At 41.6% G+C, this 144,179-nt stretch overlaps 1 protein-coding gene across 2 annotated transcripts; it reads left to right on the top strand.

Annotated features, from left to right (window-relative positions):
• Window positions 1-45,362: 45,362 nt before the first annotated feature.
• Window positions 45,363-103,699, top strand: OGT (O-linked N-acetylglucosamine (GlcNAc) transferase). 2 transcript variants are annotated; one of them, XM_007538251.2, is made up of 22 exons: window positions 45,363-45,628; window positions 49,442-49,592; window positions 50,374-50,617; window positions 64,749-64,817; window positions 68,060-68,176; window positions 72,235-72,314; window positions 73,685-73,880; window positions 74,120-74,260; window positions 77,023-77,123; window positions 77,343-77,496; window positions 77,581-77,682; window positions 80,828-81,007; window positions 84,248-84,406; window positions 84,572-84,661; window positions 88,859-88,984; window positions 89,678-89,848; window positions 89,963-90,079; window positions 90,177-90,347; window positions 92,922-93,074; window positions 96,506-96,758; window positions 97,036-97,159; window positions 101,418-103,699. In XM_007538251.2, exons 1-22 carry the CDS (start codon window positions 45,592-45,594, stop codon window positions 101,590-101,592), a joined length of 3,111 nt encoding a protein of 1,036 aa, XP_007538313.1. In that variant the 5' UTR covers window positions 45,363-45,591; the 3' UTR covers window positions 101,593-103,699. The 2 variants fall into 2 exon arrangements, with proteins under 2 accessions (XP_007538313.1, XP_007538312.1); XM_007538250.2 differs by having other exon boundaries at window positions 49,412-49,592.
• The last annotated feature ends 40,480 nt before the right edge of the window (window positions 103,700-144,179 follow it).

Genomic DNA, 144,179 nt, shown 5'->3' with positions numbered 1-144,179 from the left:
ATACTGGGGCAGCATGGAATGTTCCTACTCATGACCACAGAATGTGAGCTCAGATCTAGAGGGATACAGAGGTCACACAGGCTCCTAAGCTAATTATGGGCCCCAGGTCACATCAAATGGATGGGGTTTACAGTCAACAATATTTATACCCCTTTCCCATATTAGGGAGCTACTCTTTTCCCTGATCCAGCTTTCTGGTCCTTTTCCCAGCCATGACATCATCTCCCCAGACAATAATTAGAATCCGCCTGCATATCAATTTAAGGCTCAGGCAAAAAACAAAACAAACAAACAAAATAGTATAGCTACAGGCCCTTTGAAATATAATAAAAATATGCCTACTAGCTATCTACAAAATGGAGGACCCCCCAACACTTCATCTGTACTATTCCAGCCTTTAGGTCCATGATTGTTCAACAATTTGTTTGGCTTTCTATGTTAACTCTCTTTTCAGCCACCAGGTTCCAGATGCTAGCAGGATGCGACCAGACTTCCCTGGACAGACAACCCCACCAATGTTTCCTGGAGCTCTGTTTCCTCAGAGCCCTTCCCCACTAAGGAAAGAGAGAGACAGACTGGGAGTATGGATCAACCTGTCAATGTCCAAGTTCAGCGAGGAAGCAATTACAGAAGCCAGACCTTCCACCTTCTGCATCCCACAATGACCTTGGGTCCATACTGCCAGAGGGTTAAAGAATAGGAAAGCTATCAGGGGAGGGGATGGGATACAGAGGTCTGGTGGTGGGAATTGTGCAAAGTTGTACCCCTCTTATCCTATGGTTTTGTCAATGTTTCCTTTCTATAAATAAAAATTTTTTTAAATAATAAGATAAAATAAAATAAAATTTTAAGTCTGATTATACAACTGCTACAAGTCTCTTTAAAAAAGGAGGGGGGCGGGTGGTAGCGCAGTGGGCGAAGTGCACATGGTATAAAACGCAAGGATCGGCATAAGGATCCCAGTTCGAGCCCTGGGCTCCCCACCTGAAGGGGGGCCGCTTCACAGACAGTGAAGCAGATGTGCAGGTGTCTATCTTTTTCTTCCCCTCCCTGTCTTCCCCTCCTTTCTCGATTTCTATCTGTCTTATCCAATAACAATAACAACAATAATAATAACAACGATAAACAACAAGGAAAACTTCCAGTGGAGGGGAGGGGATGTGGAGCTCTGGTGGTGAGAACTCTGGAATTGTACCCCTCTTACCCTACCATCCTGTCGATCATTATTAAATCAACAAAAATACATAAAAATGTATATTTATTGGATAGAGATAGATAGAAATTAGGCCAGGTAGTACCACACCTGGTTGAGCACACATTATATATAATGTGCAAGGATATGGGTTCAAGCCCCCAGACCCCACCAGCAGAGGGAAAGCTTTGCTAGTGGTAAAACAGTGCTGCAGATGTCTCTCTGTTTCTTTCCCTCTCTACTTCCCCTTTCCTTCTCAATTTCTGGCTGTCTCTATTTAACAAATAAATAAATCAGGATAATTTAAAAATATAAAAAAGAAGGCAATTCATTAAAAGGATATAGAGGGAGATGGGGGAGCAAGCGCTGGTGCGTGCACCTAATTGAGGGCACACATATCCATATACAAGGACACACATTTGAGCGCCACAAGTGTAGGAAGCTTCATGAGGAGTGAAATAGATCAGGAGTTATCTCTCTCTTCCTCTCTATCTCACCCTTCTCTCTCAATTTCTCTTGTGAAGCTTTCCCCCTGCAGGTGGGGACCAGGGGCTTGAACCTGGGTCCTTGTGGACTGTAATGTGTGTGCTTAACTAGGTACACCACCACCTGGCCCCTCAAAATAGGGGAAAAAATGGAAAATTGGCCTCTGGGAGCAGTGGATTCATAGTGCTGGCTGACACTGAACCCCAGCAATAACCCTGGTGGCTATAAGAGAGAGTATTGCACCAAAGTAAAAGACTATGGGTTGGTGGGGGGGTAGGGCTCAGGTCCTGGATCATGATGGCAGAGGAGGACCTAGTGGGGGTTGAATTGTTTTGAGGAAAACTTGGAAATATTATGCGTGTACAAACTATTGTATTTTACTGTCAACTGTAAACCATTAATCCCCCCCAATAAAGAAATGAGAGAGAGAGAGGTGCAGCACAGCTTTACCACTTGTGAAGCCTGCTTCCTGCAAATGGGGACCGGAAGCTTGAACCTAGGGCCTTACGCATGGTAATGAGTGCACTCAACTAGGTGGACCACACTGCTTGGCTCTTGCTGGAACTTAGTGCTGGTATGAGGAATCCACCACTCCTGGAGGCCATTTTCCTCCCTCTCTCTCTCTCTCTCCCTCTCCCTCTCCCTCTCCCTCTCTCCATTATTTCTCTCTTTGATAGAGACAGAAATTGAGAGTGGGGAGACAGAGAGACACCTGCATACCTGCTTCACCACTTATGAAGCTTCTCCCCTACAGGTAGGGACCTAGTTCCTTATATGCTGTAATGTATATGCTTTCCCAGTTACCACTGCCGACTCTCACTTTAGATGCATCTTGACATTAAACGAATCTGAACATCGTTGTAATCTATGACTCAGCAATTCTTCACCCAAATATATATATACTAGAGATACCCTTGGTACAGAACTATGATGACAAGTTAGTACGAGTCTATATTTACCACCTATGGACATTGCAGAAAACCTACATCAAAACTTGGATGGGGATGTGAGGGTAATCTGGCTTCAACATCTGTCACCCCATTGATTACCAGGGTTGATTCAGCTGCTCTGTCAGGCTAGGTGGGTATACCCTTTTACTCCCACTGCTTCACTTATCCGGGATAGAGACAGACTGATCTTCAGATGAGGGTATAAGAGTAGCTGCATTTCCCTGCTAGAACCTCCAAACAAGTTTTCAAAACTTAGATGGGAATCAGATGGTGGTTTACCCTGCCGAGTACATAGTTACCATATGTAGAGACCTGGGTTCAAACCCCAGTTCCTACCTGCAAGGGGGAAGCTTCACAAGCAGTGGAGCAGTGCTACAGTTGTCTCTTCTCTTTTCTACTCTCTCTCCCTCTCTCTTTAAAGATTTTATTTATTTGAAAAAGCACAAATAAACAGCCTGATTGCACATTTTAAAGACCTAGAAGAAGAAGAACAAAGGAACCCTAAAGCAACCAGAAGGACAGAAATCACTGAAGTTAGGGCAGAAATAAATAACATTGAGAATAAGAAAACCATACAAAAAAATCAATGAAAGTAAATGTTGGTTCTTCGAAAGAGTAAACAAAATCGACAAACCTTTAGCCAGACTCACACAACAAAAAAGGGAGAAGACCCAAATAAATCAGATAGTAAATGAAAGAGGAGATATCACAACAGACACCACAGAAATTCAACATATCATGCAAGGCTTCTATGAACAACTATATGCCACCAAGCTAGAGAACCTGGAAGAAATGGACGATTTCCTAGATACCTACCAACTTCCAAAACTAAGTAAAGAGGAAGTGGATAACATGAACAGGCCCATCACAGCTAATGAAATTGAAGCAGTTATCAAAAAATCTTCCCAAAAATAAAAGTCCTGGACCAGATGGTTTTACAAATGAATTCTACAAAACCTTCAAAGAAGAACTAATACCTCTACTTTTAAAAGTCTTCCAGAAGATTGAAGACATTGGAATACTCCCTGCCAGCTTCTATGAAGCCAACATCACTCTGATACCAAAAGCAGACAGGGACACAACCAAAAAAGAAAACTACAGACCAATATCTCTGATGAACATAGATGCTAAAACACTGAAAAAAATTCTAGCCAACCGGATACAGCAGTATATCAAAAAGATTGTTCATCACGACCAAGTAGGGTTTATCCCAGGCATGCAAGGTTGGTTTAATATATGTAAATGAATCAATGTGATCCACCACATCAACAAAAGCAAGACCAAAAACCACATGGTCATATCAATAGATGCAGAGAAAGCCTTTGACAAAATACAACATCCCTTTATGATCAAAACACTACAAAAAATGGGAATAGATGGAAAATTCCTGAAGATAGTGGAGTCTATATATAGCAAACCTACAGCCAACATCATACTCAATGGTGAAAAACTGGAAGCATTTCCCCTCAGATCAGGTACTAGACAGGGCTGCCCACTATCACCATTACTATTCAACATAGTGTTGGAAGTTCTTGCCATAGCAATCAGGCAGGAGCAAGGAATTAAAGGCATACAGATTGGAAGAGAAGAAGTCAAACTCTCCTTATTTGCAGATGACATGATAGTATACATGGAAAAACCTAAGGACTCCAGCAAGAAGCTTTTGGAAATCATCGGCAATACAGTAAGGTATCAGGCTATAAAATTAACATTCAAAAGTCAGTGGCATTCCTCTATGAAAACACTAAGTTAGAAGAAATTGAAATCCAGAAATCAATTCCTTTTACTATAGCAACAAAAACAATAAAACATCTAGGAGTAAACCTAACCAAAGACGTGAAAGACTTGTATACTGAAAATTATGAGTCACTACTCAAAGAAATTGAAAAAGACACAAAGAAGTGGAAAGATATTCCATGTTCATGGGTTGGAAGATTTAACATCATCAAAATGAATATATTACCCAGAGCCATCTACAAATTTAATGCTATCCCCATCAAGATCCCAAGCACATTTCTTAGGAGAATAGAACAAATGCTACAAATGTTTATCTGGAACCAGAAAAGACCTAGAATTGCCAAAACAATCTTGAGAAAAAAGAACAGAACCAGACGCATCACACTCCCAGATCTCAAACTGTATTATAGGGCCATTGTCATCAAAACTGCTTGGTACTGGAACATGATTAGACACACTGACCAGTGGAATAGAATTGAGAGCCCAGAAATGAGGCCCCACACGTATGGACATCTAATCTTTGACAAAGGGGCCCAGACTATTACATGGGGAAAGCAGAGTCTCTTCAACAAATGGTGTTGGAAACAATGGGTTGAAACATGCAGAAGAATGAAACTGAATCACTGTATTTCACCAAATACAATAGTAAATTCCAAGTGGATCAAGGACTTGGATGTTAGACCACAAACTATCAGATGCTTAGAGGAAAATATTGGCAGAACTCTGTTCCGCATACGTTTTAAAGACATTTTCAATGAAACAAATCCAATTACAAAGAAGGCTAAAGCAAGTATAAACCTATGGGACTACATCAAATTAGAAAGCTTCTTCACAGCAAAAGGAACCACTACCCAAACCAAGAGACCCCTCACAGAATGGGAGAAGATCTTTACATGCCATACATCAGATAAGAGTTTAATAACCAACATATATAAAGAGCTTGCCAAACTCAACCACAAGACAACAAATAACTCCATCCAAAAATGGGGGGAGGACTTGGACAGAATATTCACCACAGAAGAGATCCAAAAGGCCAAGAAACACATGAAAAAATGCTCCAAGTCTCTGATTGTCAGAGAAATGCAAATCAAGACAACAATGAGATATCACTTCACTCCTGTGAGAATGTCATACATCAGAAAAGGTAACAGTAGCAAATGATGGAGAGGGTGTGGGGTCAAAGGAACCCTCCTACACTGCTGGTGGGATTGTCAATTGGTCCAACCTCTGTGGAGAACAGTCTGGAGAACTCTCATAAGGCCAGAAATGGATCTACCCTATGACCCTGCAATTCCCCTCCTGGGGATATATCCTAAGGAACCCAACACATCCATCCAAAAAGATCTGTGTACACATATGTTCTTGGCAGCACAATTTGTAATAGCCAAAACCTGGAAGCAACCCAGGTGTCCAACAACAGATGAGTGGCTGAGCAAGTTGTGGTATATATACACAATGGAATACTACTCAGCTATCAAAAATGGTGACTTCACCGTTTTCAGCCGATCTTGGATAGACCTTGAAAAAATCATGTTAAATGAAATAAGTCAGAAACAGAAGGATGACTATGGGATGATCTCACTCTCAGGCAGAAGTTGAAAAACAAGATCAGAAACAAAAACACAAGTAGAACCTGAAATGTAATTGGCATATCGCATCAAAGTAAAAGACTCTGGGGTGGGTGGGTAGGGAGAATACAGGTCCATGAAGGATGATAAATGACATAGTGGGGGTTGTATTGTTAAATGGGAAACTGGGGCATGTTATGCATGTACAAACTATTGTATTTACTGTTGAATGTAAAACATTAACTCCCCAATAAAGAAATAAATTAAAAAATATATTTTATTTATTAATTAATGAGAAAGATAGGAGGAGACAGAGAAAGAACAGACACCATTCTGGCACATGTGCTGCCAGGGATTGAACTCAGGACCTCATCCTTGACAGTCCAGTGCTTTATCCACTGTGCTACCTCCTGAACTACACTGTCTCTTCTCTCTGTCCATCTCTCTATCTCTCTGTCTCTTGCCTTCTATCCAAAGATTGGCCACCAGAAGTGCTATAGTCATTGTACAGATACCAAGTCCTAGTGAATACCCTGGTGGCAAGAAAAAAATTGTAGGTCGGGGGTCAGGCGGTAACACAGCAGATGAATGGCACATGGCGCAAAGCACAAGGACCAGCGTAGGGATCTGGGTTCGAGCCTCCGGCTCCCCATCTGCAGGAGAGTCGCTTCACAGGCAGTGAAGCAGGTCTGCAGATGTCTGTCTTTCTCTCCATCTCCCCATCTCTTTCCATTTCTGTCTTATACAACAACAACAATAATAACCACAACAGTGATAGCTTCATTACTCGGGTGAGACCTTTCCTTTAATAGTACACTCTAATTTCATCTCAGGTAGTTCACTTTCTAACAAAGTCCCATAACCTAGATATACACCAGTTTCTATGAGAGAGAGCTTATGTGCACACGTATCCATAAACTACTGCAAAATATATACCTGAAAGCAGGACTACACTGGAGTTTGCAGTGAGTACCTCCCTAACACTTCCTCTCCACTATTCCAAGCTTGGGATCCATGATTGCTCAACAAATTGTTTGGCTTCATATGTTAACTCTCTTTTCAATCACCAGGTTCCAGATGCCACCAGGATGCTGGCTAGGCTTCCCTGGATTGAAGACCCCACCAATGTGTCCTGGAGCTCAGCTTCCCCAGAGTCACACCCTACTAGGGAAAGAGAGAGGCAGACTGGGGGTATGGACCGACCAGTCAATGCCCATGTTCAGCGGGGAAGCAATTACAGAAGCCAGACCTTCTACCTTCTGCAACCCTCAACGACCCTGGGTCTATGCTCTCAGAGGGATAGAGAATGGGAAAGCTACCATGGGAGGGGGTGGGTTATGGGGATTGGGTGTTGGGAATTGTGTGGAGTTGTACCCCTCCTACCTTATGCTTTTGTTCACTAATCCTTTCTTAAATAAAAAATTTAAAAAAAAAAACAAACAAAAAAAATGGTGACTTCACCGTTTTCAGCCGATCTTGGATGGACCTTGAAAAATTCATGTTGAGTGAAATAAATCAGAAACAGAAGGATGAATATGGGATGATCTCACTCTCAGGCAGAAGTTGAAAACAAGATCAGAAGAGAAAACAAAGTAGAATCTGAACTGGAATTGGCGTATTGCACCAAAGTAAAAGACTCTGGGGTGGGTGGGTAGGGAGAATACAAATCCAGGAAGGATGACAGAGGACCTAGTGGGGGTTGTATTGTTATATGGGAAACTGGGGAATGTTATGCATGTACAAACTATTGTATTTACTGTTGAATGTAAAACATTAATTTCCCAATAAAAAATAAAATAAAATATAAATAAATAAATTAAATGGGCGGGGGTAGCCCAAGGGTGGCTCCGGGCTCCCCACCTGTAGGAGAGTCGCTTCACAGGCTGTGAAGCGGGTCTGAAGGTGTCTATCTTTCTCTCTCCCTCTCTGTCTTCCCCTCCTCTCTCCATTTCTCTCTGTCCTATCCAACAACAACAACAATAATAACTACAACAATAAAACAAGGGCAACAAAAGGAAATAAATAAATAAATAAGAAAAAGAAAAATGTCCTCCAGGAGCAGTGGATTCATAGTGTAGGCACCAAGCCTCAGCGATAACCCTGGAGGCAAATAAATAAATAAAAATACTTTGAAGCAGCATTATAATTATGATCACTGTAGTAAGCCTTAAGCTTAAGAGGAAAAAAAGGGGGGCAATGGAGGGGTGGAGGAGATATCACAATAGTTCTGCAAGACTTTCATGCTTGAGGAATAAGAGGTCTCATTTTCAATCCCCTGTACCACCATAAGCTAAATCTAGGCAGTGCTCTGATAAAGAAAGGAGAAGGGGGGGCAGGCAGTGGGTGGCGCACTTGGTTAAGAGCACACATTAAAGTGTGCAGGGACCCAGGTTTGAGCCCCTGATCCCCACCTTCAGGGGGAGAGCTTCAGGAGTGGTGAAGCAGGTCTGCAGAGGTCTCTCTGTCTCTCTCTCACTCTATCTCCTCCACCCTTCTCGATCTCTGGCTATCTCTGTCCAATAAATAAAGATAATAAAATTTTTTTAAAAAAAGAAAGAAGAGAGCCAAATGCAAGGACCGGCTTAAGGATTCTGGTTCGAGCCCCCGGCTCCCCACTTGCAGGGGAGTCGCTTCACAGGTGGTGAAGCAGGACTGCAGGAGCAGGACTGCAGGTGTCTATCTTTCTTTCCCCCTCTCTGTCTTCCCCTCCCCTCTCCATTTCTCTCTGTCCTATCCAAAAACGACATCAATAATAACTACAACAATAAAACAACAAGGGCAACAAAAGGGAATAAATACATAAATAAATAAATATTAAAAAAAAAAGAAAGAAAGGACAGGGGTAGATAACATAATGGTGTAATGGTTATGCAGAGATAATCTTGTGCCTGAGGCTCCAAAGTCTCAGGTTTAATCTCCTGAACCACCATAAACCAGAGCTGAGCGGTGCTCTTGGGGTGGGGGTAAATCAAAGAAAATAGCTCAAAATGTCTTTCAGTAGGACATTGAACAAGTGGTTTGATTGTAAGATGGAAAACTACACATTGGTGAAAATGAATACCAAAGGTTACGAATATCAACATAGATGAATCACACACACACACACACACACACAGAGAGCACAATTCCAGAAAAATTCATATAGTATAATTCGATGTATGTAAAGTTCAGAAACATACGTGAGAAAATAATAAAGACAAAATTTCTCACTGACCATGTTTACAGCAGCTTTATTCACAATAGCAAAAGCCTGAAAAACAACCAAAACGGCCTTTGGCAGGTGACTGGTTAAAAAAGTTAGGGGAGTGATCCAGGAGGTGGCACAGTGAATAAAGCATTGGGCTTTCAAGCATGAGGTCCTGAGTTCAGTTCGCTTAATCCTTTGTGCTACCGCCCAACCCCTGACCTACTTTTTTTTTTTTCTTGCCACCAGGGTTATCACTAGAACTTGGCATCTGTACAATGACCACAGCACTTCCTGTGGCCAATTTTTGGATAGAAGGCAAGAGACAGAGAGATAGATGGAGAGAGAGAAGAGATAGAGTGGTTCAGGTGGTGGCACAGTGGATAAAGCACTGGACTGTCAAAGATGTTAAGTCCTGAGTTCAATCCCAGGTACCAGAATGATGTCTGGTTCTTTCTCTGTCTCCTCCTATCCTTCTCATTAATATATAAATTAAAATCTTTAGTAAATAAATGTGTATAAAAAGTATGGGACATATACTGAACAGAGTATTATGCAGAATAAAAGGGATGATATTATGATCTTTGGGATAAAGTGAATGGAATTGGAGATTATGCTCAGTGAAGCAAGTAAGGAGGTGGACAACTACAGAATGACTGCACTCATATATGGAATATAGAGAATTGAACACATAAATATGAAAAAAAATCATCCTATTTTGAAGACTGTGGGAAAACTATAGTGTTTATCTACCGGGGTGGGGTTGGGAACACTGACCTTTGGTGATGGGAGTAGTGAAAAATAAATACATAAATAAATAAATAAATAAATAAATAAATAAGGACATGGACTTAAAGAAAGTTTTCTGTAGGGGGCCAGGTGGTGGCGCACCTGGGTGAGCGCACATGTTACAGTGCGCAAGGACCCAGGTTCGAGCCCCTGGCCCCCACCTGCAGGGGGAAAGCTTCACAAGTGGTGAAGCAGTGCTGCAGGTGTCTCTCTGTCTCTCTCCCTCTCTATCACCCCCTTCCCTCTCAATTTCTGACTGTCTGTATCCAGCAAATATATAAAGATAAAAAAATTAAAAAAGAAAGTTTTCTGTAATGCAATTCAGAGGGTTTCTGAGGTTCTGATAACTTTGTTTTTCCAGTTGACTGGTGAGTTCATGGGTGTTCTTTTTCTTTTTTTGTGAACTCAAGACCTCATAAGTGTAAATGTATATTCTACCACTGAGCTATACCCTTGGCCTTATTTTTCTTTAAATCTCCACAATTACATATGTTGTTATTCTATATATATATAACATGAGTTAAATAATTGAATCACAAAAGAATGTACTTCCTTTTATAATATTTTGCTATTTTCCCTTTTGTTGCCCTTGTTTATTGTTGCTATTATTGTTGTTGGATAGACAGAGAGAAATGGAGAGAGGAGGGGAAGACAGAGAGGGGGAGATAAAGATAGACACACGCAGACCAGCTTCATCGCTTTTGAGGCGATACCCCCTTCACAAGGGAGCTGGGGGGGGGTCGAACCCAGATCCTTCCGTTGTGCTTTGCACCATGTGTGCTTAACCCACTGTGCTACTGTCCAGCCCCCATCCTTTTATATTTGTAATCGATTTTGTAAATGTATTTTTTATTTTTCAGTCTTAATGAGATATGATTTTAAACCTTTATTTTTTAAATATTTTATTTATTTATTATTGAAAAGATAGGAGGAGAGAGAGAAAGAACCAAGACATCACCCTGGTACATGTGCTGCCGGAGATTGAACTCAGGACCTCATGCTTGAGAGTCCGATGCTTTATCCACTGCACCACCTCTTGGACCATAATGAAATATGATTAATGTATAGCATGGCATATAACATGATTTGACATATGTTTATATTGTAGAATTCTTATCACATGAAGTTTAATACCTTTACCTAAGCATGTCTATATATATATATGTATGTATACACACACACACACACACACACATACACACACACACACATATATATATATATTAGGTAGAGGCAGAAAGTGAGAGAGTATAGGAGACCACAACAGTGAACTTAGGTCATGCAGTGCATATCCAAGTGAGATATTTCACTAGTCCTAAACATACTACTATGTATATTATATTGTATTGTATTATATTGTTATGTTGTATTATATTATATTATGTTATGTTGAATTGTATTATATTATATTATATTATTATCAGATAGAGACAGAGAAATTTAGAGGGGAGGGGGAGATAGAGCAGGAGAGACAGCAAAACACCTGCAGCCATGCTTCAGTACTTGTGAAGCTTTCCCTCTGCTGGTGGGGACCAGGGGCTTGAGCCTGAATCCTTGCACACTGTATGTAATGTGACTGCTTAACCAGGTGCATCACTGCCTAGCCCTTTCCTTCTTTCTACCAAGACGAGATCTGCATCAGTCTTGACTATTTTTTGTTTGTTTGTTTGTTTGTTTGTTTTTGCCTCCAGGGTTATTGCTGGGGCTTGGTACCTGCACTATGAATCCCTGCTCCTGGAGGTCATTTTTCCCCTTTTGTTGCCCTTGTTGTTTATCGTTGTTGTTGTTACTATTACTGTTTTTACTGATGTCATTGATGTTGGATAGGACAGAGGGAAATCAAGAGAAGAGGGGAAGACAGACAGAAGGAGAAAAAGATAGACACCTGCAGATCTGCTTCACCGCTTGTGAAACGACCTCCCTGCAGGTGGGGAGCCAGGGGCTCGAACCGGGATCCTTACGCTGGTCCTTGAACTTTGTGCCATGTGTACTTAAATGCTGTGCTACCACCCACCCACTCTTCCCCCCCCCCTTTTTTTTTTAACAGAGCACAGCACAGCTCTGGCTATACTAGCTAGGGACTGAATATAGGACCTTGAAGCTTCAGGAATTAAAGTCTTTTGCAGAACCATTATACTGTTTTCCCAGCCCAGTCTTGACTTTTTAAAATGCCTTCCACATAGATGGGTTTCAGGAGATTGTTCACAGTCATGTAATAATTCTTCCCATTTAGATTCTTCACTAGAAGATCAAATAACCTCTCTGTGAAATACACCTCCACATTCTCAGGGGGAACTTGATGAACCCTAGTTAAGGTGATGATGATTTTTCACACTCTTATCTGATGATCCCACCTACAATGGCTGATTTTTTTAAATTATATTTATTTATTTTCCAGTTTGTTGCTCTTGTTGTTTAACATTGTTGTGGTTATTGATGTCTTTGTTGTTGGATAGGATAGAGAGAAATGGAGAGAGGAGGGGAAGACAGAGAAGGGGAAAGAAAGAAAGACACTGCAGACCTACTTCACTTGTGAAGTGACTCTCCTGCACATGGGGAGCCAGGGGCTCGATCCAGTATCCTTACTCGGGCCCCAGAGCTTCATGCCACGTGCGCTTAACCCTCTGCACCACCTCTGGACTCCCTGATTTTTTAAAAATTTATTTATTTTCCCTTTTGTTGCCCTTGTTGTTTTATTGTTGTAGTTCTTATTGTTGTTATTGATGTCATCGTTGTTGGATAGGACAGAGAGAAATGGAGAGAGGAGGGGAAGACAGAGAGGGGGAGAGAAAGACAGACACCTGCAGACCTGCTTCACCGCCTGTGAAGCGACTCCCCTGCAGGTGGGGAGCCTGGGGCTCGAACCGGGATCCTTATGCCGGTCTTTGTGCTCTGTGCCACGTGCGCCTAACCTGCTGCGCCACCGCCCCGCCCCTCCCTGATTTTTTTTTTAACCAGAGTACTGCTCAGCTCTGGTTTATGGTGGTGTGGGGGATTGAACCTGGAACTTTGGAGCCTCAGACATTAGTTTCTTTTGCATAACCATTATGCTGTCTCCCCCACCTTACAGTGGCTGATCTTCACAGTGTGTCCTGTTGTAGAGCAACCACAGCAGGTGACTTTTCACTGTTAAAAAGATCTTCTCTGCTTTTTGCTGCCTCTTGTTTTTAATTTTTCTGTTTCAATCTTTTTCCTGTCTTCCTTATCCTATTTATAGATAGATAGATAGATGGTAGATTGAGAGATGATAGATTGATGTCTTAAGTGTATTTAACTGGTTTCTTTCTTTCTTTCTTTCTTTTTACAAAAAAGCAAAGTTACTGGTCTAGGCAGTGGCACAGTGGCTAGAGCATCAAAATCAAAAGCATGAAGTCCTTGGTTTGTTCCTTGACATCACATGTGCCACAGAGATGCTCTGGTTCTCCTTTTTCTCTCTCTCATAATTAAAAAAAAATCATTATCTTTATTTATTGGATAAAGACAGCCAGAAACTGAGAGGAAGAGAGGAAATAGACAGGGAGAGAGACAGACACCTGCAGCCCTGCTTCACCACTTGCAAAGTTTTCTCCTTGCAGGTGAGGATTGGGGGCTTGAACCCTGGTCCTTGTGCATTATAATATGTGTGCTCAGCCAGGTGTGCCACCACCCGGCCCCATATCTCATAATTAAATGCCTTTAAAAAGAAAAGTTAAGGGCGCCTGGTCGTAGCACAACTAGCATAGCAAACACATTACCATTCACAAAGGACTCAGGTTATATACAAGGACTTGGGTTTAAGTCCCTGATTCCCACCTGCAGGGGGGGAAACTTCACAAGCAGTAAAGAAGTACTACAGATGTCTGTCTGTCTCTCCTTTATCAACCCCATCCCTCTTAACTTTTCCCTGTCTCTATAAAAAATACATCTTAAAAAAAAAAAAGCAAAGTTAAGGGCTCTAGAAATAGCAAAATGGTTATGCAGGTTCAATCCCCAGCACCACCATAAGCCAGATATTGAGAAGGCTTTCTGCTTTCTCAGGAGAACTACCTCCCTTCCCTCCCTGTACTCCTCAGCTGTGTCACTGCTGCACTTCTTGAGGGTAGCAAGCTTGCTGCTTTACTTTATCTTATTTTATTTTAAGCATTTAAAAATTGTATGTACAAGGTGGGGGAGATAGCATAATGGTTATGCAAACAGACTCTCATGCCTAAGGTTCCAAAGTCCCAGATTCAATCTCCCATACCACTATGAGCCAGAGCTGAGCAGTGCTCAGGTCTCTCTTTCTCCATCTCTCAACATAAATAAATTATATATATATATATATATATATATATATATATATATATATATATTCTCGGCATAAATTATATATATAAATCTCTCGACCATATATATATTGCCTCCAGGGTTATCACTGGGGCTTGGTGCCTGCATAGGAATCCACTGCTCCTGGAGGCTATTTTTTTTCCTTTTGTTGCCCTTGTTGTTTATCCTTGTTGTTATTATTGCTGTCATTATTGTTGAATAGGACAAAGAGAAATTGAGAGAGGAGAGGAAGACAGAGAGGGGGAGAGAGGGATAAACACCTGCAGAGCAGCTTCATGGTTTGTGAAGCAACCCCCCTGCAGGTGGGGAGCCAGAGGCTCAAACTGGAATCCATATACGGATCCCCACACTTCTCGCCATGGGAGCGCACATGCTACAATGCACAAAGACCCAAGTTCAAGGCCCCAGTCTCCATCTGCAGGGGGAAAGCTTTGCGAGTGGTGAAGTAGGGCTGCATGTGTTCCTCTCTCTCTTTCCATTTATATCTCCCCCTATCCTCTCTATTTCTGGCTGTCTCTATCCAATAAAGAAAGAAAATAGAAGAGTAAGAAGAAAGAAAGGAAGGAAGGAAGGAAGGAAGGAAGGAAGGAAGAAAGGAAGAGAAAAGGAAAGGAAAGGAAAGAAAAGAAAACAAAAGGAAAGAAAAGAAAAAAATTGTATGTGCACAGTTAACATAATTTGTGCTGTAGATGTCTCGGGTGACCAATTCCCAGAAGTTTACTTAGAGCGACTTAATGAATCCTATATCCTTCTCGTCTTGATGGAAATACTGATTGTGTGTATCAAAGCCAAAGCTGTATTTCTTGATCAGACTGTACCAATCTGAGCAGACTTAACAATAATAGAAAGAGAGCCCTGGCTGACTTTGCTCAGATCACTCCAGTGGAGCTGCTGATGACACATCTTGCTTGGCTGAGTGCAACAAGGAAAAAACGTTTTAAACTTATTTTATTTATTTTAATTTTTTTAAGTAATAGGACTGACAACTCTATTTTATTTCATTTCATTTAAAAAATGTTTTACTTATTTATTAATGAGAATGATAGGAGAGAAAGAACCAGACATCACAGTGATACATGTGCTGCTGGGAGTTGAACTCAGGACCTCATGCTTGAGAGTTTAGTGCTCTATCCATTGCGCCACCTCCCAGATCACCATTTCATTTCATTTTTTACCAGAGCACTTCTTAGCTCTGGCTTATGGTGGTGTGGGGCACTTAACCTGGGATTTTGGAGCCTTAGGCATGAAAGTATCTTTGCATAATCATTATGCTATCTACCCCCTGATTTATTTATTTTATTTTTTAAAATTTATTATTGGATAGAGACAGAGAGAAACTGAGAGGAGAGGGGAAAATAGAAAATATATAGAAAGAAAGAGACAAAGAGACACCTACAGCTCTGCTTTACCACTTGTGAAGCTCTTCTCCTGCAGGTGGGGAGCAGTGACTTGAATCTGGGTCCTTGTGCACTGTAATGTGTGTGCTTAATCAGGTGTGTCACTGCCTGGCCCCCTTATTTTATTTTTTATTTTATTTTTTATACTTACTTATTTTTCATTTTGTTGCCCTTGTTTTTTTTTAATTTTTTATATTTATTTATTTTCCCTTTTGTTGCCCTTGTTGTTTTTTATTGTTGCTATAGTTATTATTGTTGTTGTTATTGATGTCGTCTTTGTTAGATAGGACAGAGAGAAATGGAGAGAGGAGGGGAAGACAGGGGGAGAGAAAGATTAGACACCTGCAGACCTGCTTCACCACCTGTGAAGTGACTCCCCTGCAGGTGGGGAGCCAGTGGCTCAAGATTGTTAAGCCAGTCCTTGGGCTTCGTGCCACGTGTGCTGCTACCGCCTGACTCCCATTTTCTTTTTTAAAAAGACTTGTTTTTATGGGTGGTCTGGGAGTTGTTGCAATGGATAAAGCATTGGGCTCTCAAGCATAAGGTTCTGAGTTCAATCCCTGGCAGCACATGTACTAGAATGATGTCTGGCACTCTCTCTCTCTATCTCTCTCTCTCCTTTCTCATTAATAAATAAATAAGATATTTAGAAAAAAGACAGGGGTTGGGTGCTAGTACAGTGGGTTAGGCACACATGGCGTGAAGCTCTGGGGCCTGAGTAAGGTTCAAGCCCCCTGGCTCCCCACTGCAGGGGAGTCACTTCATAAGTGGTGAAGCAGGTCTGCAGGTGTCTATCTTTTTCTCCCCCTCTCTGTCTTCCTCAACTCTCTCCATTTCTCTCTGTCCTATTCAACAAAGATGACATCAATAATAACTACAATAATTCAAAGGAATTTCATTAACAAAAAAATGAGCAGAGCCAGCTGGGGAGACAGTATAATGGTTATGCTTTTTTTTTTTTTTTTTCTTTTTTGCCTCCACGGTTATTTCTGGGGCTTGGTGTCTGCACCATGAGTCCACTGCTCCTGGAGGCCATTTTCTCCCATTTTATTGCCCTTATTTTTGTTGTTATTGTTGCCACTGATGTTGTTGTTGTTGGATAGGACAGAGAGAAATTGAGAGAGGAGGGGAGACAGAGAGGGGGAGATAGGGGCCAGGCGGTGGAGCACCTGGTTAAGCGCACACATTGCAGTGTGGAAGGTTGCAGGTTCAAGACCCTGGTCCCCACCAGCAGGAGGAAAGCTTCATGAGCAGTGGAGCAGGGCTGCAGGTGTCTCTCTGGTCTCTCTTCCTCGTTGTTTCCCTCTCTCCTCTCAGTCTCTATCCAATAATAGATAAAGATAATAATAGGGGAGCCAGGCAGTGGCACAGTGGGTTAAGTTCACATGATGCAAAGTGCACAGACCGGCATCAGGATCCCTGTTCGAGCTCCCGGCTCCCCACCTGCAGAGGATTCACTTCACAGGCAGTGAAGCAGGTCTGCAGGTGTCTATCTTTCTCTCCCCCTCTCTGTCTTCCCCATCTCTCCATTTCTCTCTGTTCTATCCAACAACAATGACAGCAATAATAACAATAATAACAACAAAGATAAACAAGGGCAACAAAAGGGAAAAATTAAAAAATAAAAACAAGAAGTTTAAAAAAGATAATAATAAGAAAGAACATGCTTGCTTTAAAAAAAGAGAAGGGGAAAGACATCTGCAGACAGAGAGAAAGATAGACACCTGCTTCACTGCTTGTGAAGTGAACTCTCTGCAGGTGGGGAGCCGTGGGCTAGAACCGGGATCCTTACGCTGCTGGTCCTTGTGCTTTGCACCATGTGTGCTTAACCTGTTGCGCTACCGCCCAAGCCCCAAAGCCCCACTTATGTACCTTTATGCTTGAGATCCTGAGGTCCCAGGTTCAGTCTCCAAGAGCTAAGCAGTGTTCTGGTCTCCCTCTATGTATATTTCTCTCTGTTTCTCAAACTAAACAAGTAAAATATTTTAATGCGGAGAGAATATGAACATGTTATTCAGAAAATATCTTCAAGGAGATATTCAGATGGTCAAGAAAAAATGCCTAATCACTGATTATCAGAGAAATGCAAATTAAGACAGCATTGAGATACCACCACATACCAGTGAGAATGTCATATATTAGAAAGGATAGAAATAGGTCTGGGGGGAGTCAGGCTATAGCATAGTGGGTTAAACGCAGGTGGTGCAAAGTGCAAGGACCAGCGTAAGGATCCCGGTTTGAGCCCCCGGCACCCCATCTGCAGGGGAGTCGCTTTACAGGCGGTGAAGCAGGTCTGCAGGTGTCTATCTTTCTCTCTCCTTTTCTGTCTTCCCCTCCTTTCTCCATTTCTCTCTGTCCTATCCAACAATGAAGACAACAATAATAATAACTACAACAATAAAACAACAAGGGCAACAAAAGGGAACGAATAAATAAATATTAAAAAAAGAAATAGGTCTGGGGAGACAGCATAATGGCTATGCAAAGGACTTTCTTTTTTTAAAGATAACTTTTATTTATTCCCTTTTGTTGCCCTTGTTTTATTGTTGTAGTTATTGTTGTTGTTGTTGGATAGGACAGAGAAATGGAGAGAGGAGGGAAGACAGAGAGGGGAAGAAAAAGACACCTGCAAACCTGCTTTACTGCTTGTGAAGCGACTCCTCTGCTGGTGGGGAGCCTGGGGGTCGAAACGGGATCCTTATGCTAGTCCTTGTACTTTGCGCCACCTGGGCTTAACCCGCTGTGCTACTGCCTGACTCCCTGCAAAGAACTTTCAAGCCTGAGGTTCTGAGCTCCTAGCAGTGTACAGGGATTCCTTTCCCCATATTCTTTCCATCACTTGTTATTTCTGTCTTTAAAAATAATTATTGTCTTTATTTATTTATTTATTTATTTATTTATTTATTTATTTATAAGATAGAGACAGCCAGAAATCAAGAGGGAAGGGGAAGCTAGAGAGGGAGAGAGAAAGAGACATCGGCAGCACTGCATCACCATTTACAAAGCTATACCCCCGCAGGTGGGGACCAGGAACTCGAACCTGAGTCCTTGCATATTGTATCATGTGCACTCAACCAGGTGTGCCACCACCTGGCCCCTTGTTTCTGTCTTTTCTTTTTCAAAAATTCATCTAACCAGCCTTGGAGGTGGCTTACTAGCTAAAGTGTTGAACTGAAAATCTGAGGTTAATGGCCAGGAGGTTGTACAATGGATGAAGTGTTGGATTTTCAAACATGGTGTCCAGAGTTCCATCCCTGGCATCATACATGCCAGAGAATGATGCTCTGTATCTCTCTCTCTCTCCCTCCCTCTCTCTCATTAACAAATAAATATAATCCTTCTTTAATAATAGCGATAGTTCCACAGGACTTTATATGCTATGCAAGGGCAAATGAATAGCATAATGGTTATACAAAGAGACTTCTATGCCTGAGGCTCTAAAGTCCCAGGTTTAATCTCCGCATTACCATAAACCAGAGCCGAGCACTGCTCTGGTTAAAAAAAAATAATACATAAGGGGCTGTGTGGTGGCACACCTGGTTGAGCGCATGTTACAGTGTTCAAGCATCTGGGGTTGGAGCCCCTAGTCCCCACCTGCAGGGGTAAAGCTTTGCAAGTGGTGAAGCAGTGCTGCAGATGTCTCTCTTTCTCTCTTTACCAAAAGTAAACACCATTCCTGTTTTTTTTGCTGTTTATCTATGAGAGAGAAACACACGTGCATACACACACACACACACACACACACACACACAGAGAGAGAGAGAGAGGAGACTGAACCAGGCCATCACTCAAGTACATTCAATACCAGTGCTCAGGACCTCATACTCCTCAACGCCACCACCTCCCCAGTCTTCATTCCTGTCTTAAAAATTATTCTCAGGGCAGGAGTAGATAGAATAATGGTAATGCAAAGAGTGAGGCTCCGAGGTCCCAGGTTCAATCCCCACACCATCATAATCCAGAGCTAAGTAGTGCTATCATTAAAAAAAAAAGTCATTCTCTTAGGGTTTCGGTGGTGGCACACCCAGTAGAACACTCTCCACTTGTAGGGGAGAGGTTTACTGAGCAGAGAAGCAGTGCTGCAGGTCTCTCTATGTCTATCTATATATCTCCCCCCTTCCCTCTTAATTTCTGTATCTATCTAAAAAAAAACTTTCAAAAAATCATTTTTTAATTTTTATTATCTTGATTTATCCAATAGAGACAGCTGGAAAGGTGAGATAGGGAAGGGTGAGATAGGGAGGGAGACAGACAGAGAGACACCTGCAGCACTACTTCACCACTCGCAAAGCTTTCCCTCTGCAGGTGGGGACCAGGGGTTCAAACCTGGATCCCTGTGCATTGTAACACATGCACTCATCCAGGAGCACCAACACCCAGCCCCTAAAAAAATTATTTTTTCTGTCCAGGAAGTGGTGCAGTGGGTAAAGCATTGGGCCTTCAAGCATAAGGTCGAGTAATATATATATTTACTCCAGAGCACTGCTCAGCTCTGGCATATGGGACTTTGGAGCCTCAGGGGTAAGAGTCTCTATGCATAACCATTATCTCCCCTGCCCCTGAGTATGGATTTTTGGCAGTGTATATGGCAGTGATGCTCTGATTCATTCTCTCTCTCTCTCTCTTCCTCCCTTTTTCTTTCTCACTAGTAAATATATATTTCTATACAAAAAGACTTTCATGCCTGAGGCACCAAAGGTCTCAGGTTCAATCCTCAGCACCACCATAAACCAGATCTGAGCAGTGCTCTGTTACAAAAAGATAAAATAAAATAATAATTATTATTTTATTACCATAATTAAAAATAAAATAATAAAACCATCCCCTGTCTTTCAGCCAGTTAGACAGCAATTCCAGAGTACATAACTGGAAGGTGATATCTGAAAAAAAGTTGTTTTTTTTTAAATCTTTAAGGAAAAGATGTCTTTTTTTTTTTTCTAATGATAGAGAAGACAGAGAACTAGAGCACCACTCAGGAATATGCTATATCAGGGATCCAACTTGACTTCATGATTGTAAGCCCAGTGCTTACCCACTGTGCAACCTCCCAGGCCACTAAAAAGACATTTTCTCATTTTAAAGATCTATTTATTTACAAGATAGAAATACAGAGAATCAGAGGATCACTCAGGCACAAGGGATGTCAGAGATTGAATTCACAAACTTATGTTTGAGAGTCTAATACGTTATCCACTGTGTCACCTCCCTGGCTACTTTTAAAAAAAATCCAACTTTATGTATTTATTTATTATTCTAAAATTTATTTATTGGGGGACTAATGGTTTATAGTTGATAGTAAAAATACAGTGCATGTGTAACAGTTCCACATAACATTTCAACCCCCACTAGGTCCTCCTCTGTCATCATGTTCCAAGACCTAAACCCTCTCCCTGACCAGAGTATTTTGCTTTGGTGCAATACACCAACTCCAGTCCATGTTCTGCTTTGTGTTTTCTCTTCTCTTCTTATTTTTCAACTTCTGTCTATGAGTGACATCATCCCATATTAATCCTTTTGTTTCTGGCTTATCTCACTTAACACGATTCCTTCAAGCTCCATCCAAGATGAGGTGAAGAATGTGACTTCACCATTTAAAATGTTTTTTTAATATTTATTTATTTATTTATTTATTTATTCTTCCCTTTTTTCATTGTTGTTGTAGTTATTATTGTTGTCATTGATGTCGTCATTGTTAGATAAGACAGAGAGAAATGGAGAGAGGAGGGGAAGACAAAGAGGGGGAGAGAAAAATAGACACCTGCAGACTTGCTTCACTGCCTGTGAAGAGACTCCCCTGCAGGCAGGGAGCTGGGGAATCCAACCCGGATCCTTATGATGGTCCTTGTGCTTCACATGGGTTTAATCCGCTGCGCTACCGCCAGACTCCCCGAATTCACCATTTTTAAGAATTGAGTAGCATTACACCGTGTATATACCACAATTTTCTCAGCCACTCATGTGTTGTTGGACACCTGGGTTGCTTCCAGGTTTTGGCTATTACAAATTGTGCTGCTATGAACATAGGTATACATACAGATTTTTTTGGGTGGGTGTGTTTGGTTCCTTAGGATATATCCAGGAAAGGAATTGCAGGGTCATAGGGTAGATCCACTTCTAGCCTTCTGAAAGTTCTCCATACTGGTTATTATTATTTTAATTAATTAATTAACTTGGTTAGCCTCCAGGATTATCTCTGGGACTTAGTGCCTGTACTATGAATCCATTGCTCCTGGCGACCATTTTTTCCTTTTTTTTTTTTTTAAATAGGACAGAAAGAATTTGAAAGGGGAGGGGAAGAAAGGGCGAAAGATAGAGACCTGCACAGGGAGTCCGGTGGTAGTGCAGTGGGTTAAGCGCAGGTTGTGCAAAGTGGCCCTCAGGCTCCCCACCTGCAGGGGGCTCGCTTCACAAGCGGTGAAGCAGGTCTGCAGGTGTCAGTTTTTCTCTCCCCCTCTCTGTCTTCCCCTTCTCTATCAATTTCTCTCTGTCCTAACAACGACGACATCAATAAGAACAACAATAAAAAAAACAAGGGCAAAAAAGGGACAAAAGAAAAAAAGATAGACACCTGCAAACTTGCTTCACCGCTTGTGAAGCGACCCCACTGAGGGTGGGAAGCCAGGGGCTCGAACCAGGATTCTTAAGCTTTCTTTTTTATATATATTTATTTTATTTACTTATTCCCTTTTGTTGCCCTTGTTGTTTTATTGTTGTAGTTACTATTGTTGTTGTCGTTGTTGGATAGGACAGAGAGAAATGGAGAGAGGGAGGGGAAAACAGAGAGGAGGAGAGAAAGAAAGACACCTGCAGACCTGCTTCACCGCCTGTGAAGCGACTCCCCTGCAGGTGGGGAGCCGGGGTTCGAGCCGGGGTTCGAATCGGGATTCTTATGCCTGTCCTTGTGCTTTGCGCCACCTGCGCTTAGCCCGCTGCGCTACAGCCCGACTCCCGAACCAGGATTCTTACATTGGTCCTTGTGCTTTGTACTATGTGCACTCAACCTGGTGTGCCACCGCCCGGCCTCCTTATTATTATTATTATTTTTTACTACACACGTCATAGTGCGTGGGAAGCAAAGCTAGCCCGCTCCCACCAGCCTGCACCGCCCCAACTGGGCCCTGTCTGGGCTGCCATCCTCTGCCCTGGCCCCGCCCTGGTGGTGCAGACGGGGCCTACTTATTAATATATTTTTAATTTTTATTTATCTTTATTTGTTGGATAGAGTCTGCCAGAAATCGAGAGGGAAGGGAGTAACAGGGAGAGAGACAAAGAAAGCACTGTTTTGGGAGTCTGGTGGTAGCGCAGCGGGTTAAGCTCACGTGGTGCAAAGCACAAGGACAGACAAAGGATCTCGGTTCGATCCCCCAGCTGCAGGGGAGTCGCTTCACAATTGGTGAAGCAGGTCTGCAGGTGTCTATTTTTCTCTCCCCCTCTCTGTATTCCCCTCCTCTCTCCATTTCTCTCTGTCCTATCCAATAACGACATCAACAACAATAATAACTACAACTGCCAGAGTGATGTCTGGTTCTTTCTCTCTCCTCCTATATTTCTCATAAATAAATAAAATCTTTAAAAAAAAAAAACCACAACAATAAAACAACATGGGCAACAAAAGGAAATAAATAAATAAATAAATAAATAAATAAATAAATAAATAAGAAAAGAAAACACTGTTTCATGGGGGCCGGGCGGTAGCGCAGCGGGTTAAGCGCGCATGGCCGGAAGAGCAAGGACTGGTGGAAGCATCCTGGTTAGAGCCTCCCCCCCAAGCTCCCCACCTGTAGGGGGTCGCTTCACGGGCGGTGCAGCAGGTCTGCAGGTGTCTATCTTTCTGTCCTCCTCTCTGTCTCCTCTCCTCTCTCCATTTCTCTCTGCCCTATCTAACAAAGACGACAGCAATAACAACAACAACAATAATAATAACAACGATAAACAACAAGAGCAACAAAAGGGGAAAAAGAACCTCCAGAAGAGGTGAATTCCTAGTCCAGGCCAGGGGCTCAAACCAGGGTACTTGGACATTGTAACATGTATTCTCACCCAGGTGCGCGACCACCTGGCCCTGAGAAACATTTCTATTAGTGATTTAATAATGTTTTTTAATATTTATTTATTCATTTTCCTTTTTGTTGCCCTTGTTGTTGTAGTTATTATTGTTGTTATTGATGCCTTCGTTGTTGGATAGGACAGAGAGAAATGGAGAGAGGAGGGGAAGACAGAGAGGAGGAGAGAAAGATAGACACCTGCAGACCTGCTTCACCACCTGTGAAGTGACTCCCCTGCAGGTGGGGAGCCCTGGGCTTGAACCGCGATGCTTACGCCAGTGCTTGTGCTTTGCGCCACCTGCGCTTAACCCGCTGTGCTACCTACCGCCTAACTCCCTAATAATGGTTTATAAGCCTACAGAACTGCAGGTGTTTTTCCTCCATCTTTGTAGCTTCACTGCTCCATTCTGACATTCAGACAGAGACAAAAAGGCAGAGAGAGAGAGAGAGAGAGAGAGAGTCCAAGACCATGGTAATGAAGCTTGCTTCAATGCTTGTTTGAACCTGAGTCATGCACATGGCAAGGCAAAACACTACCCAAGTGCTGTTTCTTCTGTCCCCAGAGCCTTTTCTTTTCTGTTCTTTTTTCTTCCTTCCTTCCTTTCTTTTTTGTTTTGTTTTTACCAGAACACTGTTCAGTTCTGGCTTATGGTGGTGCGGGAGATTGACCATGGGATGTTAGAGCCTCAGGCATGAGAATCTGTTTGCATAACCATTATGCTATCTACCTTCCACCCTCTTTTTTTAAAAAAAATCATTTATTTCCTTTTGTTGTCTTTTTATTGTTGTAGTTATTATTGTTATTGATGTCATCATTGTTGGATAGGACAGAGAGAAATGGAGAGAGGAGGGGAAGACAGAGAGGGGGAGAGAAAGACAGACACCTGCAGACCTGCTTCACCACCTGTGAAGCGACTCCCCTGCAGGTGGGGAGCCTGGGGCTCGAACCGGGATCTTTTTGTCAGTCTTTGCGCTTTGCACCACCTGTGCTTAACCCGCTGCACTACCGCCCAACTCCCTCTTCCTTTCTTTTTTAAAAGATTTTAGGAGTCGGGTGGTAGCATAGCGGGTTAAGTGCAGGTGGTGCAAAGCACAAGGGCCAATGTAAGAATCCCGGTTCAAGCCCCTGGCTCCCCACCTGCAGGGGAGTTGCTACACAAGCAGTGAAGCAGGTCTGCAGGTGTCTGTCTTTCTCTCCCCTCTCTCTCTTACCTTCCTCTCTCCATTTCTCTCCTATCCAGTAATGATGTCAATAACTACAACACTAAAACAACAAGGGCAACAAAAGGGAATAAATAAATATTTTTAAAAAGATTTTATTTATTTATTAATGATAAAGATAGAAGAGTGTTGTCTGGGAGGTGATACAGTGGATAAAGCATTGGGCTCTCAAGCATGAGGTCCTGAGTTCAGTCCCCGGCAGCAGCAGCACCTGTACCAGTTACATGTACCTGGTTCTTTCTCTCCTCCTCCTATCTTTCTCATGAATAAATAAATTCCTAAAAAAAAAAAAAAAGATAGGAGGAGAAAGAGAAAGAACCAGACACCACTCTGGCACATGTCCTGCCTGGGTCTAAACTTGGGATCTCATACTTGAAAGTCTAATGCTTTATCCACTGTGCCATCTCCCAGACCACTCCAGAGCTTTTTCTTTATGAAAAAAATTCCTGGAGAGAAAAAATGATTTCTCATTAGCGTTGACATTCTTATTTAATATTTATTTTTTCTTATAATTTATAGAACAGAGAGAAATTGAGAGGGGAGGGGGATATAGAGAGGGAGAGAGAGAGAGATACCTGCAGCACTGCTTCACCACTTGTGAAACTTACCCCTGCAGGTGAAAGCCAGCAGCTTGCAGTGAAATCCTTGTGCATGGTAGTATGTACTCAACAAAGTATAACACTGCTTCGCCCAGTGGTGTTTTTTTTTTTTTCCTTCACCAGAGCACTGCTTAGTTCTGGTTTATGGTGGTATGGGAGATTGAACCTGGGACTTGGAACCTCAGGAATGAGAGTCTTTTTGCATAACCATTATGTTATCTACCCTGCCCAGTTAGTTGGGTTTTATTGGTGGCAATTTGAGTCTTTTTTTTTCATTTTTATTTCATTTTATTTTTATTATTGGATAGAGACAGAAATTAAGAGGGGAGGGGGAAGATAGAGAGGGAGAGAGACAGAGAGACACCTACAGTCTACTTCACTACTCATGAAGCTTTCCCCTTGCAGGTGGGGACCAGGCGCTTGAATCTGGGTCCTTGTGTGCTGCAGTGTGTGCACTTAACCAGGTGCGCCCCACTTGGCCCCGAGTCTTTTTTTTTTTAAATATTTTTTTAAATATTTATTCCTTTTTGTTGCCCTTGTTGTTTTATTGTTGTAGTTATTGTGGTTGTTATTGATGTTGTTGTTGGATAGGACAGAGAGAAATGGAGAGAGGAGGGGAAGACAGAAAAGGGGAGAGAAAGATAGATACCTGCAAACCTGCTTCACTGCTTGTGAAGTAACTCCCCTGCAGGTGGAGAGCAGAGGGCTCAAACCAGGAAGGTCCTTGCACTTTGTGCCACGTGCGTTACCGCCCAACTCCTGAGTCTTTTTTTCTTTTAAGTTTTGTTTTTCAATTTGTGTTTTTTCATAAAAGAATTTTTTAATTTATTTGTTTATTTTTTACCAGAGCACTGCTCAGCTCCAGCTTATGGTGGGATGGGGGACTGAACATGGGACTTTGGAGACTCAGGCAAGAGAGTCTCTTTGCATAACCATTATGCTATCTATCTCTGCCCCCCTCAAATTTATTTATCAATGAGACAGGAAGAGTGAGAGAGAAAGAGAGAGAGAGAGAAGGATTGATGTAAATACTGGAACCACAGAGATAATTGGTGACAAAATACAAAGCAAAATAAATATGGTAGACAGCATGTGTTACCAAGTAAGGTACTTCATCCGGTATTTATTTATTTATTCATTTATATTTAGATAAAGAAACAGTGAAAGACTGATTGATTTCCATAATTCTGAATTTTTCTTTAATAGTTTTATTTTTTTTAATTTTTTTTATTTAAGAAAGGATTAATGAACAAAACCATAGGGAAGGAGGGGTACAACTCCACACAATTCCCACCACCCAATCTCCATATCCCACCCCTCCCCGATAGCTTTCCCATTCTCTATCCCCCTGGGAGCATGGACCCAGGGTCATTGAGGGTTGCAGAAGGTAGAAGGTCTGGCTTCTGTAATTGCTTCCCTGCTAAACATGGGCATTGACTGGTCGGTCCATGCTCCCAGTCTGCCTCTCTCTTTCCCTAGTAGGGTGTGTCTCTGGGGAAGCTGAGCTCCAGGACACATTGGTGGGGTCTTCAATCCAGGGAAGCCTGGCTATCATCTTGATGGCATCTGGAACCTGGTGATTGAAAAGAGAGTTAAGGGAGGCAGAGCTACGAGCAGAAGATCGCTTTCTCTCCTCTCCTCTCCTCTCCTCTCCTCTCCTCTCCTCTCCTCTCCTCTCCTCTCCTCTCCTCTCCTCTCCTCTCCTCTCCTCTTCTCTCCCGGATCAACTAGGAATACCAAAGGAGACCATCCGGACCGAAACAAGACAGGACTAGAATGACCACAGGAACCCAGTAAATCACCCGTGAGTACAAACACGCGTGGCTGGTGACAGAGAGGAGATAGGGGCCTAAGGAGAGATTAAGTGACTGCTAACAGTTCAACAGTTTATCAGTGGAGACACCACCTCCAGTCTGCTCCACAACACGGGGAAAGCTGAAGGGAGGAAAGGACTCCCCAGAGACTCACTAAGTGCAACTCTGAGTCTCCATTGCTACTACCCTCAGAATCTGGAGCAGCAACAGGGAGGGACACCAGGGGACAGAGATCTAACCGGGAAACTCAGGAGAAGACATATACCTAGGTGGCATAGCTGAGGGGCTGTGAAAGTCTCTTTGCATAACCACTGGATTATCTCTGCCACACCCTGCTTTATCTCTTGGTCAGGAGTCAGTGATTAAGCTAAGAAGCCTATTGATAGTTTAAAAGCCCTCAGGTTCCCATAGCCTACAAGGAAGAAAAAAAAAGAGGCTTTTACACCACTGAGCTCCAACTCAGGGATTGAAAAAACTGTTAACTTCCACCACGGTAAACCCTTTAATTAAATTACTTAGACATAAGTCAATCCAGGCAATAATGATCAATAATTTGAAAACTACTGATAAAGGGACCTCATAACATAATGTATAAAATGGTTAAAACAACAAGAAAAAATATTGGAGACTCAAACCGGGACAAGAGTCCAGCTAAAAGTCCTCCAGAGGGTGAAGCACAAAACAACAAGTTCAACATCCAAACATTAGCTAAGGAAATAATAACAGGAGTGAGTAAAGAATTTGAAAAAATTGTAATCAGAAATGCAGGAACAACAAATGAGAATATGGAAGAAAATTCTAATAATCTCATGGTTATTAGAGAGCTGAAAGCTGAAATCGCTGAGCTAAGAAGGCAACTAGCTGAACAAGCTAAAACAGTATCAGAGCAGGGCAACAAAATAGATGAACTTCAGAAAGCAGTAGAGGGCAGAGAGAATAGAATCTATGAGGCTGAAGACAGAATTAGCAAGATTGAGGATGAATTAGAGACAACTAAAAAAGAAGTAAGAGATCTCAAAAAGAGATTAAGAGATGCTGAAAACAACAACAGAGTCCTATGGGATGACTTCAAATGAAACAATATACGCATTATTGGCTTACCAGAGGAAGAAAGAGAAGGAGAGGAAGAAAGCATTCTCCAGGCCATAATAGCTGAAAATTTCTCTAGTCTAGACAACACCAAAGACATAAAGATTCAAGAAGCCCAGAGGGTCCCAAACAGAATTAACCCAGACCTAAAGACACCAAGACATGTCATACTTAGAATGGAAAGGAATAAGGATAAAGAAAGGATCCTGAAGGCTGCAAGAGAAAAACAGAGTCACCTACAAAGGACAACCCATAAGATTAGCAGCAGACTTCTCCATACAAACACTACAGGCCAGAAGAGAATGGCAAGATATCTATCAAGTGCTCAATGAGAAAGGCTTTCAGCCAAGACTACTATATCCTGCTAGACTGTCATTCAGACTAGATGGAAGCATCAAAACCTTCTCAGACAAGCAACAGTTGAAGGAAGCAATCATCACCAAGCCTGCCCTCAAAGAAGTTCTGAAAGGTCTCCTATAAACAACCAGACCACCACAAATAGGACATATATCAAAACACTCTAAAACTCTACAAGAATGGCGTTAAAATATCTTCAATCTTTGATATCAATAAATGTCAGTGGCCTGAATTCACCTATTAAAAGACACAGAGTAGGAAGATGGATAAGAAAACACAACCCAACAATATGCTGTCTGCAGGAAACCCACCTAACTCAACAAGACAAACACAGACTTAAAGTGAAAGGATGGAAAACTATCATACAAGCCAATGGCCCACAAAAAAGGGCAGGAACAGCTATTCTCATATCTGACATGATAGACTTTAAAATAGATAAGATTAAAAAAGATAGGAATGGACACTACTTAATGCTCAGAGGATCAGTCAATCAAGAGGACTTAACAATTATTAATATCTATGCACCCAATGAGAAGCCATCTAAATACATCAAACTTCCACTGAAAGAGCTACAGCAATATATTAACAACAACACAGTCACAGTAGGGGACTTGAACACCCACTCTCTCAACTTGACAGATCATCCAGGCAGAAAATCAATAGACATAAGGGAGCTAAATGAAGAGATAGATAAACTAGAACTATTGGACATTTTCAGAGTCATTCATCCCAAGAAACTGGAATACACATTTTACTCAAATCCACATGGATCATTCTCAAGGATAGACCATATGTTAGGCCACAAAGACAGCATCAGCCAATTCAAGAGCACTGAAATCATCCCAAGCATCTTCTCAGACCACAGTGGAATTAAACTAACACTTAACAATCAACAAAAAATTAGTAACAGTCCCAAAATGTGGAAGCTCAACAGTACACTTCTTAACAACTTCTGGGTCAAAGAGGAAATCAAGGAAGAAATCAAAATGTTTCGAGAGTTCAATGAAAATGAAGACACAAGCTATCAAAATATTTGGGACACAGCTAAAGCAGTCCTAAGAGGGAAGTTCATAGCTATACAAGCACACATTAGGAAACAAGAAAAGGCACAAATAAATAGCCTGATTGCACATCTTAAAGACCTAGAAGAAGAACAACAAAGGAATCCTAAAGCAACCAGAAGGACAGAAATCACTAAAGTTAGGGCAGAAATAAATAACATTGAGAATAGGAAAACCATACAAAAGATCAACGAAAGTAAATGTTGGTTCTTCGAAAGAGTAAACAAAATTGACAAGCCTTCAGCCAGACTCACAAAACAAAAAAGGGAGAAGACCCAAATAAATCGGATAGTAAATGAAAGAGGAGAAATCACAACAGACACTGCAGAAATTCAACATATCATGCGAGGCTTCTATGAACAACTATATGCCACCAAGCTAGAGAACCTGGAAGAAATGAATGATTTCCTAGATACCTACCAACTTCCAAAACTAAGTAAAGAGAAAGTGGATAACATGAACAGGCCCATCAAAGCTAATGAAATTGAAACAGTTATCAAAAAATCTTCCCCAAAATAAAAGTCCTGGACCAGATGGTTTTACAAATGAATTCTACAAAACTTTCAAAGAAGAACTAATACCTCTACTTTTAAAAGTCTTCCAGAAGATTGAAGACACTGGAATACTCCCTGCCAGCTTCTATGAAGCCAACATCACCCTGATACCAAAAGCAGACAGGGACACAACCAAAAAAGAAAACTACAGACCAATATCTCTGATGAACATAGATGCGAAAATATTGAACAAAATTCTAGCCAACCGGATACAGCAGTATATCAAAAAGATTGTTCATCACGACCAAGTAGGGTTTATCCCAGGCATGCAAGGTTGGTTTAATATATGTAAATGAATCAATGTGATCCACCACATCAACAAAAGCAAGACCAAAAACCACATGGTCATATCAATAGATGCGGAGAAAGCCTTTGACAAAATACAACATCCTTTTATGATCAAAACACTACAAAAAATGGGAATAGATGGAAAATTCCTGAAGATAGTGGAGTCTATATATAGCAAACCTACAGCCAACATCATACTCAGTGGTGAAAAACTGGAAGCATTTCCCCTCAGATCAGGTACTAGACAGGGCTGCCCACTATCACCATTACTATTCAACATAGTGTTGGAAGTTCTTGCCATAGCAATCAGGCAGGAGCAAGGAATTAAAGGCATACAGATTGGAAGAGAAGAAGTCAAACTCTCCTTATTTGCAGATGACATGATAGTATACATGGAAAAACCTAAGGAATCCAGCAAGAAGCTTTTGAAAATCATCAGGCAATACAGTAATGTGTCAGGCTATAAAATTAACATTGAAAAGTCAGTGGCCTTCCTCTATGCAAACACTAAGTTAGAAGAAATTGAAATCCAGAAATCAATTCCTTTTACTATAGCAACAAAAACAATAAAATATCTAGGAATAAACCTAACGAAAGAAGTGAAAGACTTGTATACTGAAAATTATGAGTCACTACTCAAAGAAATTGAAAAAGACACAAAGAAGTGGAAAGATATTCCATGTTCATGGGTTGGAAGAATTAACATCATCAAAATGAATATATTACCCAGAGCCATCTACAAATTTAATGCTATCCCCATCAAGATCCCAAGCACATTTCTTAGGAGAATAGAACAAATGCTACAAATGTTTATCTGGAACCAGAAAAGACCTAGAATTGCCAAAACAATCTTGAGAAAAAAGAACAGAACCGGAGACATCACACTGCCAGATCTCAAACTGTATTATAGGGCCATTGTCATCAAAACTGCTTGGTACTGGAACATGAACAGACACACTGACCAGTGGAATAGAATTGAGAGCCCAGAAGTGAGGCCCCACACGTATGGACATCTAATCTTTGACAAAGGGGCCCAGACTATTATATGGGGGAAGCAGAGTCTCTTCAACAAATGGTGTTGGAAACAATGGGTTGAAACATGCAGAAGAATGAAACTGAATCACTGTATTTCACCAAATACAAAAGTAAATTCCAAGTGGATCAAGGACTTCGATGTTAGACCAGAAACTATCAGATACTTAGAGGAAAATATTGGAAGAACTTTTTTCCGCATAAATTTTAAAGACATTTTCAATGAAACGAATCCAATTACAAGGAAGACTAAGGCAAGTATGAACCTATGGGACTACATCAAATTAAAAAGTTTCTTCACAGCAAAAGAAACCACTACCCAAATCAAGAGACCCCTCACAGAATGGGAGAAGATCTTTACATGCCATACATCAGATAAGAGTTTAATAACCAACATATATAAAGAGCTTGCCAGACTCAACAACAAGACTACAAATAACCCCGTCCAAAAATGGGGGGAGGACTTGGAGAGAATATTCACCACTGAAGAGTTCCAAAAGGCCGAGAAACACATGAAAAAATGCTCCAAGTCTCTGATTGTCAGAGAAATGCAAATCAAGACAACAATGAGATATCACTTCACTCCTGTGAGAATGTCATACATCAGAAAAGGTAACAGCAGCAAATGCTGGAGAGGTTGTGGGGTCAAAGGAACCCTCCTGCACTGCTGGTGGGAATGTCAATTGGTCCAACCTCTGTGGAGAACAGTCTGGAGAACTCTCAGAAGGCTAGAAATGGACCTACCCTATGACCCTGCAATTCCCCTCCTGGGGATATATCCTAAGGAACCCAACACATCCATCCAAAAAGATCTGTGTACACATATGTTCTTGGCAGCACAATTTGTAATAGCCAAAACCTGGAAGCAACCCAGGTGTCCAACAACAGATGCGTGGCTGAGCAAGTTGTGGTATGTTGGGTAGTATGCCACTTCCCCCTGGCTTCTGCTTAACCATATGCCTATACAGGGATTTACTGATCCCATTCAAAGCTTTGGTCTATTTACATAAATCACTTCTACATTTACATAAAGCACTCCCTCCAGGGCATTGGTTTTTCAGTGATAGGATTCTCGCCTGTTCCGCCTCCTCCTTGTCACACTCTGATTTTCACCAGTCACTTTTCTCTCCGCCCTCTCTATCACATCCTGTTTCCACCCTACTTGGAGAGTATAAAAACAGCTGCTCTTCTGATTAAAGACACTTGGAAATTGCTTTCTGGCTCTGAGAGTTCCAGAGTGTATCTCCTGTGAAGTTAGTGCGGCACGAGTTCCTGATCCCTCTCCCACGCAGCAGCCTAGATCGGCTCCAGTTGAGTTCTCTCCAAGCCAGAGAGCACTAGCTCAGGAAGAAGTACCCTCAGGCTATCCCAGCAGTGGTATATATACACAATGGAATACTACTCAGCTGTAAAAAATGGTGACTTCACCGTTTTCAGCCGATCTTGGATGGACCTTGAAAAAATCATGTTGAGTGAAATAAGTCAGAAACTGAAGGATGAATATGGGATGATCTCACTCTCAGGCCGAAGTTGAAAAACAAGATTAGAAAAGAAAACACAAGTCGAACCTGAAATGGAATTGGAGTATTACACCAAAGTAAAAGACTCTGGGGTGGCTGGGTGGGTGGGGAGAATACAGGTCCATGAAAGATGATGAATGATATAGTGGGGGTTGTATTGTTAAATGGGAATCAGGGGAATGTTATGCATGTACAAACTATTGTATTTACTGTTGAATGTAAAACACTAATTCCCCAATAAAGAAATAAATTATTTAAAAAAAAAAGAAAGAAAAGAGAGTTAACATACAAAGCCAAACAAATTGTTGAGCAATCATGGACCCAAAGCTTGGAATAGTGGAGAGGAAGTGTTAGGGAGGTACTCACTGCAAACTCTAGTGTACTTCTGCTTTCAGGTATATATTTTGCAGTAGTTTATGGATACGTGTGAACATAAGCTCTCTCTCACAGAAACTGGTGTATATCTAGGTTTTGGGACTTTGTTAGAAAGTGAACCACCTGAGATGAAACTAGAGTGTACTATAAAAGGAAAGGTCTCAGCCGAGTAATGAAGCTGAAGGGTTGTCATTCCACACGTGAAGTCTCTGGACACAGTCTGAGGTGAAGCATATTGAGGTGGCAGTCTTTTGCGTTGGTTAGGTTGTGGTCGGCGGATGCAATATTATTTGATATGGATTGGGAGAGGCATACGGGAAAGTGGGTCGTATCCAAGGGTTCCAGGACTGGGGGAAGTAGGGGCTCTATAGTGGAGATGTCAGGTTCCTGCTGTCTTAGGGTTCAAAAAGACAATCGAAAGTTAATGTTATCATCACATTATTTGGTAATTGGGTTAACTTAAAAAGTCCTTTTGTTATGGTTTGCTGTACAGTACCCAATATCTTGTATATAGCTGTGCTATTGGATGCTTCTAATCTACTTGGTCTAGGCTTTTGAGAGAGTCTGCATATCAAATACACAGCCTATATATTAAAAAGATTCAGTTTGTGTTTTGAAAAACTTTGAGACATACAATTGATTTTCCCCCTCTCATATTAATTAACTAGTGATTTATATGTCTACATTTTGCTAGGAGTGTACATAAACACCATTCCCACCACCAAAAGACTGTGACCCATCCCTCCCACCCACTCCCACCCCCCAATGGCCCAGGAAGCTGCATGTCTACCCCTCACCACTGGGTTTTTACTTTGGTGCCCTACTTACAATTTGGTCAGGTCCTGCTTTTAGTTTCCCTTTCAGATCTTCTTAGTCAACTTCTGTTGATGAGTGGGATCATCCCATACTCATCTTTATCTTTCTGACTTAGCTCACTTAACATAATTCCTTCTAGCTCTGTCCAAGATGGGTCAGAGAAGGTGGGTTCATTGTTCTTGATAGCTGCATAGTATTCCATTGTGTATATATACCACAGCTTTCTCAGCCACTCATCTGTTGTTGGGCACCTGGGTTGCTTCCAGGTTTTAGCTATTATGAATTGTGCTGCTATGAACATAGGAGTACACACCTCTTTTTGGTTGGGTGTTATGGAGTCCTTGGGATATAACCCCAGGAGAGGAATTACTGGATCATATGGAAGGTCCATGTCTAGCCTTCTGAGAGTTTTCCAGACTACTCTCCACAGAGGCTGTACCAATTTACATTCCCACCAGCAATGTAAAAGGGTTCCTCTGTCCCCACATCCTCTCCAGCATTTGTTGCTGTTGTCCTTTTTGATGTATGCCATTCTTACAGGAGTGAGGTGGTATCTTAGTGTTGTCTTAATTTGCATTTCTCTAACAGTCAGTGACCTAGAGCAGTTTTTCATATGTTTGTTAGCCTTTTGGATCTCCTCTGTAGTGAATGTTTTGTTCATATCCTCTGCCCATTTTTGGATGGGTCATTTGCTTTTTTGGTGCTAAGTTTGCTGAGCTCTTTATATATTTTGGTGATTAGTTTCTTGTCTGATGTCTGGCATGTGAAGATCTATTCTGTGAGGGGTCTCTCTGTTTGTTTAATAGTTTCTCTGGATGTGCAGAAGCTTTTCAATTTGATGTAGTCCCATTGGTTTGTTTCTGCTTTAGTCTTCCTTGCAATTGGGTTTGATTCATCAAAGATGTCCTTGAAGTGTAGGTGGGAAAGTGTTTTACCAATGTTTTCCTCTAAGTATTTGATTGTTTGTGGTCTGACATCTAGGTCTTTGATCCATTTGGAGTTGATTTTTGTTTCTGGTGAGATAAAGTGGTTCAATTTCATTCTTCTGCATTTTACAACCCAGTTTTCCCAGCACCATTTATTGAAGAGAGCCTCCTTCTTCTATTTAATGCTTTGGGCCTCCTTATCAAAGATTAGATGTCCATAGGTGTGGGGATTTATTTCTGGGTTTTCAATTCTGTTCCACTGGTCTGTGTGCCTATTTTTGTTCCAGTACCATGCTGTTTTGATGATGATGGCTTTATAATATATTTTAGTGTGTGGGAGTGTGATGCCTCCATTTCTGTTTCTTTTCCTCAAGATGGTTTTGGCAATTCTAGGTGTTTTTAGGTTCCAGATAAATGATTGTAGTGTTTGTTCTATTTTCTTAAAGAAGCTTGGTGGAATTTTGATGGGTATTGCATTAAATTTGTATATGGCTCTGGGGAGAATATTCATTTTGATGATATTTATCCTTCCAATCCATGAGCATGGGATATCTTTCCATTTCTTGGTATCAGTTTCTATTTCCTTGAGTAGCGACTCATAGTTTTCAGCATACAAGTCTTTCACTTCTTTGGTCAACTTTATTCCTAGGTATTTGATTGATTTTGCTGAAACAGTAAATGGGAGTGATTTCTGGATGTTTTCTTCTTCAGATTTAGTGTTTGCATAAAGAAATGCCACTGATTTTTGTACATTGATTTTGTAGCCTGATACCTTCCTATATTGCCTAATAACTTCCAGTAATTTTCTGCTGGATTCTTTAGGTCTTTCTATGTATACTATCATATCATCTACAAATAGTGAGAGCTTGACTTCTTCCCTTCCAATCTGTATTCCTTTGATTTCTTTCTCTTGCCTGATTGCTATGGCAAGAACTTCCAATACTATATTGAAGAGTAACGGTGACAGTGGACAGCCCTGTCTAGTCCCCGATCTGAGGGGGAATGATTTCAGCTTCTGTCCATTGAGTATGATGTTGGCTGTAGGTTTGCTATATATAGACTCCACTATCTTGAGGAATTTCCCATCTATACCCATTTTTTTGTAGAGTTTTGAGCATGAATGAGTGTTGGATTTTGTCAAAGGATTTCTCTGCATCTATTGAGATAATCATGTGGTTTTTGGCTTTGCTTTTATTGATGTGGTGAATGACATTGATTGACTTATGGATGTTGAACCAACCTTGCATTCCTGGGATAAATCCCACTTGGTCATGATGAACAATCTTTTTGATATGTTGCTATATCCGGTTGGCCAAGATCTTGTTTAATATTTTGGCATCTATGTTCATCAGAGATATTGGTCTGTAGTTTTCCTTTTTTGTTCTGTCCCTATCAGCTTTTGGTATCAGGGTGATGTTGGCTTCATAGAAGGTGGAAGGGAGTATTCCTGTTTCTTCAATCTTATGGAAAAGCTTAAGAAGTATGGGTACTAACTGTTTCCTGAAAGTTTTGTAGAATTCGTTTGTGAAGCCATCTGGTCCAGGACTTTTGTTGTTGGGGAGCATAATTCTGAATTTTAAAAAATATTTTATTTCAATGAGAGGGAGAGATACAGAGGGCAAGAGAGAATTAGAGACAAAGACCAGAGCACTGCTCAGCTCTGGCTTATGGTGGTGCTGGGGATTGGGCCTGGGAACTTGGTGCCTCAGGCATGAAAGTCTTTTGCACAACCATCATGCTGTCTCCCCAGCCCCTGAATATGTTTTATTTTTCTTATTTTCTTTCTTTTAAAAGTAGAGACAGAGAAAGGGGAGAGGGAGAGAGGGGGCAGGTAACCCAGCATGAAAGTTCCTTCATTGCAGGAAAGGGGGAACAGGCTTGAACCTAGGCAGGGCACATGACAAAGCAGCATATTATCCAAATGAGTTATTTCACCAATTCTATTCATTTTTTCCCCCAGAGGACTGCTCAGTTTTGATTTCTTCTGGTGTGGAGAATTGAACCTGTGACATCTGGTGGCTCAGGCATGAAAGTCTTTTGCATAGCCATTATACTATCTTCCCTACCCAGTTCTGAACTTTAGTTTTTAATTTTAATTTTATTATTTCATTATCTTTATTCGATAGGGAAATCCAGAAATCAAGAGGGAAGGGGGAGATAGAGAGGGAGAGAGACAGAGAGACACCCGCAACACTGTTTCGCCACTCACAAAGCTTTCCCTATGCAGGTAGGGACTGGGGGCTTGAACCTGGGTCCTTGCACGTTGTAACATGTGCAATCAGGTGCATAACTACCCAGCCCCTCTTTATTTAGTATTATTATTTTTTTGCCTCCAGCGTTATTACTGGGGCTGGGTGCCTGCACTACGAATCTACTCCTCCTGGAGGTCATTTTCCCCATTTTGTTGCCCTTGTTGTTATTGTTGCCATTGCTGTTGTTGTTGTTGGATAGGATAGAGAGAAACCGAGGGGAGAGGGACACAGAGAGGGGAAGAGAAAGACAGATACCTGCAGACCTGCTTTAAGGCTTGTGAAGCTACCCCCCTGCTGGTGGGGAGCCAAGGGCTTAAACCCAGATCCTTATGCTGGCCCTTGCGCTTCGTGCCATGTGCACTTAACCCGCTGCATTACGGCCCGGCTTCCTATTTGTTTGTTTATTTATTTTTAAAGAAAACACCGTTATTTATTTATTTATTTATTCCCTTTTGTTGCCCTCGTTTTATTGTTGTAGTTATTGATGTCGTCGTTGTTGGATAGGACAAAGAAATGGGGGGTCCGGCGGTGGCGCAGTGGGTTAAGCACATGTGGCGCAAAGCGCAAGGACCAGCGGTTCGAGCCTGGCTCCCCACCTGCAGGGGAATCGCTTCACAAGTGGTGAAGCAGGTCTGTCTTTCTCTCCCCCTCTCTGTCTTCCCCTCCTCTCTCCATTTCTCTCTGTCCTGTCCAACAAAAGGGGGAAAAATGGCCTCCAGGAGCGGTGGATTCGTGGTGCAGGCACCGAGCCCAGCAATAACCCTGGAGGAAAAAAAAAAAAAAAGGACAGAGAGAAATGAAGAAAGGATGGGAAGGCAGAGAAGGGGAGAAGGAAGATAGACACATACAGACCTGCTTCACTGACTATGACGCGACTCCCCTGCAGGAGGGGAGCCGGGGGCTCGAACCGGTATCCTTATGCCAGTCCTTGCGCTTTGCGCCACGTGCGCTTAACCCGCTGCGCTACCGCCCAATTTCTCTATTTATTTATTTATTACCAGAACACTGCACAGCTCTGATTTATGGTGGTGCGGGGGACTGACTCAATTCTGAATTTATAATTGCTGGGCTGAAGAAATAGTTACTCAGTGTACTGCCTTGTCATGTTTCATTCCCAGCCCCTACCTCATTAAAGGAAACTTTGGTGATATGGTCTCTTTATCTATCATCTATCTATCTATCTATCTATCTATCTATCTATCTATCTATCTATCTATCATCTATCTAATCTACCTGAAAAATAGAACTGCTGCACACACAATGCGAGACCAACCAACTAACCACAATTCAGTGAGAAAGAAGAAACACACCCAAATACCTACTTCAGTATCCAGGCTAGGACTTCATCAGTTCCCTCCAGCTTAAAGTTCCCTCCCCAAGTTTTGTATAAACAGCAATGTGTTTTATCACTTAAATGCTACTCTTCTGTCTCCTGCTTTAGTGGCTCTGTGTCAGAGGTAACTGAGCTGCAAGATTCTTGAGGGCAGAGATCTTATCTAGTCACTTTGTATGTCTTCCAAAGTGCTCTGCACTGAGAAACTAGTCAATGTCACTTGATTGGCCACATCAGTATTTGTTCTTTAAAGAAAGTGCTGTTCCTGGAAGATACCTGGAGGGGGTTCTTGAAACTCAGACTGAACTGTCTTCTTAGTGAGCCACTCACTCATTGTGACTTGAGTTTAGCTTCTCCCAGCAGTAAAACACAAAAGTTTTTCACTCTTGTGGTGGTGGTGGTGGTGGTGGGGCTTAAAGTAGAAGTATCTATGGGCCAAACAACATCCCTACCTGGGAGCATGATCCCACACTTAACAACAAAACAAATTTTATAAATCACTCAGCACCCACTAATCTATAAGGTCTAAACATCTGCTTAGTAGAATCTAAGGAGTTTATTTTAAAAATTGAAAAACTGGGGGGAAACAATTACAGAAGCTAGACCTTCCACCTTCTGCAACCCACAATAACCTTGGGTCCATGCTCCCAGAGGGATAAAGAATGGGAAAGCTATCAGGGGAGGGGATGGGATATGGAGATCTGGTGGTGGGAATTGTGTGGAGTTGTACCCCTCCTATCCTATGGTTTTGTTAATGTCTCCTTTTCAAAATAAATAAATTAATTAATTAAAAAACTGAAAAACTGGGGTGGGGGTATATAGCATAATGGCTATGCAAAGAAACTCTCATGCCTGAGGCTGCAAAGTCCCAGGTTCAATCCCCCGCACCACCATAATCCAGAGCTGAGCAGTGCTCTGGTGTTTCTCACTGTGTCTTTCTCTCTCTGCATCTCTCTCAAAAATAAAAATAAATAATTAAAATACTTTAAAAATATTTTTAAAAAATTGAAAAACTGTGTGTGGGTATAGATAGCATAATGGTTATTCAAAGAGGCTCTCATGCCTGAGGCTCTGAAGTCCCAGGTTCAATCCACCACACTACCATATGCCAGAGCTGATCAGTGCTCTGGTAAAACAAAACAAAACAAAACAAAAAAACCCAAAACTGTGGCCTGGAAGGTAGCACAATGAATGGATAGGATGTTGTATTGTCAAATATGAGGTTGTGAGTTTGGTCTCTGGCATTGTAATAAGCCAGAGTAATGCTCTGGTTCTCTCTTTTTTTCCTCCCCCATAAATAAATTTTAAAAAAGTTTATTATCTAGGGGCTGGTTGGCAGTGCTGTGGTTTAAGCACACATGGCATGAAGCTCAAGGACATGCAGAAGGATTCTGGTTCGAGCCCCCAGCTCCCCACCTGCAGGGGGTCACTTCACAAGCGGTGAAGCAAGTCTGCAGGTGTCTATCTTTCCCCACTCTGTCTTTCCATCCTCTCTCCATTTCTCTGTCCTATCCAACGACAGCAATTACAACAATAATAATAACTACACCAAATAAAACACAAGGGCAACAAAAGGGAAAAAATATCCTCCAGGAGCAGTGGATTCGTAGTGCAGTACCGAGCCCAAGCCATAACCCTGGAGGCAAAAAAAAAAAATTATCTTTATTGTTTTTTAAAAAAATTTCTTTATTGAAGGAATTAATGTTTTACATTTGACAGTAAATACAATAGTTTATACATGCATAACTTTTCTCAGTTTTTCATATAACAATACAATCCCCATATTATCTTTATCTATTGAATAGAGACAGTCAGAAATCTAGAGGGTAGGAAAAGATGGAGAGAAACAGAGAGATACCTGCAGCTCTGCTTCACCACTCGAAAAGCTTTCCTCCAGGGTGGGGGAGATAGCATAACGGTTATGCAAACAGACTCTCATGCCTGAGGCTCCAAAGTCCCAGGTTCAATCCCCTATAACACCATAAGCCAGAACTGAGCTGAGCTCTGGTGTTTCTCTCTGTCTCTGCATTTCTCTCATAAATAAAAAAGAAGAAAAAAAAAGAAAAGCTTTCCTCCTGCAGGTGGGGACTGGGGGCTTGAACTAATATCCTTCCACCTGTCCCAATAAATAAGTCATAAAAATAAATGTTGAAAAGCTGATGTGTTTCAGCAGAGATAGGGCACTTGTAGTGAAAGGGAAGAGATTTTTAACCAAATTAAGAAAATCAATTACTGCCCAATATCCAGGAGAGTTTGTGTAGTAAACTTTCTCTTTTCCTTTATGTGTGACTCCTGATTATATATGTGATGCTAGAAATCATCCACATAGCATGGCCTTGGGGGTGATGCAGTGGTAGAATTTTGGATTTGCATGTATGAAGTGGAGGTCAGTCCCTGGCACTGCATGTACCTGGATGATGCTCTGGTTCTCTCTTTCATTGGCAAATATATATACATTTTTATTATCTTTATTTATTTATTGTATAGAAACTGCCAGAAATTGAGAGGGAAGGGGGTGATAAAGAGAGACGGAGAGACACCTGCAGCACTGCTTCACCACTTGCAAAGCTTTCCCCCTGCAGGTAGGGTATATATTTTTCTTTTTACCACAACACTGCTTAGCTCTGGCTTATGGTGGTGCAGGGGATTGAACCTCTGACTTTAGACCCTCAGGTATGAAAGTTTATTTTGCGTAATCATTATGCTACTTCCCCTCTGCTCAGTAAATAAATGTTAAAATTAATCAACATACCTGGAGGTGGCACAATGACTGGATTTTTGGACTTAAATATATGAGGTTGAGTTCAATCCCTGACATCGCTAGAGTGTTATTCTCTTTCTCTCTCCAGAGAGACAGAGTAAATGACATCACAGCATCAAAGCTTCTTCCTTCAATGTAGTGGGAGCTGAGTTGGAACCTGCATAGCAAAGCACCACACTATCCAAGTGAGCTATTTTCCTCTCTCATTAATAACCAAATCTCTGAAAATCAATATTTATACATTTATGTATGCTCATAATTAGCAACTTTTTCTTTTTTAATATTTATTTCCCCTTTTGTTGCCCTTGTTTTTTATTGTTGTTGTTATTGATGTCGTCGTTGTTAGATAGGACAGATAGAAATGGAGAGAGGAGGGGAAGACAGAGAGGAGGAAAGAAAGATACCTGCAAACCTGCTTCACTGCCTGTGAAGCGACTCCCCTGCAGGTGGGGAGTCGGGGGCTTGAACACGGAGCCTTTTGCGGGTCCTTGTGCTTAGTGCCATGTGCGCTTAATCTGCTGCGCTACCGCCCACTCCCATTAGCATTTTTATTTTTTTTCCTTTTGTTGCCCTTGTTTATCGTCATTGTTATTATCGTTATTGATATTGCTGTCATTGTTGGATAGGACAGAGAAATGTAGAGAGGAGGGGGAGACAGGAAGAGAGAAAGACAGACACTTGCAGACCTGCTTCACCGCCTTTGAAGCGAACCCCCTGCGGGGGGGGGGGGGGGGGGAGGAAGGGGGAGCTCAAACCGGAATCCTGATGTAGGTCTGTGTTGCTTTTGTGAACTTAACCCGCTGCGCCACCACCCGGCTCCCCCCATTAGCAATTTTTTTAAAAAAGAGTTGACTTATTTACTTATTTGTGAGGCTGAATGGTGCCTCACATGATAGAATGCATATGTTGCTATACTTGAGGGCCCAGGTTCAAGCCCCTGATGCCCATCTGCTTAGGGGGAAGTTTTACTGCAGGTGTCTCTCTTTCTCTGTCCCTCAACTAATATAAAAAAGTCACCTGAGAATTATGTGGAATTTTACCCTTCTTATCCTACAGTCTTGTTGATCATTACTAAATAAAATAAATAAATAAATAAAGCTCCCAAGAGCGATGTGTCATGCAGGCACTGAACCTCATCAATAACCAAACAACAGTAAATACAATAACCAAACAAAACAAAAACTTATTTACTTATGGGTGTGGTGGGGTACAATACAGGCCACTAGAACATCATTCTAGCACATATGCCTAGGATCCCAACTGGAACCTCAAACTTGCAAATCTAGCACTATAGCCACTGTGCCACCTCCTGCACTGAAGATTTTTTAAAAATTTTGTATGAGGTTTTTTTATATTTAAATATTATTTTTTCATATATATATGTATGTGTATATATAGAGAGGTAGAGCAGAGAAAGGGACAGAAAAGCAGTGAGTCAAGGGAGACAAACCACAGTACTAAAGCTTTCTTCAATGTATGATTGTGTACATGGCAAAGTAGAGCACTAAGTGAGCTATTTCAGTGGCCCCAATTCTTTTTAACTTATGGTGGTAATTTTTTCATATCCATTATGCTTTCTCAGCAGCCCTTTAGACTGTTTTAAATGTAGTCAAACAGCTAGCTGCAACAAATGGCTTGAAGAAATTCACTGACATGCTTGCCGATCAAGTACTTTTTGAAATAATAATAAAAAAGAGGTTCAATATTGGTGTGCCGTAATTTTTTGCTTATTTTGGAAGCTGCCTGAAAATCCCTTTTGGAAGAAGAAATGAGGTGTAAATTAATCAGTGCAACAGAATTCCAGTGGACCTGGAACTGCAGAAGGATTGTAAGGATTTATTTTATTTATTTATTTTTTGAGCTACTTTTTTTTTAAATTGGGGAATTAATGTTTTATATTCAACAGTAAATACAATAGTTTGTACATGCATAACATCCCCCAGTTTCCCATTTAACAATACAACCCCCACTAGGTCCTCTGAATCCTTCTTGGACCTGTATTCTCCCCACCCACCCACCCCAGAGTCTTTTACTTTGGTGCAATATGCCAATTCCATTTCAGGTTCTGCTTGTGTTTTCGTTTCTGATCTTGTTTTTCAACTTCTGCCTGAGAGTGAGATCATCCCATATTCATCCTTCAGTTTCTGACTTATTTCACTCAACATGAATTTTTCAAGGTCCATCCAAGATCGGCTGAAAACGGTGAAGTCACCATTTTTTACAGCTGAGTAGTATTCCATTGTGTATATATACCACAACTTGCTCAGCCACTCATCTGTTGTTGGACACCTGGGTTGCTTCCAGGTTTTGGCTATTACAAATTGTGCTGCCAAGAACATATGTGTACACAGATCTTTTTGGATGGATATGTTGGGTTCCTTAGGATATATCCCCAGGAGAGGAATTGCAGGTTCATAGGGTAGGTCCATTTCTAGCCTTCTGAGAGTTCTCCAGACTGTTCTCCACAGAGGTTGGACCAATTGACATTCCCACCAGCAGTGTAGGAGGGTTCTAGTAAGGATTTATTAAAGGAAGTGAAAGCGATTTAGATTCAAATGTAGGTATGTGGTTTAGGTAGATGGGAAATTGTTCATTTATCACTGTTGAATTGCCTTCAGCTTAAGGACTCACCGAATGCAAAGCTGTGTATTGGACGTGAAGTCACAACTCAGAAGACAGTCATCGATTATGAGAAATATGATTAATCTGGAACAATTTTATGATTGCCTTTGGCGTCCGAACTCTCAACATGTCTCATGAAGCATTTGCCCTATTAAGCGAGTAGTGCCAAAATGATTTTGGAATTTCCGGCTATCGGATCCAAAATCTGAGATGTAGGCTTCATTTGGTCCTGTGACAATATCTTTCTCAAGAGTAGCTGGAGTATGGATTAAGATGTGTTCAAAAATCGGAACCCTCTCCCCTGTCGTTCTGAGAAACAGTTCTGCAGTCTTTGAATGTAACAATTAAAGCGCACTTGCTCAGAATTGACCTATTAGTCTCGGAACTCCGTCTTTTTAAAGAGTAAAGTAGAAGGAGTCGAGCTGTAGCGCAGCGAGTTAAGCGTAGGTGGCGCAAAGCACAAGGACCGGCATAAGGATCCCGGTTCGAACCCCGGCTCCCCACCTGCAGGGAAGTCGCTTCACAGGCGGTGAAGCAGGTCTGCAGGTGTCTATCTTTCTCTCCTCCTCTCTGTCTTCCCCTCCTCTCTCCATTTCTCTCTGTCCTATCCAACAACGACAACAACAATAATAACTACAACAATAAAACAACAAGGGCAACAAAAGGGAATAAATAAATAAAATAAAATATTTAAAAAAAAATAAAGAGTAAAGTAGATCGAACTTTTTTCAGACATGGGTAGATGTATTACAAGGCACATTACTGGTTAAAAAATCAAGACTACTACTTTGGCGGAAAAAAAAAATATATATATATACCGTCGTGTGAGTGCGTATTTTAACCTTCCGCGTCACTATTCACTATTAAGCAAACTTGAGTGCCCTGCTCCCCCAGTGCCCTACTCGCGAGTCAGACTGACAAGGTCGCTCGCATGCGCTCTCATTACAGGGGTGTTTGTCACAATGGGCCCAGCGCGGAAGTTTACATGAAGGCTAGCGACTTTGATTAAGGTCATCTCGTCTGTAGTGCTGGTTACCACGCTACTTCCGCGCTGGTACTTGATTGTAACAGAAAGTAGTTCCGGCCCGTGTTGTTTCGGCCGAGGAGCCCTAGCCGCCATTTCAAGACCGTGAGAGGTAGATGGCCAACTAGAGTTCTTAAGACTGGAGGCTTGTGGCTGCTGCTGCCGCCGCCTAATTCTTCCAAAGCAGCGGCACGCTTGCTGCCATCTTACTACTACCTCGAGAAACATTTTTGCCAGCAGTGGCGGCAGCAGGACTCAGTAACCCCCTTGTGACTCTCCCTCAAGAAGCTCCAGATGGCGTCTTCCGTGGGCAACGTGGCCGACAGCACAGGTACCGGTGTCCCGTTCTATCTTGGCAGACGCCCTGGTGGGGCCTTGCCCCGTCCTCTACCTCTTATCACCCCCTTCCTTCCCTCGAGCCATCCCCATTCCATCACTGCCATTGCTCAGCTTTTCGGCGGCCACCGGCCACCAGTCGGAGTTCCCGCTGTCTGCTCTTTAGACACTTCCCTCGCTCGCTTGCTGTTTGCTCCCTCTCTCGCCCCTGAATGCCTGGGCTGGTGTGGCCCTCTGCCTACCGGACGCTTCTGGCCACACGTGCGCGCTTAGAATGTCTCGGAGGGGACCGCCCGGGAACACCTGCCCTTTCACTCGCCAGCTGTGACCGCTCGCTCCCCTACAAGCCAGCTCGCCACCCCCGCTTCGCTCCCCCTCCAGCCCTTTCCCCTTAGCTGAAATTGGTTCTCTGCTGATCCGGGGCGGGGGTGCCAATCCGTTGTAATCACGTCCTCACTTTGCATCACACACGGGCGAGCCCCAGCACTTCGGTAGTGCTTTAAGGACCCCTAACGGGAGGGGGGCGCGTTGGGGCTGTACCCCACTGCCCATCGCCTGTCAGCTTGGCCCGGGTTGAGCTTGGAAATTTCCAAGAGTTTTGGTTGCCATCGCTCAATTCAGGCTCCTGACCCCAAACTGCATTACACAGCCAGTCCTCCCCTCCCCTTCCCTCCCCTGCCGCGGGGGACCACACCCTTTCCTGCCAGCAGTTGCCAATTCTGCGGTCCACTTCCTATGGGGGGGGGGAAGAGAAGGCACCCCGGTGTTCGCCCCGCTTTGGCGTTGCCCACCCTTGCCCTCCGAGTTCTCGCTTTGTGTTACTTTCTCTTGTATACCTCCGCCGCCTTCTCTGGGTCTGCCATCCCCATTCTTTTTAGCTCAGTTATTCATCAGGGTGTGCTGTTATTATGATTTATTTTTCTTTAAGTTTTCATCACTGCTTGAAGAGTTTGTAAAGCCACTGGAGTGTAGCTGCACAAACGCAAGGCGGTTGCCCTTTCAGACATGGTAGTCTGGAACATTTCGTACTAAAAATAAGGAAGCAACCAAATTCTAGGAGTGTCCTTCAGCTGCCTTTCCATATTGAGACTATTTGGGGCGGGGGCGGGGTGGTGGAATGGGGCTGAACCTCTAATATTGCCTGAGAAGTGCTGTCCCCCCCCCCCCCCCCCAGTATTTGTGGTTGGTTGTTTTCCACTCGAGACGTGGCAGGGGTTTTTGCAGTTTTGGGGACATGGTGCAGTGAGTAAATAAATAGGTAACTCTCAGTTCTACCTTATATATGATTGTAGGTAGGGGATTAATAATTAGTTTTATGTCCCTGCCATTTAAGATTCGGTTACTACCTTGCTATCTTCTGTATGTGCTATTTTGAAAAAGTTGTCATTTTGAGTGGTAAAATAGCACAGACATGACTTTGAGAATTGATGGATAGATGTCTTAAAAATAAGGAATTAGGAAGTTGTAGAGATTATCCAACGTGTGATTTCCAGTGTCTGTTAGAGATATAACCTCCAGGTCTCTTCAGCTATGCGTTCTGTTTGGAAATTTACTTTGCTTTTCTAAGTGCAGATGGCTGGCCTGTTCTAATGATTGGGGAGCTAGGGTCAAATTCGAGCTTGTCACTGACCTTGGTCAAATTTAAATAATTTGTCCGTGGTTTTCCATTCCAACTATCTAGTGCAAGTGTAGGGCCATATTCCTAGTAATGTCTCATAGTTTAAATATTTACTGTCAAAGTTTAGGCTCGTCATTGTTTTCCCTCTTCTAGCTTCAGTTTTATGTTTTTTTTTTCTTTTTTTAAAGAATTTATTCATGAGAAAGATGGGATTTTAAAAAATATTTATTCCCTTTTGTTGCCCTTGTTGTTTTATTGTTGTTGTAGTTATTATTATTGTCATTATTAGTGTCGTCGTTGTTGGATAGGACAGAGAGAAATGGAGAGAGGAGGGAAGACAGAGAGGGGGAGAGAAAGATACCTGCAGACCTGCTTTGCAGCTTGTGACAGGACTCCCCTGCAGGTGGGGAGCTGGGGGCTGGAACTAGGATTCTTATGCGGGTCCTTGTGCTTTGGGCCACCTGTGCTTAACCCACCGCACTACTGCCAATTCCCTTTTTTTTTTTCTGTTTAAGATTTTTAAAAAAGTATTTATTTCCTTTTTTTTTTTGCCCTTGTTATTTTATTATAGTTATTATTGTTGTTGTTATTGATGTTGTTGTTGGACAGAGAGAAATGGAGAGGGGAAGACAGAAAGGGGGAGAGAAAGCCAGTTTTATGTTTTTAAGTGAGGTCACGGTGAAGTACTTTCGTTTATTCCTTTTTCATTTATCGATGATTTCTATATTTTAGCATTTTCTGGATTTTAAAAATCACTGCAGTTGTCAACTGCACCATATATATATATATATATATATATATATATATATATATATATATATTTTTTTTTTTTTTTTTTTTTTTTTTGAAACACCAGATCACTGCTCAGCTCTGGCTTATGGTGGTGCGGGGGGTTGAACCTGGGACTTTGGAGGCTCAGGCATGAGAGTTTGTTTGCATAACCATTATGCTATCTCCCCTGCCCTGCATTGTATTTTATAGGGTTGTTTACTATAAATCCTTTAGTCTGTGTCAGATGTTTGGAAATGCTACGGTTTAATTAGTGAGGGTATGATTTCTTTATTATTGTTTTTTTAAAAAACTTTAATTTGATAGGGCAGAGAAATTGAGAGGGTGTTGTGGGTGGGGATAGAGAGACAGAGACCTGAAACTCTGCTTCACCTCTTGTGAAGCTTTCCCACTGCAGCTGGGGACTGAGGGCTTGAACCTGCTTCCTTGTGTCTGGTGACATATGCACTTAACCAGGTGTGCCACTGCCTGGCTCTAGTATGATTTAGTTTATTAAGTATCATTGAGCTTGGATGGTGGAAGAACAGCATAATGTTGGATCTTTATTTACCATATGTAATATGATCCCTTTATCTATTTTGGCTTTTTAAAGATTAAGTTTAGTGAGTGAGGCTGACTTTGCATAAGGGCAGAGACTTACCTTTATTAACTCTGACCTTATGCAGTGCCAGGGTTGGAACCTGGAGCCTCAGGCTCTTGATTAGATGTATTCACCTTGTTTTTCATTTGTTTTAAAAATAGTACCTTTTATCCCACCCATTCTTATTTCTAATGTCTCCTTTAATTGGAAAAGTTCAGTTGTGAAATATTTTGAAGACATCAGTATAATTTCAAGACCAAAACACATCTGTTCTCATCTAAGTTAAGAGATAGGGTGTTACTGATACCCTGTTCCCCACAAATCCAATGCCAACAAAACAAAACAAACAAAATATCCTGTCAATGTAATTTCCCTCCAGGTGGTTCTGACTGACATTAAATCTTTGTGACCTTGCAAATCGTTGTTTTATGTTTTGCTGATGTATGTTAACTAAGGTATAAGGAATGATATTTAGTGAATCTTTAGATGCTGCCTTTGATTTACAATTAAAAAATACAAGCTATTTTTATCATAAAATGTGGTATCATTTGAAAGTAAATTATTTCTAAAAGTCTAATGAATCAGTTTAATTGATGAGTTCTAAAAATGCCAATTCTGCACCCAATCTTAACTTGGGGCTATAAATGATGTGCAGAACACTCTAGTGCTTTACATAGTTTCAAGCGTTTTCATTTTTAAGTTTTAATATACCATATTTTTACATTTTTTTGTTTGCATTCTAACTTTTTGTTTTCCCCCTCCTTCCCTCAAATGTTTTGATGATTCTCCAGAACCAACGAAACGTATGCTTTCCTTCCAAGGGTTAGCTGAGTTGGCACATCGAGAATATCAGGCAGGAGATTTTGAGGCAGCTGAGAGACACTGCATGCAGCTCTGGAGACAAGAGCCAGACAATACTGGTGTACTTTTATTACTTTCATCTATACACTTCCAGTGTCGAAGGCTGGACAGGTAGGAGATGTGGGGGTACCTGCTGCTGATTGCTGCTTCTGGGTGCTGAGCTTGAAAAATTATACTTAAATATTTGAATTTGAAAATTTTCCAGTACTGGGTTTCAACTGAGCCACCAATGCACATCTGCTCTTTTGCCCACTTGTGACATGCCCAGCTGCCAGTTTTTCTCTCTCCTTTGGTGGTGGTGGTCATATTAGCTGTATGACTTTTCTAGGTTTTTCCACCTATGTATGCTGCTTTGTTAACTCTATTCAGGTAATTGCTTATTGTTTACATCTGCGCATCTAGTCTCAGCTTGAATGACAGAAGCGCTCAGAAATAATGTGTACAACTGGTAGGAGGTGCATATGCTATCACTAAATTGTTAAGATGTTAATTTTAACTAATGAATTGAATTACTTAAAAGGGAAGAATCTGTATTGTCCTTTTAATCAGTTGTCATCCTAACTTAAGACATTTAACAATGTGTGTTGTTAAATCTCCACAAATGGAAAGTCAGACTCATGCATATGGTATTTTCATTTTTTACCTTACTTATGGTTTACAATGTGGGAGTTTGGTAATGATACTTCAGTAAGAATTTTATTCAATAAGAAAAACTTTATATATGCTATGTGGAATATTCACACTTAAAAAAACTGATTTCCATTTTTTTTCTACTATGTTCCAGTTAAGAGAGACTGTATTGATATATAATTAGCAATAACACAGGATCTTCAGAAACTGTTTTGAGTTGCATATGGGCCATACATGCATCAACACTTTTCACCTTTTCCAGATCTGCTCATTTTAGCACTCTGGCAATTAAACAGAACCCCCTTCTGGCAGAAGCCTATTCAAATTTGGGGAATGTGTACAAGGAAAGAGGGCAATTGCAGGAAGCAATTGAGCATTACCGGCATGCATTGCGTCTCAAACCAGACTTCATCGATGGTTATATTAACCTGGCAGCTGCATTGGTAGCAGCGGGCGACATGGAAGGGGCAGTACAAGCTTACGTTTCTGCTCTTCAGTACAACCCTGTGAGTAAAAATTTAATGGCTTCTGTTTTCCCTCCCCAAAAGCTCAGTTTGATATTTTAGAACAAACAAGTTTTTGCATGGAATAGTTAAGCGTTTAGAAATATTTGCCTATGTAAAATGGTGGAGTTATTTTGACTAGGTCTGTATTATGTATTTTCTATGTTTGTTTATTAAAGATCGAGATTGATGGTGAGAGTGAACCAGACCATCACTCTGGTACAAGCGCTGTGGGGAGTGAAAATTGGGACCTCATGCTTGAGAGTTCAGTGCTTCAATATTTTGTCCACTACACCACTTCCCAGACTTCCTTCCCATCTCCTTTCTTTCCTTCCTTCCTTTCTTCCTCCCTCCTTCTTCCTCCCTCCCTCCCTCCCTCTCTCTTCCTCCCTCTCCCTCCCTCCCTCTCTCTTCCTCCCTCTCCCTCCCTCCCTCTCTCTCCCTCCCTTCCCTCCCTCTCTCTCCCTCCCTTCCCTCTCTCCCTCCCTTCCCTCTCCCTCCCTTCCCTCTCCCTCCCCTCCCTCTCTCCCTCCCTTCCCTCTCCCTCCCTTCCCTCTCCCTCCCCTCCCTCTCCCTCCCTCTCCCTCCCTTCCCTCTCTCCCTCCCCTCCCTCTCCCTCCCTCTCCCCTCCCTCTCCCTCCTTCCCTCCCTCCTTCCCTCTCTCCCTCCCTCCCTCCCTCTCTCTCTCCCTTCCTCCCTTCCCTCCCTCTCTCTCCTTCCCTCACTCTCTCTCCCTCCCTCCCTTCCCTCACTCTCCCTCCCTCCCTCCCTTCCCTCCCTCCCTCCCTCTCTCCCTCCCTTCCCTCCCTTCCCTCCCTCCCTTCCCTCCCTCCCTACCTTCCTTCCCTCCTTCCTTCCCTCCTTCCTTCCCTCCTTGCCTTCCTTCCTTCCTGGTTATCACAGGGGCTTGGTGCCTGCACACAGAATCCACCGCTCCTGGCGGCCATCTTTTTTCTTTCTTTCTTTCTTTCTTTCTTTCTTTTTTTTAAGTTACTACATTCTTTTTTTTGGATTTTATTTATGAGATAGATAGGAGGAGAATGGCATATGTGCTGCCGGTGATTGAACTCGGAACCTCACACTAGAGTATCCAAAGCTTTATCACTGCGCCACTTCCTGTAGCACCCATCTTTTTTCCATTGTTGCTGCTGCTGTTGTTGGATTGGATAGAGGGAAATTGAGAGGAAGGGAGGACAGAGAGGAGAAGATAAAGATAGACACCTGCAGACCTGCTTCATTGCTTGTGAAGTGACCCCCCTGCAGTGGGGAGCTGGGAGCTCCAACCAGGATCCTTGTTCAGGTCCTTGCGCTTTGTGTCACGTGCGCTTAACCCTGTGTGCTACCGCCCAGCCCCCTATTTTTTGTTTTTTTAAATTAAAAAAAAAATGGTTTTATCTGAAAGAATAAAAATTATCCGTAGTGCAAGAAACTGCATTCCCCCCCTTTTTTTGATAATTTACTTTGAGAGATACACTGAGTTGTGCCACCCTTAAAAATGCAATGCAGAGCATTGAACCTGGGGCCTCAACACATGCAAGTCCATTGCTAAGCCATATCCCTGGCTGCTATATTATTATATTTTTTGAGAAAGCTGGAGAGAAAGATCAGAACACTGCTCGGCTCTGGTTTATGGTGGTGCTGGGGACTGAATCTGGGACCTGAGTCTCAGGTATGGAAGTCTTTATGTAACCATTCTGCTGTCTTCCCAATCTACTGTGTACTTTTTTTTTTTTAACTGTTTACTCGATCAAATCACTGCTCTCCAATTTATGGTTTTCTTTCTTTTTTTTTAAGTATTTATTTATGAAAAAGATAGGCAGAGAAAGAACCAGACATCACTCTGGTACATGTCCTGCTGGGGATTGAACTCAGTACCTCGTGGTTGAGAATCCAGTGCTTTACCCACTGCGCCACCTCCTGGACCACCCAATTTAAGGTTTTCTATTTGATTTTGTCTTGTCTTATTTTTTTGCGGTGCCTGGGGTCAAACCCCTGCTCTGTGGCTGAGGTATCTCCTCCACTCCTTACTTTCTATTTTATAATGTCCACTAAGGAAGTGACAGGACTGGCAAAATAGCTCACTTGGATAGTGTACTTACTGCTTTGCCATGTGCTTCACCCAGGTTGCTGCCTGAACCCTACCATATTGAAGGGAGCTTCAGTGCTGTGGTTTCTCTCTGCCACTTTCTCACTAAAAAAAAGTCCTGAACACATGACATTATTTGGGCTATTTTGATTGTTTGGATAAATATTGTAGGTGTTTTCAGTGATTGATTTAAATTTTTTTTATCTATTGTATTATTGGATAGAGACAGAGAAATTGAGAGGGGATGGGGGATATAGAGAGGGAAAGAAACAGAGACACCTGCAGCCCTGCTTCACCACATACGAAGTTTGCAGGTGGGGACCAGGGGCTTGAACCTGGGTCCTTGTGTACTGTAATGTCTGCACTCAACCTGGTGCACCACTGCCTGGCTCCCTCATTAGCTCTTTTAATATTATTATTTTATTTTATTATTATTTATCTTTTTAAATATTTATTTGTTCCCTTTTGTAGCCCTTGTTTTATTGTTGTAGTTATTATTGATGTCATTGTTGGATAGGACAGAGAAATGGAGAAGGGAGGGGAAGACGGGGGAGAGAAAGACACCTGCAGACCGGCTTCACCGCTTGTGAAGTGACTCCCTTGCAGGTGGGGAGCCAGGAGCTCAAACCAGGATCCTTACTCTGGTCCTTGCGCTTTGTGCCACCTGCGCTTAACCCGCTGTGCTACCGCCTGACTCCCTTTTTTTTTTTTTATTGGATAGAGGCAAAACAAGAGGGAAGGAGGAGAGGAGAAAGATACCTGCAGCACTGCTTCACTGCTTGTTAAGCTTTCCCCTTGCAGGTGGGGACTGGGGGATTGAACCTTGGTCCTTGCACATGGTAATGTGTGTGTTCACCTAGGTGTGCCACCGCTCAGCCCCTTCAAATTAAAAAAATATTTATTTATGATAAAGATAGAGCAGCACATGACTATTGAACATGTGATGCCAAGGACTGAACTTGGGACCTCATGCTTTAGAGCCCCAACTCTATCCACTGTGCCACCTCCTGGGTTGCTGATAAGTCCTTAAAATAGTAAAATCTAAATTGCTGATGTTTTCTAGAGAACCAGTGAGGTCCAGCTGACACATTAAATTCATACTAAGTTAAGGACCTCTTCAAGGTAATTAAAAGACTTGCTCAGAGCTTCTGATGTAGTTAGGGAAAGAAGATAAATATGTTAATGGTTATGCAAAGACTTTCATAATTGGGTTTGGGTAGATAGCATAATGGTTATACAAAGAGACTCATGCCTGAGGCTCCAAAGTCCCAGGTTCAATCCCCTGCATCACCATAAGCCAGAGCTGAGTAGAGCTCTGGTAAAAACAAAACAAAACAAAACAAACTTTCATAATTGAGAGGCCCCTGAGTCCAATTTGCAGCATCGCTCTAAGCCAGGGCTGAGTAGTCAGAAAACAAACAGATATATGCCTTTTTGCATAACCATTATGTTGTGTCCCCTACCCCTCCCTCCCTGCCTTCCTTCCTTTTTTTTTTTTTTTTAACATTGATTTATGTAGTAACAGGAAGTAGGAGGGGGGAGATATTGATTGACTACACTAGAGCATTACTCAAACATTTGGTGCCAGAGATAGAACTTAGGACCTTACCGGGAGTCTGGCGGTGGCGCAGTGGGTTAAGTGCATGGGTTAAGCGCACGTGGTGCAAAGCACAAGGGCTGGCTTAAGGATCCGGGTTCGAGCCACTGCCTCCCCACCTGCAGGGGAGTCCCTTCACAGGCGGTGAAGCAGGTCTGCAGGTGTGTATCTTCTCCCCCTCTCTGTCTTCCCCTCCTCTCTCCATTTCTCTCTGTCCTAACAACGATGACATCAATAACAACAACTACAACAACAAGGGCAACAAAAGGGAAAATAAATAAATAAATATTAAAAAAAAACTTAGGACCTTATGCATGTGGTTCTGATGCTGTACCTGTTATGTATCCATCCTTTTTGAGATACTCAGTGTTTAAGCATAGAACAACTAGATAAGCAACCTTGGGTTTCCCTAAGGTAAGGGTGGGGGATATTTCTTCTGCCAAGGGCCATCTGGATATTTATAACAATTTCACAAAATTATCAGTTAAAAAAAATTAGCCCTTAATGTTACTATGAGATAAGCTCCTACCAAAGCCCCAGGTTCAATCCTTGGCACCACCCTAAGCCAGATCTATGTAGTGCTCTAGTTAAAAAAAGAGGAAAGAATAGCTCCTAGATTTATTGAATTTTGAGTCCTGCCTTTGGTTGCCTTGATAGGACCTGACTGCCTGGCCTGTAGACTGGACATTCCCCACCCTGCTCTAAGCAGCTGTTAGTCTTTAGGTTGTTGAACCATTCCTTTTTGATTAAAGGCATCGCCTGAGAGCTATCGTTATCCTGACCGACATGTGTTACTGTCATGCCACTGCTCAGCTCTGGCTTATGGTGCTACTGGGGGTTAAATATAGGTCCTTGGAGCCCCCAGCATGGAAGTCTTTTTGCATAACTATTATGCTATTTCTCCAGCCCTCAAATATAGAAATCATATATTTTTATTTCTCTCTTTTTTTTAACCAGAGCACTGTTCAGCTCTGGCTTATGGTGGTACAGATGAACCTGGGACATCAGAGCCTCCGGCATCATGAGAGTCTATTTGCATAACCATTATGCTTTCTATCCCCACCATTTATATATTTCTAATTTCTCTGTGCTCTGAGAGGTTTCCTTCATTGTCTTGGTACTTCTCATGTGGTGTGAGAACTTGAATATGGGCCTTGCACTTGACAAGGGAGGAGCCTAAAGGACCTAATGATCAGATGATTTATGTCTAGCCTCAGGATATCTACTCTTAGTTTACTGTCAAAAGCCTTTTGTTAAGTAGCTTAATGGCTATGCAAAAAGACTCATGCCTAGGAGTCCGGAAAGCACAAGGGCCTGCATAAGGATCCCAGTTCCAGCCCGGAGCTCCCCACCTGCAGAGGAGTCGCTTCACAGGCTATGAAGCAGGTCTGTAGGTGTCAGAAAAAGGAAAACAAAACAAAACAAAACAAAAAGGCTCTTGCCTGAGGCACAAAAAGCTCTAGTTTTAACCTCCAGCACCACCGTAAGTCAGAACTCAGCTGCTCTCTGGTAAAAATAAATCAATAAACAAATAAATAAAAGCCTCTGTCAAGACTGAGGAACTAACACAGACATTTTAAAGCAAGGTTTTTTTTTTAAAAAATTTTATTTATTCCCTTTTGTTGTTTTATTGTTGTAGTTATTATTGATGCTGTTGTTGTTGGACAGGACAGAGAGAAATGGAGAGAGGAGGGGAAGACAGAGGGGGAGAGAAAGACAGACACCTGCAGACCTGCTTCACCGCCTGTGAAGTGACTCCTCTGCAGGAGGGGAGCTGGGGGTTCGAACTGGGATCCTTACGCCGGCCCTTGCGCTTTGAGCCACCTGCGCTTAACCTGCGGCGCTACTGCACGACTCCCAGGTTTTTTTTTTTTTAATAATTATTTATTCCCTTTTGTTGCACTTGTTTTATTGTTCTAGTTATTGTTGTTGATGTCATCGTTGTTGGATAGGACAGAGAGAAATGGAGAGAGGAGGGCAGGACAGAGAGGATGAGAGAAAGATAGACACCTGTAGACCTGCTTCATCGCCTGTGAAGCAACTCCCCTGCAGGTGGGGAGCCAGGGCCTTGAACTGGGATCCCTATGCCGGTTCTTGGGCTTTGCGCCATGTGCGCTTAACCCACTGCGCTACCGCCAGCCCGACTCCCTAACACAGACTTTTACGTTGGCCCAGAGATCACAGGTTCAGCCTTGGGCCACCGCCATTTACTACAACTGAGTAGTGCTCTGGTCTCTCATGAAAATTAAAAAAAAATGTTTTACTTATAATTCCTTTGTCAATTCACTATTAATAGAACTTTTAAAAAAATATTGTATTTATTTAATTTGGATAGAAACAGATATTAAGAGTGAAGGGGGGAGCGAGAGGAAGACTGTTTCACTGTTCATGAAACTGCCCTCCCACAGGTGTGATGGGGACCAGAGGCTTGAACCTGGATCCTTGCACACTAATGTGTGAGCTCTACTAGATGCACCACAGCTTGGCCACTGACAGAATCTTGATTCTGCATCTTAATTATGCCCTTGCTAACAATATATTGGTGGCCTGAATCATAGATGTAGTTGGCAGTCTGTGACAAATAGTTAAACACGTTATTTTGGTTTTGCAGCAGTCAAAAGGTGAAATCTTAAGGCCTGCCTTCCTCCCTCCCTCCCTCCCTTTCTTTCTTTTTGTCTCCAGAGTATTGCTGGGGCACAAATCCACTGCTCCTGGAGACTACTTTTTCCCCTTTTGTTGCCCTTGTTGTTTATCTTTGTTGTTACTGCTGCTGTTGTTGGATAGAACAGAGAGAAATGGAGAGAGGAGGGGAAGTGGGGGTGAGAAAGATAGACAGGTGGGGAGCCGGGGGCTCGAACCAGTGATCCTTACATGGGTCCTTGTGCTTCGCACCATGTGCGTTTAACCTGCTGTGCTACTGCCTGCCCCCTGGTATACCTGTTTTCCATGGTGTTTATTTTTTGGTTTGTTTTTTAATGATCTCGCTGCTCCAGACTTAATTTTTTTCAGAGAGACAGATAAGAGATACTGCAGCACTGAGACTTCCTCCAGTGTTGTAATGTTCCCATGTGGTGTGCAGGGGCTCAGTCCTGGGCTAAGGGCATGGCAAGGTTGTCATTTTACTAGGTGAGCCAACTTAATTTTTTACTTATTTTGTTTGCGTCTTAAAATTAATTTTTATATATAAAATGGAAATATTGACAAGACGACAGGATAAGAGGGGTACATTTCCACTCAGTGCCCACCCCCAGAGCTCCGTATCCAATCCCCTCCCTTGATAGCTTCCCTATTCTTTATCCCCTCTGGTAGTATGGACCCAGGATCACTGTGGGGTGCAGAAGATGGGAGGTCTGGCTACTGTAACTGCTTCTCCACAACATGAGCGTTGGCTGGTCAATCCATACTCCCAGCCTGTCTCTCTCTTTCTCTAATGGGGCAGGGCTCTGGGGAGGAGGGCCTCCAAGACATATGGTGGAGTCCTCTGTCCAAGGAAGTTGGGTTGGCATCATGGTATCATTTGGAACCTGGTGGCTGAAAAGAAGTTAAGATATAGTGCAGAACAAATCGTTGAATTTTGTTTGCTTTTAGAAGTTTTATTTTCATAGGAAAAAGAGACTAAGGCACCCAACCACTGCTTAGCTCTGGCATAAGATATTGCTGGGGATTGAACCTGTGACCTCTGGGGCAATTAGGCATTAAATTCTAGTGTGATAATCTGTGTCTCTTGCCATTACCTTTAAGGTATTTATTTAATTACTTTAATATATATATATATATTATTGGATAGAGACAGAAGTTTGAGGGGGGAGGAGGAGACAGAGAGACACCTACAGCACTGCTTCACCATTCATGAAGCTTTCCCCCTGCAGGTGGGGACCAGGGGCTTGATCCTGGGTCTTTGTACACTGTAATGTGTGTGCTTAACCTAGTGTGCCACTGTCTGGCTCCATTTATTTGATTACTGGTTTAAGGAGAGAGTCACACATACTGGAGTTAGAGACTGAACCTGGCCTTATCTTTTTAAAGTTAATAATATATGAATTTAGAAATTATTTTGCACTTTGATTACAGAAGTTTCTTTTTTCCCCTCTATCTAGCTATCGTTTCTGCCAGAGCACTGTTGAGCTCTGGTTTATAGTGCTGTCAGGGGTTGCGCATAAGGCATGGAAATCTTTTCGCATAACCATTAAGCTATCTTAATGGAGATTTCCTTTAAGATACATATCTGTGGGGCTAGGCAGTAGTGCAGTGGGTTAAGCACACATGGTGCAAAGTCCAGGGACTGGCACAAAGATACCAGTTCAAGCCCCTGGCTTCCACCTGCAGGGGGTTGCTTCACAGGCAGTGAACCAGGTCTGCAAGTGTCTTTACCCCCTCTCTGTCTTACCCTCCTCTCTTGATTTCTCTCTGTCCTGTCCAACAACAGCAACAACAAGGGCAACAAAATGGGAAAAATGGCCTCTAGGAGCAGTGGATTCGTAGTACAGGCACTGAGCCCCAGCGATAACCCTGGAGGCAAATAAATATATAAATATACAAGTTTTATGATTTTTCTATTCACACATAAGCAAAACATTTATATCTGTTTAATATTTCAGCTTTCTGAATTGTTTTCTATAGTGTTAGATGATTTAATAGCTTCCCTAAAATTTTAGTTTATTGTATTTGAAGGTGCTATTGCAACTGGTAATCTTGCACATCATGGGTCACTATAGTTGCCCATACTTAGAAGCTTTTTTTTTTTAATTATGTGTAAAATGGCTTTAACTCTGAGTTCTTACCAATTCATTCTGAATCTGTTCTCAAAGCATTGCTTCTGTTTTGATATGTAGAAATGAGAGCTAGAGCTGCTGTCATTCTGACCATCATGTATTACTGTTGTGTCACTACTGTTTCAAGCCTAATTTTTGCAGCTGTAAACTGTAGAAAACCATATCTTTTGTTCCTTTCTGTTTTTTTTTTAAGTTTATTTGAGTGTTTATTTTATATACAATGTTAGGGGTTGGGGCAAAGTGTTGGGAGGAATTGTGGATTATAATGTGGTCCAGGAAGAGGTGCAGTGGATAATGTGAGATTGGACCTGCCCCATAAAGGAAAAAAAAGGAGTAAATTCTTGGGGTAATTATTGCTAAAGTATTAATCAAAAGATTTTTTTTGAGTGGGTGCATATTACCTAAGCATTCTGAGAAAAGGTAAATAGCAAGTAGACTTCTTTTGCTGAAGAGGCTGAGTCAAGTAGTAGCAAGAAGTGAGTATAGAAGATTTTTGTATCGACCTGGTTTTACCTCATGTATATGTATGTGGATGGTGGAGAGGCTCAAGGAAGAAAAGGAAATAAATGCGGTCTTAGGGTTGGTTATACAGGATCTTAACTAATTCCCATCTTTACCTTTATTTGTACTATTCCCATTGTCTACAGTGTCCTTTTCCTTTGTTAAAGTGCTACTCATCTTTTAAGGGCCAGCTTAAATTTCTCATTTGAGTTTATTTATTTCTCTAAAATTATTAGCCACCATGTAAGCATTTAGTATATGTGTACCTTATCTTTCCACAGAGATTGTAGGCCCTTTAAAGACAACTTATTCTGCTGATTTCTTTTTACCTATAATTCCAGTAATATTTGTTAAATTTTTGCAGCGGGTTAAGTGCACATGGTTAAGTGCTCATGGCGTGAAGTGCAAGGATCAGTGTAAGGATCCCAGCTCGAACCCCCCCCCCTCACTTGCAGGGGGGGTCGCTTCATAGGCCGTGAAGCAGGTCTTCAGGTGTCTTTTTCTCCCCCTCTCTGTCTTCCCCTCCTCTCTCCATTTCTCTGTCCTATCCAACGACGACATCAATAACAACAATAATAACTACAACAATAAAAAACAAGGGCAACAAAAAAAGGAATAAATAAATATTTACAAAATCTTGAGGCTGGGTGGTGGCGCACCTGGTTAAGCGCATGTGGTGTAGTGTGTAAGGACCGGGGTTCAAGCCCCTGGTCCTCACCTGCAGGGGAGAAGCTTCATAAGTGGTAAAGTGTTGCAGGTGTATCTCTATCTCACTCCCTTTCTATCACCCTCTTCCCTCTCAATTTCTGGCTGTCTCTATCTAATAAATAAAGATAATAAAAAATTTAAAAAAATCTTAAAAAATGTGGCAAGATATTCACGTATCAACTGTACTGTAAACCATTACCCCCCCCAATAAAATGATAGAAAATAATGTGGCAAGATTGCTTACCTAGAAAGTTGCCTAATTTTCCATGTATGATTTTCTTTTCTTTTTTTTTTTTTTTTAAACTAGAGCACTGTTCAACTCTGGTTTATGATGGGGGGGGGTTGAACTTGGGCCTTCAGAGCCTCAGACGTGAGGCTCTTTGCATACCATTATTCTGTCTGCCCCCACCCTATTTTGCCCTGTATGCAACCCAGATGTGAACCTAGTCCCCACCACTCTGGAGTAAACTTTAGTGCTGTGGTCTTTTCCCTCTCTCTCCCTCTGTTTCTCTTTGTATCTGAAAAAGTTGGCCTGAACTGGTGAGACCCTGGCAATGATCAAACAATAACATAAAGTTTGGCATTAAAAGTATTATCCTAGGAATAAATAAAATGGTCCAAGTTTGATAAATGCAATTCTGTTGGCAGAATTTGATTTGACAAAGCAAAATTGATAATCTTGGTTCTAAACTTTTTTGGAGAGAAATTGAGAAGAGAGGAGATAGAGAGGGAGAGAGAGAGAGACTTGCAGCCCTGCTCCACCACTCATGAAACTTCCCCCCTATAGGTGGGGACCAGAGGCTTGAGCCTGAGTCCTTGTGCACTCAACCAGGCACATCACTGCCTGGCCCCTGCTTTCACCTTTCCCTTCCCTTCCCTTCCCTTCCCTTCCCTTCCCTTCCCTTCCCTCCCCTCCCCTCCCCTCCCCTCCCCTCCCCTCCCCTCCCCTCCCCTCCCCTCCCCTCCCCTCCCCTTCCTTCCTTCCTTCCTTCCTTCCTTCCTTCCTTCATATTTATTTCCTTTTTGTTGCCCTTGTTTTTATTGTTTTAGTTATTGTTGTTGATGTCGTCATTGTTGGACAGAGAGAATTGGAGAGAGGAGGGGAAGACAGAGGGGGAGAGAAAGATAGATACCTGCAGACCTGCTTCACCTTCTGTGAAGCGACTCCCCTGCAGGTGGGGAGCCTGGGGCTTGAACCGGGATCCTCACGAGACGGTTCACTTTTTTCTAAAACTGTCTTTAACACTGAGCTTGAAGGTGATCTATTTCTTTTTTTTTTTCTTTACCAGAACACTGTTCAGTTCTGGTTTATGGTGGTGTGGGGGATTGAACCTGGGATTTTGGAGCCTCAAGCATGAGAGTCTCTTTGCATAACCATTATACTATCTACCCTCCGCAAAGGTGATCTGTTTTTAACTTTTATCATTGTTTTCTTGATCTAATAAACTGAAATGGAGCTAGATAACTACACACACAGTCGACTTAAATAATATCCATTTGGGAGCTTTTAGAAACTAGATTGTAAAGTAATTCAACTGTTGGCTAAAGTGTATGGCCCACTATGGTTATTACTAGAGAATGATTGCAAGACTTCTGATCATTACAGCCTAGAAAAGGCATAGGAAATGGGAAAAGTCTAAATGTATAATCTTTTTTTAAAAATTTTATTTATTTATTCACTTTTTGTTGCCCTTGTTGTTTTTATTGTTGTAGTTATTATTGATGTCATTGTTGTTGAATAGGACAGAGAGAAATGGAGAGGGGAAGGGAAGACAGAGAGGAGGAGAGAAAGATAGACATCTGCAGACCTGCTTCACCGCCTGTGAAGCGTTCCTCTGCAGGTGGGGAGCCGGGGGCTCGACCCGGAATCCTTCCGCTGGTCCTTGTGCTTAGTGCCACCTGCGCTTAACCCGCTGCGCTACCGCCCGGCTCCCGTATAATCTTAATAGTCAGGTGTAGTAGAGGAAGCTTTTAGGGCTAACTCTTAGCATTTAGGAAAGAGTATAATACAAGATAGCAAGATGATTGGAATTAGTTACTTTGGAGAATAGAAATTATGCTTAAAAATGCTTGGATTTGTTAGAAGAGAATAAGTTATCAGTAACATTAATGCTACTTGTGTTTTAAGCATTCATATTAACCTTTTGTGCCTTTGAGACAAGCATACTCTCCCAAAACACCAGCCATTGCTCAGTAGGCAGATTAAGTAAGAGTTTGGACCTGACTCAGTATGGCCCACCATAAGGGTGTCAACCTGTTGAATTGCTGGCTTTTGGTTTGCTGGACAGATGATAATGTTTAATCACAATTTTTATCAGTAAAATTAATCACTTCATTTTGGAATCTATATTATGGCTGCTATACAATACTGTAGATAATAATGATTCTTTGGTACGGTTGTCAAATTTCACTTTCTAGAACTTAATTTAAGGCTCTTTAACTCAAGTGAAGATAAACCTACTCCCTATTGCCATTGTCTCTGCTTGTTGACTGTTAGATTCAACTGACAAAGGCAAACAAAGACAAACAAAAATTTAGCTCATTGTTCTAAGAACAGCCCTTCATAATAACAAACAGATCCGGTGAGTCAGATGACAAGCAGCACAATCACACTGTTAATAAAAAAGCAGAGTCAACTGCTTTTCATTGTTCACCCACTCAAGTCTAATGGCACTTAATACTAACGAGTAATCTAGTGGCAGGTGCCAGGATTGCAGCTGTAGTTGGGTGGTAGTCTAATAGTGAAATGAAGTCAAGGTTTCTAAATAAACCTGACAGCCTAAGGGTAGATTGCTGATACATAATTAGCTAATTTATTTTTTCCACAATGGAAAGTTTTTTACCCCTCGAGTGATTCATCTTAATCTCAAAATAGCTGAACAAATATGTGATCCTTTTAAAAATCATTTTAATGGGTTTTTAAAAAAATGTTTTACAGTACAATTATTGATGCATGGGTACAATTTCTCATTTCCCTGTGATAGGGGTGTGCAAAATACTCTAATTCTCAATGTAGGTACATTTGCATGATCAACAGTACTGACATTTGAGGAGTGGGAGAAGCCATAAATAAGGCCCCATAGTTTTTTTTAAAGACTTTATTTTAAATTTTTATTTATAAAATGGAAATATTGACAAGACTACAGGTTAAGAGGGGTACATTTCCACATAGTGCCCACCCTCAGAGCTCCATATCCAATCCCCTCCCCTGATAGCTTCCCTATTCTTTATCCCTCTGGGAGCATGGACCCAGAGTCATTGGAAGGTTTGGCTTCTGTAACTGCTTCTCCGCTGAACGTGGGCATTGGTAGGTCGATCCATACTCCCAGCCTGTCTCTCTCTTTCTCTAGTGGGACAGAAGGCCCCATAGTTTTATCTGAAGCTGATGAAATCAAATAGATTTCAAAATGCAGGATTCTTAGGATAAAAAAAAATGGTAACGCCCTATACAAAATACCCAGGTACATCTTGGAGCATCACCTTTCTAGTATAACACATGAACATTTTTAAACAATTTATTTATATTTATTTATTTATTTAAATTTATTTATTGGGGAATTAATGTTTCACATTCAACAGTAAATGTATAACATTCCCCAGTTTCCCATATAACAATACAACCCCCACTAGGTCCTCTGTCATCACATGAACATTTCTTACTTATTTTACTTTACCAGAGCACTGCTCAGCTCTGGCTAATGGTGTTACAGTGGATTGAACCTGTGACTTCAGATCCTCAGGTATGAGAGTATCTTTGCATAACCATTATGCTATGTACCCCAGCCCAATATATGAATATTTCTGCAGCAAAAGGCTATTTCACACTAAAAGGGGATAAATAAATTCTGGCTTCTTGCCAGTTTAGGCCAGGTTTAACTAGTAGATGAGATTCTGGAATTTGGAATTGAGGGTGAGTGGTCCGGGAGGTGGCATAGTGGGCAAAGCTAGAAGTGAGGGTGAGAACCGGGTTCAGTATTGAAATTTGTCCAGTTCTGGCTTACAGTGGTGAAGGGGATTGGATCTTGGAGCCTTGATATGAGTCTGTTTGCATAACCATTATGCTATCTCCCTCACCCTCCAGCAGCATCTATCTTTTTCTTTTGTTGCCTCCAAGAAATTATCACTAGGGCTGGAGCTAGGGCTCTGTGCCTGCACCACTGCTTCTATTTATTTATTCTGCACCACTGCGGCCATTTATTTCATTTTATTGTATAGGACAGAGAGAAACTGAGAGAGATGGGGCAGAAAAGATAGACTTCTGTAGATCTGCTTCACTACTTGTGAAGTGACCCTCCTGCAGGTGGAGGGAGAGCCAGGGACTTGAACTGGGATCCTAGCGCCCAACCCATCCAGCATTATATTTAGTTTACAGAATAAAAAACAGGGAGCTAGGTGATTAAAAATAATTTTAAGATACTTTTGCTAAACAAAGCAGGATATAATTAATGACAATTATCTCTGGATTTTTAGGATTTGTACTGTGTTCGCAGTGACCTGGGGAACCTGCTCAAAGCCCTGGGTCGCTTGGAAGAAGCCAAGGTAGGTGTTTGATAGAACACATTTAAACATCAGTGTTAAGAAACTTGTATTTTTTGCCAAGTCTTCAACTCTTCATTGAGCTCTCTTCACAAACCAGTCCTATGAAACTGAGGAAAACTGACAGCATGAATCACCTCAGACTAGAGCAGGGCCAGATTTTGGCATATCTGTTCTAAATCTGGGAGTAAAGCAAGAACTTGAACATTTTGGAGTCTTTCTGCCGAGCTAGATCATCTTTATAACAATGGGCTCCGTCATGATTCATATAATGTGGGAATAAATAACATTCCTTCAAATCTGAGGCTTGCCTGCTGGTGACAAGCAGAGCACCTGTGATTTGGCTCAAGACTCCTATATGATGCAGGTGCCATTGAAAATGCTGCTCTTCTAAGTCCTTTGTGGCTTGTAAGTGGAGAAGAATTTCATCCAAATGTTACCCTGTAATACTGGCATTTAAAATTCTTACTTAACCTTCCTCCCTTCATCTTCCTCATCCTTTTTAACAGTGGAAGAAAGGCTGTTATAATAATTACAAATTAATAATTGGAACATCCTGCCCCTTCTTGTCCCCACCTTTCCCCCAAGTTCTTTTTTTCCCCTCTTCCAGTCCTAGTTGTTTACCTTCTTTGTTCCTTACTTTCTTTTGTTCCTCCCTACCCTACTTCCTTTAAAAAAAAAATGTCAGAAGAACAAAGCTGGTTTGTTTGGGAAATGGACTGATCGAAAGAAAACTTGCCAAAGTGGAAAGGTGGCTTTTAGCATTCTGTGTTTCCAAATAATGAATTTGAACAGCAGGTTGGGTTATTAAAGCTTTTGGTATAATTTTAAATTAAATTTATAAGTGAAATTGTCTTGTTACAAGCCACCTTACGCAACCGCGCTGCAGGGGTGAGGAGTGGGGAGAAACCAGAATGCTTCTGAAACTCCCACCTGTTGCTCTGAGCCCCACGCGCATGCTAATGCGTGGAGTGTATGCGCAGCGTAGCTGTCTGTTTGACTGCATCATCCAGAGAGGAAGAAGGCTTTTCAGTACCACCTGATGTTAAAAGGCACTAGTTTTAAGTGCACAAATTCTGACACTTTGGATTAACCTTATGTAGGTTTCCAGCTAATGAATTGCAATTGATTTTAATCTTAGTTTATAAACCAAATTGGTAATTGAACAAATCCTTGATAAGCTCCTGTTGTCACCCCACCAAGCGGACAGCTAACATGAATTGCACTTCACTGCAGCTTTAGAGACCGGTTTAGGCTGAGACATTGCGCCTGCCTTAGGTTGCTGACTTCTTTATTTCAGAGCTCTGAAGACACCTAGTTTGAAAAATGTTATTCTGTTTTTGTGAGAAATTAGTGAACAAGAAAATATTCTTGAGTGAAATGCAATGTATTTCTTTTGTAATCAGTGCATTTGAAAATTCAAGCCAGCATATTTCTAGTAGATGTGAACAAAATTAAGTTGTCTTTATAGAAAATGAAGAGCCTTTCTTCCAGCAAAATATCCCTGCTGAATGCAATAGCCCTGATTAACCCTCTCCCTTCTGCATGTTTCCCATGTTACAGACTTGAGACTATCCTCATTCCCATATGTAATAGACATCCAAAGAATTTCAATTGCTTTGTTGAACTTTTACTAATGATCTTGTTTTTATTTTCTCTCTTGTTTTTGGTTTTTCACCATTGATATTGTATTTAGAAGGTTTCAGGTGGGTGAAACCTCCTATTCCATGCGTAAGGTGCCTCGCTGAAGGGAGCTCGAGGCCTGGATCTAGGGCAGACACACACCTCCTCCTCTTCCAGCAAGGAACGCACCGAAAAGTCACATGATGAGAAATATGGTAACGGGTTTGTAACTGCCACAGCAAAACAATTTGCCTCCATGCCTGAATCTTCTGTTTTGTGGCTTCAGAAACAGCTTAAAATAAATTTGTTTACAAGCAAGTTATGTAAGAGAATGTTTTATTACTATGGCCACAATTCTGTCAAAGATAAGTAAAAGTTAATTGATATTAAAAATTATTAGAGATAATTTACTAGTAAAAGCTTCTAACTCTTCTTGTTGTTCATTTTTTCCTTTTTCTTCTTTGTTTGGATTACAGCATTCTGCTCTTCTGATGATGCGCTGTGACCCTGCAGTAGCGCAAAGGCTGCGCAGCGTTAATGCGCAATGCGTGCGAATGAGCCCCTGTGAACGGTTGACTAGATGAGTAATCTGATTGACTGGCTCTCTCCGTCCTATTCTGTAGCCTTTTTGGATAAAATTGGGTTTTAACATACCTCCAGTCCAACTAATCTCATTAAACAAATATTCTGTATGGGCCTGTCTAGTAGATTAATGGATCTGGTTGGCCGTTTGCCATGTCCAGGGGTGTTCTATGTAGCGAGCAGTTCGCAGCGATTGCGCAGTGCGATGCTGTTAGGTTGCGCAAGCGATGTTTGCGCTCGCATTACAGGGACCTCAACCTAGGTGCAATCCTGTCATACGAGGTTTCAGCTTCAGTCACCCTTAGGAGATGGGCATTTTGAGGATGTCACTTAAAGCTTAGCTTCATGATACCGGACTTGGTAGAAAAACATTTTTCTTCAGTGACAATGGTTTTGACATTAGCGAGGAGCATTCTTGTTTATAGCAGAGTTTCCCAAAATGTGTTTCATAGTTTTCTTTAAAAATGCCCAATGAAAGAAGTATTCCATGATCAACTAAGAACCCCGACTATAATATTAAGTGCTTAGGGAAGTCTTGAGTAAGGAAGCCTATTTTCCTAATTCATTTGATCATGAAGTCCTTTTTTCCTGTGAATACCTATTAATACCTCATACTACACACTTTGGGAAACTGGGGGAGGAGGGGAGATGGGAAACTTGCCCTTAAGTGGCGCTCTAAATATCCCAGAAAACTAAGCAAACAACCCTTAGGTGTTCAGGTAAATTCATCATGAATTCTTAAGATAACTGACTTTCCAGAGAAGTCTCAGTGTAAGGGTTGATCATTGATTGGCAGAACTGAAGATGGTGGTTTGCACTTGGGTTCTGGTGGCGCAGGCGCAGAAGCAGCCAGCTGTGGCAGCGCATTAGTTTTGGCGCAAGCGAGCCTATGCTGCAGGGTCACTTTTGACTGGTCAGAGAAGGAATAATGATATCACCTTCTTCCCCTCCCCAATCTTTTTTTTTTCCCTTTACAAATTTCCCCTTTCCCCTTACCTCCTTCCCCTCCCATCTTCTTTCATTAACCCCCCTCCCCCAAGGCATGTTATTTGAAAGCAATTGAGACGCAACCGAACTTTGCAGTAGCTTGGAGTAATCTTGGCTGTGTTTTCAATGCACAAGGAGAGATTTGGCTGGCAATTCACCACTTTGAAAAGGTTAGTCATTAAATTAATTGATATTTGTCAATGCTTGTGTGTGTGTAGGCTGGTTTTTGTAGAGCCAAATAATAGGCCTTTACTAAAGTAGTCACATAATGTCTTATTTTTGACAGTGTCAGCAGTGTTTGCTAGTGGGTATATGTGTTTGGGTATTATACGGCAGTTTCCAATTTTGCATTGAAAATGTACTTTGGGGGTTGGGTGGTGGTGCTCCAAGACCTGCTTCAGTGGTGAGACAGTACTTACTACAGGGGTCTCTCTCTAAGCTTCCCAATCCTCTCAATATCAGTCTCTAGTTCATTTTTTCCCAAAAACAAACATCCCCCCCCCAAAAAAAAGTAGCTTTATCATAAAAAGAACAGGACTTCGTGGTCCAGGAGGTGGCATAGTGGATAAAGTGTTAGGCTCTCAATCATGAGGTCCTGAGTTCAATTCCTGGCAGCACATGTACCAGAGTGATACTCTGATTCTCTTTTTCTTCTCCTAACCCTTTCACTAATAATTGAATGAATAAACAAAATCTTTAAAAAGAGAAACAGGGCTTCTTGGTGAAAAGGTGATTTTTAGGTGTGGGACAGAAAACATACAGATTTATTCTGGAGTGCTTTGTCATACTGGAAAGCAAGCAAGCAAGCTTTGAGGCATTGTTTGTCTCAGAAGAACTGAGGAATGAACTGAGTTCAGTGGAAGAGATTCACTGGCCAAAGATGGGACTTAAGCATTAGTAGGAATAATAATATTAAAACATATGTTTAAATGTATGAGTGAAACTCATTTGTCAACTTTGGAAGATAATGAGCAACTCATTTTGAAAACTGATCAAAATGGGAAAAATGAAGCATTTGTCTTCCTTTTGTTTAATAAACTCAGGCTTATGGGGAAAGGTTCTCTTTATAGAAGTGTTCTAGCTAGCAAACAAGTGACAGAATTAGAAAACCAACATTGAAGAAAAGAGGCATAAAAGAGGCAGTCAGATATATGTTCCTTGTGATACATGTTGGCAGTTCTACCACTGAAGTAACCATTGTGAAAAGGACCCAAATTGGGGTAAGCTGCTTTTCCTAGCTACCAATTTATAGGAGACATGTGGGACAGGGAAACATTAAAAGATAGCATAGTGATATAGTCAGTGAAATGGGAAGCACTCTAGAATAATCTCATTTCGAGATCTGGGTGGTAGTGCACCTGGTTGAGCGCACATGGTACAATGTGCAAGGACCCAGATTCGAGCCCCCCAGTTCCCACCTACAGGGGGAAAGCAGGTAAAGTGGTAAAGCTGGTCTGTAGGTATCTCTCTGTCTCCTCTGTCTTTCCCTTCCCTCTCAATTTCTGACTCTCTGTACCCAATAAATTAAATAAATATAATTAAAAAAATTTAAAAAGTATAATCTCATTTCTTCAAGAAATCAATGGGAATAAAATGGAGATTTAAATTAAACCTTTAGTTGAACAGATTAAAAGGAACATGAAAAGCATGTTATCAAAATGTATAGGTTTTATTTTGTTGCATAGAATTTTAGAATATGTCAGTGTAAATATCAGGGAAACAGAAAACTTAATATCTCTGGGGAAACAGCCAAAAAGGCATACAGTGCATGTTAGGCACTCACCATGTAAAAAAAATCCTTAGAAAGATACCATGGGAAACTTCATACTGATCTGAGGGTCTTTGCAGATTCTAAATTTCTGAATTCTAATTTTCATCATATAAAATGATACCACTAGACGGACTGGGCGGTGCTGCACCTAGTTGAGCGCACACATTACCATGCTCAAGGACCCAAGTTTGAGCCCTTCTGTTATAAGGGGGGATGCTTCACAAGTGGTGAAGTAGGTCTACAGTTGTCTTTTTCCATCTCTTATCTTCCCCTTCCTTCCCCTCTAGTTTCTTACTCTCCTTCCCCTTCCCTATCCCTCCTCCTGCTCATCCTTCCCTTTCCCATTCCCCTCCTTCTTCTCCTCCTTCCTCCTTCTTCTCCTTCCTCCTCCCCCTCCTCCTCTTCCTCCTCCTCCTCCTCCTTCACTCATTCACTCACTCACTCACTCACTCACTCACTCACTCACTCACTCACTTACTCACTCACCAGAGCACTGCTCAGCTCTGGCTTATGGTGGTTGTTGTTGGTGGTGGATTAAACGTGGGACTTTGGAGTCTCAGGCATAAGAATGGTTGCATAACCATTATGCTGTCTACCCGCACCCTCCACTCTCAATTTCTGTCTGTTCTATCAAGTAAAATAGAAAGAGGAAAAAAATGGCTGATGGGGGAGTCAGGCAGTAGCGCAGCAGGTTAGGTGCACATGGTGCAAATGCAAGGACCACTGTAAGGATCCCGGTTCAATCCCCCAGCTCCCTCCCCACCTTCAGGGGAATTGCTTCGCAGGTGGAGAAGCAGTTCTGCAGGTGTCTTTCTCTCCTCTCTGTCTTCCCCTGCTCTCTGCATTTCTCTCTGTCCTATCCAATAGCAATAATAACAACGATTCAATTGCCCTGAATTATCTGGATGGCGTTTTGGCTTTTCTAAAATAAATAAATAAATAAATAAATAGATTTTAAAAAATTAAAAAAAAAACAATAACAACGATGACAATTACCAAGGGCAACAGATTACATATTTATTTTTAGATTCATTTATGAGGAGGGAAAGAAATAGGGAATGAGCTCTGGTGTACCTGATGCCAGGAGTCAAACTCAGGACTTCACACTTGAAAGGGAATTTAGTGCTTTATCCACTGTAATACCTCTGTGGCTGCTACTCATATTACTAAGGTCTTACTGAGGATACAGTTGTAGTTATTACTTCTCCAGTTAGAGCTTGCTGCCTCTTCCTGCCATTGAAAAAAGTATTAGTTATAGATAGGGGAGAAGAGAGAGAAACAGGGCTGGAGATCAAACCTGGGCCTCACCTCCTGGCCACACTGCCATTACTTTTTTTAAAAATTTATTTATTTTCCCTTTTGTTGCCCCCTTTTTTTTAATTATTGTTGTAGTTATTGTATTATCTGTCGTTGTTAGATAGGGCAGAGAGAAATGGAGAGAGGAGGGGGAGAGAAAGATAGACACCTGCAGACCTGCTTCACCACCTGTGAAGCGACTACCCTGCAGGTGGGGAACCAGGGGCTCCATCCTTATGCTGGTCCTTGCACTTTGCGCCACGTGCGCTTAACCCTCTGTGCTACTGCCCGACACCCTGCTTTTTTAGAAGAGTTAGAGTAGTTGATAGTGAGCAAATAAGATCAGAAGTATTAAGATCAGTAAAACTGGGACAAACCTAATTAAAAGTTTCCCTGCAGACATATTTTGCCTCTGATGTGTACAAGAAGTTATTTTGATAAAATTAAGATTTGTGAATAATGTAGGTTTTAAAAATGAGAAATAAGGGGGTCGGGCGGTGGCGCAGTGGGTTAAGCGTATGTGGTGCAAAGCGCAAGGACCGGCATAAGGATCCCGGTTTGAACCCCCTGGCTCCCCACCTGTAGGGGAGTGGCTTCATAGGCAGTGAAGCAGGTCTGCAGGTGTCTATCTTTCTCTCCCCCTCTCTGTCTTCCCCTCCTCTCTCCATTTCTCTCTGTCCTATCCAACAACGAACAACATCAACAATGGCAATAATAACCACACGAGGCTACAACAACAAGGGCAACAAAAGGGGGAAAAATGGCCCCCAGGAGCAGTGGATTCCTGGTGCAGGCACCGAGCCCAGCAATAACCCTGGAGGGAAAAAATGAGAAATAAAGATTTATAGTAGAAAATATAATTGAAGGGAGGTCTAAAATGATCTCAGAATAAAGAATTAGGGGCTGGGTGGTGGCACACTTGGTTAAGTGCACGTTACCATGCAGAAGGACCTGAGTTCAAGCCTTTGGACCCACCTGCAGGGGGAAAGCTTTACAAGTGGTGAAGCAGTGCTGCAGGTGTCTCTGTCTCTAATCCCCTTCCCTCTCAGTTTCTCACTGTTATATCAAATTAAGTAAATGAAGTTAAAAAAAAATAAAGAATTGTACTTGGAAAGTTAATATGGCAACATCCTAACTCTCAAAATAACCTGCAATTTTTAGGCTGTCACCCTTGATCCCAATTTTCTGGATGCGTATATCAATTTAGGAAATGTCTTGAAAGAGGCCCGAATTTTTGACAGGTGAGTGTTCTATTTGATGACTTCCTGAGTCTTTGTTGTATTGACACAAATACAACAAATACAATTTGGAATGAAATTATGATAATGATTATTTGGAAAATGTTTTTTTTCCCTATTGGCCTTTCCCTGATCAGGATTTGCTGTGCTACTTTTTATTTATAGGTATTGTTGCTTTACTTTTCATTGTTGATTTTCCACAATATCATTAATCTATCTCTCCAGGCATTTTAGTTGGTATTTTTATTATTGTGTAAGCGTTGAAAATGTCTTTTAGTCTAAATTGTTCACTTTCATTTGATTCATAATGCTAAATAAATTTTGACTTTTAGTTTTTGTTGTCAATGGGGAAATCTTTTTTTTTAAATTTCTTTATTGGAGGATTAATGGTTTACAGTCGACAGTAAATATAATAGTTTGTACATGCATAACATTTCCTAGTTTCCCACACAACAGTACAACCCCCACTAGGTCCTCCTCTGCCATCATGTTCCATGACCTGAACCCTTCTCACCTCCACCCCAGTCTTTTACTTTGGTGCAAAACATCAGGTAAACCTGTTTCTTAAAAGAGAATAGAATTTTTTTTCCATGTAGTCAGGTGGTGATGTACTGGGTTAAGCGCACATAGTAGGAAGCGCAAGGACTGACACAAGTATCCAGGTTTGAGTCCCTGGCTCCCCACTTGCAAGAGGAATGCTTCACAAGTGGTTAAGCAGGTCTGCAGGTGTTTTCTTTCTCTTTCCCTCTCTATCTCCGCCTCCTCTTTCAATTTCTCTCTACCCTATTCAGTAGAATGGGAAAAAATGGCCACCAGGAGCAGTGGATTCGTAGTGCTGCACTGAGCCTCAGTGATAATTCTTGAGGCCAAAAAAAAAAGTGCTCAGAGAATTTTTTTTCAGTGTGAAAATGCATTTTATGAAGATACAATTTGAGTAGTCTGGTCAGTGATGTACCCAGTCCAGTGTACACATTACCATGTGAAGGACCTGGGTTCAAGCCCCTCCCCCCCTGCAGGGAAGCCATCTACAGGTGAAGCAGGTCTACAGGTGCCTCTATTTCTCTCTCCCTGTCTTCCATCCCCCTCTCAATTTCTATCTGTCCTATCTAATAAAAACAGGAAAAAAAGGAGGGTTTATGGGGGGAGAAATGGCTGCTGGGCGCAGTGCATTCGTAATGCAGGCACTGAGCCCCAGCAATAACCTTGGCAAATTAATTCAAGATGCAATTTTGATTTGAAGTTTAGTACAATATAACATGAATTTATTGTGATCGATTATAATGAATTTATATATCTGGTATATTGTAGCCTAAATTGATTGTAACAAAGCAGCCATTGAAAGCTAGCTGTATGTGTGTGTGTTTTATTTACAGAGCTGTGGCAGCATACCTTCGTGCTCTAAGCTTGAGTCCAAATCATGCAGTAGTGCACGGCAACCTGGCCTGTGTATACTATGAACAAGGCCTGATTGATCTGGCAATAGACACCTACAGGCGAGCTATTGAACTGCAGCCACATTTCCCTGATGCTTACTGCAACCTAGCCAATGCTCTCAAAGAGAAAGGAAGTGTAAGGATTTTTATTCATTTTATTTCTTTGTTACCTGATAAGATCAAAAGTCTTTTTTTTGTACTTGTTATTAGAGGCTGGTAAATTGTTTTATTTTGAAGTTTTGATTGAGAGGAAAAATAGCAGAAATAACTTATCTGGAATATTACCAGTCATTTGCCTTAACAGTTGTTAGAATAATGTCAGTTATGGCTCTGTGACTTCTCTGTAGGTTTTGAATAGTTTGTTTTGTTTTCTAGGTTTCTGAAGCAGAAGATTGTTATAATACAGCTCTCCGGCTGTGTCCTACCCACGCAGACTCTCTGAATAATTTAGCCAATATCAAACGAGAACAGGGGAACATTGAAGAGGCAGTTCGCCTGTATCGTAAAGCTTTAGAAGTATGTTGAGGGTGGTGGGGCTGGGTATTTTGTCTATGTGATCTTAGAGGGAAGGTGATTTTTGTAGGGAAGGTAGGTAACCTTTTGTAAAAGTAGTGGTTGAGTGAACCATTCTTTTTTTTTTTTATTTAAATTTTTTATTTAAGAAAGGATTAGTGAACAAAAGCATAAGGTAGGAGGGGTACAACTCCACACAATTCCCAACACCCAATCCCCATAACCCACCCCCTCCCATGGTAGCTTTCCCATTCTCTATCCCTCTGGGAGCATGGACCCAGGGTCGTTGAGGGTTGCAGAAGGTAGAAGGTCTGGCTTCTGTAATTGCTTCCCCGCTGAACATGGGCATTGACTGGTCGGTCCATACCCCCAGTCTGCCTCTCTCTTTCCCTAGTAGGGTGTGACTCTGGGGAAGCTGAGCTCCAGGACACATTGGTGGGGTCTTCAATCCAGGGAAGCCTAGCCAGCATCCTGGTGGCATCTGGAACCTGGTGATTGAAAAGAGAGTTAACATATGAGGCCAAACAATTTGTTGAGCAATCATGGATCCCAAGCTTGGAATAGTGGAGAGGAAGTGTTAGGGAGGTACTCACTGCAAACTCCAGTGTAGTCCTGCTTTCAGGTATATATTTTGCAGTAGTTTATGGATACGTGTGCACATAAGCTCTCTCTCACAGAAACTGGTGTATATCTAGGTTATGGGACTTTGTTGGAAAGTGAACTACCTGAGATGAAATTAGAGTGTACTATTAAAGGAAAGGTCTCACCCGAGTAATGAAGCTGAAGGGTTGTCATTCCACACGTGAAGTCTCTGGATACATTCTGAGGTGAAGCATGTTGAGGTAGCAGTCGTTGCTAGAGTGAACCATTCTTTGAATCAGTAATTGAGTAGATAAGATCTATACATTCTATAGTTAACTACATGTCACCCATAAGATATTACCAATAAGTACAGACAAATCCCTAGTTTAGGATGATTTTAATTAATAATATATATATATATATATATTTACTTTACAGTGGTATGAAAATAAAAACATATCACTAGAAACTGGTCTGATGGGGCCAGGTGGTGGTGCACCTGGTTAAGCACACATTATAGTGCGCAAGGTCCAGGGTTCAAGTCCCTGGTCCCCACTTGCAGGGGGAAAGCTTCACAAAGCAAAGTGAAAAATGGTGAAGCAGGGCTCTCCCTCTCTCCTCTCAACTTCTCTGTCTATATCAATAAATAAAAAATAAAAAAAGAAACTGGTCCAATATTCTCTCTTTTAAGGTTTTATTTAATTTGTTTATTTTAGATAGAGACAGAAAGGCAGAGAAAGTGAAAGGAGCCAGGCAGTGGTGCATCTGGCTAAGCGCACATCACAGTGTGTAAGGACCCTGGTTTAAGCCCCTGGTCCCCACCTTCAGGAGGAAAACTTCACAAGTGGTGAAGCAGGGCTGCTGGTATCTGTCTCTTTCCTTCCATATTTCCCTTCTTGAAATTTGTCTCCAATAATTTCTATCCAATTATATAGTGAAAGAGACGACAACACCAAAGCTTCCTTAAGTGTGGTTGTACCGCTGATATTCTCGGGATACTGAGCAGCAGCCACAGCTAGCTGCAGCTCTCCCCTGAGAGTTCTTGACTTGATGGGTTTATTAAGGTGTAACCTTATCACAAGTCAAGGATGAACCATGTATAATTTCACTGCTTCATGACTGTCATGGTGGTCAGTAGTGGGAATTTAGAAGAGTGAGATCATCATAATGTTAAAGTGGTCATCATAAGTTAAGAGGAAAAGATATTCCACCATAAATATACATACATATGTTATATATATATATATATATATATATATATATATATATATATATATATATGATCTTCTAGGGTTATTGCTGGGGCTTGGTGCCTGCACTATGAATCCACTGCTCCTGGAGGCCAATCTCCCCATTTTTGTTTCCCTTGTTATTGTTGCTGTTGGATAGGACAGAGAGAAATGCAGAGAAGAGGAAAGACAGAGAGGGGGAGAGAAAGATAGACACCCGTAGACCTGCTTCACCACTTGTGAAGTGACCTGCCCTGTAGGTGGGGAGCCAGCGGCTCGAACTGGGATCTTTACGCCGGTCCTTGCACTTCACACTGTGTGTGCTTAACCCGTGCACTAACGCCTGGCCGTGTGTGTGTGTGTGTGTGTGTGTGTGTGTGTGTGTGTGTGTGTATTTAACCAGAGCACTGCTCAGTTCTGACTTGTGGTGGATGGGATCGAACCTTTGGAGGCGACATGAGAGTCTGTGCATAACTGTTTCCGATGCTCTACTTCATTATGTTTAAAAATATTTATTGATGACAGAGGCTAAAGGTAGAAGAACCAGAGCATCACACTCACACATGTGATACCAGGGATCAAATTCAGGACCTCAGGCTTAAGAGTCTAATGCTACATTCACTGCTCCACCTCCTGGACTGCTCATTATGTTTTAAAACATGTGGTATAAAATATGGAATTGATCTGGCAGTAGAAACCTATGGGCAAGCTATTAAACTGCAGCCACATTTCCCTGCAACTCTAGCCAATGCTTTCAAAAGAGAAAGGCAGGATTTTTATTCATTTTATTTCTTTGTTACCTAAGGTCAACTTGACATTAAAGAATAACTAGAATTAGACAAAGAGAGAAGTATAGGGAATTTATGGTATTTGAGCAAAAGTTCTTTTTCTGGTAATTTATTGTTGATGTTTTAGCAGTTTTTAAAAATCTCTTACCATCTTGACACTTAATAGGTGTTCCCAGAGTTTGCTGCTGCTCATTCAAATTTAGCAAGTGTACTTCAGCAGCAAGGGAAACTTCAGGAAGCTTTGATGCATTATAAAGAGGCTATTCGGTAAGCGATGTGCAGCCTTATTTTTATTTTCTTTAAAGTTTTTGTACGTTTGACATTTAGCATATTTGACATGAACTTTTGATAACAGAATAAATTTTTGATAGTTTTAAAAATTTTGATAATAAAATTCACTTGAAAATAATATTAATTTTAATAGAGATTAATATTTATAGGAGGTTAAAAGTTTTTGTAGTAGCTAAGTCTTTGTCCTCTCTTTAGAATCAGTCCTACCTTTGCTGATGCCTATTCAAATATGGGAAACACTTTAAAAGAGATGCAGGATGTTCAGGGGGCTTTGCAGTGTTACACTCGTGCCATTCAGATTAATCCTGCGTTTGCTGATGCCCACAGTAATCTGGCCTCTATTCACAAGGTATTATTGTGTGTTATAATGTTGAATCTTAAAATCTAATGTTTAAGTTTTGGAAACTTTTTTACTGTCCCACTTTATTTCCAGGATTCAGGGAATATTCCTGAAGCAATAGCTTCTTATCGCACTGCTCTGAAGCTTAAACCTGATTTTCCCGATGCTTATTGTAACTTGGCTCATTGTCTGCAGGTAAAAGCATAACAGGCCATTAATTGGCATTCAGTTTGTAACCACTTTTTAATTGTTATGTATAATACTAATCTCATCCTGACTAGAGACTTTATTGTTAGGTTTGTTTATTTATTTATTATAAAAAGGAAACACTGACAAAGCCATAGGATAAGAGGGGTACATTTCTACACAATTCCACCACCAGAACCCTGTATCCCATCATGTTGTTAGTTTTTATTAGTGATTTACAGTTATAATAGGGGTAGAACCCCACACCACTCCCATCACTGAAGTTCTGTGCCCCCATTCGCCTCTAGTGGTAACCGCCATAGTACTCCCAAGGTCATAGATAAGGCTTGACTATATATGTACAAAAACATTTTTTTTCTTGAATCTCATGTTTTAATTCTCTGTATTTTCCACACATGAGTGAAATAATCCCATAGTTGTCCTTTACTCCTTCATTAAGCATATTCACTGCCAGCTCCATCCATATTAGTCTTTCTGTATGTATATAAGACTCAAAGGAGTGATCTTTATTTATTTTTATTGCTGGGCAACTTTGCCAGCACTACAAATCCGCTGCTCCTGATGGCCATTTTTCCTTTTTTTTTTTAAATTTTTTGTATTTATTTATTTTCCCTTTTGTTGCCCTTGTTTTTTATTGTTGTTGTAGTTATTATTGTTATTGATGTCATTGTTGTTAGATAGGGCAGAGAGAAATGGAGAGAGGAGGGGAAGATGGGGAAAGATAGACACTTGCAGACCTGCTTCACCGCCTGTGAAGTGACCCCCCCCTGCAGGTGGGGAGCCGGGGGCTTGAACTGGGAACCTTATGCTGGTCCTTGTGCTTTGCGCCACGTGCACTTAACCTACTACGCTACTGCATGACTCCCTTTTTATAAATGTTGTTATATTTATTTGATAAAAACAGATATCGAGAGGGAAGGGGGGCGTAGAGTCAAAGAAAGACAGACACACCTGCAACCCTGCTTCACCACTCGTAAAGCTTTCCCTTTGCAGATGGGGACGGGGGCTTGAACCTGGGTCATTGCGTGTGGTAATATGTGCTCTCAACCAGCTACGCCACCACCTGCCACCCCCCTTTTTTTCCTTTCTTTCAATTTTATTGGATAAGAGAGAGAAATTGAGAGGGGTTAGGGAGATAGAGAGGGAGAGAGGAAGTGAGACACCTGTAAACCTACTTCACTGCTCATGAAGCATCCCCCCCTGCAGGTGGGGAGCAGGGTTCAAGCCCTATTTCTTGTACATGCTAATATGTGCACTTAACTGGGTGTGCCACTGCCCACTCCCCCAAATGAGTGATTTTTATTCTGTTTTTAAAGACTTTCCCTCCCCCCAAGCTCCTAAGTATTTGTCATAGGGTCTTCCCATCCCCTAACCCTGATATTTTAAAATTTTAATCAGGAAAATGATAAAACATGCATCAGAGAAGTATTTGGGGCATTTGTGCAAAGATGTCTGATTCCATGTGGATGAAGTTAATGCCCAATTTTATTCTCTTCTAAGGCCCTGTTTCACTTTTTTTAAAAAAGATTTTATTTATTTATTAATGAGAAAATAGGATGAGAGAAGGAACTAGACATCACTCTGGTACATGTGCTGCCAAAGATTGGACTAAGAACTTCTTGCTTGAGAGTCTAATGCTATATCCACTGCACCACCTCCTGGACTACTTTTCATTTCTTTTTTAACCGACATTTCTTTTTTAACTGACACACCTATTACAACTTCCAGGTTTCCTTCCTTCTTCCTTTTCCAATAAGGGAAATAGCACCTGACTTCCATAGGTGTTATCCCTATTCTCTTCCCTCTCAGTGATGGGGCAAAATGGTTCCTGGTCATAAAAGTTCTGGATCCTGGTGGAACTTGGGTTCAGAGCCCTCTGAATTTCTTACATTTTCCCCTCTGGGAGTATGGACCAAAAAACTGTTGAGGGGTGTCATCAGGATGCCGGCCAGACTTCCCTGGATTGAAGACACCACCAATGTGTCCTGGAGCTCAGCTTCCCCAGAGCCCCACCCTACTAGGGAAAGAGAGAGGCAGACTGGGAGTATGGACCGACCAGTCAACGCCCATGTTCAGCGAGGAAACAATTACAGAAGCCAGACCTTCTACCTTCTGCAACCCTCAATGACCCTGGGTCCATGCTCCCAGAGAGATAGAGAATGGGAAAGCTATCAGGGGAGGGGGTGGGTTATGGAGATTGGGTGGCGGGAATTCTGTGGAGTTGTACCCCTCCTACCCTATGGTTTTGTTAATTAATCCTTTCTTTAATAAAAAAAAAAGAAAAAAAAACTGTTGAGGGGTGCAGAAGGAAAGAGTTCTGGTTGCTTCTCTGCTGGACATGGACCCCCTCAGCCTATCTCTTACCTTTGCATAATAGGGTAGGACAGAGATTTTTTTTAAATGATGAAGTAGTGCATTTGATCTTTCCTTTAATTTTTTTTTATCTTTATCTGATAGAACAGAGAGAAATTGAAAGGGACAGGGAGGTAGAGAAAGAGAGAAGCACTGCTTCATCACTCAAGTTTTCCCCGTACAGGTGGGGATGAGGACTTGAACCTGGGTCCTTGTGCTTGGTAACACATGCACTTAACCGGGTGCCTGACCATCTGGCCCTGAGACTTTTTTTTTTTTTTACCAGAACACTGCTCAGCTCTGGCTTATGATGGTGTGCAGGGGATTGAACCCAGGACCTTGAAGTCTCAGACATGAGAGTTGTTTGCATAAACATTAATGCTATCTTCCCTACCTGAGACTTTTTTTTTTTTTTTTTTGCCTCCAAGGTTATCGCTGGGGCTCAGTGCCTGCACTATGAATCCACTCCTGGTGGCCATTTTGTTTTATCCCATTGTTGCTGTTGGATAGGACAGAGAGAAACAGAGAGGAAGATACCTGTAGACCTGCTTCACTGCTTGTGAAGTGATCCCCTGCAGGTGGGGAGCCAAGGGCTTGAACCAGGATCTTTGTGCCGGTCCTTGTGCTTGACAATATGTGTGCTTAACCTGCTGTGATACTACCCAACCCTTCTGAGACTGTTTTTCTTAATAGATTGTTGGATAGTTTTGGTTAAAGGACAGAAAATGTTAAATATTGGAATAGGATTATCTAGATAATAACTTCATTTTATCTTGTATAGATTGTCTGTGATTGGACAGACTATGATGAGCGAATGAAGAAGTTGGTCAGCATTGTGGCTGACCAGCTAGAGAAGAATAGGTTGCCATCTGTACATCCACATCATAGTATGCTGTACCCACTTTCTCATGGCTTTAGGAAAGCTATTGCTGAGAGGCATGGGAACCTTTGCTTGGATAAGGTGAGACTTTTATTTTATTTTAATAAAATAAAACCTAGATTCAGGACATCTGGAACATGGCACATCCAGTATAATGGACACTTGACTATGCTTGAGGATCTGGGTTCGAGCCCCTGGCCACCACATTGGAACACCTGGACCATGTGAGCACTCTGCTGCCTTTCACTCCCCCAACCCCCTCTGCGTCAACCTCTACTAAAAAAAAAGAGAAAGGGGAGCCGGGTGGTAGCACAGCAGGCTAAGCGCACATGGCGTGAAGCCTAAAGACAGGAGCAAGGATCCCGGTTGGAGCCTCCAGCTCCCCACCTACGGGGGTGGGGGGTGGGGGTGGGTGTCACTTTTCAAGTGGTGAAGCAGGTCTGCAGGTATCTGTCTTTCTTTTCCTCTCTCTGTCTTCCCCTCCTCTCTCCATTTCTCTGTTCTGTCCAACAACAATAATAACAACAGTGATAAACAGCAAGAGCAACAAAAGGGGAAAAATAAAAAATGAGTTTTATTTTATTTTTCTATTAAAAAAAAAGAATTCACTGGGAGTTGAGGAACCGTACTGTTGTGGAGCCCAGCAATAACCCTGGTGGAAAAAACAAACAAATCCACATGTGTGGCTTAACCAGTTACAAAGTGAATACTACTTAAATTCAGAAAAAACTTTGTCAGTCATCTTAGAAATTATTTTTATTGCACTTTTTTTTAACAGCACTGCTCAGCTCTGGTTTACATAGTAAGGTGGATTGGATCTAGGAGTCTTTGCGTAACCATTGTTTTTAAAAAAATTTTAAAATTTTTATTTATTAGATAGAGACAGCCAGAAATCAAGAGGGAAGGGGGAAATAGAGAGGGAGAGAGACAGAGAGACACCTGCAGCCCTGCTTTGCCACTCGTGAAGCTTTCCCCCTGCAGATGGGGACCGGGGACTCAAACCTCGGCCTTTACGCACTGTAACGTGTACTCAACCAGGTGTCACCACCTAGTCCCTGCGTAACCGTTATTTTGTCCTGCACCCTACATTATGTCTTGATTTACCTTACCATTCAGTAAAGAAGTATACTTAGAGGCAGGCATATATAGCATAATGATTATGTAGAGACTTTCATGCCTGAGGCTCCAGAGTCCTAGTTTCAACTATCAACCGGAACTGAGCAGTGCTCTGGTTAAAAAAAAAAGTAGACTTAAATACTGACAGAAGACTGATAATGTTTTCCTTTCATTTGAAAACTATCATGTCTAATAAACTGCTTAGTATTTTATATTCACCTTTCAAAATTACAGCATTGCTTGATCATATGTAGAAATGTGCTTGCTAGAAAGGAATGCTAGGTACAGTTCTTGTCTGTCTCTGTCATTGTCAGGAGCTCACTTTTCTGGGTTGACATTTTTAGAAAGACAGTGTGGGAGTCCAGGTGGTGGTGTGCCTGGTTTGAGCACACATGTTACAGTACGCTGGGACCCAGGTTCAAGTCCTCAGTACCTACCTGCAGGGAGAAAGCTTCTCAAGTGTCTTGTGTCTTTCTCCCCGCTTCTCTCAAAAGACAGTGGTTTGGGAGAAGCAGTAGTTAAAGTGTTGAACTCTCAAGCATGAGGTCCTAAGTTCAGTCCCTGGCATCATGCATGTCTGTCTGTCTTTGTCTGTCTGTCTCTCATATTAATAAAAAGAAAGGGATGAGAGGGGAAAGTAACACAACACTGATAACTTTCTTCAGCACTGATGTGATGTCCCGACTCGAGGCTCGACCCTGGGTTGTGTGCATGGCAAAGCAGGTATCCTCCTATGCAAACTATTGTACCAACCCTCAATTCCTGTTTTAAAAATGCTTCTTCAAAGGCTAGGGCTTTCCTTACATGCGAGAGACCTGGGAGTGATTCTTTTTTTTTTTATTTATTTATTCCCTTTTGTTGCCCTTGTTGTTTTATTGTTGTAGTTATTATTGTTATCATTGTTGGATAGGACAGAGAGAAATGGAGAGAGAAGGGGAGACAGAGGGAGAGAAAGACACCTGCAGACCTGCTTCACCACCTGTGAAGCGACTCCCCTGAAGATGGGGAGCCAGGGGCTCAAACCGGAATCCTTATGCAGGTCCTTGCACTTTGCGCCACCAGAGCTTAACCCGCTGTGCTACAGTCTGTCTCCAGGAATGACTTCCCTTCCCTTCCCCTCTGCCTTCCTCTCCCCTTCCCTTCTCTTCCCTCCCCTCCCCCCTCATCCTCCCCTCCCCTCATCCTCCCTTCCCCCTTCCCTCCCCTCCCCTTCCCCCTTTCCCCTCCCTTCCCCTTCCCTTCCCTTCCCTTCCCTTCCCTTCCCTTCCCTTCCCTTCCCTTCCCTTCCCCTTCCCCTTCCCCTTCCCCTTCCCCTTCCCCTTCCCCTTCCCCTTCCTCTCCCCTCCTTTCCCCTTCCCCTTCCCCTTCCCCTCCCCTTCCCCTTCCCCTCCCCTTCCCTTCTCCTTCCCTTCTCCTTCCTCTCCCCTCACTTCCCCTTCCCCAAAAGGAATAGAATTCTATGCATGGTAAAATAACACTCTGTATGTACACACGCTCTCTTTAATGTGTGTGTGTGTGTGTGTGTGTGTGTGTTTCTTTCCAACATGCTTTAGATTTGCTTGAGCTATTTCATAAATATCAGAAGAGCAGGTCAAAGTATGACACATAGTATATAAATTGTTTAGGTTGTGTTGTCTGGCTAGATGAGTCCATGAAGTACTCTGGGCAAATCATTCCTAGTGAGTATCAGGTAACAGGTTTGATGCTGTGTGATCTCTCTATCCATTCTTCCCACTCCTTTTCTCTTTATTTTTTATTTTATTTTTTTAACCGGGGCAGTGCTTAGCTCTGGGTGATGGTGGTGCAAGAGATTGAATTTGGGACTTTGGAGCCTCAGACATGAAATGTTTGTGTAACCATCATGCTATCTCCCCTGCCCCTTATTGTGTTTTAACTTTTTGCAATGTGCTCTAAACCTGCTGCACTACTGCCTTGTGTTTTAATTAAAACTGCCCTGTGTTTTAATTTTTAACTGAGAGAGATAGCAGAGCACTGCTCCATCATTTCACATAGTACCAGTGATTGAACCCTGTCGTATACCTTACCTCTAAGCCAGCTCCCCAGTCTCTGCTATTTTAAGGAACCTGTCCCTGATATAATCTGTTCTGATTTCTGGAGGCATCCTTACGTTTTTAGTCAGTTTTCCAAAATGACAATTTATGTGTAGGGTCAACTTAACTAATAAACATTGCATTCTATCGGTAGATTAATGTCCTTCATAAGCCACCATATGAACATCCAAAAGATTTGAAGCTCAGTGATGGTCGACTGCGTGTAGGATATGTGAGTTCTGACTTTGGAAATCATCCTACTTCTCACCTTATGCAGTCTATTCCAGGCATGCACAATCCTGATAAATTTGAGGTAAGACTAGAATTTTCCAAGAGTCTTAATTTGGTTAAGAGTAATTAATTTGGTTAAGAGTAATCCCACAGTGGTAGCTTTATTTTTCATGTTTATGTATTAAGCCAAATATCTTTTGGAAATATTTGAGCCAAGGTTGTTAATTTACTGTGTACTGTCTTTCAGGTTTTCTGTTATGCTTTGAGCCCAGATGATGGCACAAACTTTCGAGTGAAGGTGATGGCAGAAGCCAATCATTTCATTGATCTTTCTCAGGTATGTGAAACTAATTAAATTTTCAGACTTAAAAATTTTTTTAAATAGAATAATTATTTTAAAAATAGGGTGGTTAACTTTTATTTATTTTATTATGTATTTTTAAAACACACACACGAACACATAACACACACGCTCACACACACACCACTGCTCAGCTCTTGTTTGAGGAGTCCTGGGATTCATCTTGGGACATTCATCTTGGGACATTCATCTTGGGACATTTGGTGCCTCAGGCTTCAAAACCTTTTGCATAACCACTGCGTTGTCTCTCCAGCACCAAACTTCCCCAGATTTTTATTTTGAGCGAATAGTAAAACTGTTGGCTACTACATATTCACAGTTTTCTTATTTCCTTGGATGTTTGCTTTTATAATTGGCATGGCTTCACTTAGGTTATAAATGAAATAGAAATGTGGTGTATTTGTGTTCAGACATAAAACTTCTGAGGATTGAATAAACACTTATAGCAGATACATATTTTTAAAAGTTTTCTTTTTAAGATTTTATTTATTAATGAGAAAGAGAAAGAACCAGACACTCTGGTTCATGTGCTCAGGACCTCATGCTTGAGAGTCCAATACTTTACCTACTGTGCCACTTTCCAGACCACAGTAGATACATAATCGAACAAAATGGTAGTTTGTAAGAAAGATTAAAGCTTCATTTAAAGAACTAGTGGGACAGGAAGATAGTGTCCAGGTTTGAGGCCCTGGTGCCACATATATCACGTATACCACTGAGGGAAGCTCCTTAAATGGTGGAGCAGTGTTGTAGTATCTTTCCTTTCTCTTATCATTTTCTGTCTTATTTTCTATCTCTCTGTCTGAAATATAAAGGAAAAAAAATCTCTACCAGGAGCAGTAGAATCACACAAGTGTGAGCTCTAGGTGCAGAAATAAATAGCCATTGCCTTTGGTTAACTTTACTTCATTTGCCCCATTGCTATTTCCTCTGGGAGCATACAATTTTTTATGATAAATTTTCTTTACAGATCTTATTGACTAGTTTGGCAAACTAACAGTGATTTACAATCTAATATATCTGGTAATTTATATATGTCTATGAATCTTTGAAGTTTCTAGCATAAGGTCTGTGATGCTCTTATCTAATATATATATATTATAATATATAAGAACATCTTTTGCAATATAGCTATTGCTTCCAAAGTACACCTGACCGTTTTTGATGTTTAAGGTTGCACATTTTGTGATCAAGAAACACACTGCCCTTCACCTCTGAGACCTTTAGGGACTGTTTATTGACAGAAATTCCGCATGGTGTTCACAGCAATTTATTTGTGCTTTTTAAAAAAATATTTATTCCCTTTTGTTGCCCTTGCTTTATTGTTGTGGTTATTATTATTGTTATTGATGTTGCTATTGTTGGATAAGACAGAGAGAAATGGAGAGAGGAGGGGAAGACTGAGAGGGGGAGTAGACAGACACCTGCAGACCTGCTTCAACACTTGTGAAGTGACCTCTTACAGGTGGCTCGAACTGGGATCCTTACACTGGTCCTTGCGCTTTGCACCACGGGCGCTTAACCCGCTGCACTACTGCCCGACTCCCAGCATTTTTTTTTTTTTAACCAGAGCACTGATCATCTCTAGTTTATGGTGGAGCCTCAAGCATCACACCTTTTCTAAGTGGGCCTTGTTTGCCAATACTTCTCAGCAACGATTTGTCCTCAGGTATACCCTAATGCCAAATGAAATGATCTTCTCACCATTAATAAAATAAAGAAGATTTAGGGACTGGGTGATGGTGCACCTGGTTGAGCACACATGTTACAATGTGGAAGGACCTGGGTTAGAGCCCCTGCTCCCCACCTGCAGAAGGAAAGCTTTATGTTTATGAGTGTTGAGGCAGGGCTGCAGATGTCTGTCTCTGAAGTTTCCCTCTCTGTCATGCCCTTCCCTCTTGATTTCTAGCTGTTTCTATCCAGTAAATAAATAGAGAAAACATTTAAAAAAAAAAAAGGATTTAATTATGAGAGAGAAATGGGTAGAGCTCTGTTCAGCTCTGACATACTCTAGTTTTGGAGATTGAACCTCCAGTTTCTGGGATCCCAGGCATACAAGTTCATACTACAATAGGCCAAGCTGTCTCCCTGGCCCTGGTCAGCATTTTTTTTTTTTTAAAAACCAGGGCATTGCTCAGCTCTGGTTTATGGTGGTGCAGGGGATTGAACCTGGGACTTTGGAGCCTCAGCCATAACCATTATGCTATCTACCCCATCCAATTTATTTTCTACTCAGGTTTTTTTTTTCTTTTCTTGTTGTTTATCTTTCTTTTAATACATTTTATATCCCTTGTGGAGCTTGGAGTCAGGACTTCTAATTTCTGAGATCAAACCCGTATAAGGTGCCTTTTCTAAATAAATCTATATCCTCCCACCCCCACAACATTGTTTACTTCAAATACCAATACCAACTTCTCTATGAAACCTTGTTGGGGTCCAGCTCATTATTGGCTCATCTGCTTAAGTGCACACATTTCCATGCATAAAGCCTGGGGATTGAACTCCAATCCTCATCTGCAGGGGGAAACAGATTTACAGGTATCTTTCTCCTTATTTTCCCCATCTCCTCTCAATTTGTCTCTGTCCTATGAAATAAAATATGAACAAATAAAGGAGGGGGAAGGCTACCAGAAGTGGTGGATTCATAATGCCAGTACCAAGCCCCAGCAGTAACCCTGGTGGCAATTAAAAAAAATAAAAAGTGGAGCCAGGTGGTGGCACATCTGGTTGAGTGCACATGTTACAATGTACAAGAACCCAGGTTCAAGCCCCCAGTCCCTACCTGCAGGGAGAAAGCCTCACAAGTGGTAAGGCAGTGCTGCAGGTGTCTCTTTTTTCTCTCCCAATCTATCTCTCCCTACCCTCTTGATTTCTGTCTCTAATAAATAATAGATAATAAAAATAGTAAAAAAAAAACTAGAAACTTTGTTATTAATATATTTAGTGTAGAAGTAAATTTAATTAATTAGGTTTATAGGATTGATAGGACAGAAATTAAGAGTGGAAGGGGCAGTTAAGGAGAGAGAAAGGGGCACACCTGCATACGTACGGTACTGCTTCATTACGTGTGAAGTGGGGACTGGGTTAGTTCAAACCCAGGCCCTTGTACCTTGTAACATAATCGTAGTGGCAGGTGTGCCACCGCCCAATCTCTAGAACTAAATTAAATAATTTTAAATATTTTTTTTAATTTTTTTATTTAAGAAAGGATTAGTGAACAAAAGCATAAGGTAGGAGGGGTACAACTCCACACAATTCCCAACACCCAATCCCCATAACCCACCCCCTCCCATGGTAGCTTTCCCATTCTCTATCCTTCTGGGAGCATGGACCCAGGGTCGTTGAGGGTTGCAGAAGGTAGAAGGTCTGGCTTCTGTAATTGCTTCCCCGCTGAACATGGGCGTTGACTGGTCGGTCCATACCCCCAGTCTGCCTCTCTCTTTCCCTAGTAGGGTGTGACTCTGGGGAAGCTGAGCTCCAGGACACATTGGTGGGGTCAATAATTTTAAAGATTTATGAAGTGTGTGTGTGTATAGAGAAAGAGAGAAAACCAGAGCATCACTGGCTTATGCCATGCTGGGATCAAAATTGGAACCTCCTGCTTGAGAGTCCGTGCTTTATTCATTACCGCTTTCTTTTATTTAATTAAATTGATTGATTAATTAATTAGTTCCCTTTTGTTGCCCTTGTTTTATTGCTGTAGTTATTGTTGATGTTGTTGTTGTTGGATGGGACAGAGAGAAATGGAGAGAGGTAGGAAGATAGAGAGGAGGAGAGAAAGATAAACACCTGCAGACCTGCTTCACCTCTTGTGAAGTGACTTCCCTGCAGGTGGGGAGCTGGGGCTCGAACCACGATCCTTAAGCGGGTTGTTCTGCTTTGCACCACATGTGCTTAACCCACTGAGCTACTGCCCGACTCCCCCTCATTGCCACTTTCTAGGCCTCTCAAGCTAGAAGTAAATCATGCTTCCTTGGTGTTTTGATTTTGTAATGCTTTGCAAAGGTCAATTTTAATGGTACTTTTAACTGTGTGTGTAATCTTGCATTAATGAAATCTTTTGTTCTCACATTTGTATCTGGGGATCTTAATTCTGTTCAGTGCCATTAGAACTAATTTAATTAGCCTGGATCAATTCCTCTTTCTCTTTCTCTCTCTCCCTCTATTCCATAGATTCCATGCAATGGAAAAGCAGCAGATCGAATTCATCAGGATGGAATACATATCCTTGTAAATATGAATGGCTATACTAAGGGTGCACGAAACGAACTCTTTGCTCTCAGACCAGCTCCCATTCAGGTAAAGAAATTAATAATAATCTCAGGTTAAAAAAGTAGTGTTGTATTTTTTCCTCTCTGAGTTAATATATTGAAAACAATACATGCTTGACTTAAAGAACAAGAAATAGTATGGTTCTGGAAATACACAGGAAGAATACATTGCTCACAGATTCATGTTTGTGGAGATATGTGCAGGGCAAAGAGTTTTTCTGTCTTGTAAACTGGGTAAATTTTTTTTAATTATCTTTATTAGATAGAGACAGGTAGAAATCGAGAGGGAAGGGCATGATAGGGAGGGAGAGAGACAGAGAGACACCTGCAACCCTGCTTCACCACTTGTGAAGCTTTCCCCCTGCAGGTGGGAACCAGGGGATCAAGCCTAGGTCCTTGCGCATTGTAACATGTGCGCTCAACCAGGTGCGCCACCACCTGGCCCCAAACCTTTTCTTAATTGGAGGATTAGTCTTGAAAATTCATTTTTCAAGTATTTGAGAGGAGAAGGAGAAAGAGAAAATCCAATATTACGGATCAAACTGTAGACCTCATGTTGGAGGGGGCAACACTTAATCCATTGTGCCACCTCTTGTACCACAATCGTAACAGTTCTGCTTGATTGCTTTTGGCCAAAATAACCTTTCTGTTTTATTTATCTTTGGAACCTTTGATGAATTCTAGTCAATATTTTGTCTGATTACATGCTCTCCCTTTTTAGGCAATGTGGCTGGGCTACCCTGGAACTAGCGGTGCACTCTTCATGGATTATATCATCACTGATCAGGAAACCTCACCAGCTGAGGTTGCTGAGCAGTATTCTGAGAAACTGGCTTATATGCCCCATACTTTCTTTATTGGTGATCACGCTAATATGTTCCCTCACCTAAAGGTAGGTAGATAAAGCTATACTGTAGCGTAATTGCAATGAACTATAGTTTTTTTTCCTTCCTTGCTATTATCTTTATACATCCTAAAAGACATGTCTGAACATTTTTTCCATTAGAAAAAAGCAGTCATTGATTTTAAGTCAAATGGACATATTTATGACAATCGGATTGTTCTGAATGGCATCGATCTCAAAGCCTTTCTGGATAGTCTACCAGATGTGAAAATTGTCAAGGTCAGAACCTAGTCGATATTGCCATAGAAATAAAGTTTACCTGCATTTGAAATCTTTCCCTAAAGATGCAGTTTGTGTTACTTTTTTCTCCCCATAGATGAAATGTCCTGATGGAGGAGATAATGCTGACACTAGTAATATAGCTCTTAATATGCCTGTCATTCCTATGAATACTATTGCAGAAGCAGTTATTGAAATGATAAACAGAGGACAAATTCAGATAACCATTAATGGATTCAGTATTAGCAATGGACTGGCAACTACCCAGGTGAGAAGAGAATAATACCACCATATCTAAACATGTATTTTTCTCCTAGTAACTCGAGATAAGGTCATTATTATTTTTAAAAATATTTATTCCTTTTTATTATCCTTGTTTTATTGTTGTAGTTATTGTTGTTATTCATGTCGTCGTTGTTGGATAGGACAGAGAGAAATGGAGAGAGAAGGGGAAGAAAGAGGGAGAGAAAGGTAGACACCTGCAGACCTGTTTTACCTGTGAAGCGACTCCCCTGCAGATCGGGAGCCAGGGGTTCAAACCAGGATCCTTAGGCCGGTCCTTGCACTTTGCGCCACCTGTGCTTAACCTGCTGCGCTACCGCCCAACTCCCAAGGCCATTATTTTATAGATGTGGGTCATAGAAGCTTGGAAGGTGATGGTGCAGTGGATAAATGTAGTCATTTCAGTGAAAATTGGTATCTTATATAAGTTTGTCTGATCAGAAAAGGTTTCTGTATTCAGGCCTGCTATTTTATCAGATTCTAGTGTATTAATAATGTTATTCCCTATGACTTACTCTTACCATTGATGCACTATAGGCATCACAGAGTTTTTGGTTTCTGTCTCTATGAACCATTCCTCCTCTTTTATTATTTTTTTTAACCAGAATGCAACTCAGTTCTGACTTATTGCTTATTTTGGTGTTGGGGGGAGGGGGGCGACACAGACACGAGTGGGACTGTGGAGCCTCAGGCATGAGAGTCTCTTTGCATAACCATTATGCTATACATCCCACCCTGAATAATTATTTCCTTAGTTAAATCTTACTCATTTTAGGTTTTTTCAGTTCAGATAGCTACTCTAGGAATCCATCCATGTCCTTATCCCTAGCCTCTGTTTCCTTTCTCTGTTGGTACTTCATGTTATCTACTTTTGTATATGTGATGGTCTAGTTTCATTCTTCTGTACATTTCCACTGTATTTTTTTCCCTCCTACACCATTTGTTGAAGGACTGTATTTTCTCCAATTAATGTTTTTGGGGCCCTTACCAAAATTAGTTGCCCGCAGATGTTGGAGCTTTAGTGAATAATTTTAAATCTATCCTAGTTGTAATAATGTAATGAGTATTCAGCAAATCAGTACTGCATTACTTGAGAAAGTGAATTTGAAGCTTTGTAGAGATTATAAAGTAGGCATCTCAGACCTCAAAGAAATTAAGTTTTATTGGTGTAACTTTATACCAACAGCACTGAAGTGAATTCTTTGCTCTCAGACCCTCTCTTGAATAAAGTGATTGATAATAATCACAATATGCTTTAGGCTAAAATAGCAGTGATGTCTTTCCGCCTGTGTAATCTGAAAGTAGAATATTTATAAATAGTATGATTTTTGACAGGTTACGTTTTGAGCCTGGGAATGATATTATTAATTCATATGACAAAAAGTTTGAGCATTCCTAGACTTGTCCCCTCCTGCACTCCCCCAGATTGCCTAGTACACATGCGTGTTCTGCTTTCAGATAGTGAGAGAAACCTGTACCGGAAATTTGAAATGGTAGGATTGAGGCATGCTTGACTTATGAGGAAAAGGTGCAGTTCTTGAAATACATAGACAGGAACAAAGAATTCTGAGTTTAGAACACAGTGCCTCTGTATATAACTGTAATAGTTAAGTCACAGTAGGGGATGCTCAGATGGCGTGGGAATTTCAAGAAAAGACTAATTGTTTATACAAAAATCTCAGAACCAGTGTTCATCATTGTGAGGGAAGAGTATCTTAGCAGAGGCTATTTGGAGTGGTAATTTAAGTTTAGCTTTGAAGAGTGTGCAGAATTTCTAGATATTTTATCTAGATATTTTCTAGATAAAAATGGATTTCTAGGGGGTCGGGCGGTAGTGTAGCTGGCAAACGCAAGGCAAACGCAAACATGTGGCGCCAAACGCAAGGACTGGCTTAAGGATCCAGTTTGAGCCCCTGGCTCCCCACCTGTAGGGGAGTCGCTTCATAGGCAGTGAAGCAGGTCTGCAGGTGTCTATCTTTCTCTCCCCTTCTCTGTCTTCCCCATCTCTCTCCATTTCTCTCTGTCCAATCCAACAATAATGACAACAATAACAACAATAGTAATAGCCACAACAATGATTAAAAAAAAGCAAGGGCAACAAAAGGGAAAATAAATATTTAAAAAATTGATTTCTGGATTTTTGATCATAACTGTTTGGCCTGCATGAAAAGTTTTATAGTATAATCCTCCCCAAATAAGGTAGCTAGACATTTGTTTTTATGTGGTGTTGGGAAGTGAATACAGGCACTCACACATGTATGATTCCTTGTTGGACCAAGTCTTTCATAGAGGGTAAGAGTCATCAGTTTGCCATAAATGGCACCCCCATGCTGCTGATGGTGCTTCTGTGTGATGGCCAGCGCTTGAACAAAAGGCTGCACACGTGAAGGTTTCTGTTTTACTGGACAAACTATCTCCTCATCCTCTACCTTTGTTTTCTCATGGCTGCTTCTTGACCTGACCTGTAACACTTTACATACATCTTCAGGATTCTATATTGACTTAAAAAAAAAACAGAACCATACTGACTTTAAATATAATCTTATTCCTTTTCTTCTAGATCAACAATAAGGCTGCAACTGGAGAGGAGGTTCCCCGTACTATTATTGTAACCACCCGTTCTCAGTATGGCCTACCAGAAGATGCCATTGTGTACTGTAACTTCAATCAGTTATATAAAATAGACCCTTCTACTCTGCAGATGTGGGCAAATGTGAGTATTTGTAAAGTCATTTAAATATTTATTACCAGAGCACTGCTCTGCTTTGGCAGGGAGATTGAACCTGGGAGCTTGGAGCCTCAGGCATGAGTCTTTTTTGCATAACTGTTATGCTATCCTCTATGCCCTCATTATTATTATTATTTTTTTAATTAATTAATTTATTCCTTTTGTTGCCCTTGTTGTTTTGTTGTTGTAGTTATTATTGATGTCATTGTTGTTGGATAGGACAGAGAGAAATGGAGAGAGGGGGAGAGAAAGACAGACACCTGCAGACCTGCTTCACCGCCTGTGAAGTGACTCCCCTGTATGTGGGGAGCCAGGGGCTCGAACCGGGATCCTTCCACTGGTCCTTGTGCTTAGCGCCACCTGCGCTTAACCTGCTGAGCTACCGCCCGATTCCCTATTATTATTTTTTTAACTGATGAGGGCTAACTCATGAGGTAGGATTGTGCCTTGCTGTATATGCAGCTGGGGTTCAAGCACCTGCAGCACATGGGAGAACCATGGAGATACTCCAGTGCTATGGTGTCTCTCTGTCTCTGACTAAAGTAAAAGAAAATAAATAGTCCATGAGCAAGGTCCTGATGCTGCAAAAAAAATCTCTCTAGATTCTTAACACAATATTTAGGAAAAAAAACCCCCCCCCATTCTCTGTTCGGGAATTGTGCTCATTTATCCCCTTTGAACTAGTTATAGATTTGTTTGTTTGTTTATGAGAGAGAAGCAGAGTAGCACTCTGGCCCATGTAGTACCAGAGATTGAACTCCATACCCTATGCCTGGGAATCCAAACTTTGTCCACTGCACCACCTCCTGGACCATAAGAGTTCCTGATTTTTTTTTTTTTTTTGCCTCCAGGGTTATTGCTGGGACTCAGTGCCTACACCATGAGTCCACTGATCCTGGAGGCCATCCCCCCCTTTTGTTGCCCTTGTTATTGTAGCCTTGTTGTAGTTATTGTGGTTATTGTTGATGATATCGTTCGTTGTTGGATAAGACAGAGAGAAATGGAGAGAGGATGGGAAAACGGGGGGAGAGAAAGACAGACACCTGCAGACCTGCTTCACCGCCTGTGAAGCGACTCCCCTGCAGGTGGGGAGCTGGGTGCTTGAACCGGGATTCTTATGCCGGTCCTTATGCTTTGCGCCACGTGCACTTAACCCGCTGCGCTACTGCCCAACTCCCCAGAGTTCCCAATTTTTAAGGCTATTTCTCCCCTCCCAGCATGTGAATATTGCATTCTCCCCCCCTTTTTTTTTTTTTAAGAATTTGTTTATTTATGAGAAAGATAGGCAGAGAGAGAAAGAACCAGACACCACTCTGGCACATGTGCTGCCGGGGATTGAACTCAGGAACTCATAGTTGAGAATCCAATGCTTTATCCACTGTGCCACCTCCAGGACCACCCTTGTTTTTACTTAAGTATTCAGAAAACACAGAGATCAGCAAAATTTGTCTTAAGAGGCCAAATGGTAAGCATTTTTGGTTTTGCAGTCCATGCTTTCTGTTACATCGCCTCAACTTTACAGTAGCCAAAGTATCATTGATGTTTTGCAAATGAGTGATTATGCTTTCCAACAGTTATTTACAAAAACAGGCAGCATGTTACCAGGAGATAGCTCACAGGGAGGGACACTTGCTTTGCTATGCTCTCAGTCCCTGCTCCATGCGTCACAGCACTGGAGGAAACGAATGCTATGATGATTCTCCCTCCCTCTCTATTTGAATGAACAAGCTGACCTAAAAGTAATGATGTAGCTTAAGATGTGTGAGACCCTGGCTTCACTAAAACAAACAAGATGAAAAACAAACAAACAAGCCAGGCAGCATGCCAGATTTGGCTCCCTAGCTCTCGTTTGCCAGCTGTACATCAGTCTGTAAGCTGATAGCAGAATCTCTCCTGTGCATCCACCCATGTTTAAGTTTCTTGCAATATTGCCTTATAGCCAGAAAGGAAGTAATGATGTCATTTCTTCTTCTTCACTGCTTCACCACTTATGAAGCCCCCTCCCCCACAGGTGGGGACTTGGGGTCTTGACCCCTGGTCTTTGTGCATGACAATGTGTGTGCTCACTCGGCCTCTGTGCTGTTCTTAATAGACTAGAGTGCATAAGCAGGATATCTCTCTCTCTGTCTCTGTCTCTCTCATAAAGATAAATGGTGGAGGGTGGATGGGGAACACAACACTAAAAATTTCTATAATGCGGTGGGGGTCAGGCTTAATTCTAGGTTGTAAACTTGGCGAAATATTGTCCTATCCAAGTGAGCTATTTTGCTGGCCCATATACAAGACCTCTTAAGGCTCTAAACTTTGCTATCATAACTGGTTTTTATGTCATAGAACTAAAACGAAGAGAAATAATTCCTTCATTTTTTACCAAGCTGAGTCTGTCCTTCTGTATCTTTGTCTCTCCCTATCTGCCTGCCTGCTTCCCTCTCTCTCTCTCTCTCTGTGTGTGTGTGTGTGTGTGTGTGTGTGTGTGTGTGTGTGTGTGTGTGTAAAAAGAAAGTGAAGGATGGAGAAGAGTAGATAAATATAGGTCATTGTCCTTTAATTTTCCTGAGTTTGTGGGAAATTTATTTGGCAGCAAAATGACCTGAACTGATGGTAGACTGTGGTTTTTGCTTCATTTTAAGGTATGAATATTCTTACATCTCCACTCAGAGATACCTATGTGTTTACTTGGGAGTTGCCACTGAAGGTGTTACTTGTTAGCACCTTTTTAAAAATTGAAATATTCTTAATTCAGAAATTCCTGTTTTTATGACTTTCAGGGAAGGGTTAGTATGTGATACATTTAATGGACACATTTAAGTAACCAGTCGGTACCTATGACCTCTGGGTTAAATTCAGCCCCTCTGGTTTTGTAAGTAAATTTTATTGACAACCACACCTGCTTGTTTACATGTTATCTGTGTCTGCTTTCATTTGAAAAGGTACAACTGAGCAGTTAATGACAATCCATGTGATTATAGTCCAAAATATTTGCTCTCTGCTTCTTTATTTAAGGGGGGGATGACACACATCTGACACCTGATCATTTGATTTGCAAATAAAATTAAGCAAGTTTGAGCAATCTTCATTTGTATGCCATGGTAAAGGATTTAAATTTTAAACAGGAGAATTCCTATCTCATCAGCGTCAATTTCCACAGTCCATACTGCCTCAGATTATTTTGCCAGTTACTTGTTTTACATTTTACATTAATCTGGTCTTGCTTTGAACACTCTTCGGCTACTCAGAAGAACTCAAAACTCAAAATTACATTGATCTAATTTATCTAAGTGAAGGAAAGGCTTATGTTCACAGTAGGCTGCTGTCTGGGTGAAAATGATATAATAGAGTTACTAGAGATCTATGGGAGTCTTACTTGAGAAAGCAAGAAGTGCTATTAGTAAGTATTCTTAATTCCCCTATTTTAGATTCTGAAGCGTGTTCCCAATAGTGTGCTCTGGCTGTTACGATTTCCAGCAGTAGGAGAGCCCAATATTCAGCAATATGCACAGAACATGGGCCTCCCTCAGAATCGTATCATTTTTTCACCTGTTGCTCCCAAAGAGGAACATGTGAGGAGAGGTCAGCTGGCTGATGTCTGCCTGGACACTCCACTCTGTAATGGACACACCACTGGAATGGATGTCCTCTGGGCAGGAACCCCCATGGTGACTATGCCAGGTGAGTTGCTGGTAATTCGCCCAGAGTCTATTTTCTTTCTTTCATTCATTAAATAATAATAATAATAATAATAATAATAATTATTATTATTATTATAATAACATGCTCATTTGGTATATGTCCAGATGAAATTGTATACACTAGAGGCACCATGTAAGGGCAAGATGACAGAAAACGAAACTTGTTCAGTTCTAAGCATTTGGCTTTGTATAACATACATAACATTAACAACTACTATTTTGCATTGTTAGCTGTGTGATTCTTTTTCTTATTGCAGGAGAGACCCTTGCTTCTCGAGTTGCAGCTTCTCAGCTTACTTGTTTAGGCTGTCTTGAACTTATTGCTAAAAATAGACAAGAATATGAAGATATAGCTGTGAAACTTGGAACTGATCTAGAATAGTAAGTAAATTTATCCATAGATTTTAATGAAAATTAATTTGTAAAATGAGGGAAACTTTAGTGAGAATATTAGTGTTATAAAATGAAAGCAAATTTATTGTAATCTAAATAAGTGAAGATCCTATGTGATTTGGATGGGAGAAGAGCTTTTTAAGCCTTTATAAATGAAGTTATTTTAAGGTCATATCATATCAGATATGAGTTCCTGACCTTTTTTTTTTTTTTTTTTTTTTGATACATTGGCTTCAATGGTAGTTATTTTTCTTAATATTTATTTACTTATTTATTTATTCCCTTTTGTTGACCAGTCTTTTCTCAAGTGGTAGAGTAGACTGACCCAGCCTCTCTTCACAGTGGGACAGTTGCTACCATTGCTGTTGTATAGTGAAGGCAATTCTGGAGAGGCCCACTAGAGGGCTTATGATGACAGTCCTGATGGAAATGACCTATGATGGTCATAGACTTCTGTTAGAAGTCTAGGCCCTCCCCACCTGCAGGGGAGTCACTTCACAGGCGGTGAAGCAGGTCTGCAGGTGTCTGTCTTTCTCTCCTCCTCTCTGTCTTCCCCTCCTCTCTCCATTTCTCTCTGTCCTATCCAACAACGACAACAACAACAATAATAACTACAACAATAAAACAACAAGGGCAACAAAAGGGAATAAATAAAATAAAAAAAATAAAAAATAAAAAAAAGAAGTCTAGGCCCATAGTATCTATGGGGAATCCAAGGATTCCTTTCTTTTTCTTTTTTTTTAATATTTATTTATTTCCCCTCTTGTTGCCCTTGTTTTTCATTGTTTTTTAGTTATTGTTGTTAGATAGGACAGAGAGAAATGGGGAGAGGAGGGGAAGACAGAGATGGGGAGAGAAAGATGTACCTGCAGACCTGCTTCACCACCTGTGAAGTGATTCCCCTGCAGGTGGGGGTCCTTAAGCCAGTCCTTGCGCTTTGCACCACGTGTGCTTAATCCCACTGCGCTACCGCCCGACCCCCCCCCCCCCCCCCCAAGGATTCCTTTTTAAGATGATGGGGTGGCCTGGTATTGACCGAAAAGGCCATCATTAAAGTGAGAGTCTCTTGCCCATACCCCAACTTTTGTAGTTTTTTCTGTATCTGATGATCATAGACTTTCTTCAGGTTGTTAAAGTGTTGAATGTCATTTGTTGTATCCACATCAGTATTAGGTTTATGGGGTCTGGCATTAAGTTAGGGAGGAAATTCACCTAGGATTTTAGTGGGGGTCAGTGTTTTCTACCTTAAATTTAAAAAGGAGGGGAAACAGTCTGCTTGAAGTTTCAGAAGTGTGAGCATGAAACCCAGGTGGACAACAAAGGGAAGAAGAAAGATCTTTGTAACCCAAATAGAACGTTACCATTAGGGCAGAAACATTCTTCCTGGCTCCTCTCAGTTGGTTCCCCTCACTGACTCTAGAGACCAACTACTGTTATGAAAAATTTCCTTCCTCTCCATATTTTAGTTTTGTTCTTATATAACGATACACAAATGGAACCCTGTTTTAAGCTTTATCCATGTTGTTGGTCATACTTATTTCATTCTGTCATGTCACTGAGTAATATTTTATTGTATGGATGTTTTCTTATTGCCATACAGACATTTACCAAAAATAGAACACATGGCTGGGTAGAACACAGAACTTGATAGCCTTAGGCTCCCGATTTGATCCCTGGCACTGAATATGCCAGAGCTAGTGATGCTCTGGTTTCTCTCTCAACAGTAACAGAGCCTAAAATTATTTTTTTTAAATTTTTTTTAATATTTATTTTATTTATTTTTTCCCTTTTGTTGCCATTGTTGTTTTATTGTTGTAGTTATTATTGTTGTTGTCATTGTTGGATAGGACAGAGAGAAATGGAGAGAGGGAAGGGAAGACAGAGAGGAGGAGAGAAAGATAGACACCTGCAGACCTGCTTCACCGCCTGTGAAGCGACTCCCCTGCAGGTGGGGAGCCGGGGTTCGAACCGGGATCCTTATGTCGGTCTTTGTGCTTTGCGCCACCTGCACTTAGCCCGCTGCACTACAGCCCGACTCCCCTAAAATTATTTCTATGTGGATGTTCACATTAAAGATTTTTTAAAAATTATCCTTATTTATTGGATAGAGATAGCCAGAAATCAAGAAGGAAGGGTGTGATAGAGAGGGAGAGAAAAAAAAGACACCTGCAGCACTGCTTCACCAGTTGCCAAAGCTTTCCCCCTGCAGGTGGGGGCCAAGGGATCAAACTTGGGTCCTTGTGTATTGTAAAATGTGCGCTCAGCCTGGTGCGCCACCACCCGGCCCCGATTTTCACATTAATATGGTCGTGGTTTGATTTCAGTCAGCAAATGTGTATAGCTAATTTATTCTGTGACAACAAACTTTAAATGATGTATTAGAAGGTGAGTAGACTCCGCACCACCATAAGTCAGAGCTGAGCAGTGCTCTGATAAACAAACAAAAACAGTAGAAATATGTCCCCCTACTATTCCCAGAAAAATCTATTGCCTTTTGCCCTGTTTCTGAACTGAACCACTATATGTCTTTACATTTGTCTTTTTTTAGCAATAGATATTTGCTTTTTGTATTATTTATTAGTGATTTAATAATGATTAACAAGATTGTCAGATAACGGGTACAATTTCACACAGTTCCCCCCTCCAGAATTCTGTGTCCCATCCCTTCCATTGAAAGCTTACCACCTATCCTTTATCCCTCTGGGAGTATGGACCAAGATTCATATATATATATGAATGGTAGCTCTGGCATATGGTAGTGTGAGGGATTATACCTGGGACCTTGGAGCCTCAACATGAGGATTTGTTTGCATAACCATTATGCTATCCACCCCTACTCCACAATACATTTTAAAAAATTTTTTATTTATTCCCTTTTATTGCCCTTGTTGTTTTATTGTTGTAGTTATTGATGTCATTGTTGTTGGAAAGGACAGAGAGAAATGGAGAGAGGAGGGGAAGACACAGAGGGGAGAGAAAGATCGACACCTGCAGACCTGCTTCACCGCCTGTGAAGCGACTCCCCTGCAGGTGGGGAGCTGGGGGCTGGAACCAGGATCCTTATGCCAGTCCTTGGGCTTTGCGCCACCAACGCTTTACCCGCTGCACTACCGCCCAACTCCCCACAATACATTTTTTAAAAGTTTCTTTATCAATGAGAAGTGAGAGGGAACCAGAATGTCATTCTGATATATTCGTTGCCTGGAATTGAACTCAGGGCCTCATGCTTGAGAGCTGAATGCTGTATTATACCACTTCGCAGGCCTGAAACACAGTTTTGATATTAAAAGCAACTAGAAAAAGAACATCTAGAGGAACAGTACATTTCAGGTATAAGTGGAGAATTGTGGATGTAGACGTGCCACATTCCATTTCTCCTTGAATGTTTTCCTGCTTCATTAAAATATTCATAAACTGAACACTATATTGTAATATTCATGCCTAGTTGTTTCAGTGATGCTTCATTGAGCATCTCTGCATGGCCAGGTGTGTCTGCATCTATTTCTTTTGGGTAGATCTAAAATAAATCCCAATAAATCAGTGTTATGGACAATTAGAGTTTTTACTATACAAACCCCTAATTACTTTAACAAAAGGGTAAGAAATTTACTTTCTAACAAGTATATATTAGATTAGTTATGTGTCATTTCCATTCTTTTTTTTTTTTTTTTTAAAGCTTATATTGCTGGGGGTTTGGTGCCTGTACTATGAACCCACTGCTTCTGGCAGCCATCTCCCCCCCCTTCTTTTGCTGGCAGACAGAAATTGATGGGGGTAGATAGAAAGGGAGAGAAAGACATCTGTAGCACAGCTCTGCAACCCATGATGCTTTCCTGCTGCAGGTGGCAACCAGAGGCTTGAACCCTGGCCCTTGCACTGTTAATGTGGACACTCTACTGAGTGTGCTGCCACCTTTCAGCCCTGCCAATTCTTGTTTTTATACTACAGGTAGAAATTGGATGGATTGGAGAAGGTATGGTATCTCTGGCATTATACTTGAGTAGGAAAAATTATTTTTTTCCCAGAGAATGTGGTGGTGAACTCAATTAGAAACAGTACTATTATGTTAATTGTGACCATGTCCTTTTTCAGCATTGAGGTAATGAAGACTAATCAGAAAAGATAGTGTAAAATTTGGTCCTGTATTTTGTCACAAAAGCATTGATGGGTAGCTCAATTTTCTGTTCTTATTTATAAACTTCAATATTCTTGTCCTCTCTCTCTCTTCCTCCCCCCCCCCCCCCAGCCTGAGGAAAGTTCGTGGCAAAGTCTGGAAGCAAAGAATATCTAGCCCTCTGTTCAACACCAAACAATACACCATGGAACTCGAGCGGCTGTATCTACAGATGTGGGAGCATTATGCAGCTGGCAACAAGCCTGACCACATGATTAAGCCTGTTGAAGTCACCGAGTCGGCCTAAATAAAAAACTGCAAAGGAATATTACCCTTATACATGAGCCTCAGCCTTCCCGGGGAAAGGGAATTAGACAATTTACTTTTTACTTATCTGTACAGTATCATGTTGCAGATGGGTGACAAATAATGATCACAGAATAGCACAGACAGACTTGCTTTCTGCATGATAGGGCAAGACACAAGAAATGGGAGACTTATGTTCCAGAAGGAATCTCTAGAATTTCACAGCAACCGGGTGGTACATAGGTCTGGAAGGTCTGATCTCCTTTGGTCTTCCATGGTGATGATTAGTGTGCAAGGGAGATTGCCCAGCTGTTTTGTGATTCCGTGGGTTGAGTCTTCTGGATTAACTTTTCCCCGTCATATTTTGGGTATTGGAGCTTTTACAAGTGTTTGGTTTCAGGTATTTTTAATTTGTGTGAAGTGTATATGGATGACTTGAGATAAGGTTTTTGGATGACTTGAGATAAGGTTTTAAGCTAAAATGTTGCTCCTGAGTTTTTGAACTCTACAAATTAATGAGGACTTCGCTGGTGTAGTCTTTTTTATAGGTTTTATAAACCACTTGAGCCTATATCAGTCATGTTAGTGTCTGACCTAATGTTTGGAGTGATCAGTGCTTTTTGTTGGTTTCAGTGATGACTCTATAAAGTTTTTTTTTTTTTTTTTCCTCTCCCTCTGGTCCTTTTTCTTTTCTCCTCTCCTCACTTTAAAAATTTCTTCTGTTGACTTAGGTAACAAAGTCAAGTATGGTTGAAACACCTTAAGAGTGTTTTTTCTTAAATGCACCATTTGGTGCCAAATGAAAATTATCAGGAGTGATGATTAATTATGAAAGGCACAGTTTTAGTGCATCATTGATGATGATGACGTACTTTCTTTGACCTCACTTTGACCAGTTTCATCAGTGTTTTACCTATGATTGCCCCTTTATGCTGCTTCTAAAGTCATAGTGTGTGACATTTTTTATCTTCCTTTCTGGATTTTTTTTTTAAAGTGAGTCCTGTTCTTCCTATTTCTTTCAGCAGAAATGAAATCCCAGGTAAGTATAAATATTCAATTATTTGATCAGTAAGTCACAGTTATCTCCAATACATTAAATGACTTAGATCAAAAGGCATGTTATGGGAGAAAAAAATCAGAAGGATCAACCTCTAGAACATTATGTAATAACTGTTTTCATTCTGAACTTGGTCTTTCAAGTCTGTGTGGATTCAGACTTAGTAGTAGCAAAGTGTACTATTACTTGGTTTGGAGTAAAATTAGACTTTAGCCTTCCTGGACCTTGAGTTCTTGGTGTTAAAAATAGGAATAAAATTATTGAAATTCAACAAAGGATTGAGAGCTTGAAGCTTATACAAGCCAACATTTAAATCTGTTTTGTCTTTGCTGTACTGCATTATGCTATCCAGTAACAGATAATTTCTTGTCTGCTAGTAGTGTTCTAGATTATGTCTTTCCAAAGTGCTGAGGCAGTGCATCTATTCTGTAGTTGCAACTGATGCCTGAATGTATCCTAGCTGACAAATTACTGATCACTAAGAACTTGAATTTCTGAAAGATTCTTACTGTTAACCAAAATCTGAGCAAGGAGTCTCAAATGTAATTCTTAGCCAGAATTACGTGTTAATGAACTGTGTACCTTTTAACAATGTAAGTCAAAAAACATCAGTTTATGGATTTTTTAATTTATTTTTACCTGATTGAAATATCAGGTAAAGGTTGCCAGCATGGTTGTGTATAAACTGATGTTTGCAGTTCACCAAACTACTTGATGTGGGATAGGATAATATACTTCTGATGCCCTCAAGGTTGTGACTTGACAGCCTTTTACATAGCACATCATTCCTCCTATAGGGATGAACTTTTTCCTGGTGTGAAAAAGCTAGCCTCTCTGGTTGAAGCTTTGCTTATTGTAATAGGCTTTTTGTTTCCAGGTAACATTGTGGAAGACTTAATTCTGAATATAGATATATAGATATTACTGGAAACTAACTGTTTTTTTTTTTCTATTATACTCTGCTTTATCAAAATAGTAAAACATTTAAATTGTGCTACAGAAATCCTGATGTTGTCTTGCGGTCTTTAATAAATGAATGACTCGCCCTTAATTATGACTGTTTTTTGTGTTATCGACTGTATGATTCCATCATCTACATTTGAAAAAACCCAAAGAGTGCTGGGGAGACAGCATAATGATTATGCAAGAGACTTTCATGCCTGAAGCTCTGAGGTCCCAAGTTCAGTCCCCAACACCACCATAAACCAGAGATGAGCAGTGCTCTGGTGTAAAAGAAAAAAAGAAACCCCAAAGAGTCGAAGGACCAGCTCTCCCTAGTACAGCTGTGATAAGCAACTATTTTTTTAAAGAATCTTTTATTTATTACTGAGTAGCAAAAGAAATTGAGAGGACGAGATAGAGAGGGAAAGACGCTGAGAGACACCTGGAGTCCTGCTTCATCACTCATGAAGCTTTCCCCCTGCAGATGGGGACCAGGATCACCTAGTTCTGAAGGATCACTCACTGTCATGTTGATCAGTCACCCATATGTCTGATAAGATTTGTTGATTTTAATTCCTTCTCCTGACAGAGGAGAGTACAGGCCACTAGCAGCACTTAATATTTTGAAAGCAGCAAATTCATCTCATTTGTCCAAGTTTACAGCAACTTCATGCAGAATATAGGAAACAACATCTCCCATGGCCTGTGCAAAATAGCCAATTTCCACTGTTCCATTTTCTATTGTTAGCCATCCATGTGAGTCTGTGAACTTGATAGCAAAACGGGACCCATGCTCAGTGTCCAGAGGGTACTGCCATGCTCCTCTCTCCCCTGCCTCACGGCTGTGGAGAGCACTGTGCATCAGAGTCAAGGCTGCAGGCAACAACAGAATGCTTCCTGTATACTTGTGCATCAAAAAGCATTGTGATGGTAGGGCCTGGGGTCTCTGGCCTGTAGCCCAAATACCCTAGTGTGTGTTGACTGGGGATAGGGCAGGGGTAGCTGTGGATCTGAGTGAGCTGGAGCTAGCCAGATTGAAGTGGCTGCTGGGAGTAAGTCTAGGTTTTTGGTTGCTGTTGCTTCTTGAGTGCCATTTTAGTGCAGTTTCTTGCTTGGCTAGTTCCCTAGTCACAGCATCTCTGGAAAGTGAATTGGACTATTTTGCTTTTCATTTTCTCTTTTTTTTTCTTCTTTCCTCCCTCCCTCTCATTCCTTCCTCAGCTCAGCTCTGAATTATGGTGTTGCTGGAGATTGAATTTGGGGCTTTGGAGTATGAAAATTACTTAGTATAACCATTATGCTATAACCCCCACCCTGGACTACCATGCTTTCTTAAACAACTATGTTAGGAGAACCACAGTTTGTGCATGGTTGGTCCATTAAGACATCTGACAAAGCCTGGACACTTCATACACCTGTTTGTATTTGTTTCTCTCTTGATAATGACTACTCTGGCTTCATCTGCTCTGGCTTGATAGTCTCATGTGGATTCTACCTCTTCATAACTAAGTTATTTTCCTTCCTGCTCCTAATATTAGTTGAAACCAGTTGCATATGTATGAGTGGAGGACATGAGGCCAGATGGACATCAGCTAAATCAGTGCGATCAGTGCCACCATACCATGTTTTACTTCAGGCTGTATCCAGAGATGCTAAGCTGGAGATGTCAACTCTCCAACTCCAATCTGATCAGACCTTTCTCAACACATAAGACTACCTAGTTCTAGCAAAGTTAGAGAACCTAAATATAGACCAGGGCCTCTATATATGCCACTCAAGAAAGACTGGTCCTGAAATGAATGCAGCCTAAAATGTTCCTAGTTGTAATCATGTGCATGTGTATCCATAAGTCAGGGGGAAACTCTATACCTCAAAGTAAAAGTGCTCAATAGTCTGCTGTGATTAGACTTAGACTTAATAAGCTCAGCAAACAAGTAGACCTAATAAAGAAGACATCATAAAGTGAGTCCACATAAAACAGACTAGTTCCCAACATGAAGTAAATTCAGTAATATCCTTAAATATTGGGGTGGTTTAGTTTTTTCCCCGTTGGTCAAAGAAGTGGGATATATGCTCAGTGGAACAATTCTCTGCAATAGGAAAAGATGGGTGGGATTGGAGGTGATTATGCTAAGTGAAATAAGAGGCAAGAGACACATTGAATGATTTCACTCATATGCACAGTATAGATAACTAAAATTTTGAGACATGAAGATGTCTGCCAGAGAGTATCTGCCCCCCCATTGTTCCAAAAAAAAAAAAAAGCCTTCAGGAATCAACCCCCTTTTAAAATAAATGTTATTAGTGATTTAATAATGATTGACAAGATTGTGGTATAAGAGGGGTACAATTCCGTACAATTCCTACCACCAGAGTTCCATAGCTCCTCCCCTCCATTGGAAGTTTCCCAGTTCCCTATCCCTCTGGGAGTATGGACCAAAGATCTTTATGGGGTGTGGAAGGTGGGAGGTCTGGCTTCTGTAATTGCTTCTTCACTGGACATAGACATTGACAGGTTGATCCATACTCTCACCCAATTTCTATCTTTCTCTAGTGAGAAACCACCCCCTCTTTTTTATTTAATTTTTATTTATAAAAAGGAAACATTGACAAAACCATAGGAAAAGAGGGGTACAACTTCACACAATTCCCACCACCAGACCTCCGTATCCCATCCCCTCCCCTGATAGCTTTCCTATTCTTTATCCCTCTGGGAGCATGGACCCAAGGTCATTATGGGGTGCAGAAGGTGGAAGGTCTGGCTTCTGTAATTGCTTCCCTGCTGAACATGGGCGTTGACAAGTCGATCCATACTCCCAGCCTGTCTCTCTCTTTCCCTAGTGGGGAAGGGCTCTGGGGAAGTGGAGCTCCAAGGCACATTGGTGGAGTTGTCTGTCCAGGGAAGTCTGGTCACATCCTGATAGCATCTGGAACCTGGTGGCTGAAAAGAAAGTTAACATACAAAGCCAAACAAATTGTTGAATAATAATGGACCTAAAGGCTGGAATAGTGCAAATGAAGTGTTGGGGGGGTCCTCCGTTTTGTAGATAGCTAGTAGGCATATTTTAGTTATATTTCAAAGGGCCTGTAGCTATACTAGTTTTTTTTTTTTTTTTTTGCCTGAACCTTAAATCTGATACGCAGGTGGATCCTAATTATTGTCTTGGGGAGGTGATGACATGTCTGACTGCCGGGCTAGCTTCATGGGCGGGAGAGAGACAACAGTGACACATGGCTGAGCTGGGAATGCAGTTCAATCTTTATTGATGAGCGGGGATGCAGTTCAACAATCTAATCTCTATTCATTAGAAAATCCTGTCCTTTTATATCTCCTGAGGTGGAAGTGTCAGGAAGAGGAAGTACGTAGGATAGGGGTTGGGGAGAAGGAAAAAGCGCGCGAACCAGTGGGGATTAAACCAGTGAAAACTGATTATGTAAATAGACCATAGCGTTAAGTAATACAAGCGAACCTAACGTGATCTTATAAGCAGAATTTAGAAGCATACCAACATTTTCCCCTTTCTTTTTAACTAATGGCTATAATATCAGAGGAGTGTGGGGTGAACATAACCTATATTGTGCAGGCATTTTTAAAAGAACTGGCATAAGACATGGAGGAACAAATAAGAGAGCAGGCAAGAACCAGTGTGATGCCAAGGGGAGGCCTGAGGGGGCATTTCCTGCCTCAAAGGGCAGGGCCTATCAGGCGAAAGGGCGTTCCCTGCCTCTGGGGACATCTCTTGCCTATGGGGGCGTTTCATGCCTCAGGGCGTTTCCTGCCTCTGGGGGCATCTCTTGCCTCTGTGGGCATTTCATGCCTCAAAGGGCGTTTCCTGACTCTGGGGGCAGGACCTAGTAAGGAGGGGAGGTTTCCTGCCTCTGGGGACAGGGCCTGCTCTCTCCCTCCTGCGAAGCTAGCCCAGCATCTGGCACCTGAACAGGGACCGGCCGCTGACAGAAGGACCAGAAAGCTGGATCAGGGAAGAGTTCCCTAATATGGGAAAGGGGTATAAATATTGTTGACTGTAAACCCCATCAATTTTATGTGATCTGGGGCCCATAATTAGCTTAGGAGCCTGTGTGACCTCTGCATCCCTGTAGATCTGAGCTCACATTCTGTGGTCATGAGTAAGAACATTCCATGCTGCCCCAATATCGACCTATTTCCTCAGGTGTAGCGTAGAGTATGTTGTCCATCCTCCCTTTGGAGGATGGAACATTCTCTACCATTGTTGATCCAAGTTGAGGGCAAGGTCCTATGGCCACCCCCTCTTTTTAAAAATATTTATTTCCTTTTGTTGCCCTTGTTTTATTGTTGTTGTTATTGACGTCATTGTTGTTGGATAGGGCAGAGAGAAATGGGAAAAGGAGGGGAAGACAGAGAAGGGGAGAGACAGACACCTGCAGACCTGCTTCACCACTTGTAAAGCGACTCCCCTGCAGGTGGGGAGCCGGGGGCTCAAACTGGGATCCTTATGCTGGTCCTTGCGCTTTGTACCACCTGTGCTTAATCCGCTGCGCTACCGCCCGACTTCTCCAACCCCTCTTTATCTCTAGAATGTGGAGGGTTCTGGAAGCATTTGTTGCAGTACAGTGTTGCCAGGTACTGCTGGATTGCTGCCTTGCCCTTATTTATAAGTCTAGGTTGCCATGTCCACCTCTCCAAGCTCTGTGTAGTTTGGAGGGCACGCAGAAGTTTGGGGAATTCAAGTAAGGAACAGGACTAATCCAAGCCCTCATAAGGCAGAACTTTGTTTTGGAGGAATAAGTTCAGTTTTTCTCTCAACCAAAATGAATTCAGGGATCCTTAACTACAGAAAAACAGATCCAAGACCCTGAGCTCTTTATAAAACAAAGCTTACAGAACAAGAAGCTACACTCCATATGGGAGTGGTAAACCTCATACTCAAGCATTGTGGCTGGGCACCAAAATTCAAATGTACCTCATGACCACATTATGATTGGTGGGTGTTATGATGAACAGGTAAGGGGAACATGACAGATATTACTTACAGGCCACATGCCCCAGACACTTACTCTAAACCTTGGGACTAAGATTTTAGCAACATTTTACCACTTTCCGCTAAATAGAAAAGCTTGGGGGCTGGGCGGTGGCACACCCGGTTAAGCACACATATCACCATGTGCAAGGATCCTGGTTGTTCCAGCCCCCTGGCTCCCCACCTGCAGGGTGGAAACTTCACAAGTGGTGAAGCAGGTCTGCAGGTGTCTTTCTCTCTTCCTCTTTATCTTCCCCTCATCTCTCAATTTCTCTCTGTCCTATCAAATAAAATATAAAATATGGCCACCAGGATTTGTAGTGTAGACACTGAGCTCCAGCAATAAGAAGCAAAAAAAAAAAAAAATGAAAAGCTTTAGGAGTTTTATTTGGGGGAACAGTGGTGATATTAGCTCTGTTAAAACAATTATGGAGTAATAAAGCATTCCAACAGGGGGCAAAAAGGAGTAGGTGGTGGTGGTGTGTGTGTTCTTTCTAGTCTAGAACCAACTGGCTAGCAGGCAGAGTGGAACTGGGCTAAGTAAGGTGGGATCTGGGCTGGTGGAGGATGGTTGATGGTTGGTTAATGGATCTAAGATAGTGGTTAGCCAACTGAGATCAGCATAAGAGGAGGAAGTGAGGCTTGGTAGGGGATGAACAGGAATGTGCCTGATTTGGTTGGGTCAGAGGTAAAGGTGGGCTTAGACCTTGAGTGGAGGAGTTGAAAAAACCTGGTGGCCTAAGACTTGACTGGTGGGGAGAGGCTGGGGCTGGGTGTAGGAGAGACCTGAGGAGTTAAGACCAAAGGTAGAGGGAGTCAGGCAGTAGTGCAGTTGGTTAAGCGCATGTGGCACAAAGCATAAGGACTGGCATAAGGATTCCGGTTCAAGCCCCCTGTTCCCCACCTGTAGAGGGGTTGCTTCACAGGTGGTGAAGCAGGTCTGCAGGTGTCTATCTTTCTCTCCACCTCTCTGTGTTCCCCTCCTCGCTCCATTTCTCTCTGTCCTATCCAACCATGACAACATCAATAACAACAATAATAACTACAACAATAAAAAAACATCAAAGGCAACAAAAGGGAATAAATAAATATTTAAAAAAGACCAAAGGTAGAGTGGAAGGAGATGGAAGTTAGAGAGGTAAATTATGGCTGTTGTTTAGCCTCATGGTATAGAACCTCTGGGGTGGTGGAGGAGGACAGAACTATGGGTGTGTGTGTGTGTGTGAATGTAGGTAGAGAAAGGGAGGATATATATGGAAGGGTGGGTACCAGAACACCACTCAACTCTGGCTTACAGTGGAATCTTTTTTTAAAATTGATTTAATACTGATCAACAATACTGTAGGATAAGAGGGGTATGATTCTACACAATTCCCACCACCAGGGTTCTGTATCCCATTCCTTCCATTGGAAGCTTTCTTGTTCTTTATCCCTCTGGGAGCACGGATCCAGAATCAACAGGGGGATGCAGAAGGTGGAAGGTCTGGCTTCTGTAATTGCTTCTCTGCTGGACCTGGGTGTTGGCAAGTCGATCCATACTCCCAGCCTGTTTCTGTCTTTCCCTATTGGGACAGGGCTCTGGAGAGATGGGGTTCCAGGGTACATTGGTGAGGTCATCTGTCCAGGGAAGTCAGGTTGGTGTCATGGTGGCATCTGCAACTTGGTAGCTGAGAAGCATTAAGATATAAAGCAGAACAAATTGTTTAATAATCAGGAATCTAAAGGTAAGAATATAGCCAATGAGATTTGGGGTCTCCACTTTGGGAAAGGTTAGTAGGTCTATTTTAGGTATATTCTAAGGGGCCCATGATTTTACTGATCTTGGCCTGAACACAGCAGCTAACATACAGGTGGGCTAAAGGTATTGTTTGGGGAGATGGTGTCAAGAGTTGGAAGTAGGACTAGAAAGCTGGATCTGGGAAGAGAGTAGCTCCCAAATCATGGGAAAAGTCTATAAATATTGTTAATGTAAAAGCCATCAATTTGATCTGGGGCACATATTCAGCACAGGAGCCTGTATAACCTCTGCATCTCTGTAGATCTGAGTTCGCATTCTATGGTCATAGCTAGGAACATTCTAGGCTACACTCTTTGCAGGACCCATCTTCCTCGAGTGGCAAAGGATGTTGACCCAACCTCCCTTCAGAGAGTGGGGCAGTCCCTACCAATGTTGACCCACATCGAGGGCAGGCTCCTGTAGAGGCCCACAAGAGGGTCCATTGTGTTTTTCCTGATGGAGATGACCAGTGACAGTGGAAAGTGGGATTTGTTAGAGGTCTAGGCCCATTATGTCTATGTGGGAATACCAGAATTGCCTGACTAGGACCCTGAATGATGGGGTGGCCTGGTAGTGATCAAAAGAGTCATCATTAAAGTATGCCAGTTTCTTGCCTTGCTTTTTTAGTCCATACCTTGTCTGACAAGGTTAGCCTTAGAGTGATTGAGGGAAGTGAAATAGGAAATAGGTGAGAAGGGTATCTAGGTCTAAGTACTTTATGGTACTTAATAAAAAGTGCCTTTTTTGTGTCTTTCTACTTGCTTGCTGTACTTAGTGAGTCACTGCAAACTATTGTGCACTTTTACATTAAGGTATATATATTTCCCTTGACTTATGTATACATGTGCACTTGTATTCTGTCTCACGGGACCTGGTCTATATGTAGATTCTGTGGCTTTGTTAGGAACTGCACCACCCGATATGGAATTGAGGAGGAGTCCTGTGAGCTAGGAATAGTCTCACCAGAGTACTGGAGCTGAAGGGCTGACATTCCATGCCTGGTGTACCTGGACACAATTCAAAGTGAAATGTGTGGCGGTGGTTCATGGATTTGGTTGAGCTCAGCAGAAGCAGAATCAAATGGTATGGATTGAGAGAAGTGTGTAGGAAAACAAGTCATGCCCCAGAGGTTCAAGGACTGGGAGAAGTATGGGTATTATAGAGAATGGGGAAGGTTCCTGCTGTCTTAGAGCTTAAGAAGGCAGTAGATAGTTATTATTGTAGAATCTTTCAATGCAATGGGAGCAGGGGCTGGCAAATTCTAATAAATCTTTTTTTTTTTAAAGATTTATTTATTTATGAGAAAGATAGGAGGAGAGAAAGAACCCGACATCACTCTGGTACATGTGCTGCTGGGGACTGAATTGAGGACCTCCTGCTTGAGAGTCCAATGTTTTATCCACTGTGCTATCTCCCAGACCGCACAAATTCTAATATTTCTATCACAGAGTAAAGATTTGTTTCCCTCTACACCTTCCACTAGTGCTTCTCTGGGGCTCCAGGCCTGCTCTATTTTATGTTCCTAGTGGATTTTTCCTTTTTCAATGCTTTCCCATATAGGGGGTGAGAGAGAGAAGAGACTCTACAGTTCAACCACTCACAAAACTTCAGCCCTGCATAGCGCTCCCATGTGGTGGCCGAGGGCCTGAATCTGGGGCTTCACACATGGCAGTGGGCATTCTACCTGGCCTCCGCAGAGCCAAGTTTTGGCTTTAATTTAGGATGAAGAAAGTGATCCTCAATGAAGAATGTGTAAGTGTCTAATTGGTTCTGTTTCCTATGTTGTACCCCCTCCCCACTGCACTTCTGGAACTTTATCACTGAGCTGACTTTTTCCAATATAGCAGAGAGGGTAAGGCACCACAGCACTGAAGTTTCTCCCAGTGTGTTCGGGACTGGGCTCAAACATGGTTTATATGCATAGGGAGTTATCTTGCTGGCCTTGCATTCTGGTGTTTTTTTTTTTGGGGGGGTGGGGGGCTAGTTTTTTAAATAGCATCTTTGTCTTGAGCATAGATGCAGACATATCCAAAACATATGCTGGCCAGTCAAAGACAACGGGATGATGATTGGTGAGATTTGAAAAAAAAAAAGCCTATTTCCTCATATTTGAGTTCTACTCTGTTGATAAAATGACTTTCTAAAAAAAGTTCATTTTGTCTAGAGTCTGCGGAATATAACGTAGCTAGTCATACAATGGAAATTGTAAACAAAGGATCCTGGTCTCCTCCCCCTGCATGAATCCTCTATGTTAATATCTTTGTTAGTGGCCAGGAGCACACAACTCCACACAGCAACACAATATATTGTTTAATATGCATAATTTCTAGAACAGTCTGAGAACTCCAAGCCTGCTCTTACGTAATTTCCACCTTCTTGTTGACGGTGCTGCCCTCTAGAGGCACATATTCTGTGACAGCAGAAGTATTTAAGATATTTCTGCCTCTTGTAAGTCTTCTCTTGCCTCCAAGTAAGCATGTAGGTGTAAGATGTGGGAAAACGTATAAGCCATATACTATAGGCTAGAAAGTTTGGAAACAGAGCCAAATACATGCATAAATTTACTCATAATAATAAAACATGACATTTTAGGGCAGGAAGGTGATGGAACATACGTTGCACATATGAGGCCCTGACAAAAGAACAAGAAAGACAAAAGCAAGGAACTGGGGGATGGTGCATCTGGTTCAGTGCACATGTTACCATGTGCAAGGAACTCTGGTTCAAGCCCCCGCTCCCCACCTGCAGGGGAAGCTTCACAACTGGTGAAGCAGTGCACCAGCTGTCACTCTGTCTCTCTCCCCTTTCCTTTCAATTTCTGATGGTCTCTAGCTAGTAAATAATAAAACTATTTGAAAAAAGACAAAAAAGTCAATAGAGCATCATAGATGGCAGAGCATCAATACACACATTTAAAAAAATTAAAAATGACTGGTGTATTGCACCAAAGTAAAAGACTTTGGGGTGGGTAGGGGGGAGGGTCCAAGTCTTGGAACATGATGTCAGAGGATTTAGTGGGGGTTGTATTGTTATGTGGAAGACTGGGAAATATTATGCATGTACAAACTATTGTATTTACTGTTGACTGTAAAACATTAATCCCCCAATAAAGAAATTAAAAAATAAAATATTAATTAAAAATGACATTTCAAATCCATGATGGACTGATGAGATTGACTAACCAAATTAGATTGACTAATTTGAAGATAAGTTGGCAGACCATTTAGGCAAAAAAGGAATTTTAAATTTTTATTATTTTTAGATAGAGACAGTGAGGCAGAGAGTATAAAAGAACCACAGCACAGGAGACTGGGTGGTGGCACAACTGATTGAGTGCACAAATTACCATTCGCAAGGACTTGGGTTTAAGCCCCTGGTCCTCACCAGCAGGGGGAAAGGTTCACAAGTGGCAAAACAGTGCTGTAAGTATCTCTTTCTCACTTCCACTTTATCTTCCTCTTCCCTCGCAGTTTTGCTCTGTCTCTATTCAATAAAATAAAATAATTTAAAGACGGGTGCTGTCTTTGTTGATCTCACAGCAGCCTATGACATGGTCTGGCACCGTGGTCTCCTAGTCAAGATCTCAAGATGCCTGCCTCCATGGGTGGCCAACACTATATCGTTTCTTCTCCAAAACAGAAGATTCCGGGTGCATCTGGGTGACAAGTCTAGCAGATGGAGACTTGTCTCAAGTGGCCTCCCCCAGGGCTCTGTTCTGGCTCCTATGCTATTTAATATTTACATCAATGACCTCCCAGAAACTTCTTCAAGGAAGTTCATCTATGCCGATGACATCTGCTGTGCAACTCAGGCATCCAAGTTCGACATCCTCGAGGAAACACTCACAGACATGTCTCTGATATCTGATTACTGTAAAAAATGGCGACTAATCCCTAGCACTGCAAAAATGGTATAATCTGTTTTCCATCTACACCATGCCTCGGCCTCGCGTGAGCTTAATGTGCAGCTTGGCGATATGAGAATCTGGCATGAAGCCCAGCCAGTCTATCTTGGCGTTACTCTCGATCGCACTCTGTCATTTCACAAACATCTCATAAAAACTGCAGCAAAGGTGGGCGCGAGGAATAACATCATTGCAAGACTGGCCAGCTCCTCATGGGGCGTGAGCGCTTCCACTCTACGATCATCATCTCTGGCATTATGCTATTCCACTGCAGAATACTGTGCCCCAGTATGGTTCCGTAGCCCCCATGTCCACTTGGTCGATTCCAAATTATATTCCTCCATGAGGATAATTTCTGGAACCATCCGTTCCACCCCGGTTCCATGGCTGCCAGTTCTTAGCAACATCGCCCCGCCAGATATTCGTTGGGATGCGGCATCATCTAAGTTCATTTCCCACGTCTACGCTTGACCGGACCTGCCAATATACGCGGATATCTTCGCTCACCCTGTCCAACGCTTGACGTCTGGTCACCCAATCTGGTCCCCTGCGCCTACACTGAACTTCTCTGTTCCAGACTCTTGGAAACAGAGTTGGCGGTCAGCTGAGGTAAAGAACAAACACCTCATCACAGACCCCTGCAAGCGTCAACCCGGCTTTGACCTAGCACGTTATGATTGGGCCCTCCTCAATCGCTATCGAACAGGCCATGGCCGGTGCGCCGCTGTGTTCCACCGCTGGGGAGCCAGAGACGACCCGAACTGCCCCTGCGGCTCCAGACAGACTATGACCCACATAGTCAACGACTGCCACCTCTCCAGAATCAAAGGAGGTCTCGAAACTTTACATCAGGCTCAACCTGACGCTGTTGACTGGCTACGGAAGAAGGGCAAACGCTGGAAGAATAAAATAAAATAAAATAAAATAAAATAAAATAAAATAAAATAAAATAGGACTTCCGGAGGTACAGCTACGAACAGCAGCAGATCTCTTTCTCTCTTCTCCTCTCCTCTCCTGAATCAACTAGGAATACCAAAGGAGATCACCTGGGACCGAAACGAGACTGGAACGACTACAGAAACCCACCAGGTCAGCGGTGAGTGCAAACACGTGTGGCTGGTGACAGAGAGGAGCCTAGGGAGAGATTAAGTGGCTGCTAACAGGTCCAGCGGTTTGTCAGTTGAGACACCACCTCCAGTCTGTTCCACCAACAAGGGGACAGCTGAGGGGAGGAAAGGACTCCCTGGAGACTTACCAAGTGCAACTCTGGGTCTCCACTGCTACTGCACTCAGAGTCTGGAGCAGTGGCAGGGAGGGACACCAGGGAACAGAGATCTAGCCAGGAAACTCAGGAGAAGACCTATACCTCGGTGGCATAGCGGTGGCGCTATGAAAGTCTCTTTGCATAACCACTGGAGTATCTCTGCCACATCCTGCTTTATCTCTTGATCAGGAGTCAGTGATTAAGCTAAGAAGCCTACTTGTAGTTTAAAAGCCCTCAGGCTCCCATAGCCTACAGGGAAGAAAAAGAATCTTTTAAACCACTGAGCTCCAACTCAGGGATTAAAATACTACTGAAACAACTGTTAACCTCCACCACTGTGAACCCTTTCTTTTTTTTTTTTTAATTTTCTTTAAATATATTTTTTTAATTTCTTTAAATATTTATTTATTTATTTTCCTTTGTTGCCCTTGTTGTTCTATTGATATTGTTATTGTTAGATAGGACAGAGAGAAACTGAGAGAGGAGGGGTAGACAGAGAAGGGGAGAGAGAAAGATAGACACCTGCAGACCTGCTTTCACCGCCTGTGAAGCGACTCCCCTGCAGGTGGGGAGCCGGGGGCTCGAACCGGGATCCTTACTCTGGTCCTTGCACTTTGTGCCATGTGCATTTAATCCTCTGCGCTACTGCCAGACTCCCTTTTTTTTTTTTTTTTTTTACTATTTCTTTTCTATTGGGGAATTAATGTTTTATATTCAACAGTAGGTACAATAGTTTGTACATGCATAACATTCCCCAGTTTCCCATATAACAATACAACACCCACTAGGTCCTCTGAATCCTTCTTGGACCTGTATTCTCCCCACGCACCCACAACCACACCCACCCCAGAGTCTTTTACTTTGATGCAATACGCCAATTCCATTTCAGGTTCTACTTCTGTTTTCTTTTCTGATCGTGTTTTTCAGCTTCTGCCTGAGAGTGAGGTCATCCCATAGTCATCCTTCTGTTTCTGACTTATTTCACTCAACATGAATTTTTCAAGGTCCATCCAAGATTGGCTGAAAACGGTGAAGTCACCATTTTTAACAGCTGAGTAGTATTCCACCGTGTATATATACCACAACTTGCTCAGCCACTCATCTGTTGTTGGACACCTGAGTTGCTTCCAGGTTTTGGCTATTACAAATTGTGCTGCCAAGAACATATGTGTACACAGATCTTTTTGGATGGATGTGTTGGGTTCCTTAGGATATATCCCCAGTAGAGGAATTGCAGGGTCATAGGGTAGTTCCATTTCTAGCCTTCTGAGAGTTCTCCAGACTGTTCTCCACAGAGGTTGGACCAATTGACATTCCCACCAGCAGTTCAGGAGGGTTCCTTTGACCCCACACCATCTCCAGCATTTGCTACTGTTACTTTTTCTGATGTATGACATTTTCACAGGAGTGAGGTGATATCTCATTGTTGTCTTTATTTGCATTTCTCTGACCATCAGAGACTTGGAACATTTTTTCATGTGTTTCTCAACCTTTTGGATCTCTTCTGTGGTGAATATTCTGTCCAAGTCCTCCCCCCATTTTTGGATGGGGTTATTTGTTGTCTTGTTGTTGAGTCTGGCAAGCTCTTTATATATGTTGGTTATTAAACTCTTATCTGATGTATGGCATGTAAAGATCTTCTCCCATTCTGTGAGGGGTCTCTTGGTTTGGGTAGTGGTTTCTTTTGCTGTGAAGAAGCTTTTTAATTTGATGTAGTCCCATAGGTTTATACTTGCCTTAGTCTTCTTTGTAATTGGATTCATTTCATTGAAAATGTCTTTAAAATTTATGCGGAAAAAAGTTCTGCCAATATTTTCCTCTAAGTAATTGATAGTTTGTGGTCTAACACCCAAGTCCTTGATCCACTTGGAATTTACTTTTGTATTTGGTGAAGTACAGTGATTCAGTTTCATTCTTCTGCATGTTTCAACCCATTGTTTCCAACACCATTTGTTGAAGAGACTCTGCTTTCCCCATGTAATAGTCTGGGCCCCTTTGTCAAAGATTAGATGTCCATAGGTGTGGGGCCTCATTTCTGGGCTCTCAATTCTATTCCACTGGTCAGTGTGTCTGTTCATGTTCCAGTACCAAGCAGTTTTGATGACAATGGCCCTGTAATACAGTTTGAGATCTGGGAGTGTGATGCCTCTGGTTCTGTTCTTTTTTCTCAAGATTGTTTTGGCAATTCTAGGTCTTTTCTGGTTCCAGATAAACATTTGTAGCATTTTTTCTATTCTCCTAAAAAATGTGCTTGGGATCTTGATGGGGATAGCATTAAATTTGTAGATGGCTCTGGGTAATATATTCATTTTGATGATGTTAATTCTTCCAACCCATGAACATGGAATATCTTTCCACTTCTTTGTGTCTTTTTCAATTTCTTTGAGTAGTGACTCATAATTTTCAGTATACAAGTCTTTCACTTCTTTGGCTAGGTTTACTCCTAGATATTTTATTGTTTTTGTTGCTATAGTAAAAGGAACTGATTTCTGGATTTCAATTTCTTCTTAGTGTTTGCATAGAGGAATGCCACTGACTTTTGAATGTTAATTTTATAGCCTGACACCTTACTGTATTGCCTGATGATTTCCAACAGCTTCTTGCTAGAGTCCTTAGGTTTTTCCATGTATACTATCATGTCATCTGCAAATAAGGAGAGTTTGACTTCTTCTCTTCCAATCTGTATGCCTTTAATTCCTTGCTCCTGCCTGATTGCTATGGCAAGAACTTCCAACACTATGTTGAATAGTAATGGTGATAGTGGGCAGCCCTGTCTAGTACCTGATCTGAGGGGAAATGCTTCCAGTTTTTCACCATTGAGTATGATGTTGGCTTTAGGTTTGCTATATATAGACTCCACTATCTTCAGGAATTTTCCATCTATTCCCATTTTTTAATATTTATTCCCTTTTGTTGCCCTTTTTAATATTTATTTTATTTATTTATTCCCTTTTTTTGCCCTTGTTGTTTTATTGTTGTAGTTATTATTGTTGTTGTCATTGTTGCATAGGACAGAGAGAAATGGAGAGAGAAGGGGAAGACAGAGAGGAGGAGAGAAAGATAGACACCTGCAGACCTGCTTCACCACCTGTGAAGCGACACCCCTGCGGGTGGGGAGCCAGGGTTCGAACCGGGATCCTTATGCCAGTCCCTGTGCTTTGCGCCACCTACGCTTAACCCGCTGCGCTACAGCCCGACTCCCTATTCCCATTTTTTGTAGTGTTTTGATCATAAAGGGATGTTTTATTTTGTCAAAGGCTTTCTCTGCATCTATTGATATGACCATGTGGTTTTTGGTCTTGCTTTTGTTGATGTGGTGGATCAGATTGATTGATTTACGTATATTAAACCAACCTTGCATGCCTGGGATAAACCCCACTTGGTCATGATGAACAATCTTTCTGATATACTGCTGTATCCGGTTGGCTAGAATTTTGTTCAATATTTTCGTATCTATGTTCATCAGAGATATTGGTCTGTAGTTTTCTTTTTTGTTTGTGTCCCTGTCTGCTTTTGGTATCAGGGTGATGTTGGCTTCATAGAAGCTGGCAGGGAGTATTCCAGTGTCTTCAATCTTCTGGAAGACTTTTAAAAGTAGAGGTATTAGTTCTTCTTTGAAGGTTTTATAGAATTCATTTGTAAAAGCATCTGGTCCAGGACTTTTATTTTTGGGGAGATTTTTGATAACTGTTTCAATTTCATTGGCTGTGATGGGCTTGTTCATGTTATCCACTTCCTCTTTACTTAGTTTTGGAAGTTGGTAGGTATCTGGGAAATCATCCATTTCTTCCAGGTTCTCTAGCTTGGTGGCATATAGTTGTTCATAGAAGCCTCTCATGATATGTTGAATTTCTGCGGTGTCCGTTGTGATATCTCCTCTTTCTTTTAGTAACCGATTTATTGGGTCTTCTCTCTTTTTTGTTTTGTGAGTCTGGCTAAAGGTTTGTCTATTTTGTTTACTCTTTCGAAGAACCAACATTTACTTTCATTGATCTTTTGTATGGTTTTCTTATTCTCAATGTTATTTATTTCTGCCCTAACTTTAGTGATTTCTGTCCTTCTGGTTGCTTTAGGATTCCTTTGTTGTTCTTCTTCTAGGTCTTTAAGATGTGCAATCAGGCTGTTTATTTGTGCTTTTTCTTGTTTCCTAATGTGTGCTTGTATAGCTATGAACTTCCCTCTTAGGACTGCTTTAGCTGTGTCCCAAATATTTTGATAGCTTGTGTCTTCATTTTCATTGAACTCTCGAAACATTTTGATTTCTTCCTTGATTTCCTCTTTGACCCAGAAGTTGTTAAGAAGTGTACTGTTGAGCTTCCACATTTTGAGACTGTTACTAATCTTTTGTTGAATGTTAAGTGTTAGTTTAATTCCACTGTGGTCTGAGAAGATGCTTGGGATGATTTCAGTGCTCTTGAATTGGCTGATGCTGTCTTTGTGGCCTAACATATGATCCATCCTTGAGAATGACCCATGTGGATTTGAGTAAAATGTGTATTCCAGTTTCTTTGGATGAATGACTCTGAAAATATCCAATAGTTCTAGTTTATCTATCTCTTCATTTAGCTCCCTTATGTCTTTATTGATTTTCTGCTTGGATGATCTGTCAAGTTGAGAGAGTGGGGTATAGAAGTCCCCTACTATGATTGTGTTACTATTAATATATTGCTGCAGCTCTTTCAGTAGAAGTTTGATATATTTAGATGGCTTCTCATTGGGTGCATAGATGTTAATAATTGTTAAGTCCTTTTGATTGACTGATCCTCTGAGCATTAAGTAGTGTCCATTCCTATCTTTTTAATTTTATCTATTTTAAAGTCTATCATGTCAGATATGAGAAAAGCTGTTCCTGCCCTTTTTTGTGGGCCATTGGCTTGTATGATATTTTTCTATCCTTTCTCTTTAAGTCTGTTTTTGTTTTGTTGAGTTAGGTGAGTTTCCTGTAGACAACATATTGTTGGGTTGTGTTTTCTGATCCATCTGTCTACTCTGTGTCTTTTGATAGGTGAATTCAGGCCATTGACATTATTGATATCAAAGATTGAAGATATTTTAACGCCATTCTTATAGAGTTTTAGAGTGTTCTGATATATGTCCTATTTGTGGTGGTCTGGTTGTTTATAGGAGACCTTTCAGAACTTCTTTCAGGGCAGGCTTGGTGATGGTTGCTTCCTTCAACTGTTGCTTGTCTGAGAAGGTTTTGATGCTTCCATCTAGTCTGAATGACAGTCTAGCAGGATATAGTATTCTTGGCTGAAAGCCTTTCTCACTGAGCACTCGATAGATATCTTGCCATTGTCTTCTGGCCTGTAGTGTTTGTATGGAGAAGTCTGCTGCTAATCTTAGGGGTTTTCCTCTGTAGGTGACTCTTTGTTTTTCTCTTGCAGCCTTCAGGATCCTTTCTTTATCCTTATTCCTTTCCTTTCTAAGTATGACATGTCTTCGTGTCTTTAGGTCTGGGTTAATTCTGTTTGGGACCCTCTGGGCTTCTTGAATCTTTATGTCTTTGGTGTTGTCTAGACTAGAGAAATTTTCAGCTATTATGGTCTGGAAAATGCTTTCTTCCCCTCCTTCTCTTTCTTCCTCTGGTAAGCCAATAATGCGTATATTGTTTCTTTCGAAGTCATCCCTTAGGACTCTGTTGTTGTTTTCAGCATTTCTTAATCTCTTTTTGAGATCTCTTACTTCTTTTTTAGTTGTCTCTAATTCATCCTCAATCTTGCTAATTCTGTCTTCAGCCTCATTGATTCTATTCTCTCTGCCCTCTACTGTTTTCTGGAGTTCATCTATTTTGTTGCCCTGCTCTGATACTGTTTTAGCTTGTTCAGCTAGTTGTATTCTTAGCTCAGCGATTTCAGCTTTCAGCTCTCTAATAACCTTGAGATAGTTAGTGTTTTCTTCCAGAGCCTCAGTTGTTGTTCCTGTATTTCTGATTACAATTCTTTTTTTTAAAATTTTTAAAAAATATTTATTTTATTTATTCCCTTTTGTTGCCCTTGTTGTTTTATTGTTGTAGTTATTATTGTTGTTGTCGTTGTTGGATAGGACAGAGAGAAATGGAGAGAGGAGGGGAAGACAGAGAGGAGGAGAGAAAGATAGACACCTGCAGACCTGCTTCACTGCCTGTGAAGCGACTCCCCTGCAGGTGGGGAGCTGGGGTTCGAACCGGGATCCTTATGCCGGTCCTTGTGCTTTGCGCCACCTGCGCTTAACCCGCTGTGCTACAGCCCGACTCCCTCTGATTACAATTCTTTCAAGCTCTTTACTCACTCCTGTTATTATTTCCTTAGCTAATTTTTGGATGTTGAACTCATTATTTTGTGCTTCACCCTTTGGGGGGCTTTTAGCTGAACTCTTGTCGTGGTTTGTTCCTCCAATATTTCTTCTTGTTGGTTTACCCATTTTCTATATTATGTTATGAGTTCCCTCTCTTAGTACTTTTCTAATTACTGATCACTGTTTACTATTGAATGTAAAACATTAATTCTCCAATAAAGAAATAATAAAATAAAATAATTATATGTAATATTAAAAAAATGAACCACAACAGTGAAACTCGCTTCAGTTTAATGGGGGCCAGGGTAAAACTTGGGCCCTGCTCATGGCAAAACCGCACATTATCCAAGTGAGCTATTTCACCAGCCCCCCTTCACCAAATAATTTAAAAAATTATGTATTAGACTGTGGAGATCACATAGTGTTGTTATGCAAAAGACTTTCATGCCTGTGGCTTTGCGGTCCCAATTTCAATCCCCAGCACCACCAGAAACCAGAACTGATCTGTGCTCTGGTTATAAAAAAGAATTGATGGGCCTTGAAAAATTCATGTTAAGTGAAATAAGTCAGAAACAGAAGGATGAATATGGGATGATCTCACTCTCAGGCAAAAGTTGAAAAACAAGACCAGAAGAGAAAACACAAATAGAAGCTGAACTGGAATTGGTGTATTGCACCAAAGTAAATGACTCTCGGGTGGGGAGAATACAGATCCAAGAAGGATGACATAGGACCTAGTGGGGGTTGTATTGTTATATGGATGTATATACAAACTATTGTATTTACTGTTGAGTGTAAAACATGAATTCCCCAAAAAGAAAATTTAAAAAAGAATAAACCATTTATTTATGTATTTATGATAGAGGGTGGAGGAGAGAGAACCATAAGATCACTCTGTCACATTTGATGCCAGGCAGTCAGCTCTAGACCTTATGCCTGAAGATCCAAGAGTTTCTCTATTATGTCACCACTTTTGCCACAAAAAATGGATTTTTATACTCTTTATACCTAAATAAATTACCTGGAGAAAATAGTTAAGACAGTAAGCAATATATTTTAAAATAGATTTTTTTCATTTACTTCCTATTGGATTAGATAGAGACAGAAAAATTGAGAGGGTAGGGGAGATAGGGAGGGAAAGAGACAGAATCTGCAGCCCTACTTCACCGGTTATGAAGTGTTCCCCCTGTAAAGTGTGCATCACCACCTGGCCCCGGATGGTAAACAATACTTTAATATTTAAAAATAAATCAATAATGTGACCCAGGAGGTGATGTAGTGGATAGGGTCTTGGATTCTAAGCATGATGCCCTAAGCTTGGTCCCCAACATCACATGTGCCAAAATGGTGCTCTGGTTCTTTCTCTCTCTCCCCTTCTCTCTCTAATTAATAAAAGACAAAATAGGGTGTTAGGCGGTAGCACAGCAGATTGAGCGCACATGGTGCGAAGTGCTAGGACCGGTGTGAGGATTCCCAGTTGGAGCCCCCAGCTCTTCACAGGCAGTGAAGTAGGTCTGCAGGTGTTTATCTTTCTCTCCTCCCACTCTCTCTTCCCCTCCTCTCTCTATTTCTCTCTGTCCTATCCAACAACAACGACATTAGTAACAATAATAATAACCACAACAGCGATAAAACAAGAAGGGCAACAAAGGGGGGGGAGCCTCCAGGAGCAGTGGATTCGTGGTGCAGGCACCGAACCCCAGCAATAACCCTGGAGGCAAAAAAAAAAAAAAGACAAAATAAACTGATGCATTGGGAGAGTTAGAAAACATAGGTGGTGGGAGTTGGGCGGTGGTGCAGCGGGTTCAGCGCATGCGGCGGAAAGCACAAGTACCGGCGTAAGGATCCCGGTTCGAGCCCCCAGCTCCCCACCTGCAGGGGAGTCCCTTCACAGGCGGTGTAGCAGGTCTGCAGGTGTCTATCTTTCTCTCCCCCTGTCTGTCTTCCCCTCCTCTCTCCATTTCTCTCTGTCCTATGCAACAATGATGACATCAAGAACAACAGTAACAACTACAACAATAAAACAAGGGCAACAAAAGGTAAAATAAATAAAAAAATAAAACATAGGTGGATGTTATTCCAGTGGTTTTTGGGTAAGGAATTGTTTAAGTTTGATCTCAGATAATAGCATAAAAATAAATAAGAAGCCAGGTGGTGGCACACCTGGTTGAGAGCACGTATTACAATGCACAAGGACCCGGGTTGGAGCCCCCGTCCCCACCTGGGGGAAAGCTTCATAAGTGGTGAAGCAGGGCTGCAGGTGTCTCTCTGTCTATCATCCCCTTCCCTCTTGATTTCTGGCTGTCTCTATCCAATAAATAAAGATAATAAAAAATTTAAAAAATAAATAAATAATAAACTGGAAAATATTTGCATTACATATGACAAAGGGCTGTTTACTTAAATCTATGAAGAACTTTTAAAAAATAATTTTTATTTGTGATTTAATAATGATTAACAAGATTGTAAGATGACAGGGATACAATTCCACACAGTTCCTATCACCAGAGTTCTGTGTCCCATCCACTCCATTGGAGGCTTCTCTATTCTTTATCCCTCTCTGAGAGTATGGACCAAAATTCTTTGAAAGAACTTTATAAATCAAGAATCAGAACAGGTAAGGAAAACAATTGAAAATTAGCGTACAACTTGGAAGGCTGTGCAATGCATGAAGTATTCCACTCTCAAGCATGAGGTCCTGTGTTCATCTCCCAGCAAAGCATGTGCCAGGTTTACTCCCCTCCCCTCCACCCCTTCACTTCTATCATGCCCACCAGGATTATTGCTGAGGTTTGTTGCCAGCACCAGGATTATCCCTGGGGCTCAGTGCATGATAATATGTGCCACCACCACCAGGCCTCTGTTTTTGTTTGTTTGTTTGTTTTGTTTTTCTTTTCTTTTTTTTTTTTTCCCCTCCAGGGTTGTTGCTGGGGTTTGGTGCCTGCACTACTAATCCACTGCTTCTGGAAGCTATTTTTTCCCTTTTGTTGCCCTTGTTGATAATGGTTGTTGTTGTTGTTGGATAGGACAGAGAGAAATGGAGAGAGGAGGGGAAGAGAGAGAGGGGAGAGAAAGATAGACAGCTGCAGACCTGCTTCACTGCCTGTGAAGCAACCCCACTGCAGGTGGAGAGCCAGGGGCTCAAACCGGGATCTTTACACGGGTCCTTGCGCTTTGTGCCATGTGAACTTAACCAGTTGCGCTACTGCCCGGCCCCCTATTTTTCGTTTTTTAAACCTACCAGATGAAAAGATACCTTACCTGGTAGAGTACATACCTTACCAGGTGTCACAAAAATTAAGTAAATAAATAAATTTTAAAACCTACCTTATTAGCTGCATGACATGGTCTGTTTTAAAGGGAGACCCCTTTCAGCAAAGTGTTTTTTAAAGATTAAAAAAAACATTCATGAAGCCATGTGGTAGCGCAGCGAGTTAAGTGCACATGGCACCAAGCGCAAGGACTGGCATAAGGATCCCGGTTCGAGCCCCCGGCTCCCCACCTGCAGGGGGTAGATTCACAAGTGGTGAAGCAGGTCTGCAGGTGTCTATCTTTCTCCCCTCCTCTCCATTTCTCTGTCCTATCCAACAACAATGACAGCAACAATAACGACCACAACAACATTAAACAACAAAGACAACAAAAGGGGAAAAAAATAGCCTCCAGGAGCAGTGGATTCCTGGTGCAGGCACTGAGTCCCAGCAATAATCCTGGAGGCAAAAAAAGAAAGAAAGAAAAAATATTCATGGGAAAGTGAGGAAAGCAGGAAAGAGAACCAGAGTATCACTCTGGCACATGTGCTGCCAGGGATTGAACTCAGGACCTCATACTTAAGCCTCCCACACTTCATCCACAGTGCCACCTCCTGAGCTACTCAGCCAAGTTGTTTTCTCTGGATCCCTAGAAGCATATGTAAGCTATCTTACTGCTTTGGGTTGTTTTTCTGGAGAGAGTTACCAGAGAAGAAGGAAATTTCTCCTCTGTGTCAGCTGCACCACTCAGAGGAGGAGAGCAGCCGGTTTGGGCTTCTCACTGCTGTCTCGCTACTTCCTGTTTCAGCTCATAGACTTCTTGTTGTACTTAGCATTGTTCTGTGTGGGCTGCTCAGCTGGTCATGGGGTGTGTGATATACCCTTTGGGGTGCAGGTGCAGAGAAACCAGTTTGCAGGGAAGTGGCACAGACGTGTGCAGAACCACAAGGCCTGACTGAAGTGAGCACGCATGCGCACACACAAATGCATGAGGCACTGTTGTCTCTGCCAAGGTCTGCAGATGGTTCAGATTCCTGCCTCCTTTTTCAAATGTTTATTTCTTTTTTAATCAAAGCACTACTCAGCTGTAGGTTATGTTGGTTTTGGGGATTGAACCTGGGACCCTTGGGGGCCCCAGGTGTGAAAGTCTCTGTGCTATTACTACCAATGGGGTGGCACTAACTCCCCTGCTTCATCTCCTTTTTGATGAAAATTTGTTTTCAGAACTAAGTAACCAGGGACAGAAATGTTAGAGTCTCCTACATCAAACCTTGGAGACCCAGAGCTAACTTTACCTGACTTTTCCTTGTCTAGTATTTTTCCCTTTTCTTCACCCTAGCCTTATTTTATAACATAAGGGTAAATGAACCTAGGCAACATCACAAATTTCAAGAGTCCTGTTAAATTAGAGTTTTTCTCCTCTGTGAATTAATGCTTTTTTAATAGAGACAAAGACAGAGAGAGAGAGACGGAGACTGCTGTGCCAAAACTTCCTTTAATGTGATGGGTTCTGGACTTGAGTCTGGGTGACACACATGGCAAAGCAGTACACTATCCAAGTGAGCTATTTCACCGACCCTAGCTAAATTGATTCTATCTTTTTATTTATGTTATCTTTTCACCTCTGTGAGTATATCTCTTTGGACTTGAGGGCTGTTCCAGTCAACATAAAAATGCTCCAATTTGAACAGTTGTTAGAAAAGCAGGTTCTTCATATGCTTAGCATTATTCTTTGTGTCATTTGAATTAGGCCTCATCTTGAAGATGGGGCTTTAAGAGTGGCCTAGTGGAAAGAAATGAAATTTGGGTCAGGAAATTCCATGTCTCTGTGAACTTTGAGCAAATCACATAACCTTTGAGATTTGGTTTTCTTGCCTGCAAAATAGAGATCATAAAGGATAGTAATATCTTCTGGGCGGGGAAGACAGCATAGTAGTTATACAAAAGGACTTTCATGCTTGAGACTTCAAAGTCCCAGGTTCAATCCCCAGAACCACCGTAAGCCTGAGCTAAGTAGTGCCCTGGTTAGAAGAAAAAAATAGTGGTAGCCACTTTGCAGGGTAGTGGTAAGGACTAAGTCCGATAACATAAAAGGAAGCCTTTTGCACATAAGAAGGCCTGTAGAGGTGGTTGTTCTCAGTAGAGGAGCAGATGTGGTCATTCTAGGCCATGCGAGTCAATTGTGGGAAATCAGAGCTAATGTTCAGGGAATGTTGAAGTTACCCATTTTGCCTGCTGTGGAAATGAACAGGAAATACAGTCTGAGAGCAGATTGACTAGGGCCTTGAATCAAGCAGTCAATGAAAAGTCAGAGGGCTATTACTGGAACAAAGCTTCAGAAAAGTCATTTGGACAGATGTCCTGAGCCTGGAGGCAGGGAATACAGATACACTTCTAGTATCTAGGGGCTTTGAACTAGGGTATGGACTGGTGGAGTGGAAAAGAGGGACTGGATAAAAGAGATGTGTGGGCCCTGAGAGCTATCAGTATAATGGTTATGTGAAGTTTTTTTTTTTTTTTAGTTTTAAATTATCTTTATTTATTGGTTAGAAACAGCCAGAAATTGAGAAGTAAAGGAGAAGTAGAGAGGGAGAGGGAAAGAGAGAGACACCTACAGCACTGCTTCACCAATTGCAAAGCTATCCCCCTGCAAGTGGGGACTGGGGGCTTGAACCCAGATCCCTGAGCATTGTAACATATGCGCTCAACCAGGTGTGCCACCACCCAGCTCCCCTCTTTACTTATGTGAAAAGGTTTTCATGCCCGAGGCTCTGAGGTCCCAGGTTCAGTCCCCAGCACCACCAAAAACCAAAACTAAGTAGTCCTCTAGATAAAAAGAAAAAGAAAAATAAAAATACAGTCTCTGTGCCCAACTGAATATGGGGAAAAGGGAGGGAGAAAAATGAAGTATTTACTGTCTCTTGGTTTTCTTCCTGTTATAAAAGAAGTTGTATAGTGCATATGTGTGTGTTTTGCTAGGGTCTCACAAGTGTGATTCCACCTCTTACAGACTATTTTTTGTTAATTTATTTTCAAATTATGCACATCTTTAAAAAAAATTTTCCCTTTTGTTGCCCTTGTTGTTTATCGTTGTCATTGTTGTTATTATTGTTGTTATTGCTGTATAGGACAGAGAGAAATCGAGAGAGGAGGGGAAGACAGAGAGGGGAGGGGGAGAAAGCTAGACACCTGCAGACCTGCTTCACCACCTGTGAAGTGATCCCCTTGCAGGTGGGGAACTGGGGGCTCAAACTGGGATCCTTAGTCGGTCCTTGCATGCGCCATGTGCGCCTAACCCGCTGTGCCACTGCCTGGCTCCCCATTCTTTTTTTTCTATTTCAGAGTATCTATCTAAAATATCCAGAGAGGAAGAGCTAGCAAGAGAGGGAAAGCTTCCCCTGGTGCCATGGTTCTCCCTATGTGGTACTGGGCTTCAAACCTAGGACTTTGTTCATGGTGAGGTGTGCATGCCTACCAGGTGAGTGATCGCTCAGCCCTGGAAGCTGTATGATTAAACACACTGAGCAGGAGCCATAACCATTTTAGTCAGGTGGAAATTTGCATCATGCCATTGTAAATTCAAAACTAGATCTCAGGAGAGAGAAATATCAAGACTACAGACTGGAGGTGTGAAGTCTTGTTGAAATTTTAAACCATGGGTTTCCCATCTCTGAGAATGTGCCAGGAATGTGTGCAAAAAGAACATTATAATCTTGGGAAATGCCCTGTGAGGAACTGAAAGCAGGACTAGCAAGTTTTCAGTCTCTCTTTTAAAATAATTTTCATTTTTAAAAAAGATTGTATTAATTCATGTCATTTTTAACAAAAAGAGAGGGATACTAGAGCACTGCTCAGCTCTGGCACATGGGCAGTGCTGGGAACTGAACCTGGACCCTCTAGGGCTTCAGACTACGAGTCTGTGCTCTAATGCTGAGCCATCTCCCCAGCTCTTAAAGTTTATTTTTATTTTTTCTTTCTATTTAATTTGATAGGACAGAGAGAAATGGAGAGGAGAGGGAGAGATAGAGACAAAGACAGATACCTGAAGACCTGCTTCACCATTCATGAAACTTCCCCACCTGCAGGTAGGGACTAGGGGCTTGAACCCAGGTCCTTGTACATGGTAACATGTGTACTCAACTGGTTGTACCACTGCCCAGTCCCTTTCAAAGTTTCTCTTGATATTACCTGTAGGTGTGTCTCTATTCTATTCCTTCCTTCGCTACAACAAACTCTCAAATCTTAGGCTTCTCATACTTTCTGTCTGGAAAAGCCCTCATTTTTGCAGGGATATTACTTGTAAAAATTTTTTTTTCAAGATTCATGGCAACATTACTGGAAAAAAATTCAAGCAAAATAAAGACAATCAGAAGATCTATGCCCTGTTGAACAGCTCTGTCTTTGGTAGAAAGGTAGACTTAATGAAGAAGCACTTTAAGAGTGCCTGCCAAATTCTGAGCACTTGTACATGTTGTAAGATATGCAGATGTGCTACCCATGTGTACTTCTTGTCCTGGGCAAGTTCACATAAGGAGATGGTGCATGCCTGCAAGAAAGAAATCGAGTAGAGGCTAGACAGTGGCACAACCAGTTGAGCTCACATTTACTAAGGGCCAGGGTTCAAGCCTCCAGTCCCCACCTGCAGGGGAGAAACTTCACAAGCAGGAGCAGTAGAGCAGAGTTGCAGGTGTCCCTCTTCCTCCCTCTCTCTATTTCTCTCTGTATCTCTAAAAAGAAAAAAAAAGTTAGAAAAGGGAAAAAAAATCAAAGGCTGCTGGGAATAGTGGAGTCATTACATAGGCACAGAGCCTCAGCAACAACCTTGATGGGTATTATCATAAAAAGAATTAAAAGGCCCAGCGGGTTAAGTGTATGCGGTGTGAAGAGCAAGGACCAGCATAAGGACCCCAGTTTGAGCCCCTGGCTCCCCACCTACAGGGGAGTCACTTCACAGGCAGTGAAGCAGGTCTGCAGGTGTCTATCATTCTCTGCCCCCTCTGTCTTCCCCTCCTCTCTCCATTTCTCTCTGTCCTATCTAACAACAATGACATCAATAAAAATGATAATAACTACAACAACAATGAAAAACATGGGCAACAAAAGGAAAAATAAATAAATAAATATAAAAAAATAATAATAAAATTTAAAAAAGAATTAAAAGTAGAGAAGAGTTTCTGTGGGGCGGACTGTTCCTATCACAGGAGACTGGCAGCAGGACAAGCTACTGAGAAACTGAGCAGCCAGGATACAGGATTGTCTGGGGGAAGTGAGAATTATTTTAGTTCTTGAAGGAAGTTCAGTAGCAAGAACAGAGCTGGGGCGGGGGAGTATGTATGTGTTGGTTATCTACAAGAGAGGGCTCAAGTAGAGGATAAAGGAAAGGAGTCTTGTGACATTGGGCAAGTTATCTCGCTCCTCTTCACCTCACTTTCCTCATCTGGGAGACGAGGACAGCAGTACCTAGTAATTCATAGAAGTGTTGCTATGTTCAGTGTGCTCAGAAAAGGGCTTACAGCATAGTGATAAATACTTATTAGCTAGGTATTTGTTCGTCTGTTTTTGTGCCTGTCTGTTTATTACCAGTGCTCTGCTCAGCTTTAGCTGAGAGTGGTAATGGGGATTGAACCTGGCACCTGAGAGCCTCAGGCATGAAAGTCTTTTTGCATAACCTTTATGCTCTCTCCCCAGCCCAGCTGTGATTCTAAAAAATGTTTTCTTTATTGTATTTATTAATAAAAATTAAAAATATTTTTATTTATTATTGGGTAGAGACAGAGAGAAATTGAGAGGAGAGGAAGAAATAGAGAGGGAGAGAGGGAAACATCTGCAGCAGTACTTTACGGCTTATGAAGCTTTCCCCCTGCAGGTAGGGATCAGGGGCTTGAACCTGTGTCCTTTTGCACTGGAGTGTGTGCACATGACCAGTTGTGCCACCACCTGTTCTCCAGCTGTGATTTTTAAAAACTTTATAAATAAATAAAGCTAGATATGCTGCTTAGGTTCAAACTCAGGACCTCATGCTTGAGGGTCCAACACTTTATCCACTGTGCCCCTTCCTGGGTCACAATTAACTATGATTTTGATAGCATAGCAGCTGATGACGGGGAGACTTGACAATCATTCTGGAGGAGCTGAACTGAACACAGTGGGCATGTGATGTGCTGGGGAAGTGGCTGCTGAAAAGAAGTTCTGCTGGAGTGTGTGTGTGTGTGTGTGTGTGTGTGTGTGTGTGTGTGTGTGTGTGTGTGTGTGTGTGGTGGGTGATGGTCTTAGGCTTCTCATACTTTCTGTCTGGAAAGTTCTCACCTCTCCTGACAGCTTCCCCTGCTTGTGCTGTCCTTCCTGATGACAGTGGGGGTTACAGCAGATGACTCAAATTAGAGGAACTTGAACTGTGCTGAGTTGCATTTTGAAGTGTGCCTTACTACTCTTTTTTTCTTTTCTTTTTTTCAAGAGCAGATTTATAAGAAAAGGATAGTACACTCTTCAGAAAGGGAGAGCGGGCAGGAAGTAGTAGGTCTGCCACCTCGCCTCACTGCTCTTAAACACAAGTTTCCACCTCTGTGTTTGACACTCTGCTTCTCTCCTGCTTGCCCCTGACCTTTTTTTGTCTCCACGCTAGGGAAGGAGACATACTTGTTAGCTATGCTATTTTAAAAGCATATTTATTTACAACAGATAGTTTTATTTATTTATTTATTATTATTTTTTTTTTACCAGAGCGCTGCTTAATTCTGGCTTGTGGTGGGGGCGGGGGGTAGAAGAAGCATTGAAGGGCGGGGAGGTTGAACATGGAACCTCCATCTTTTTTTTTTTTTAATGGCAGAGTAGAATCCTATGGAAAATATATCCCATAACTTCTTTATCCATGGTGAATTCTTTATGTGTTTTGGTTATTAACCCTTTATGTGACATATGGCATGTAAAAACTTACATATATTTTAAAACTAGTAATGCACTGTCAGCATACTCCCTTACCTGTTAAATATTTCTCTATTTTATTTTTTATTTTTATTATTTAAAAAAATATTTATTTATTCCCTTTTGTTGCCCTTGTTTTTTTTTTATTGTTGTAGTTACTGATGTCGTCATTGTTGGATAGCAGACCTGCTTTACCGCCTGTGAAGCGACTCCCCTGCAGGTGGGGAGCCGGGGGCTCGAACCAGGATCCTTACACTGGCCCTTGTGCTTTGCACCACGTGCACTTAACCCACTGAGCTACTGCCCAACTCCCTTTTATTTTTTATTGTCACCAGGTTTATCACTGGGGTTTGGTGCCTGCACAATGAATCCATTGCTCCTAATGGCCATTTTCCTTTGTCTTTTCCTTTTTTTTTTTTTTTTTAGTCTTGATAGAGACAGAGAGAAACTGAGAGAAGAGGGGAGATAGATATAGATATACCTGCAGCACTGCTTTACCACTTGTGAAACTTCTCCCTGAATGTGGGGTGTAGGGGCTTGAACCTGGGTCCTTGTGCATGGTAGCACATGCACTCTATGAGTGCACCACTGCCCAGCCCGTCCTGTTAAATCTCTTTACCTAGGCTTTGATGTGCCTTTTGTTCTCCCCAGAACTTTCAGATTTTCCACTCTCGGTTCTTTGCCACTTTACTGTCTGTTGTAGAACTGCTGTTGCCCAATTCATTCTGTTTCTTTTTCACTAACGGATGTCAGAACGAGTGGACATGTGTTGGGGCAAAAGGATATTGAGAAGGGCAGAGGAGATAGCATAATGATTATGTAAAAAGGCTTTCCTGCCTGAAGCTCTGAGTTCTGAAGTTCAATCTCTAGCACCACCATAATAAGCCAGGACTGAGTGTGCTCTGGTCTCTCCATCTCTCTCTCTCTGTTTTCCCCAATAAAGAAATAAATTAAAAAATAAATAAATAACTTAAATCTCATGCAGTAAAAAATATAATAAAAGCCATTATTTATTTATTTATTTATTATTATTTTTAATATTACCAGAGCACTGCTCAGCTCTGGTATTTTTTTAGTACTATTTTTTTTATTGGGGAATTAACGTTTTACATTCAACAGTAAGTACAATAGTTTGTACATGCATAACATTACCCAGATTCCCATATAACAATACAACCCCCACTAGGTCCTCTGAATCCTTCTTGGACCTGTATTCTCCCCACGCACCCACACCTACCCCAGAGTCTTTTACTTTGGTGAGATACGCCAATTCCATTTCAGGTTCTACTTGTGTTTTCTTTTCTGATCTTGTTTTTCAACTTCTGCCTGAGAGTGAGATCATCCCATATTCATCCTTTCTGACTTATTTCACTCAACAGGAATTTTTCAAGGTCCATCCATGATTGGCTGAAAACGGTGAAGTCACCATTTTTTACAGCTGAGTGTATTATTCCATTGTGTGTATATACCACAACTTGCTCAGCCACTCATCTGTTGTTGGACACCTGGGTTGCTTCCAGGTTTTGGCTATTACAAATTGTGCTGCCAAGAACATATGTGTACACAGATCTTTTTGGATGGATGTGTTGGGTTCCTTAGGATATATCCCCAGTAGAGGAATTGCAGGGTCATAGGGTAGTTCCATTTCTAGCCTTCTGAGAGTTCTCCAGACTGTTCTCCACAGAGGCTGGACCAATTGACATTCCCACCAGCAGTGTAGGAGGGTTCCTTTGACCCCACACCCTCTCCAGCATTTGCTGCTGTTACTTTTTCTGATGTATGACATTCTCACAGGAGTGAAGTGGTATCTCGTTGTTGTCTTTATTTGCATTTTTCTGACAATCAGAGACTTGGAGCATTTTTTCATGTGTTTCTCTGCCTTTTGGATCTCTTCTGTGGTGAATATTCTGTCCAAGTCCTCCCCCCATTTTTGGATGGGGTTATTTGTTGTCTTGTTGTTGAGTTTGGCAAGCTCTTTATATATGTTGGTTATTAAACTCTTGTCTGATGTCTGGCATGTAAAGATCTTCTCCCATTCTGTGACGGGGTCTCTTAGTTTGGGTAGTGGTTTCTTTTGCTGAGAAGAAGCTTTTTTAATTTGATGTAGTCCCATAGGTATATACTTGCCTTAGTCTTCTTTATAATTGGATTTGTTTCATTGAAGATGTCTTTGAAATTTATGCGGAAAAGAGTTCTGCCAATATTTTCTTCTAAGTATCTGATAGTTTGTGGTCTAACATCCAAGTCCTTGATCCACTTGGAATTTACTTTTGTATTTGGTGAAATACAGGGGTTCAGTTTCATTCTTCTGCATGTTTCAACCCATTGTTTTCAACACCATTTGTTGAAGAGACTCTGCTTTCCCCATTTAATAGTCTGAGCCCCTTTGTCAAAGATGAGATGTCCATACATGTGGGGGATAAAAGCCAATTTTATTTTAAAAAGAAAGGAGAGGAAGAAATAAATAAATAAAGAATGAATGAATGAAAAAGAAAAAGAAAAAGAAAATTGAGAACTGCTGGCTTTTGCTTCACTGGGAAGACACTAAAGAGGGAACAGTCTGCAAAGCCCAAGCTCACTCTGCCGGCCTGTGGCTCAGCAGGCAATGGCAGGAGCACAGCAGCCTTCTCTCACACTTTTGCTTCTGGCCCCATCACTTGGAAAGTTCTTTTCAGAAGCCGGTGTGCTATGGTAGCTCATACCACAGCTTTCCTTCTCTTTCTTTCTTATTTTATTTTATTTATTTATTTTCCCTTTTGTTCCGCTATAATTTCCCCCTCTAGGAGTATGGAGAAAAATTCTCTTTAAGGTGCAGAAGGTGGAGAGTTCTGGCTTCTGTAATTGCTTCTCTTCTGGACATGGGCATTGGCAGGTTGATCTATACTCATACCCCCGGCCTGTCTTCAGCCTTACCTCGTCGGGTAGGGCTCTGGAGAAGTGAGATTCCAGGGCAAATTGGTGAGGTCATCTGCCCAGGGAAATCAGGATGGAATCATGATATCATCTGCAACTTGTTGGATTTGACCTTTCGATGGAGTCTGTATTTTCACAGACTTGCTTCATTCTTTTACTTATTTATTTATTTATGATTGGATAGAGACAGAAATAAATTGAGAGGAGGGGGAGGTAAAGAGGGAGAGAGACAGAGAGACACCTGCAGCCCTGCTTCACCACATCTGAAGTTTTCCCCCTGCAGGTGGGTAGTCAGGGGCTTGAACCCAGGTCCTTGTGCACTGAAATGTGTGAACTTAACCAGGTACACCACCACTTGGCTCCCACTTCATTCTTTCTAAGCCTTTCCTGTCCCTCATCTTTAAATTGCAAGAGTGGGGTGATTGTATCTTCTAGATTAGATATTCTTTCTTCTGCATGGGTGAGTCTACTTCCTAAGCCTTCTACCTGAGCTTGAACTGCACTCAAAGTTGTCTTTCACTTTCTGCAATTCTGTTTGAAGTTTTTTTTTCTTTCATGCTTCCTAACTGCTTAGCGAACTCTGAAGTTCTTTCATGTTTTCTAATTTCTTAGAGAACTCTGATTGAAGTTCTTCTTTCATGTTTTCTAGTTTCTTAGCTAAATCTGTTTGAAGCTCTTATTTTGTGTTTCCTAACTCCTTAGTGAAATATTCTTTCAACTCTTGAACATGCATCTCTATACTATGCTTAAATTCTTGGAGAGTCTTCATAATGAGATTTCTTTTCCTTTTTAAAAAATTTCTTTATTGGGGAATTAATGTTTTCCATTCAACAATAAATACAATAGTTTGTACATTCATAACATTTCCCAGTTTTCCATATAACAATACAAACCCCACTAGGTCCTCTGTCATCCTTCTTGGATCTGTATTCTCCCCACCCACCCACCCCAGAGTCTTTTACTTTGGTGCAATATGCCACATAATGAGATTTCTATAGTCTTTCTCTGATAGTCTCTCTACATCTATATTTTCTTGGAATCCTTCTGCTTCATTTCTATCTGACAGATATGGCATGTTTTGTTGTTTATCTCTGCTATTTTTCTATTTACACACTTATTGTGCTGGGCATCTCTTGCCAGCAGGTGGTGTTATTGTAATCTCTGGATCTGATTTGTTTATATGTTGGGTGGTAGAGGGGTAGAGGGATGGGGTTAGGTTTCTTGTTTCTTTTTCTATTTTAATTTTTTATTTATTATTGGATAAAGACAGAGGGGGAGCAGTAGATAGAGAGGGAAGGGAACATAGAGAAAGTTTTCCCCCTGCAGGTGTGGACCAGGGTCTTGAACTTGGGTCCTTTTGTACAGTATTGTGTGTACTTAATCAGGTGTGCCACCACCTGGCCCCAGTTTCTTGTTTCCTCAAACTTTTTGTACTCCGTGGTTCATATATTGGTTTCTCTGTATGATTTCAGTCTGAAACCAAGCCTCAGGGGTTTGCTACTGGGCAACAGCTATGTTCAGAAAAGCAGGTATTGCTGTATCCTTTACTCACCAACTGCTTCAAATTACCTTTCTGTTTTGGCAACAGGCTGGCCTTATTTTGATTATAAATGATCCCTGTTTTGTGTGTGTGTGTGTGTGTGTGTGTCCTTGCCTGTATTTTAGTAGGCTTATGCCCCTCAAGTCATGGATTACCTGAGGTCATGGATTAAACACTGAAATGTTCCCTTCTTTCACCACCAGCACTGTGTGTTTGTGGCTACTGCTGTAAAGAGAGGGGAAACAGCATGGTGTGCTGCCAGAGCTTATAAGTTATTTGTGTTTGGTTTTCTTCCCTGTGCCCCTTCTCACCCCAACCACAAGTGCGGGTACCCACCTGAGACTGTGGTGCTTCTGTAGAAGTCTCAGTTGTTGGTGGTGAGCTTTAAGTTTGATAGTTGTAGATATTTGTTGTTTTGGGAGAGATTGGTTCTGTTCCTTGTTACTTCATGGCCACATCTCCCAGAATAATAGACTACATAATAGACTACAAGGAAATATGTTTCAGTGCTCATAATTCTCCTCTTCCTTTTCTTTCTTTTTTTTTTTGTTGCCACCAGAGTTATTACTGGGGCTCAGTTCCTGCACAACAAATTCACAATTCCCAGAAGCCATTATTCCTTTTTCCCTGATAGAGGCAGAGAGAAACTGAGATGGAGGGGGAGGGAGATAGAAAGGGATAGAGATAGAGAGACACCTGCAGGTGGGGACTAGAGGCTTGAATCTGGGTCCATACACATGGTAATGTGTGCTCAAACTAGTGTGTCACCACTTGGCCCCTAATGATCATCATTTCTTTTCATTATCCTTTCCAGACACACTCTAGGATACATTCTATTTTTCTCTTTCTCTTTGAAAATGGTCATTTTCAGGGTGGTGGTGCACTTGGTAAAGCACACATGTTGCCAAGCATGAAGATCCAGGCCCAAAGTCTTAGTCCCCACCTGCAGGGGGAAAAGCTTCACAAATAGTGGAACAGTGCTGCAGGTGTCTTTAATTCTCTTACTATCTCTCCCTCTCTTTATCTTTATATCTCTTACTCTCTATCAAAAAATAAAGAAAAAGAAAATGGCCACCCAGAGTGGTGCAGTTATCAAGCAAACACTGAGGCTCAGGAATAACCCTGGTGGCATTACAAAAATAAATAACAAACAAAAACAAAAACAAAAAACAGGAAACCACATGGGACCACAACAAGACAGAACTAGAACTACTTTGGGAACCCAGAAAATCACTAGAGCATACAGAGACTACAACTCTGTCCAGATCTCCAGCTCTGCCCAGTTGAGAAACTTCTCTAAAGAACAAGGACTATCAAAGATCACCTGAGACTGCAACAAGATTAGACTGAGAACCCATACTTTGGGAACCCATCAAGTCAATGGTGAGTGAAAACATGTGTAGACAGAGAGGAGCCTAAGGAGAGATTCTTGGGGCTACAGCCCATATCTACTCCCAAGCAGTTGGTAACAGTCTGGCAGTTTGCCAGTTGAGGAGCCACCTCCAGTCTGTTTTACCAACAAAAAGACTGCTGAAGGAAGAAGAGGACTCCCCTAAGACTCACCAAATGCAATTGTGAGTCTCCATTTGCAACTTACCTCAGAGGCTGGAGCAACAGGCAGGAATCCCTGTGCTGACATCAGGAGGCAGAGAACTGACTAGGAAACTCAGGAGAAGATCTACACCATGGTGTTTTAGCGATTGGGCTGTATAGTGGGAGCCTTTCCACATTGTTCTCCTGATGAGAACATGGTGAATAATTGCTTCAGACTCTACAGACTACAAATGGGACTTTCTTAGAAACTCACAGGGCCCAGCAGTGCTGCCGGGCTTGGAAGAGAAGCTGGATTGAGCCTGGAGCTTTGGATCCTTGGGATGGGGGTCTCTTTGCATAACCACTGCGGTATTTTCCCCCACCCTGCTTTATCTCTTGGTCAGGAGTGAATGATTAAGCTAAACAATCTAGTTAGAGGTAAAAAAAAAATCTTCAGGCTACCATAGCTTATGGGGAAGAAAAAAAAAAACAAAAGAGGCTTTAACAGCCACTGTGATTCAATTCAGGAACTGAGATAATATGGAAACAACTGTTAATTTCCACCACTATGAACTCTTTTTTTTTAAAGATTTTTTAAATATTTATTTCCTTTTTGTTGCCCTTGTTGTTTTTTATTGTTGTTGATGTCATTGTTGGATAGGACAGAGAGAAATGGAGAGAGGAGGGGAAGACAAGGAGGGGGATACAATGATAGACACCTGCAGACCTGCTTCACTGCTTGTGAAGCGACTCCCCTGCAGGTGGGGAGCTGGGGGCTCGAACCAGGATCCTCACGCCAGTCCTTGCACTTTGTGCCACATGCACTTATCCTGCTGCACTACCGCCCAACTCCCCACTGTGAACTCTTTAAGTATATTACTTAGACACAAGTCAATCCAGGCAAGAGTGAGAAATGAACTGAGAAGTACTTAGAGAAGGACCTCATAACACACTATAATAATTGTTAAACCAAGGAGAAACACTGGAGAAATGAACCAGGACAAAAGTTCAACTAAAAGCCCCCCAAAGGTAGAAACACAGAACTGAGATCAACATCCAAACACTAGCTAAGGAATTAGTCACAGGAGTGAGGAAATAGTTTGAAAGAACTGTCGTCAGAAATGGGGAAACAGCAAATGAGACTCTGAAAGAAAGCACTAACTATCTCGAGGTAATTAGAGAGCTGAAAGCTGAAATAGCTGAACTAAGAGCACAACTAGCTGAACAAGCTAATACAGTATCAGAACAGGGTAATAAAAATAGCTGAGCTACAGAAGACACCAGAGGGGAGATAGAATAGAATAAATGAGGGAGAAAACAGAATTAGCAAGATTGAGGATGATTAGAGAAAACTAAGAAAGAAGTAAGTGATTTCAAAGAGATTATGAGATACTGAAAACAACTACAGAGCCATATGGGATGACTTTAAAAGAAGTAATATATGAATTATTGGCTTGTCAGAGGAAGAAAGAGAGGAAGGGGAAGAAAGCATTCTACAGGAAATAATAGCTGAGAACTTCCCTAGTCTAGACAACATAAAAGACATAAAGGTTCAAGAAACCCAGAGGGTCCCAAACAAAATTAACCCAGACTTACAGACACCAAGACACATCATATTTAGAATAAAAAGGAATAATTATAGGGAAAGCATCTGGAATGCTGCAAGAGAAGTGCTGCAAGAGTCACCTATAGAGGAAAACCCATAAGATTAGCAGCAGATTTCTCCACACAAACACTAACGGCCAGAAGAGAATGGCAAGGTGTGTATCTAGCGCTCAATGAGAAAGGCTTTCAACCAAGACTACTGTATCCTACTAGACTGTAATTCAAACTAGATGGAAGCATAGAAACCTTCTTAGACAAGAAACAGCTGAAGGAATAAACTATCACCAAGCTGCCCTGAAAGAAGTTCTGAAAGGTCTCCTATAAACAATCAGATCACCATAAGCATACCATATATCAGAACACTCTAAAATTTTAGAATAATGGTATTAAAATATCTTCATTCTATAATATCAATAACTGTCAATGGCCTGAATTCACCCATCAAAAGGCACAGAGATGGATCAGAAAACACAGCCCACCCATATGCTGTGTGCAGGAATCCCACCTAACTCAACAAGACAAACACAGACTCAAAGTGAAAGGATGGAAAACTACCATACAAGCCAATGGACCACAAAAAAGGGCAGGAACAGCTATGCTCATAACTGACATGATAAACCTTAAAATAAATAAAATTAAAAAAGACAGGGATGAATATTACTTAATGCTTAGTGGATCAGCCAATAAAGAGGACTTATTATTAACATTCATGCATCCAATGAGAGGCCATCTAAATACATCAGATACTTACTGAAAGGGAAACAGCAATATATTAGCAGCAACACAGTAATACTAGGAGATTTCAACACCTCTTGGATGTTAGACCAGAAACTATCAAAAACTTAAAGGAAAATATTGGCAAAATTCTTTTCCATCCAAATTTTAAAGGCACTTTCAATGAAATGCATCCACTTACAAAAAAAAAAAAGAAATTTGAGCAACAAACACAAATCAGAACTTGGACTGGGTCTGGTGTATTGCACCAAAGTAAAGGACCCTGGGGGGGAGGGTTCAGGTCCTGGAACATGATGGCAGAGGAGGACCTAGAGGGGAGTTGAGTTGTTATGTGAAAAACTGAGAAATGTGAACAGGGGTAGATGGTATAATGGTTATGCAAAGAGACTCTTACTCCTTAGGCTCCAGGTTCATGGTAAATTTACCTTCTTTACCCCATCTTGGATGGAGTTTGAAGATATCATGTTAAGTGAGATAAATCAGAAACAAAAGGATGAATATGGGATGATCTCACTTATAGGCAGAAGTTGAAAAACAAGATAAGAAGGGAAAACTCTAAGCAATACTTGGACTGGAGTCGTACTGCACCAAAGTAAAAGACTCTGGGGTAAGGGGGGTGGTTCAGGTCCTGAAACATGATGGTAGAGGAGGACCTAGTGGGGGTTGTATAATTATGTGGAAATGTTAATGCATGTACAAACTATTGCATTTTACTGTTGACTGTAAACCATTAATCCCACAATAAAGATATTTTTAAAAAGTTTTTATTAGTGATTTAATATTGATTTACAAAGTTATAAGATGACAGGGGCACACCATTCCACCACTAGAGCTCTGTATCTCCATTCTCTCCATTACAAACTGCATTAATTCTTCCAAGGTCACAGACATGGGTTGACTATTATTTTTATAATTATCTGTCTAAATATATTTGCCCATTTCCCCCCATTGTACCATCTTTTCTTCCATTGCAAGTCACGCCTATACCTCTTACTACTTGCAAATGTCTTTTTTTCCCTCTTCTCTTTCTGGGTGCTGATGGAATTGGAGTTCAGAGCCCTCTGTTCATCTTTCCCCCATCCTTTCTTCCCCACTAGGAGTATGGACCAAAATTCTTTCTGGGGTACAGAAGGTGAGAGTTCTGGCTTCTATAATTGCTCCTCCACTGTATATGGGCATTGGCAGGTCTATCCATACCCCCCCTCCCCCGCTTCTAACTTTTCCTGATGGAGTAGGGCTCTAGAGAGATGAGGTTCCAGGACACACTGGTGAGGTCATCTGCCTAGGGAAGTCAGTGGAGTCATAATATCATCCACAACTTGGTGGCTGAAAGGTGGTAAGATACAAAGCAGGATAAAATGTTTAATAAACAATAGGCCTAGACCTCAAATAAATCCTTCTATCCATTGTTACCTGTCATTTCTATCAGGAACAACACAATAGACCCCTTTGTGGGCCCCCATAGGACCTTGCCCTCAACTTGGATCAACAATGGTAGAGAATGTTCCATCCTCCGAAGGGAGGCTGGACAATATACTCTATGCTACACCTGAGGAAGATGGGTCCTGATATTGGGGCAGCTTGGAATGTTCCTACTCATGACCACAGAATGTGAGCTCAGATCTACAGGGATGCAAGCTCCTAAGCTGAATATGGGCCCCACATCACATCAAATCGATGGGGTTTACAGTCAACAATTTATACCCCTTTCCCATATTGGGAGCTACTCTCTTCCCTGATCCAGCTTTCTGATCCTTCTGCCAGCCATGACATCATATCCCCCAACAATAATTAGGATCCTCCTGCATATCAGATTTCAGGTTCAGGGAAAAAAAACAAACACTAGTATAGCCACAGGCCCTTTGGAATATAACTAAAATATGCTTACTATCTATCTACAAAATGGAGACACTCCCAACACTTCATCTGCACTATTCCAGCCTTTAGCTCCATGATTGGTCAACAATTTGTTTGGCTTTGTGTGTTAACTCTCTTTTCAACCTCCAGGTTCCAGATGCTAGCATGATGTCAACCAGACTTCCCTGGACAGTCAGCCCCACCACTGTGTCCTGGAGCTCCGCTTCCCCAGAGCCCCAGCCTACTAGGGAAAGAGAGAGACAGGCTGGGAGTATGGATCAACCTGTCAACGCCCAATTTCAGTGGGGAAGCAATTACAGAAGCCAGACCTTTAACCTTCTACATCCCACAATGACCTTGTGTCCATACTCCCAGAGGGATAAAGAATAGGTAAGCTATCAGGGGAGGGGAGGGGATGGGATACGGAGATCTGGTGGTGGGAATTGTGTGGAGTTGTACCCTCTTATCCTATGGTTTTGTCAATGTTTCCTTTTTATAAATAAAAATTTTTTTAAAAAATGTTTAATAAACAGAGACCAAAAATAGGAATAGAACAGATGAGAATAGGGATTTTAGGGTGGAAATAAGTAGGCAAATCTATTTTAGGTATGTTCCAAAGGACTAGAAATTTGTCTGGAGAACTCTGAAAATTCTCAGAGTGCTAGAAATGGACCTACCCTATGACCCAACAATATCTCTATTGGGTATATATCCAAACGAAACAAATGCACTCATTCAAAGAGATCTATGTATACCTACATTCATAGCAACACAATTTGCAATAGACCAAACTTGGAAGCAATCCAGATGTCCAACAACAGATGATTAAGAAAGTTGTGGTATATATACACAAGGGGATGATATGCAGCTGTTAAAATTATGAAATCATTCACTTCCTCTTAGATGGAGCTTGAAGGGTCATGTTGAGTGAGATAAGCCAAAATGAAAATGAATACTAGATGGTCTCACTTATAGGTGGAACTTAAGAAACAAGGACAGAAAGGAAAACATAAAATAAAACTTGGTTGGTCCGGAAGGTGGTGTAGAGGAGAAAGCATTGGATTCTCAACTATGAGGTCCCAAGTTCGGTCCCAGTCAGCACATGTACCAGAGTGATGTCTGGTTCCTTTTCTCCCATTTCTCTCATGAAAAAAAATAAATTCTTTAAAATAAAATAAAACTTGGGCTGAGTTTGGAATATTGCACCAAAGCAAAGGGCTCTGAGAGGGGGGTCTTGGGGTCCTGGTACATGGCAGTGGAAAAGGACTTAAATTGAAGGTGAGAGTGTTCTGCAGATATCTATTATAGGAATATGAGAAATTGTACCCATGTCTCAACAACTGTACTATATGTTGTATGCTTTACATTGGGTTGTTCTAGCTCTCCCCCGCCAAGAAAATTGGATCAGTCCTGCTAGTTTCACGGGCCTGCCTGGCCCCGCCCCTAGGAACCCCGAGAGGGTTCCAGAGTTCCAGAGTTCCAGAGTTGGAGAGTTGCAGAGTTAGAGAGTGCTTGGCGCCGTCGCGGGGGAAAGAGGCAACGAGTTCTGTTTGGTGATTAGTTTGGGTTAGTTTATGAATCGTTGTTCCTGAATAAAGAAATACAGCTTCCCGGCCCAGCCGTGTGTCCTTGAGTCTCTGTTACCCGCCCGTGAAGCTAGCCCGGCCAGCTGGAGCCACCGAATTTTAACAACAACTATAAACCATTACCCCCCCCCACGTAAAATTGATAAAAGGGAAAATAAAACAAAATTAAGGTCATTGATGTTGTTGGGGGACTCTACTTGTAGGTGCTGAGAAATTTTAGAGAAGGAAGACATTTTAACTGGGGAGATAGCATAATAGTTATACATAAAACTTAGGTGTCTGAGACACCAAAGGAAGACATTTAGGAAAAAAAAATCATTGTTGGGCTGGGAGTTGGCACACCCAACTGAGCACACACATTACCATGAGTAAGGACCTGTGTTTGAGCCCCCCACTCCCCACCTGCAGGAGGAAAGCTTCACGAGTA

Source organism: Erinaceus europaeus, chromosome X (assembly GCF_950295315.1).
Source record: "Erinaceus europaeus chromosome X, mEriEur2.1, whole genome shotgun sequence".
In the NCBI taxonomy this organism is placed as follows: domain Eukaryota; kingdom Metazoa; phylum Chordata; class Mammalia; order Eulipotyphla; family Erinaceidae; genus Erinaceus; species Erinaceus europaeus.
Note: the sequence above shows the minus strand (reverse complement) of the source record. Positions and strands in the feature narration are given on the sequence as shown.

Excerpts from the sequence above, each read along its gene's own strand:
- OGT (XM_007538250.2), top strand. The coding sequence starts at position 45,592 with ATGGCGTCTTCCGTGGGCAACGTGGCCGACAGCACAG. Across the intron at positions 72,315-73,684 it reads GAGGCCCGAATTTTTGACAG|AGCTGTGGCAGCATACCTTC; the intron begins GTGAGTGTTCTA and ends TTTTATTTACAG. Across the intron at positions 77,497-77,580 it reads ATCTGGCCTCTATTCACAAG|GATTCAGGGAATATTCCTGA; the intron begins GTATTATTGTGT and ends CTTTATTTCCAG.